This window comes from Oncorhynchus gorbuscha, linkage group LG10, assembly GCF_021184085.1.
Source record: "Oncorhynchus gorbuscha isolate QuinsamMale2020 ecotype Even-year linkage group LG10, OgorEven_v1.0, whole genome shotgun sequence".
Taxonomy (NCBI): Eukaryota; Metazoa; Chordata; class Actinopteri; order Salmoniformes; family Salmonidae; genus Oncorhynchus; species Oncorhynchus gorbuscha.
The window spans coordinates 63,721,853-63,866,031 of record NC_060182.1 but is presented as its reverse complement, the minus strand read 5'-3'; the positions used below and the strand labels follow the sequence as shown (position 1 = coordinate 63,866,031).

The 144,179-nt window shown below is 43.8% G+C and overlaps 3 protein-coding genes across 4 annotated transcripts in view; all 3 read right to left on the bottom strand.

Annotated features, from left to right (window-relative positions):
• Window positions 1-52,337: 52,337 nt before the first annotated feature.
• On the bottom strand, window positions 52,338-126,297 carry LOC124046342 (collagen alpha-1(XII) chain-like). 2 transcript variants are annotated; one of them, XM_046366614.1, is made up of 66 exons: window positions 126,113-126,297; window positions 125,009-125,117; window positions 118,477-118,593; window positions 118,214-118,357; window positions 117,784-117,840; window positions 116,487-116,750; window positions 116,055-116,219; window positions 115,721-115,894; window positions 115,234-115,524; window positions 114,486-115,088; window positions 113,224-113,502; window positions 112,764-113,039; window positions 112,354-112,629; window positions 100,430-100,699; window positions 97,335-97,601; window positions 96,827-97,019; window positions 95,417-95,538; window positions 91,538-91,687; window positions 91,249-91,368; window positions 90,732-90,896; window positions 90,342-90,488; window positions 89,460-89,599; window positions 88,680-88,809; window positions 87,823-87,968; window positions 87,060-87,189; window positions 86,715-86,851; window positions 85,009-85,138; window positions 84,709-84,848; window positions 84,391-84,523; window positions 84,242-84,265; window positions 83,914-84,053; window positions 82,089-82,218; window positions 81,675-81,814; window positions 81,316-81,445; window positions 79,373-79,515; window positions 77,664-77,793; window positions 77,415-77,557; window positions 77,122-77,251; window positions 76,418-76,537; window positions 76,098-76,244; window positions 75,889-76,005; window positions 75,080-75,232; window positions 74,829-74,903; window positions 74,571-74,710; window positions 74,270-74,393; window positions 73,923-74,066; window positions 73,482-73,646; window positions 73,321-73,359; window positions 73,049-73,187; window positions 71,871-72,013; window positions 71,255-71,364; window positions 62,795-62,953; window positions 62,365-62,442; window positions 61,406-61,492; window positions 60,789-60,842; window positions 60,178-60,273; window positions 59,768-59,821; window positions 58,463-58,516; window positions 57,966-58,019; window positions 57,414-57,485; window positions 57,093-57,128; window positions 56,941-57,007; window positions 56,658-56,840; window positions 56,080-56,157; window positions 54,570-54,740; window positions 52,338-54,139 (listed from the first exon to the last, which is right to left on the bottom strand). In XM_046366614.1, exons 2-66 carry the CDS (start codon window positions 125,076-125,078, stop codon window positions 54,129-54,131), a joined length of 9,216 nt encoding a protein of 3,071 aa, XP_046222570.1. In that variant the 5' UTR covers window positions 125,079-125,117; window positions 126,113-126,297; the 3' UTR covers window positions 52,338-54,128. The 2 variants fall into 2 exon arrangements, with proteins under 2 accessions (XP_046222570.1, XP_046222571.1); XM_046366615.1 differs by lacking the exons at window positions 95,417-95,538; window positions 96,827-97,019; window positions 97,335-97,601; ... (10 more) ...; window positions 118,214-118,357; window positions 118,477-118,593 and having other exon boundaries at window positions 126,113-126,295.
• A 4,502-nt stretch (window positions 126,298-130,799) lies between these two features.
• LOC124045226 (cytochrome c oxidase subunit 7A2, mitochondrial-like) lies at window positions 130,800-139,120 on the bottom strand. Its single transcript, XM_046364500.1, has 4 exons — window positions 138,964-139,120; window positions 135,881-135,970; window positions 131,240-131,324; window positions 130,800-131,018 (listed from the first exon to the last, which is right to left on the bottom strand). The coding sequence occupies exons 1-4, from the start codon at window positions 138,979-138,981 to the stop codon at window positions 130,963-130,965; spliced, it is 249 nt and encodes an 82-aa protein (XP_046220456.1). The 5' UTR covers window positions 138,982-139,120; the 3' UTR covers window positions 130,800-130,962.
• A 413-nt stretch (window positions 139,121-139,533) lies between these two features.
• The window catches only part of LOC124046341 (cell cycle control protein 50A-like), a 15,327-nt gene continuing 10,681 nt past the window's right edge, over window positions 139,534-144,179 (bottom strand). Inside the window, exons 3-7 of the mRNA XM_046366613.1 lie at window positions 142,282-142,389; window positions 141,885-141,972; window positions 141,433-141,576; window positions 141,139-141,348; window positions 139,534-140,832 (exon numbers count right to left, since the gene is read on the bottom strand). Of these exons, the coding sequence (XP_046222569.1) occupies window positions 140,639-140,832; window positions 141,139-141,348; window positions 141,433-141,576; window positions 141,885-141,972; window positions 142,282-142,389 (744 nt within the window). The 3' untranslated portion in view covers window positions 139,534-140,638. The remainder of the gene's footprint in view (window positions 140,833-141,138; window positions 141,349-141,432; window positions 141,577-141,884; window positions 141,973-142,281; window positions 142,390-144,179) is intronic.

Genomic DNA, 144,179 nt, shown 5'->3' with positions numbered 1-144,179 from the left:
TCTGTGTTCTTTAGCCCATCTTAATATTTTATTTTTACTGGCCAGTCTGAGATATGGCTTTTTCTTTGCAACTCTGCTTAGCAGGCCAGCATCCCGGAGTGGCCTCCTCACTGTTGACGTTGAGACTGGTGTTTTGCAAGTACTATTTAATGAAGCTGCCACTTGAGGACTTCTGTCTCTCAAACTAAACACTTCTGTTTCTCAAACTAGACACTCTAATGTACTTGTCTTCTTGCTCAGTTGTGCACCGTGGCCTCCCACTCCTCTTTCTATTCTGGTTAGGGCCAGTTTGTGCTGCTCTGTGAAGGGAGTAGTACACAGCATTGTACAAGATCTTCATGACTTCCGGCGCCGACTGAGATGGCCGCCTCGCTTCGCGTTCCTAGGAAACTATGCAGTTTTTTGTTTTTTTACGTGTTATTTCTTACATTAGTACCCCAGGTCATCTTAGGTTTCATTACATACAGTCGAGAAGAACTACTGAATATAAGATCAGCGTCAACTCACCATCAGTACGACCAAGAATATGTTTTCCGCGACGCGGATCCTGTGTTCTGCCTTACAAACAGGACAACGGAATGGATCGCATGCAGCGACCCAAGGAAACGACTCCGAAAAAGAGGGAAACGCGGCGGTGTTCTGGTCAGACTCCGAAAAAGGGCACATCGCGCACCACTTCCCAGCATTCTTCTTGCCAATGTCCAGTCTCTCGACAACAAGGTTGATGAAATCCGAGCAAGGGTGGCATTCCAGAGGGACATCAGAGACTGCAACGTTCTTTGCTTTACGGAGACATGGCTTACTGGGAAAACGCTATCCAGGGCGGTGCAGCCAACGGGTTTCTCCACGCATCGCGCCGACAGAAACAAACATCTCTCTGGTAAGAAGAGTGGCGGGGGCGTATGCCTCATGACTAACGGGACATGGTGTGATGAAGGAAACATACAGGAACTCAAATCCTTCTGTTCACCTGATTTAGAATTCCTCACAATCAAATGTAGACCGCATTATCTTCCAAGAGAATTCTCTTCGATTATAATCACAGCCGTATATATCCCCCCCAAGCAGACACATCGATGGCTCTGAACGAACTTTATTTAACTCTTTGCAAACTGGAAAACATTTATCCGGAGGCTGCATTCATTGTAGCTGGGGATTTTAACAAAGCCAATCTGAAAACAAGACTCCCTAAATTTTATCAGCATATCGATTGCGCAACCAGGGGTGGTAAAACCTTGGATCATTGTTACTCTAACTTCCGCGACGCATATAAGGCCCTGCCCCGCCCCCCTTTCGGGAAAGCTGACCACGACTCCATTTTGCTGATCCCTGCCTACAGGCAGAAATTAAAACAAGAAGCTCCCACACTGAGGTCTGTCCAACGCTGGTCAGACCAAGCTGACTCTACACTCCAAGACTGCTTCCATCACGTGGACTGGGACATGTTTCGTATTGCGTCAGATGGGAATATTGACGAATACGCTGATTCGGTGTGCGAGTTCATTAGAACGTGCGTCGAAGATGTCGTTCCCATAGCAACGATAAAAACATTCCCTAACCAGAAACCGTGGATTGATGGCAGCATTCGCGTGAAACTGAAAGCGCGAACCACTGCTTTTAATCAGGGCAAGGTGTCTGGCAACATGACTGAATACAAACAGTGCAGCTATTCCCTCCGTAAGGCTATTAAACAAGCTAAGCGTCAGTACAGAGACAAAGTGGAATCTCAATTCAATGGCTCAGACACAAGAGGCATGTGGCAGGGTCTACAGTCAATCACGGACTACAAGATGAAATCCAGCCCAGTCACGGACCAGGATGTCTTGCTCCCAGGCAGATTAAATAACTTTTTTGCCCGCTTTGAGGACAATACAGTGCCACTGACACGGCCTGCAACGGAAACATGCGGTCTCTCCTTCACTGCAGCTGAGGTGAGTAAGACATTTAAACGTGTTAACCCTCGCAAGGCTGCAGGCCCAGACGGCATCCCCAGCCGCGCCCTCAGAGCATGCGCAGACCAGCTGGCCGGTGTATTTACGGACATATTCAATCAATCCCTATACCAGTCTGCTGTTCCCACATGCTTCAAGAGGGCCACCATTGTTCCTGTTCCCAAGAAAGCTAAGGTAACTGAGCTAAACGACTACCGCCCCATAGCACTCACTTCCGTCATCATGAAGTGCTTTGAGAGACTAGTCAAGGACCATATCACCTCCACCCTACCTGACACCCTAGACCCACTCCAATTTGCTTACCGCCCAAATAGGTCCACAGACGATGCAATCTCAACCACACTGCACACTGCCCTAACCCACCTGGACAAGAGGAATACCTATGTGAGAATGCTGTTCATCGACTACAGCTCGGCATTCAACACCATAGTACCCTCCAAGCTCGTCATCAAGCTCGAGACCCTGGGTCTCGACCCCGCCCTGTGCAACTGGGTACTGGACTTCCTGACGGGCCGCCCCCAGGTGGTGAGGGTAGGCAACAACATCTCCTCCCCGCTGATCCTCAACACGGGGCCCCACAAGGGTGCGTTCTGAGCCCTCTCCTGTACTCCCTGTTCACCCACGACTGCGTGGCCACGCACGCTCCAACTCAATCATCAAGTTTGCGGACGACACAACAGTGGTAGGCTTGATTACCAACAACGACGAGACGGCCTACAGGGAGGAGGTGAGGGCCCTCGGAGTGTGGTGTCAGGAAAATAACCTCACACTCAACGTCAACAAAACTAAGGAGATGATTGTGGACTTCAGGAAACAGCAGAGGGAACACCCCCTATCCACATCGATGGAACAGTAGTGGAGAGGGTAGCTAGTTTTAAGTTCCTCGGCATACACATCACAGACAAACTGAATTGGTCCACTCACACTGACAGCGTCGTGAAGAAGGCGCAGCAGCGCCTATTCAACCTCAGGAGGCTGAAGAAATTCGGCTTGTCACCAAAAGCACTCACAAACTTCTACAGATGCACAATCGAGAGCATCCTGGCGGGCTGTATCACCGCCTGGTACGGCAACTGCTCCGCCCTCAACCGTAAGGCTCTCCAGAGGGTAGTGAGGACTGCACAACGCATCACCGGGGGCAAACTACCTGCCCTCCAGGACACCTACACCACCCGTTGTTACAGGAAGGCCATAAAGATCATCAAGGACATCAACCACCCGAACCACTGCCTGTTCACCCCGCTATCATCCAGAAGGCGAGGTCAGTACAGGTGCATCAAAGCTGGGACCGAGAGACTGAAAAACAGCTTCTATCTCAAGGCCATCAGACTGTTAAACAGCCACCACTAACACTGAGTGGCTGCTGCCAACACACTGTCATTGACACTGACCCAACTCCAGCCATTTTAATAATGGGAATTGATGGGAAATGATGTAAATATATCACTAGCCACTTTAAACAATGCTACCTTATATAATGTTACTTACCCTACATTATTCATCTCATATGCATATGTATATACTGTACTCTACATCATCGACTGCATCCTTATGTAACACATGTATCACTAGCCACTTTAACTATGCCACTTTGTTTACTTTGTCTACACACTCATCTCATATGTATATACTGTACTCGATACCATCTACTGTATGCTGCTCTGTACCATCACTCATTCATATATCCTTATGTACATGTTCCTTATCCCCTTACACTGTGTATAAGACAGTAGTTTTGGAATTGTTAGTTAGATTACTTGTTGGTTATCACTGCATTGTCGGAACTAGAAGCACAAGCATTTCGCTACACTCGCATTAACATCTGCTAACCATGTGTATGTGACAAATAAAATTTGATTTGATTTGATTTGATTTTGATTTGAATTTCTCACTTAGAATAGACTTCATTTCTCAGAACAAGAATAGACTGACGAGGATTAGCTAACACAATGTGTCATTGGAACATTTGAATGATGTTCGCTGATAATAGGCCTCTGTACGCCTTTACAGATATTGCATTAAAAAATCTGCCGTTTCTAGCTGCAATACTCATTTACAACATTAACAATGTCTACACTGTATTTCTGATCAATTTGATGGTATTTTAATGGGCAAAACAATAGATTTTCTTTCAAAAACAAGGACATTTCAAAGTGACCCCAAGCATTTGAACGGTAGTGTATATTTGCAATGTATGTGCTTGGGCACGCCGAAAACAAGAACAAGCTAACGTTAGTTAGCTAGCTATTACTAATAGTATTAGTAAAGCATAAATCTGAAGCTATTTGAACTAGCTAGCTACCAGTGGCTAGCTAACTAAGCACTCCGGTGTCCTAACATTCTCATTGATTTGAATCAAAACGTTTCTTCACAAGGTGATGACCCATTCACGGATGTTGCTGTGAGCTTCCATCTGTCCATGCTGTCGTGAATTCATTTTATGGTATGTGGGTATATTCAGACCATGTCAGTCTGTCACTGTAGTTCATATTAGGGCTACCAACATTAACAAGGAATCTTGGTATTTTACACAATACATGATTGCTTAGGCAGGTTTTTTTTATATTTTAAATAATAGCATTCCCCCTATTTGACCGTCCACATTTTCTTCCTCCTGTAGGGCTCAGACAGCAAATGAGATGTAGACCTTGTCAATCACTGCCTCTATGAACATTGCTTTTGTTCCTTCAAAACATGGAGTACTCTCAAGTCACATCTGTCCAGACAACCTCTAACTGACCAGTCAGTAAGGTGAGCAGAGGTCTTCTCTTTTAGATATGAAGTGTGCAACTCTCGCAGTTTCTCAACTGAAAATAATTATTTTGAGTATTTTGGAATCCATCTCATAAGGCACGCATCTGTCCTCTGTCCTTTCAGCATGAATGTTTATGGAGCCAATATATTGCGAAAGATATTGTGGAACGTCTGGTTGCCCCACTTCACACAGAGGATACTATTTGATACATTGACACAAAAATATCTGAGCACAGCCATTGATTCTTGGAGGTTTCCCCTCAGGAAAGACTTATCCCGAAGCATAATCTCATTGATCATAACACGCAACGGATAAAGGCATTTGTACCCCTTATAGCTTTGTGGACTATGTGCTTCAACAGTGTGAGTGAAACATGTCCAAGACCTTCTCATAGAAGACAAGATGTTGTGCAGAGCCCTCACGTGAATGGCTTCAAAGGCTGTTCCAGCCTATTCAGGTACAATTACAGTTGAATTATAATGGTAAATCATGAATGTAAAGATTGGTAATGAGTAACAAGTCTCTCTTTTTTTCTCCCTCTCTTGTTCTCTCGCTCACAGATAGAGGAAGAGTTCCAAAGAATCATGACCGTCTGACTTCGGTCCACCTTCATGGGGAATGTTGTCCTTGTATAAGTCAAAAGGAGGTGCTGTAAAGGAAGAGTTGCAGGGCATCCTGGAAGCGCAGTGCAGCGTATGCAGTTAAGAGACATTCACAGTACAGTCAATAATGACATTTGATGACATTTATTTAGTTGCCTGTATGTAGTAAATACAACAATTTTGACAGTGACAACACCATAGAGCAGTACTGTATCATTTTAATCATTTTAGTCAATAAGATTCTTGCTACGTAAGCTTAACTTTCTGAACATTCGAGACGTGTAGTCCACTTGTCATTCTAATCTCCTTTGCATTAGCGTAGCCTCTTCTGTAGCCTGTCAACTATGTGTCTGTCTATCCCTGTTCTCTCCTCTCTGCACAGACCATACAAACGCTCCACACCGCGTGGCCGCGGCCACCCTAATTTGGTGGTCCCAGCGCGCACGACCCACGTGGAGTTCCAGGTATCCGGTAGCCTCTGGAACTGCTGATCTGCGGCCAACAAGGCAGAGTTCATCTCAGCCTATGCCTCCCTCCAGTCCCTCGACTTCTTGGCACTGACGGAAACATGGATCACCACAGATAACACTGCTACTCCGACTGCTCTCTCTTCGTCCGCCCACGTGTTCTCACACACCCCGAGAGCTTCTGGTCAGCGGGGTGGTGGCACCGGGATCCTCATCTCTCCCAAGTGGTCATTCTCTCTTTCTCCCCTTACCCATCTGTCTATCGCCTCCTTTGAATTCCATGCTGTCACAGTTACCAGCCCTTTCAAGCTTAACATCCTTATCATTTATCGCCCTCCAGGTTCCCTCGGAGAGTTCATCAATGAGCTTGATGCCTTGATAAGCTCCTTTCCTGAGGACGGCTCACCTCTCACAGTTCTGGGCGACTTTAACCTCCCCACGTCTACCTTTGACTCATTTCTCTCTGCCTCCTTCTTTCCACTCCTCTCCTCTTTTGACCTCACCCTCTCACCTCCCCCCCCTACTCACAAGGCAGGCAATACGCTCAACCTCATCTTTACTAGATGCTGTTCTTCCACTAACCTCATTGCAACTCCCCTCCAAGTCTCCGACCACTACCTTGTATCCTTTTCCATCTCGCTCTCATCCAACACTTCCCACACTGCCCCTACTCGGATGGTATCGCGCCGTCCCAACCTCCGCTCTCTCTCCCCCGCTACTCTCTCCTCTTCCATCCTATCATCTCTTCCCTCTGCTCAAACCTTCTCCAATCTATCTCCTGATTCTGCCTCCTCAACCCTCCTCTCCTCCCTTTCTGCATCCTTTGACTCTCTATGTCCCCTATCCTCCAGGCCGGCTCGGTCCTCCCCTCCCGCTCCGTGGCTCGACGATTCATTGCGAGCTCACAGAACAGGGCTCCGGGCAGCCGAGCGGAAATGAAGGAAAACTCGCCTCTCTGCGGACCTGGCATCCTTTCACTCCCTCCTCTCTACATTTTCCTCCTCTGTCTCTGCTGCTAAAGCCACTTTCTACCACTCTAAATTCCAAGCATCTGCCTCTAATCCTAGGAAGCTCTTTGTCACCTTCTCCTCCCTCCTGAATCCCCCCCCCTCCTCCCTCTCTGCAGATGACTTCGTCAACCATTTTGAAAAGAAGGTCGACGACATCCGATCCTCGTTTGCTAAGTCAAACGACACCGCTGGTTCTGCTCACACTGCCCTACCCTGTGCTCTGACCTCTTTCTCCCCTCTCTCTCCAGATGAAATCTCGCATCTTGTGACGGTCGGCCGCCCAACAACCTGCCCGCTTGACCCTATCCCCTCCTCTCTTCTCCAGACCATTTCCGGAGACCTTCTCCCTTACCTCACCTCGCTCATCAACTCATCCCTGACCGCTGGCTACGTCCCTTCCGTCTTCAAGAGAGCGAGAGTTGCACCCTTCTGAAAAAACCTACACTCGATCCCTCCGATGTCAACAACTACAGACCAGTATCCCTTCTTTCTTTTCTCTCCAAAACTCTTGAACGTGCCGTCCTTGGCCAGCTCTCCCGCTATCTCTCTCAGAATGACCTTCTTGATCCAAATCAGTCAGGTTTCAAGACTAGTCATTCAACTGAGACTGCTCTTCTCTGTATCACGGAGGCGCTCCGCACTGCTAAAGCTAACTCTCTCTCCTCTGCTCTCATCCTTCTAGACCTATCGGCTGCCTTCGATACTGTGAACCATCAGATCCTCCTCTCCACCCTCTCCGATTTGGGCATCTCCGGCGCGGCCCACGCTTGGATTGCGTCCTACCTGACAGGTCGCTCCTACCAGGTGGCGTGGCGAGAATCTGTCTCCTCACCACGCGCTCTCACCACTAGTGTCCCCCAGGGCTCTGTTCTAGGTCCTCTCCTATTCTCGCTATACACCAAGTCACTTGGCTCTGTCATAACCTCACATGGTCTCTCCTATCATTGCTATGCAGACGACACACAATTAATCTTCTCCTTTCCCCCTTCTGATGACCAGGTGGCGAATCGCATCTCTGCATGTCTGGCAGACATATCAGTGTGGATGACGGATCACCACCTCAAGCTGAACCTTGGCAAGACGGAGCTGCTCTTCCTCCCGGGGAAGGACTGCCCGTTCCATGATCTCGCCATCACGGTTGACAACTCCATTGTGTCCTCCTCCCAGAGCGCTAAGAACCTTGGCGTGATCCTGGACAACACCCTGTCGTTCTCAACTAACATCAAGGCGGTGGCCCGTTCCTGTAGGTTCATGCTCTACAACATCCGCAGAGTACGACCCTGCCTCACACAGGAAGCGGCGCAGGTCCTAATCCAGGCACTTGTCATCTCCCGTCTGGATTACTGCAACTCGCTGTTGGCTGGGCTCCCTGCCTGTGCCATTAAACCCCTACAACTCATCCAGAACGCAGCAGCCCGTCTGGTGTTCAACCTTCACAAGTTCTCTCACGTCACCCCGCTCCTCCGCTCTCTCCACTGGCTTCCAGTTGAAGCTCGCATCCGCTACAAGACCATGGTGCTTGCCTACGGAGCTGTGAGGGGAACGGCACCTCAGTACCTCCAGGCTCTGATCAGGCCCTACACCCAAACAAGGGCACTGCGTTCATCCACCTCTGGCCTGCTCGCCTCCCTACCACTGAGGAAGTACAGTTCCCGCTCAGCCCAGTCAAAACTGTTCGCTGCTCTGGCCCCCCAATGGTGGAACAAACTCCCTCACGACGCCAGGACAGCGGAGACACCTGAAACCCCACCTCTTTAAGGAATACCTAGGATAGGATAAAGTAATCCTTCTCACCCCCCCCCCTTAAATGATTTAGATGCACTATTGTAAAGTGGCTGTTCCACTGGATGTCATAAGGTGAATGCACCAATTTGTAAGTCGCTCTGGATAAGAGCGTCTGCTAAATGACTTAAATGTAAATGTAAATGTAAGAAGAGGCTGAACTGAACTGTGGCCTGATCATATACCTCGGAAAAAGGGTCGAGGACCTTGTCAAGGTTTACAAGGTAAAGGTTCTTTTATTTTCCATTTCATAGCTTTATTTATTTAGGTATGATCTCTCTTCCCTCATGTTGCACAGCTTAGATCTAGTTGACCTTGTCTATGTACTTTATTGTTTTAAACTTCTGAGGATGCTGACGACCACATTCTCCAAGAGGACCTCGCTCAGCATGTGCTGAAGGTATTCGTGGTGAGGGATCTGCATCAAAGGAGCCAAGGTTGGTATTCTCAGTGTTGCACTTTTGTATCTTGCCTATGGGCTTTATCTATTGCTTATACATAAGCTACCTCAACCAATGGAAATACACCTTTGAGATGTTCCAAACATACTTTTTGTAAATAGATACATTGAAGGCCTCCCACAAGATCCAAACTCTTAGGACCAAGTTACTCACCTAGACCTATCTACCCATGTGTTTGGGGATTTTTTATTTTACTTGTCATAACAAGGCCCAGTAGTAAACTCTAGTGGTTGGGAAACGCTGGCCTAAATGGCAAGAATATAACATTGAAGATGCAGCTTTCACCTAGGCAACCGAAGACTCAAATCAGAGACTGCATCCGTATGCTGTTTTGTGTTTACATTTTGCCTGGTATTTCTCTAATCAAGTCACTATGTTCTATTTTTGTTTTGGTAAGCCATCGGTCGAGTGCATACATTAAACAATACTTTTTTGCTACAAAACCTTGCTAAAACAAGGAGCAGCAAAGTTGAATCATGTTGTAAAGAGTCCATGTTACTGGGGAAAGCAGCTGTTCTTTCCACAACACAAACTAAGCTACCCCAAACAACTGAAATATACTCTTGAGGTGGAGAGGATGTTTTTTGAGGGAAACCCTTGCCTAAATGGCGAGTGAACTATTTTGAAAGGGCCTAGGCAACCTAAGTCTTTAGTCAGATGTGATGTTCTGTGTTTGCTGTTTGCTGATATTTCTCAGTCAAGTCAGTGCGCATTGTTTTGAATCATCCCTACTTGAATCTTTCAAATGTTTTGGGCAGCGAAAAAGTGTTCAATGCTTAATACAAAGCTTTATGTTTAATGCAAAGTTTACACTAACTTAAAGACTGGGCAGCCGTTTGAGTTTGCAAAGAGGGCTTTTCCTGCTGAAGGGTAATTGTGTTGCCTCATTTGTCTGCTTTAACAATATCTGCTTTGTCTTTTTAAATCTGTTCAAATCTCACCACTATTCAACCTCTTATTCATGATTTCTTTATCATTTGGTAATTTGGGTGAATTATCCAAAAGAGCAGGACTATCTGCTTTCAATCCACCTTCATGGAGAAACTGGACCAATACACACCAAGACTTGCGTGTGTTTAACTTCTTTAACAAGATGGGCAGGAAATGTTACAAAGGGCCAATCCCAAATCGTCCCCCAAACACTACGCACTTGAGAGGATTTGATTGTTCTACATAATATGGTATAACTATCACCTAGGGAGGCAAGGTATAGTTATTATCAGATTCATAACAACTGTCAAATCTTCTCAGTTCTCCACAAGTGCAGAGCAGGGACAGCACTAGAAGCGCCCACACTCTTGGCCTCGCACTCTAGCAGTGAGCATTTTGCAGAAACATAACGCTATGTTCCAGATCCCACTGCTTTCTTCCATGCGCTGTGCTCTCCTGATGCCTAATAATTACTATTAATACAATGGATTGTGGCCAGTAAACCCATTGAATATGGTGTCAATAATATATATAAATATATATTAATTAAAAAATATATTAGCAAGTACAAATTACAAGGGCATAACTATATCATCATTTTCCGTTAAGAAACATTTTAGAAAAAGTATTTACAATTTTGTTGCAATATTTTCATAAACCATAAAATAAGCCTAATTTTGATGTTGGTCACATTACTGCTAACTAACATGGTGACCAGACCACACCCGTGGGTGCGTCTGCGTGCGCCGCCTCGCACATGTTGATTTTGTTCCCCCACACCAGATGTGATCAGGACACACAGGTTGAAATATCAAAACACACTCTGATCCAACTATATTAATTTGGGGGGAGGTCGAAAAGCATAACAATTGTGTGGCAATTTTCCTAGCAAGCTTGCTGTTGCTAGCTAATTTGTTCTGGGATATAAACATTGGGTTGTTATTTTACCTGAAATCCTGCCATATCCTGTCCTCTACTGTACAATTAATGAGCAGATAAAACAGTCAACTGAGTTAGTAATCTCTCCTCCTTCAGGCATCTTCTTCTTTGGACTTTATATGGCAGTTGGATATAAGCTGCATTACCACAAACGACTGGACTGGAATGTGGACCTCAGTTCATCTTTCAATCACCCACGTGCGTATATACTCCCAAAACAAATGAGGAGATATAATAATAATAATAATAATATATGCCATTTAGCAGACGCTTTTATCCAAAGCGACTTACAGTCATGTGTGCATACATTCTACGTATGGGTGGTCCAAACCCACTAAAAGCGCCATGCTCTACCAACTGAGCTACAGAAGGAGATGGCACATGGTTATATGCTCCTAAAAACCAATGAGGAGATGGGAGAGGCAGAACTTGCAGTGCGTAGAGTGTCACAAATAGAACCAAGTTATACTTTTGCCGCCTGGCTACGCAGATGCTCGGTGACTTGTGCAAGCAGTGTGGGTGCAAATGTATTTGGAAAACCACTTTGACTCCGCCTCCTAAAGTGTACACAGAAATACTGGTTTTAGGCAGCACTAAAGGGTGTGGAGTATTTGTTGCAGTGTGTAATGCAGTGTAGCCGAGCTTGTTTTACACCATCCCAGCAGGGCAAAGAACTCTGGGCCGAGACAAAATCATTAGGGGCTAAAGCCCTGAAAGCCCGGGTCTTGTGACTTCAATGCAGAGTGAAGTAGATCCAACTTACAATAACTGTTCTGTAAATTATAAAATTAAGTTCGATTTTTTGATGTTGTAAATTGTTTGCACGGGCGACTCTGGCAGCTCAGGACAGATGGGCGACTCTGGCAGCTCAGGACAGACGGGCGACTCTGGCAGCTCAGGACAGACGGGCGACTCTGGCAGCTCAGGACAGACGGTATAACTTGGTTCGGGACTAGTATAACTTGGTTCGGGACTCTGGCAGCTCAGGACAGACGGGCGACTCTGGCAGCTCAGGACAGACGAGCGGCTCTGGCAGCTCAGGACAGACGGGCGGCTCTGGCAGCTCAGGACAGACGGGAGACTCTGGCAGCTCAGGACAGACGGGAGACTCTGGCAGCTCAGGACAGACGGGAGACTCTGGCAGCTCAGGACAGACGGGAGACTCTGGCAGCTCAGGACAGACGGGAGCACCTGGAGGAAGGAGACGGAGAGACAGCCTGGTGCGTGGGGCTGCCACCGGAGGCCTGGTGCGTGGAGGAGGTACCGGATTAACCGGACCGTGGAGGCGCAATGGAGGTCTCGAGCACCGAGCCTGCACAACCCTACCTGGCTGGATACTCCCCGTCGCCAGGCCAGTGCGGCTAGGTGGAACTGACCCCACTAGGCTGTGCTAGCGAACCGGGGACACCGTGCGTAGGGTTGGTGCCATGTACTCCGGCCCAAGGAGACGCACTGGAGACCAGATGCGCTGAGCTGGGTTCATGGCACCTGGCTCGATGCCCACTCTAGCCCGGCAGAAACGAGGCGCTGCGATGTAACGCACCGGTGCCCGGTCCACCTCTCTCCACGGTAATTATGGGGAGTTGGCTCAGGTCTCCTACCTGACTTAGCCACACTCCCTGTGTGCCCCCACCAAGAGATTTTTGGGGCTGCCTCTCGTCCCTGTTGCGCTGCCGTGCTAGCTCCTCATAATGCCGCCTCTCAGCTTTCGCTGCCTCCAGCTCTGCCTTGGGGTGGCGATATTCCCCAGCCTGTGCCCAGGGTCCCTTGCCATCTAATATCTCTTCCCAAGTCCAGTTCTCCAGGTATCGCTGCCTCTTGTCACCACACTGATTGGTCCTTTCTTGGTGGGTGATTCTGTAACGGTCGTCAGTGGAAGAAGGTGAGGACCAAAGCGCAGCGTGGTACTTGTTCATGTTATTTAGTTAAACTGAACACTATCAAACAAAGAAACAAAAAGCACAACAGAAACAGCTCTGTCAGGTGCAAAACACACTAAACAGAAAAAGAATCACCCACAACTCAAGGGTGAAAACAGGCTGCCTAAGTATGGTTCTCAATCAGGGACAACGATTGACAGCTGCCTCTGATTGAGAACCACACCAGGCCAAACACAGAAATACCAAATCATAGAAAAAAGAACATAGACTGCCCACCCAACTCACGCCCTGACCATACTAAAACAAAGACATCACAAAGGAACTAAGGTCAGAACGTGACAGGAGGAGACGGGTTAAAGGAGGATTTTTAAGCCTTGAGACATGGCTTGTGTATGTGTGCCATTCAGCGGATTAACGGGCAAGACAAAATATTGAAGTGTCTTTGAATGGGGTATAGAATTAGGTGCCAGGCCACATATTCCAAGTCAGAACCGTCCAGAGTAGTGATGCTAGTTGGGCGGGCGAGTACGGGTGGGATTCTCAATAGTCGGTGATCTGTTTGTTAACTTGGCTTTCAAAGATTTTAGAAAGGCTGGGCAGGATGGATATAGGTCTATAATGTAGTGATCTGCAACATATCATTGGCTAAAACGAACATGCATTTATAGATCCATTGGAGAATTGAATCACAATCATGTTTATTTTGATTGACTTCAACTACAACCTAATCCGAAGCTTTCCGTTGCCACTGCATGCATTCCACCCCTTTTGATCATGAACGCCGTCTAAGGCACTGCATCTCAGTGCAAGAGGCATCACTACAGTCCCTGGTTCGAATCCAGGCTGTATCACATCCGGTCGTGATTGGGAGTCCCATGGGGTGGCGCACAATTGGCCCAGCATTGTCCGGGTTTGGCCAGGGTAGGCCGTCATTGTAAATAAGAATTTGTTCTTAACAAAAAAAGGTTAAATAAAAAATAAAACAATTAATAACTAAAATATTAGCACAAAGCAGGCTCAGTTCATAACCCTACTTCTATAATTTAGTAGGACATATCGACATATAGACCTGGGGATATTTATTTAATTAACCTGGTAAGTTGACTGAGAACACATTCTCATTTACAGCAACAACCTGTAAATAGTTACAGGGGAGATGAATAGTTATAGGGGAGATGAATTAGGCTAATTGTAAACTGGGGATGATTGGGTGACCCGTTTGACCCGTTTAACCTCCAATCCGAAAGACAGCGCCCTACATTGGGATATATTATTTTTGACAAAAGGAAAAGATGCCTCCTACTGGCCCTCCAACACCACTTCCAGCAGCATCTGGTCTCCCATCCAGGGACCAACCCTGCTTAACTTCAGAAGGAAGCCTGCAGTGGCATGCAGGGTGGATTGCTGCTGACTGTACATTAGCAACACTTGGCAGAATGATAACGAGAAAGTAATTTAAATAGAATGCTACCAATTCAAACATGCACACACTTAATGCAACAAGATTTATTCTCTATACCTTTTGAATCTGTCATGTTTTGTCTTAGATTGTCTTGTCATTTTGGCTTTTCCCTCTGTTCATTTTCCCCTGCTGGCCTTTTTAGGTTCGTTCCCCTTTTTCTCTCTCTCTTCTCTCTATCGTTCCGTTCCTGCTCCCAGCTGTTCCTATTTCCCCTAATCAATCATTTAGTCTTCCCACACCTGTTCCCTATTCTTTTCCCTGATTAGAGTCCCTATTTCTCTCCTTGTTTTCCGTTCCTGCCCTGTCGGATCCTTGTCTATTGTTCACCGTGCTGTGTCTATGTATTTCCCTGTCGTGTCGTGTTTCCCTCAGATGCTGCGTGGTGAGCAGGTGTCTGAGTCTGCTACGTTCAAGTGCCTTCCCGAGGCAACCTGCAGTTCTTGATCAAGTCTCCAGTCTGTTCTCGTCATTACGAGTAGTATTATGCCTTTTGTTTGTAAAGTAACTTTACTGGATTAAAAACTCTGTTTTCGCCAAGTCGCTTTTGGGTCCTCATTCACCTGCATAACAGAAGGATCCGACCAAGGAATGGACCCAGCGACTACAGATGCTCGTAACACTGCCGTCGAGATCCAAGGAGCCATGCTCGGCAGACACGAGCAGGAATTGTCTGCTGCTCGCCATGCCGTGGAGAACCTGGCCGCTCAGGTTTCCGACCTCTCTGGACAGTTCCAGAGTCTTCGTCTCGTGCCACCTGTTACTTCCTGGCCTGCCGAGCCTCCGGAACCTAGGGTTAATAACCCACCTTGCTACTCCGGGCAGCCCACGGAGTGCCGCTCCTTTCTCACCCAGTGTGATATTGTGTTCTCTCTCCAACCCAACACATACTCTAGCGAGAGAGCTCGGGTTGCTTACGTCATTTCACTCCTTACTGGCCGGGCTCGAGAGTGGGGCACAGCTATCTGGGAGGCAAGGGCTGATTGTTCTAACAATTACCAGAACTTTAAAGAGGAGATGATTCGGGTTTTTGACCGTTCAGTTTTTGGTAGGGAGGCTTCTAGGGCCCTGGCTTCCCTATGCCAAGGTGATCGATCCATAACGGATTACTCTATAGAGTTTCGCACTCTTGCTGCCTCTAGTGACTGGAACGAGCCGGCGCTGCTCGCTCGTTTTCTGGAGGGACTCCACGCAGTGGTCAAAGATGAGATTCTCTCTCGGGAGGTTCCTTCCAGTGTGGACTCTTTGATTGCTCTCGCCATCCGCATAGAACGACGGGTAGATCTTCGTCACCAAGCTCGTGGAAGAGAGCTCGCGTCAACGGTGTTTCCCTGCTCCGCATCGCAACCATCTCCCTCCTCTGGCTCAGAGACTGAGCCCATGCAGCTGGGAGGTATTCGCATCTCGACCAAGGAGAGGGAACGGAGGATCACCAACCGCCTGTGCCTCTATTGCGGATTTGATGGACATTTTGTCAATTCATGTCCAGTAAAGGCCAGAGCTCATCAGTAAGCGGAGGGCTACTGGTGAGCGCTACTACTCAGGTCTCTTCATCTAGATCCTGTACTACTATGTCGGTCCATCTACGCTGGACCGGTTCGGGTGCTACATGCAGTGCCTTGATTGACTCTGGGGCTGAGGGTTGTTTCATGGACGAAGCATGGGCTCGGAAACATGACATTCCTTTCAGACAGTTAGACAAGCCTACGCCCATGTTTGCCTTAGATGGTAGTCATCTTCCCAGTATCAGATTTGAGACACTACCTTTAACTCTCACAGTATCTGGTAACCACAGTGAGACTATTTCTTTTTTGATTTTTCGTTCACCTTTTACACCTGTTGTTTTGGGTCATCCCTGGCTAGTATGTCATAATCCTTCTATTAATTGGTCTAGTAATTCTATCCTATCCTGGAACGTTTCTTGTCATGTGAAGTGTTTAATGTCTGCCATCCCTCCCATTTCTTCTGTCCCCACTTCTCAGGAGGAACCTGGCGATTTGACAGGAGTGCCGGAGGAATATCATGATCTGCGCACGGTCTTCAGTCGGTCCCGAGCCAACTCCCTTCCTCCTCACCGGTCGTATGATTGTAGTATTGATCTCCTTCCGGGGACCACTCCTCCTCGGGGTAGACTATACTCTCTGTCGGCTCCCGAACGTAAGGCTCTCGAGGATTATTTATCTGTGTCTCTTGACGCCGGTACCATAGTGCCTTCTTCCTCTCCGGCCGGGGCGGGGTTCTTTTTTGTTAAGAAGAAGGACGGTACTCTGCGCCCCTGCGTGATTATCGAGGGCTGAATGACATAACGGTTAAGAATCGTTATCCGCTTCCCTTATGTCATCAGCCTTCGAGATTCTGCAGGGAGCCAGGTGCTTTACTAAGTTGGACCTTCGTAACGCTTACCATCTCGTGCGCATCAGAGAGGGGGACGAGTGGAAAACGGCGTTTAACACTCCGTTAGGGCATTTTGAGTACCGGGTTCTGCCGTTTGGTCTCGCCAATGCGCCAGCTGTTTTTCAGGCATTAGTTAATGATGTTCTGAGAGACATGCTGAACATCTTTGTTTTTGTCTATCTTGACGATATCCTGATTTTTTCACCGTCACTCGAGATTCATGTTCAGCACGTTCGACGTGTTCTACAGCGCCTTTTAGAGAATTGTCTCTACGTAAAGGCTGAGAAGTGCTCTTTTCATGTCTCCTCCGTTACTTTTCTCGGTTCCGTTATTTCCGCTGAAGGCATTCAGATGGATTCCGCTAAGGTCCAAGCTGTCAGTGATTGGCCCGTTCCAAGGTCACGTGTCGAGTTGCAGCGCTTTTTAGGTTTCGCTAATTTCTATCGGCGTTTCATTCGTAATTTCGGTCAAGTTGCTGCCCTCTCACAGCTCTTACTTCTGTCAAGACGTGTTTTAAGTGGTCCGGTTCCGCCCAGGGAGCTTTTGATCTTCTAAAAGAACGTTTTACGTCCGCTCCTATCCTCGTTACTCCTGACGTCACTAGACAATTCATTGTCGAGGTTGACGCTTCAGAGGTAGGCGTGGGAGCCATTCTATCCCAGCGCTTCCAGTCTGACGATAAGGTTCATCCTTGCGCTTATTTTTCTCATCGCCTGTCGCCATCTGAGCGCAACTATGATGTGGGTAACCGTGAACTGCTCGCCATCCGCTTAGCCCTAGGCGAATGGCGACAGTGGTTGGAGGGGGCGACCGTTCCTTTTGTCGTTTGGACAGACCATAAGAACCTTGAGTACATCCGTTCTGCCAAACGACTTAATGCCCGTCAAGCTCGTTGGGCGTTGTTTTTCGCTCGTTTCGAGTTTGTGATTTCTTACCGTCCGGGTAGCAAAAACACCAAGCCTGATGCCTTATCCCGTCTGTTTAGTTCTTCTGTGGCTTCTACTGATCCCGAGGGGATTCTTCCTTATGGGCGTGTTGTCGGGTTGACAGTCTGGGGAATTGAAAGACAGGTTAAGCAAGCACTCACGCACACTGCGTCGCCGCGCGCTGTCCTAGTAACCTCCTTTTCGTTCCTGTTTCCACTCGTCTGGCTGTTCTTCAGTGGGCTCACTCTGCCAAGTTAGCTGGTCATCCCGGTGTTCGAGGCACTCTTGCGTCTATTCGCCAGCGCTTTTGGTGGCCGACTCAGGAGCGTGACACGCGCCGTTTCGTGGCTGCTTGTTCGGACTGCGCGCAGACTAAGTCGGGTAACTCTCCTCCTGCAGGTCGTCTCAGACCGCTCCCCATTCCTTCTCGACCATGGTCTCACATCGCCCTAGACTTCATTACCGGTCTGCCTTTGTCTGCGGGGAAGACTGTGATTCTTACGGTTGTCGATAGGTTCTCTAAGGCGGCACATTTCATTCCCCTCGCTAAACTTCCTTCCGCTAAGGAGACGGCACAAATCATTATCGAGAATGTGTTCAGAATTCATGGCCTCCCGTTAGACGCCGTTTCAGACAGAGGCCCGCAATTCACGTCACAGTTTTGGAGGGAGTTCTGTCGTTTGATTGGTGCGTCCGTCAGTCTCTCTTCCGGGTTTCATCCCCAGTCTAACGGTCAAGCAGAGAGGGCCAATCAGACGATTGGTCGCATACTACGCAGCCTTTCTTTCAGAAACCCTGCGTCTTGGGCAGAACAGCTCCCCTGGGCAGAATACGCTCACAACTCGCTTCCTTCGTCTGCTACCGGGTTATCTCCGTTTCAGAGTAGTCTGGGTTACCAGCCTCCTCTGTTCTCATCCCAGCTTGCCGAGTCCAGCGTTCCCTCCGCTCAAGCGTTTGTCCAACGTTGTGAGCGCACCTGGAGGAGGGTGAGGTCTGCACTTTGCCGTTACAGGGCACAGACTGTGAGAGCCGCCAATAAACGCAGGATTAAGAGTCCAAGGTATTGTTGCGGCCAGAGAGTGTGGCTTTCCACTCGCAACCTTCCTCTTACGACAGCTTCTCGTAAGTTGACTCCGCGGTTCATTGGTCCGTTCCGTGTCTCCCAGGTCGTCAATCCTGTCGCTGTGCGACTGCTTCTTCCGCGACATCTTCGTCGCGTCCATCCTGTCTTCCATGTCTCCTGTGTCAAGCCCTTTCTTCGCACCCCCGTTCGTTTTCCCTCCCCCCCTCCCGTCCTTGTCGAGAGCGCACCTATTTACAAGGTACGTAAGATCATGGACATGCGTTCTCGGGGACGGGGTCACCAATACTTAGTGGATTGGGAGGGTTACGGTCCTGAGGAGAGGAGTTGGGTTCCGTCTCGGGACGTGCTGGACCGTTCACTTATTGATGATTTCCTCCGTTGCCGCCAGGATTCCTCCTCGAGTGCGCCAGGAGGCGCTCGGTGAGTGGGGGGGTACTGTCATGTTTTGTCTTAGATTGTCTTGTCATTTTGGCTTTTCCCTCTGTTCATTTTCCCCTGCTGGCCTTTTTAGGTTCGTTCCCCTTTTTCTCTCTCCCTTCCTCTCTCTCTTCTCTCTATCGTTCCGTTCCTGCTCCCAGCTGTTCCTATTTCCCCTAATCAATCATTTAGTCTTCCCACACCTGTTCCCTATTCTTTTCCCTGATTAGAGTCCCTATTTCTCTCCTTGTTTTCCGTTCCTGCCCTGTCGGATCCTTGTCTATTGTTCACCGTGCTGTGTCTATGTATTGCCCTGTCGTGTCGTGTTTCCCTCAGATGCTGCGTGGTGAGCAGGTGTCTGAGTCTGCTACGTTCAAGTGCCTTCCCGAGGCAACCTGCAGTTCTTGATCAAGTCTCCAGTCTGTTCTCGTCATTACGAGTAGTATTATGCCTTTTGTTTGTAAAGTAACTTTACTGGATTAAAAACTCTGTTTTCGCCAAGTCGCTTTTGGGTCCTCATTCACCTGCATAACAGAATCATATTGGTTGTGTCCAAATTGATACTCCGGATGAAAAAGAAAACCGGTATTTTCAATGACATCAGCATATCATCCTTCACGTGCACGTGCTGCATACCTTTTCCCTTCGAATAATGTTGTTCGGCTGTTTTATTTTGTCTTCTCCATGTTTCCAATGGTTACCTCTTTTTCTCATTTCATTGCTCTGGACTGTCTGGCCTATATAAGCTTGGGAGCGCAGCTGAGACTTTTATTGGTCCTGCTCACTTAGGGGGCTGTCAGTGGTGATGGGTGGGGAGTCTGGTGTTTGATCAGATCACACTCAGATCACATTGTCTCTCACTGTCTCTGTCAGTCTGTCTGTCTGGACGTTTAAAGTAGGCCCAAGGCTGGCAGGCAGCACAGCGCAGCTCCTCTTATAGCTAGTCAGCCAGCCAACCAGGCATAGCATAGCAGAGCAGTGTTGGTCCGATAGTAAACTTGGCATTGTGGCCTAAACAGCATGGCGTATGGCCAGAGGACCCCATGCTCTGATGGAAGGCTGCCTGGCCGGCTGACGCACTGGACGATCTCTAACACAAACTGGGGATCTCTCTTTTCTCTGTGTCCATGATAACGGCCAAAGCAAGCAGACCCATATTAGTAATAGTCAAAGCATCCCTCTCGAAGGTCATGACTTCCTGAATAGTGCTGTACACCCAATCATGTACTCCTGATCACAATGTACCTCTGAAAGATTATAGTGTGAGTCATTACTCACTTCTAATCTAGTTGAATTACTGTTTTGTACAAACACGTTTGCCAAAAACCCTTTCTTTACACAAAACAATCTGTAGTGTACTGACCATTGACTATGAATTATCCAACTTAATTGTATGATTCATATATTTTGATATGTTTTTCTGGTAAATTATGAGAGTCCCATTAAAATTATGAATAATAATCCCATTATGCAATATTCTAGGGCATTGTGTTACTCAGACACCTGAGAACTAATAAAGCTCTCCCAGCTAGCACATAAATGTGTTAAGGAGGTCAATCGAACTCGACCAAAAACAATGGAATTGCCATGGAAATACTTGGTGGAAAGGGCCATGGGGGAAAGAATCCGAGTCGACTCATTACCCCCCAGCAAAATTAGCCTCCATTTAAGCTACTGTCTACATATGTATTTCACTCGATGTTGAGGTAAAAATCAGAGCATAATGCTTGTATATGGATGTCATCGTTACCAATCACCTGCATTACAGTTAAAGAAAGACTTTGACTACCACCACCAATTTTTGTATGCTAGCTGTGCTAACCATCTTATACGAACGGGAGTTAGCATTTGGCAGTCACTTTTTCTTAACCTGAAAAGATAAAACTTCTACCTGTTATGCAGCGAAAACAGACAAATATTTCCAAATTGGACTTAAGTAACGACATTGTGGGACCGTTACAATACATAAATCATAACTGATTTGACAAATATCCACTTTGTTAGATCAGATTTGTTGAATGTGCACCAATCTGCTCAATGGAACAACTGCTTTCCATTGACTCCTTTACCGCATCTATAATGTTCTGAGAACCATACGTTTTTTAGAGCTTGATGTTAGCGTTGTTGTCCTATGGTTATTTTGCATACATCCTTCCCACAACTTTCTGAGAATGGTTCAAGATAATTACTTGGCTTTGGAACGTTCTCAGCACATTTAAGGAACTAAAAAAAATATATATAATATTTGTTGGTATTTCATTACTTTAACAGAACGCAAAAGTTCCAAACATGCTTACACTTTATTTCAATATTGGTAATGTTCTTGGAATGTTCTCCAAATGGTTTGACATCGCAAATGTCCTCAAATAGTTCAGAGAATGTTAAGACACAACGTTCTTCTGTGGGAATTTCAGTACTTCAGCAAAACATTTCCTACAGGTTTCCTCATGGTTCTAATTAAAGTCATGTTCTGAAATTGTTCCAAGAACATTAAGAAACAATTTTCTTTGGGAATTTCAGTACTTCAGCTTAACGTTTCCTACAGGCTTTCATCTTGGTTCCATTTAAAGTCATGGTTTCAAATTGTTCTGAGAATGTTAAAACTTTCCATAAAAACCACAAGAAAACTTTAGTAACATTCAGAGAATGTTATTTAAAAACATATACATTCCGTTCTCAGCATCAACAAAACTCTCTCTTTTCTCAAGTATATTCAGGTGTATTGGCTGTGCCCACTAATTGGCCACACCTGATCTTAATGAGTACTAGTTTCCTTTGAAATGGGGTCAGCTTTGAATAGCTTTGTATGCATAGAAAACATCACATGCTTGCTCCATCCTAGTGGCACAGTGGACTAATTCTGTGGTTAGAGACAGAAGAGTATACTGTGTAAGTTTGAATCTCACTGATGCCGTGTCACAATGAAATATTAATGTGTTTGTGTGCTTGAACTTCAAAAAAGTTAACCCAAAATAAACTAGTAGTGTTTTCAAAAGTCTTAATGAAACATAAAGTGAAACGTTCCCGGAAATTCACTTCTGTTCTCAGGACGTTTAAAACATGTTAAGTTTTACCGGTCAGAAAACATATGGCTTCATTCCCACAACCAATGTGAAACAAAATACATACGTTCCCACTAGCACATTTGACATACAGTATATGGGAAACATGGTGTCATGCAGGTGAAAGAGGACCCAAAAGCGACTTGGCGAAAACAGAGTCTTTAATCCAGTAAAGTAAATACAATCAAAAAACACAACTTTCACTCGAAATGACGAGGACAAACTGGAGACTCGATCTTGAACAGCAGGTGAACAGCAGGTTGCCTCGGGAAGGCACTTGAACCAAACAGACTCAGACACCTGCTCACCACGCAGCATCTGAGGAAAACACGACACGACAGGGCGATACACAAACACAGCACGGTGAATTCTAGACAAGGAACCGACAGGGCAGAAACGAATAACAAGGAGAGAAATAGGGACTCTAATCAGGGAAAAGGATCGGGAACAGGTGTGGGAAGACTAAATGATTGATTAGGGGAATAGGAACAGCTGGGAGCAGGAACGGAACGATAGAGAGAAGAGAGAGCGGGAGAGTGAGAGAGGGAGGGGGAGAGAGAGGGATAGAAAGAGGGAAAGAACCTAATAAGACCAGCAGAGGGAAACGAATAGAAGGAGAAGAACAGGGACAAGGCATGATAATCAATGACAAAACATGACAGTACCCCCACTCACCGAGCGCCTCCTGGCGCACTCGAGGAGGAATCCTGGCGGCAACGGAGGAAATCATCAATGAGTGAACGGTCCAGCACGTCCCGAGACGGAACCCAACTCCTCTCCTCAGGACCGTAACCCTCCCAATCCACTAAGTATTGGTGACCCCGTCCCCGAGAACGCATGTCCATGATCTTATGTACCTTGTAAATAGGTGCGCTCTCGACAAGGACGGGAGGGGGGGAGGGAAGACGAACGGGAGTGCGAAGAATGGGCTTGACACAGGAGACATGGAAGACAGGATGGACGCGACGAAGATGTCGCGGAAGAAGCAGTCGCACAGCGACAGGATTGACGACCTGGGAGACACGGAACGGACCAATGAACCGCGGAGTCAACTTACGAGAAGCTGTCGTAAGAGGAAGGTTGCGAGTGGAAAGCCACACTCTCTGGCCGCAACAATACCTTGGACTCTTAATCCTGCGTTTATTGGCGGCTCTCACAGTCTGTGCCCTGTAACGGCAAAGTGCAGACCTCACCCTCCTCCAGGTGCGCTCACAACGTTGGACAAACGCTTGAGCGGAGGGAACGCTGGACTCGGCAAGCTGGGATGAGAACAGAGGAGGCTGGTAACCCAGACTACTCTGAAACGGAGATAACCCGGTAGCAGACGAAGGAAGCGAATTGTGAGCGTATTCTGCCCAGGGGAGCTGTTCTGCCCAAGACGCAGGGTTTCTGAAAGAAAGGCTGCGTAGTATGCGACCAATCGTCTGATTGGCCCTCTCTGCTTGACCGTTAGACTGGGGATGAAACCCGGAAGAGAGACTGACGGACGCACCAATCAAACGACAGAACTCCCTCCAAAACTGTGACGTGAATTGCGGGCCTCTGTCTGAAACGGCGTCTAACGGGAGGCCATGAATTCTGAATACATTCTCGATAATGATTTGTGCCGTCTCCTTAGCGGAAGGAAGTTTAGCGAGGGGAATGAAATGTGCCGCCTTAGAGAACCTATCGACAACCGTAAGAATCACAGTCTTCCCCGCAGACAAAGGCAGACCGGTAATGAAGTCTAGGGCGATGTGAGACCATGGTCGAGAAGGAATGGGGAGCGGTCTGAGACGACCGGCAGGAGGAGAGTTACCCGACTTAGTCTGCGCGCAGTCCGAACAAGCAGCCACGAAACGGCGCGTGTCACGCTCCTGAGTCGGCCACCAAAAGCGCTGGCGAATAGACGCAAGAGTGCCTCGAACACCGGGATGACCAGCTAACTTGGCAGAGTGAGCCCACTGAAGAACAGCCAGACGAGTGGAAACAGGAACGAAAAGGAGGTTACTAGGACAAGCGCGCGGCGACGCAGTGTGCGTGAGTGCTTGCTTAACCTGTCTTTCAATTCCCCAGACTGTTAACCCGACAACACGCCCATAAGGAAGAATCCCTCGGGATCAGTAGAAGCCACAGAAGAACTAAACAGACGGGATAAGGCATCAGGCTTGGTGTTCTTGCTACCCGGACGGTAAGAAATCACAAACTCGAAACGAGCGAAAAACAACGCCCAACGAGCTTGACGGGCATTAAGTCGTTTGGCAGAACGGATGTACTCAAGGTTCTTATGGTCTGTCCAGACGACAAAAGGAGCGGTCGCCCCCTCCAACCACTGTCGCCATTCGCCTAGGGCTAAGCGGATGGCGAGCAGTTCACGGTTACCCACATCATAGTTGCGCTCAGATGGCGACAGGCGATGAGAAAAATAAGCGCAAGGATGAACCTTATCGTCAGACTGGAAGCGCTGGGATAGAATGGCTCCCACGCCTACCTCTGAAGGTCAACCTCGACAATGAATTGTCTAGTGACGTCAGGAGTAACGAGGATAGGAGCGGACGTAAAACGTTCTTTTAGAAGATCAAAAGCTCCCTGGGCGGAACCGGACCACTTAAAACACGTCTTGACAGAAGTAAGAGCTGTGAGAGGGGCAGCAACTTGACCGAAATTACGAATGAAACGCCGATAGAAATTAGCGAAACCTAAAAAGCGCTGCAACTCGACACGTGACCTTGGAACGGGCCAATCACTGACAGCTTGGACCTTAGCGGAATCCATCTGAATGCCTTCAGCGGAAATAACGGAACCGAGAAAAGTAACGGAGGAGACATGAAAAGAGCACTTCTCAGCCTTTACGTAGAGACAATTCTCTAAAAGGCGCTGTAGAACACGTCGAACGTGCTGAACATGAATCTCGAGTGACGGAGAAAAAATCAGGATATCGTCAAGATAGACAAAAACAAAGATGTTCAGCATGTCTCTCAGAACATCATTAACTAATGCCTGAAAAACAGCTGGCGCATTGGCGAGACCAAACGGCAGAACCCGGTACTCAAAATGCCCTAACGGAGTGTTAAACGCCGTTTTCCACTCGTCCCCCTCTCTGATGCGCACGAGATGGTAAGCGTTACGAAGGTCCAACTTAGTAAAGCACCTGGCTCCCTGCAGAATCTCGAAGGCTGATGACATAAGGGGAAGCGGATAACGATTCTTAACCGTTATGTCATTCAGCCCTCGATAATCCACGCAGGGGCGCAGAGTACCGTCCTTCTTCTTAACAAAAAGAACCCCGCCCCGGCCGGAGAGGAAGAAGGCACTATGGTACCGGCGTCAAGAGACACAGACAAATAATCCTCGAGAGCCTTACGTTCGGGAGCCGACAGAGAGTATAGTCTACCCCGAGGAGGAGTGGTCCCCGGAAGGAGATCAATACTACAATCATACGACCGGTGAGGAGGAAGGGAGTTGGCTCGGGACCGACTGAAGACCGTGCGCAGATCATGATATTCCTCCGGCACTCCTGTCAAATCGCCAGGTTCCTCCTGAGAAGTAGGGACAGAAGAAACGGGAGGGATGGCAGACATTAAACACTTCACATGACAAGAAACGTTCCAGGATAGGATAGAATTACTAGACCAATTAATAGAAGGATTATGACATACTAGCCAGGGATGACCCAAAACAACAGGTGTAAACGGTGAACGAAAAATCAAAAAAGAAATAGTCTCACTGTGGTTACCAGATACTGTGAGGGTTAAAGGTAGTGTCTCAAATCTGATACTGGGAAGATGACTACCATCTAAGGCGAACATGGGCGTAGGCTTCTCTAACTCTCTGAAAGGAATGTCATGTTTCCGAACCCATGCTTCGTCCATGAAACAACCCTCAGCCCCAGAGTCTATCAAGGCACTACATGTAGCACCCGAACCGGTCCAGCGTAGATGGACCGACAAAGTAGTACAGGATTTTGATGGAGAGACTTGAGTAGTAGCGCTCACCTGTAGCCCTCCGCTTACAGATGAGCTCTGGCTTTTACTGGACATGAATTAACAAAATGTCCAGCAACTCCGCAATAGAGGCACAGGCGGTTGGTGATCCTCCGTTCCCTCTCCTTAGTCGAGATGCGAATCCCTCCCAGCTGCATGGGCTCAGTCTCTGAGCCAGAGGAGGGAGATGGTTGCGATGCGGAGCAGGGAAACACCGTTAATGCGAGCTCTCTTCCACGAGCCCGGTGACGAAGATCTACCCGTCGTTCTATGCGGATGGCGAGAGCAATCAAAGAGTCCACATCTGAAGGAACCTCCCGGGAGAGAATCTCATCCTTAACCACTGCGTGGAGTCCCTCCAGAAAACGAGCGAGCAGCGCCGGCTCGTTCCACTCACTAGAGGCAGCAAGAGTGCGAAACTCAATAGAATAATCCGTTATGGACCGTTCACCTTGGTATAGGGAAGCCAGGGCCCTAGAAGCCTCCCTACCAAAAACTGAACGGTCAAAAACCCGAATCATCTCCTCTTTAAAGTTCTGGTACTTGTTAGAGCAATCAGCCCTTGCCTCCCAGACAGCTGTGCCCCATTCTCGAGCCCGGCCAGTAAGGAGTGAAATGACGTAAGCAACCCGAGCTCTCTCTCTAGAGTATGTGTTGGGTTGGAGAGAGAACACAATCTCACACTGCGTGAGAAAGGAGCGGCACTCAGTGGGCTGCCCGGAGTAGCAAGGTGGGTTATTAACCCTAGGTTCTGGAGGCTCGGCAGGCCAGGAAGTAACAGGTGGCACGAGACGAAGACTCTGGAACTGTCCAGAGAGGTCGGAAACCTGAGCGGCCAGGTTCTCCACGGCATGGCGAGCAGCAGACAATTCCTGCTCGTGTCTGCCGAGCATGGCTCCTTGGAACTCGACGGCAGTGTAACGAGCGTCTGAAGTCGCTGGGTCCATTCCTTGGTCGGTTCCTTCTGTCATGCAGGTGAAAGAGGACCCAAAAGCGACTTGGCGAAAACAGAGTCTTTAATCCAGTAAAGTAAATACAATCAAAAAACACAACTTTCACTCGAAATGACGAGGACAAACTGGAGACTCGATCTTGAACAGCAGGTGAACAGCAGGTTGCCTCGGGAAGGCACTTGAACCAAACAGACTCAGACACCTGCTCACCACGCAGCATCTGAGGAAAACACGACACGACAGGGCGATACACAAACACAGCACGGTGAATTCTAGACAAGGAACCGACAGGGCAGAAACGAATAACAAGGAGAGAAATAGGGACTCTAATCAGGGAAAAGGATCGGGAACAGGTGTGGGAAGACTAAATGATTGATTAGGGGAATAGGAACAGCTGGGAGCAGGAACGGAACGATAGAGAGAAGAGAGAGCGGGAGAGTGAGAGAGGGAGGGGGAGAGAGAGGGATAGAAAGAGGGAAAGAACCTAATAAGACCAGCAGAGGGAAACGAATAGAAGGAGAAGAACAGGGACAAGGCATGATAATCAATGACAAAACATGACACATGGTATACCGATAGTGTTAAAATGTGCATGTGTGTAAGCCTAGGGAAGGTGGGTCAGACAGAAAAGGAAAACACAACAGCAGTTGTGCTCTGAACTTGACAGCCAAGTAAAATAATCACTATTGTACCAACAATTCACCTCTGCCTGTTGTAACAGTTCTGTTCAAAACATACAGCACAGTATATCATGGCTTTTTTGGCACTATTGGTGTATTGGAATGATTCAATGGCCCTAGAACAATGAATCTAGCTGGGCCCTGCTGGGTATCTGCCAAAGTACAGTCATCATAGTAAAAAAAAACACCACATTGAAATAATCCCCATTTTGCTTTATTAAGGCACAAAGAAATAGGACATTTTGTGAAAGGGAAAGGCTACTGTTAAATGTCTGAACACTTTCTACAAAAGACAGCGACTTGAGTCTCCACCAAAAAGTAGTTAACTCTTGTGAATAGAGAAGGAAATTAGGGAGAGTGGGGGGGGGGGGCGGTTCTGCCTTTATGGGTTTCTAGTCTGGAAACAGGAAAAGACATCACCTTGTCATAGTGCACAGGGCTGTGAGTGGGGCTGTTAGAACTGAGTAGGTCTGGAGCTGAAACCACCACACCAGGAGAGAGAGAGAGGGCTACCTTCAGGGGAAGTCACAAGGACTAGTTCTGACCCAACGTTGAATCACGCTAGAAGCCTTCAATTATTCTGTATTTCCCCCATTGTTAATCCGATCTGGGGGAGAGAGCGATAATTATCTGGCTTTGCGGGGCCTAAGTGAAAACAGAAGGGGAAATACTGTACGGATCCATAGCTATTCCTCCTATCCTAATCCAAGCTATTGTGGAAAGGAAAGCCAGTGGGGGAGAAGGGAAGGGAACAGGGAGGTGGATGAAACTGAAGACATCTGTTGAAACCTGGCCGGACCCTCAGTCAGTCATACCGGTGAAATACTTCAATGATGGTGCACTAATCTGGACCACATGGGTGCGAGGGGGAGATTTTATAGATGGGTAGGCAAACATGACAGGCTCAAGGGATACTATGAGCAGTAAGTGCTTGATGTCTACCTTTTTAGTACCACGTTCCAAGACTTAAATGGAAGTGGAATCAGCTAGTGTGGGGTTGGGAGTTGGACTGTAACACCATGGCTGTCACCATCACTCCGTGGCCCAGCTCCGGCTCATCTTGGCCTGCATACAGCAACACAAGTGGCACCCGAAGGAGCACTCTTGTTCATTGTACTGTATTTGCTGTGTTGCACAGAAATGTTGGCAGCATCTGAGCTCCTAAAACCCCATCAAACTTAACCATGAAACCAGAAACATCTTACATATTCATCCTGTCATGGACCTCTTCCAGTGCTCTAAGTTCACATTACAGAGCCCATTCCCTTGCATTACCTATACAGCGTACAGCAACTTTGAAGGGATGTGTTTGCAGAGGAAAAGCTGGAAGGGTGCAACAAAGTCAACGGGACGTCTCTTAGTCCCTGATTGTTTTTCACGCTTTGAGATCTGTGAGAACAGTACAGTAGGAGGCGGTCCTTAAAGCTCTTATCATGGGCTCTAGAAAGAGGAATGGGTCAATGAAACAACAGAATAAACTGTGCTGAGGAAGCAGCTCAGACCCATAAAACGTCTCAGACCCTGTGACCTGAGTAGGGAGGACGTGTCCGCTGGTTAACAGTTTGCTCCTGATGACAACGACATCTCCAAACAAACCGTCAGTATTGTAGTAATCCCAGTCCCACAACAATCGGTCTCTCGGCTGAAACACACCACTTTCTCCTTGTAATCGGTATAACAAACTTCTAGAATGGATGCGGCAGACATGTAACTGAGCCGTCCCAGGGGATGATAGAAATTTCCTCCCAGCTAAGGAATGGCCAGGGAAAGACCCAGTCTACTGAAGAGAAAATGACCTTCTCCACTGGGAGTCTCTGGTGTCTCATGAAGTCCTCACCTATCGGTTAACACTAATATAACGTTACCTACTTCTGAAGGCCAGTGGAAGATTTACACAAATAGTATTACTGCAGAAGGATGCACTCCGGTGTCCCTTTTTTGATGAGGGGAAAAAGAGTTGCCTCCATTAAGGATTTGCCTCCATTGATTCTGATTGGTCAAGGGACGTTAAACATAAACATTTTATCGACAACTGGTATTAGAAGTACAGTTACACACATTGAAATTCCACTACACTTAAATGCATAGGAATGTTTGGGAAAATGAGAGTGAAAAGTGATGGATTTTGAGGGAGGGAGGAAGGTAGAGTAAAAACTGATGCTCCACTGTGGAATTATTTCTGCTTCTCTCCTCAGCTTATAGCTGGTGCTGGCTGAGGGTCTGCAGTATTGATAAATGACTAACTACCACACCAGATCATGTCTGCCCCATCAGGCAGTGGAGATATGGCAAAATATATCTTTATAGTATGCAGGCCATGAATGTATTGTAGCGACCCTGGTTTATAAGTGCTGATATCGACTCTACCACTTGAGCATGCAACCTCTTAAGGATCCAATCCTTTTTTTCAATTTTCGCCAAAATAACATACCCAAATCTAACTACCTGTAGCTCAGGACCTGAAGCAAGGATATGCATATTCTTGATACCATTTCAATGGAAACACTTTGAAGTTTGTGGAAATGTGAAATGAGTGTAGGAGAATAAAACACATTAGATCTGGTAAAATATAATACAAAGGAAAAAATCATTTTTTCCTTCTTTTTCTGAACCATCATCTTTGAAATGTAAGAGAAAGGCCATAATGTATTATTCCAGCCCAGGTACAATTTAGATTTTGGCCACTAGATGGCAGCAGTGTATGTTAAAAGTTTTAGACTGATCTTATCTGTTCAAAATGTTGTATTAAGACTGCCCAAATATACCTAATTTGTTTATTAATACATTATCAAGTTCATAATTGTGACGTGTGCTCCATCTCCAACCTCCAGGTCACCAGGCTGCTCATTATGGCGCACACCTGTCACCATCGTTACGCTCACCAGCACTCTACTCAAACAATAGCATGGCATTCTTTCACTGTAATAACTAATGTAAATTGGACAGTGTAGTTAGATTAACAAGAATGTAAGCTTTCTGCCCATATCAGATATGTCTATGTCCTGGGATATATATTATATAATATATATATATTTTTTTTTTACATACAACCTCAAGCTAATCACATTAGCCTATGTTAACTGATCCCGTAGAGGTTAAATATTTTATCTCACTTTGACAGTCGATATCTGTGCTTATAAACCAGGGTAGCTACAGTATATTACTGCTATTCGTCAACTCATATGCACAACTGGCTTTCAATTGCTTATAATACCCTAAGTATTGAATTTCATGTCACTTTAGGAAACAATACCTGTGGTCACTTATGCCCAGAGATGTGGACTCAAATCATGTGAGACTTGAGACTAGACTTGGCAAAAAGAAAAACATTTGCCACTCGACTTAAGCTTCTATGACTTGTGACTTAACTTGGATTAGTTTTTTAGGTGCATGCCAGCAAAGCCACTACACTACACAACACTAAACAATACATTAATTGCCCTATAACGGTGACAAATGGTGCCCAAAAACTGTTAGAGCCTACATAAAGCTATCCCAACAGCAGAGTCCTAACAGCAGTCCCAACACCTAACACCTGCTACACCTGGCTATCAGCGCAGTCTGGCAGCGAAACAGTTCATTCAGCCTCATTTACTGCCTTTAAAAAAAGTTGATATGGCTGACTTGTGTAAACAAATGTAGTTTCTACTGACAATTGAGATGTACAAACTATGGCATAAGGTAACGATTGTCGTTGGTGGAAGAAGGTGAGGACCAAGGTGCGGTGTGGTATGTGTTCGGCATTTTATTAAATATAACTGAACACTAGATAACAAAGTAACAAAAGGCACAACCGAAACAGCTCTGTCAGGTGCAACACACTAAACAGAAAACAACTACCCACAATCCATAGTGGGAAAACAGGCTGCCTAAGTATGGTTCTCAATCAGATACAACAATTGCCAGTTGCCTCTGATTGGGAACCATACCAGGCCAAACACATAGAAATAGAAAACATAGAACACAAATCGTAGAATGCCCACCGCAACTCACGCCCTGATCAAACTAAAATAGAGACATAAAAAGGAACTAAGGTCAGGACGTGACAGCATAAGTGTACTTATGCAGCAGCATACAATACATTTTGGACACCTTGTTGTGCAGTGCTCACATGAAAAGGAAGGTGGCACGGCGGTCCTTCATGGGCAAATTTTGTCATCAAACTTTGTCATCCAAGTCTGGCATTCTCTGATTTTATAGTGCTTTCAAGACAACTGGTAACTCTGAAAAAACAAGGTTGAATCATGATGATGTCAGTGATCTAGAAAGAGCCCAGAGTTCCTGACTTGCAATTCCTTCCAAACCACTCATTGTTGAATTTGCGATTTCCAACTTGTTGTGTAATGTTTATGTCCAATGGCCAATGAGCACCGATACATCTTATCTATAATTTATATTCACTATTTCTCTTCATATGACAAGGATTGAACAGGATATGCCAGTAGATGGTCAACTTGATTCATAATGATGACTTCTAGTTTGATAGCTAAGATTTTGAAAGTATGATGTTGACAATCCAATCAAAGCTACTGTTGATATAATGGGATTTGATGTCATTTTATCTGTGGCTAATGACCTGGAGCCTTCTTGGATGGGCACATCTAATGTAACTCTTTGGTAGCACCCAAGGGGTGTCCCCATGAGTGACAGAACACTGAACCAATCACAGCACAACTAGAGAACATTACCAAACCCTGTGATCCGTATTTTCTGCTGGCTGTCCCACCACCACAGAAAGCACTGAGCTGGGCTGAAACACCTGCATTTTGGAGCTGCTTTACTCAAGAAAGCAAAAACGAGACCAGGTTTGTATGCGGCGTTATTAACAAATTTTTATTTGTATTTTTTTACATTGTTTGCAAACTGATATGTGACACGTATTAATGCCAAAATAACATGCAAAACAGGCACACAAAAAAGACATGTGGGGCCCCAAACAGGTGGGGCTCTGCCCTGAATTACGGGTTGCCACTGTTGTTTTTTTTATAACGGAGTGCTGCAGGTTCTGTGTGTTCTGTTTCTTGACTAATCAGATTCACGAAAATCACAGGTTGTGCAGGCTGGGCACAATGCATGTCATCTAGCGATCTGCTCTACTGTCCTCCGGTATATATTTAGCGAATGTGATAACACATCACACCGTAAAGACACAAGCAAGAACTCTTCACAGAATTGTTGCAGCAGCCGACACTTAAACTGTATAGGAAGAAAAAGGGCCAGCCTGCTCATTAGGCAGGATTAGGTGGACGCCTGTGGTGGCAGATTGACGAGGGCAGCATTTTCTGAGCTAAACTGACCAAGACGCCCCTCCAACAACAACACCTAAAACCTCACATAATTCTGCCCCAAAACAATGACAATTTCTCTCAACCAGTGGCATAAGGGTTTTTTAGGTGAGAGTTGATGCTGCCCTGTGATAAGCAGTGCCTACTTTGTCAAAGTCAGGGGCGCAAAATATTTTGCTTGTCCATTCCCAGCACGCCTCTCCAGGGTGCTTTTGGAGAGACGTATCGCTGCCGTGCTCCACCAACATTCCATCAAAGAAAATAATCTAACATAAATCATGTAGCAGATATCGTATATTGTCGAAAGAGTACGTGGCCTTTTCTGTAGCTACCGGCTAGTGATAAAATGTATGACAATGTAATGAGACAGACACTTTTTATGTAATTTAAGTTTCTCTGATCAAATAGCCTAACCTCAATGGCAATCATTCAAATAAAAAATGGGCTGTCATGTTAACAAACAACATATCCTAAAAACAGGACAGGTCAAAGTAAAATGGACAATATGGAATGGACCATCATCACAACTGTTGTCCAGGAGTTTCACCCCATTGTCATAATCAGTGGTTTCAAGTTTGTATCCGTCAATTTTTGAAAAGCCGATCATAGTGAAAAATACTTCTGCATTTCCTGCTGTGTAAACAGACTAGACTCACTATAACTCCTGATAAAGTTGGGTAGCTGATATTCAGAGCTTAAATCGCCAAATTGATTAGTCTATGGGAATCAGGACTAATGCCAATGCAACGGCCTGTTTAACAAATGGTGGGCCAACCACATGGATGGGCATTCAGGAAACAAATCCATTGGGGGCCGACATGGTAGGCTACAACCCAGTAAGCACGAGTCAACTGCTTTTGGAAGACTTTCTTTGGACTGGAAGTCTTTGTTTTGTGTTTTACAAATGGTAAGCTTACCACATAGATGGGCCTTCATGAAATCAAATTTCAGGCAACAGTGTAGGCTACATCTCAGTAAGCATGGACCGACACGACACCTTTTGGACGTCTTTTTTTGGTCCAGTCCAGACCAAACTTTACTTCAACGTCCACCGACATTGATTTTTGGTCCGGTCTGGACTAAATCAGAACCAATCATAGAAGTTTATGTTTGATTCAAATGTTGTCCGAGCTTTGTTCTTAACATAGACGTCTATAAATTACGTCTTTTCAACTTTCAGTCAGAACAAAAAATGATACTGATTTCAACATCTGGAAAATACATATTTTTCTGCCTATTTAGAGCCCATGAATTTCTGTTAGGATGTGAGTGTGATCAAATTTGGTTTAGGCTATATTCAAACTTGGGCAGGCTGGCAAAGCTACCTTTACCTCTTCAACCCAAAATGATTAACTGAAATTAATCAAACAACACAACACAGATGACATAAATAGACTGTGTGAGTTACTTTTGAATTGCAGTTGCATAGGTCTACACGGTGCAAAACTGCATAAAGCAAGCTCAGCCCTGTGCTCTTTATTGTCCAATTGCAGTGGGCAAGTCTGTGTAAAGGAACGTTTAAAAATATAATTCAGTACAAGGTTGCTGCAGTTTGACAGGGTTTTCATCCTCCCTAGGGCCAGGAGTTTTCCCCCCGAATTTCTTAATACATTGAATGAATTGCTGTCAGACCCTATAGAGTTAGGAAAACCTCCGGGCCCTAGGGATTTTTTTGTTTGTCCCACAAGTCTGGTTGTTGATCACTGCTAGACACCCCAAAAATATTTGAGTTTGGTTTCAAGGACTACAGTATGTGGTAGTGGGGGGAGAAAGGGATGCAGTTTGTAAAACATGTGGGTCCAAAATCACTGAATCATGGCAATTGCTATGAACTTGGCATAAAACACTTAAACATTGATTTGAGGACTCGAAACCTCGAATTTTGGGACGTGTGGCTTGACTCGACCTAAGCTGGGGAACTTGACACTAGCTCATTATTACTTGGGACTTGACTCGAGCTTGCTTAGGACTTGCAAAATTGCAACTTGGTCCCATCTCTGCTTATGTCAAATGCTAAATTTAATAACAAGGCAATTGCACAGTTACTAAAGCCTTGCTGTAGACACTGATGCATTGTCTGCTTTTATGTGACTTGTCAAGGGATCTAAACCATTTCTGCCACCCAACCCCACATGGTCTGACACTGTTTTGTCAATGTAATTACTGACAGCATGCCTGATCCCCATAGTTTACATGGGCAGTGTTGTCATGTTTGCCAGTTTGGGCAAAGCCCAGTAACGGCCACAAAATGTCAGTGACTCAGTGTGAAAGGAGGTTTGAGTGCTGCCACTTCAACACACTCTGAGCGGTTGTTTTGGGCCATGTACAGGGCCCGGCAAGTACAGAATGTGACATATCATTTGAAATCTACAACCATTATGTTTTTGGAAATTGAACTCAAATCTTACTGCTGGCACTGTCATAAGAATCTTCCCCCCAACTCCATAAATCATGCGCTATGGTCATATAGAGTATGCAATGTAGGTCAAGTTACCAAAAGTGATAAGTATTCAACCCCCTTAGTCAATACAGCAGCGATTACAGCTGTGAGTCTTTCTGGGTAAGTCTGTAAGAGCTTCCATACCTGGATTGTGCAACATTTGCCCATTATTCTTTTCAAATTGGTTGTTTATCTCTGCTAGACATTCATTTTCAGGTCTTGCCATAGATTTTCAAGCCGATTTAAGTCAAAACTGTAACTCGGCCACTCAGGAAAATTCACTGCTGGGTGGATTCGTCTCCCAGTGTCTGGTGGAAAGCAGACTGAACCAGGTTTTCCTCTAGGATTTTGCCTGTGCTAAGTTCCACTAGGTTTCTTTTTCATCCTGAGAAACTCTGCAGTCTTTGAAGATGACAAGCATACCCATAATAATGAAGAGTGGTACTCAGTGCTGAGTTGTGTTGGACATAATGCTTTGTTTTCAGGAAATAAAGTAATTTGTTTGCAGTTTTACTTAAGTGTCTTATTGCAAACAGGATGCTTTAAAAAAATATGTTTTATTCTGTACAGGTTTCCTTGTTTTCACTCTGTCAATTAGGTGCTAAAGCCACTTTCTACCACGCTAAATTCCAAGCATCTGCCTCTAACCCTAGGAAGCTCTTTGCCACCTTCTCCTCCCTCCTGAATCCTCCTCCCCCTCCCCCCCTCCTCCCTCTCTGCAGATGACTTCGTCAACCATTTTGAAAAGAAGGTCGACGACATCCGATCCTCGTTTGCTAAGTCAAACGACACCGCTGGTTCTGCTCACACTGCCCTACCCTGTGCTCTGACCTCTTTCTCCCCTCTCTCTCCAGATGAAATCTTGTGTCTTGTGACGGCCGGCCGCCCAACAACCTGCCCGCTTGACCCTATCCCCTCCTCTTTCTCCAGACCATTTCCGGAGACCTTCTCCCTTACCTCACCTCGCTCATCAACTCATCCCTGACCGCTGGCTACGTCCCTTCCGTCTTCAAGAGAGCGAGAGTTGCACCCCTTCTGAAAAAACATACACTCGATCCCTCCGATGTCAACAATTACAGACCAGTATCCCTTCTTTCTTTTCTCTCCAAAACTCTCGAACGTGCCGTCCTTGGCCAGCTCTCCCGCTATCTCTCTCTGAATGACCTTCTTGATCCAAATCAGTCAGGTTTCAAGACTAGTCATTCAACTGAGACTGCTCTCCTCTGTATCACGGAGGCGCTCCGCACTGCTAAAGCTAACTCTCTCTCCTCTGCTCTCATCCTTCTAGATCTATCGGCTGCCTTCGATACTGTGAACCATCAGATCCTCCTCTCCACCCTCTCCGAGTTGGGCATCTCCGGCGCGGCCCACGCTTGGATTGCGTCCTACCTGACAGGTCGCTCCTACCAGGTGGCGTGGCGAGAATCTGTCTCCTCACCACGCGCTCTCACCACTGGTGTCCCCAGGGCTCTGTTCTTGGCCCTCTCCTATTCTCGCTATACACCAAGTCACTTGGCTCTGTCATAACCTCACATGGTCTCTCTTATCATTGCTATGCAGACGACACACAATTAATCTTCTCCTTTCCCCCTTCTGATGACCAGCTGGCGAATCGCATCTCTGCATGTCTGGCAGACATATCAGTGTGGATGACGGATCACCACCTCAAGCTGAACCTCGGCAAGACGGAGCTGCTCTTCCTCCCGGGGAAGGACTGCCCGTTCCATGATCTCGCCATCACGGTTGACAACTCCATTGTGTCCTCCTCCCAGAGCGCCAAGAACCTTGGCGTGATCCTGGACAACACCCTGTCGTTCTCAACCAACATCAAGGCGGTGGCCCGTTCCTGTAGGTTCATGCTCTACAACATCCGCAGAGTACGACCCTGCCTCACACAGGAAGCGGCGCAGGTCCTAATCCAGGCACTTGTCATCTCCCGTCTGGATTACTGCAACTCGCTGTTGGATGGGCTCCCTGCCTGTGCCATTAAACCCCTTCAACTCATCCAGAACGCCGCAGCCCGTCTGGTGTTCAACCTTCCCAAGTTCTCTCACGTCACCCCGCTCCTCCGTTCTCTCCACTGGCTTCCAGTAGAAACTGGCATCCGCTACAAGACCATGGTGCTTGCCTACGGAGCTGTGAGGGGAACGGCACCTCAGTACCTCCAGGCTCTGATCAGGCCCTACACCCAAACAAGGGCACTGCGTTCATCCACCTCTGGTCTGCTCGCCTCCCTACCACTGAGGAAGTACAGCTCCCGCTCAGCCCAGTCAAAACTGTTCGCTGCCCTGGCCCCCCAATGGTGGAACAAACTCCCTCACGACGCCAGGACAGCGGAGTCAATCACCACCTTCCGGAGACACCTGAAACCCCACCTCTTTAAGGAATACCTAGGATAGGATAAGTAATCCCTCTCACCCCCCCTTAAGTTTTAGATGCACTATTGTAAAGTGACTGTTCCACTGGATGTCATAAGATGAATGCACCAATTTGTAAGTCGCTCTGGATAAGAGCGTCTGCTAAATGACTTAAATGTAAATGTAATGTAGGTTAATATTGTTTGTTCATCCTCAGTTTTCTCCTATCACAGCCAAACTCTGTAACCGAGTGTTTTCCTTCTTCTCCGGCAAATTCATTTACCCATCTACCAATAGGTGCCCTTCTTTGCGAGGCATTGGAAAACATCCCTGCTCTTTATGGTTGAATCTGTATTTGTAATTCACTGCTCAACGGAGGGACCTCCCAGATAACTGTATGTGTGGGATACAGAGAAGAGGTAGTCATTCAAAAATCACGTTAATCACTATTATTGCACATAGTGAGACCCTGCAACTTATTATGTGACTTGTTAATTTGAAGATTTTGTTGTTTTGTAAAACATACAGTAATTCCACTTGGACATTATGTGTAGGCCCGTAGGCCCGTAGGCCCGTAGGCCCGTAGGCCAGTGACACAAAATTTCTATTTAATCCCTTTTAAATGCAGGCTGTAACACAACAACATGTGTAAAAGTCAAGGGGTGTGAATACACAGTATATCATTCCTGTAAAATGAAAAATTAAGGCATGACACATTGCACAAGCCCCCAGCTTTTAAAATGGCTGAGTTCCTATGGGAATTTGCATATGTTTAGAGTGCCACCATAAGGTCTTAATAAAAATAAAATAAAAACATTTTGGAACAGTATTTGGTGACTTATTTTATTTCGAACCTAGACTTTCAAATATCTTGTTCCCTAACATGGTGGACAATTGGGGGAACCCAATGACTGTCTATCAGCTGTCTTCTCTGGGTAAACGTTGCAAAACGTAACAACTTCTATCGAGTGCGACAAACTTTCCTTCATCACTCCTGTTGAAACCAATATGTGGAGAGACGATTAGACCTTTTTGTTTAGCTCCACTGTTAAACTTATGAAGAAATGTTTTATCAACTTTGCCATGGCTAGACAGTAGACACTCAATCTGCTTTTCCCCTAATATGATATGAGACCCTTTTCAATCAAACCCAGGAAATGTCAGAAATAACACTTATGATGCAATGTTTTTGTTTCATAAACACTTTTTTTGCAGAGTACATGAATCCAAACAGACATGAGGAAGAAGACAAATGTTTGCCATTTATTTTGGAAACCTGGTCAAATACCCTAGAGCTGAAATATATCCTGGCCTTCATTAGTTACAGTTAGTAACAGGCTTTAGGTCTGAATCCAATCTATCAACATTCATTTCAGGAGAAAATGCATTACAACACATGACTCACGCTCACACGTGTAGAGCCAAATACAACACTACAGGATATACGGTACTGCACCATATATAATATACTGCCAGTATGATTGTTTAGTTAAAAAAATATATTAACAATTTCTTCACCAACAGCAATTTTTCAATCAAACCGAAATGTTAATTTGCTGTAAACATAACAATGGACGACTTTAGATGTCATGAAGATATTGTTTATGTGCAATAAATAGCATGACTAGTTTATATTTGATCCTCTTTGATCTCAGCGTGAAGACTGGTGCTGTATTCGGAGGCTGCACGGCATACAGTGTCTCACGTGTACAGTTCTCTGACTTACGGTAAAGCAAACGTGCTGAAATGTTCTCAATCACCCTCGAATGGAAAACAGGACCATCACTTCTGTGGCGCTCCATGTGTTGCCCATACACATTACTACAGTAGGATACAACAGTTCTTTGAGAAATGTTTGTTTTTCTCAAGGGGTTATCACCTTAGGCTGGAGCATGGGACCTGCACGGTGTACACTAACCAAAACAGACATCTGTGAAGATCGTCAATGACAAGAACTGGGATTATTAAAGGCCGTTATCATCCCTTTGTAATATCCCACCCACACATGATATTTTATACATGGTCATATTGTGAGGAGCATATTATTTATTTATTATGAGGAGAACTTTATTCACACATACATCTTATATAAAACAGCCATATAAATATAATCTATGGAACCACACATACCAGCCATCGCACCATATAATCTATTATGAAATGCATGCTGGGAACTGCATGAGACATACTACCTTGTATTTTAGGAAATTCACTAAGGTGGGACACACTGGTAGACGGTATAACATTCCATCTCTGCCACATAATAGGATTCCACATAACTGACTACTTTATGGCAGTGAGTGAAAGACCAAGTGGTGGAACCTAACCTTGATGTATGTTCCGTAACCTAAAACCTACATATGTTCCATGGGGACGTTTGGTGACGATGTCAGTGTAAAAACTATAAGGGTTACGAGGGTGTTCGTGCCTTCAAGCCGTGCTCTCACCATAAAATAGTGACTGGCTCGCATTACCTCGAGGACAAGAGGAATTTCAGCATGAAAAGGCCCTAGAATGACTAGCAAGGGATACATGTAACTGTTTTCTACACATGTTCACATTGGCAGTAGAGTACATGTTCTTAGAAAAACAATGTGAGGTCTCATTTGACAATCATGTCTATTATCTAATTAATTCACAGTTTGCTAAATAAAATGTATGCATATCACATTCTACCAGAACTCCATACAAGTGGAGATACAAAATACAGATAATTTCATACCAAAAACAAACACAATTCCACTCCTCTCATTCACTCCATGTGAGCATGTTTCTTGCATCCTAAATCTTCAAATCTTATTTACATCCACCCACATGTCTTCATCTGGGAAAGCTCACTATTTCTTTGGCAAAGAATGAATGAAAACACCACACAACATTCTTCATCATGACCAGTCCTCGCTTTCCATTGAACAACAGCAGGTGTTTCTCATCAGCCCCACACTGCCTCCCCCTCACCCAGACAGACACTCATGGGAGCTTTGTAATCATGGTTCTCTTCCTCTGTTGGGGGTTTCCCCCTGCTTACCACATCCCAAATGGTCCCAGGACATGATGACCAACAGTCTACCAGCTGCTCGGAACTAGATGCCTATCATGGAGAAATGAGAAAGGAATTTGACACGACAATAGTATTCTGTAAAAAAGATTTGTCACGTACTTCGTAAACAACAGGTGTAGACTAACAGTGAAATGCTTACTTACGTGCCCTTCCCAACAATGCAGAGAGAAAGAAAATAGAGAAATAATAGAAAAATAATAACACAAGGATGGAATCCCCAGTAAGTAACCATAACTTGGCTATATACACGGGGTTGCAGTCGATGTACAGGGGTACGAGGTAATTGAGGTAGATATGTACATACACTGAATACCTTCCTAATATTGAGTTGCATCCCATTTTTCCCTTTGAACAGCCTCAATTCGTCTGGGCATGGACTCTACAAGGTGTCGAAACCGTTTCACATTCATATGTTGACTCCAATGCGTCCCACAGTTGTGTCAAGTTGGCTGGATGTCCTTTGGGTGGTGGACCATTCTTGATACACACAGGAAACTGTTGAGCGTGAAAAACCCAGCACTCAAACTGGTACACATAGCACCTACCCTGTTCAAAGGCACTTAAATCTTTTGTCTTGCCGATTCCCCTTGTGAATGGCACACATACACGATCCATGCCTCAGTTGTCTCAAGGCTTGAAAATCCTTCTTTAACCTGTCTCCAAGATCATAGCGTTCAGCTGAATTCACCTGGTCAGTCTATGTCATGTAAAGACCAGGTGTTCCTAATGTTTTGTACACTGTAGGTATGGTTTAAGTGACTAGGCAACAGGATAGATAATAAACAGCAGCAGCAGCGTATGTGATGTGTCAAAAGAGTGCAGAAAGGGTCAATGCAGATAGTCCAGTGTAAGGGCCGACGCCGGACAGGAGAAGCAGATAAGGGGAGTCAGACCTTTACTCGGGAACAGCCAAGGAAACAAGACAGGAACAGCGTCAGAACACGGGTAACACGGACAAGAGACAATTAATCCCGAAGCAGGGAACAGAGCTTGGGAACAGATCGATATAGGGAAGGTAATGACACAAGTAATTGAGTCCACGTGAGTCCGATAATCGCTGATGTGCGTGACGGGGGGAAGGCAGGTGTGCGTACTGATGGTGGCTTGAGTGCATAATGCCGGGGATCCTGGCGCCCCCGAGCACAAGGGGGAGGAAGAGCGGGAGCAGCCGTGAGAGTCCGGGTAGCTATTGGTTAACGATTTAACTAATTATTTAGCAATCATATAGCTTGGGATTAAGCTGTTCAGGGTGTGTTGGTTCCAGACTGTAGTGAGTGTTTCTCCTCATTGCCCTCTAGGGAGAGGCATTTTAACTTATTTGGCCGGACATGAACTTTCTAGGCCCCCTCACCACCATCCATACTAAGCTCAGCTACATCTAAATGAGCCCAGTTTGAAATGACCAACTGAAATGTTCTCCCTTAGTCCCAGAATGGTGCCAGTGCAAATACTACAGTGCCTTGCAAAAGTATTCATCCTCCTTGGCGTTTTTCCTATTTTGTTGCATTGCAACATTTCATTTAAATTGATTTTTATTTGGATTTCATGCAATGGACATACACAAAATAGTCCAAATTGGTGATGTGACATGAAAATAATTACTTGTTTCAAAAAATTCAAAACGTAAAAGTGGTGCGTGCATATGTATTCACCCCCTGCTACCCCCTGCTATGAAGCCCCTAAATAAGATCTGGCGCAACCAAAAGGTTGCCCACCAAAAGGTCCGCCTTCACGGACCAGGCAAGGAGGGCATTAACCAGAGAGGCAACAAAGAGACCAAAGATAACCCTGAAAGAGATGCAAAGCTCCACAGCGGAGATTGGAGTATGTGTCCATAGGACCACTTTAAGCCATACACTCCACAGAAGAGTGACCAGAAAAAGCCATTGCTTAAAGAAGAAAATAAGCAAATATGTTTGGCATGTGGGAGACTTCCCAAACATATGGAAGAAGGTACTCTGGTCAGATGAGACTAAAATGTAGCTTTTTGGTCATCCCCACACAATGTTTTTCATTGGAAGGGACTGGGAAACTGGTCAGAATAGAAGGAATGATGGATGATGCTAAATACAGGGAAAATCTTGATGGAAACCTGTTCCAGAGATTTGAGACTGGGACGGAGGTTCACCTTCCAGCAGGACAATGACCCTAAGCATACTGCTAAAGCAACACTCAAGTGGTTTAAGGGGAAACATTTAAATGTCTTGGAAAGGCCTAGTCAAAGCCCAGACCTCAATCCAATTGAGAATCTGTGGTATGACTTAAACACTCAAGTTTTCAGTTTTGTTGTCTTATTTCTTGTTTGTTTCACAATAAAACATTATGGCCATGGCATATGGTTGACATAATTTTCATGCTAACCAAACCATTCAGTGACCACTCGTGCCCTGTTGCTGGGGGCATTGTCTTCTGATGGGGGCACAGCCATGGTAGCCAAAATAATGTCCTGCCTAGCATTTTTATACATTATCCAAAGCATGATGGGATTTTAATTGCTTAATTAACTCAGGAACCACAACTGTGTGGAAGCACCTGCTATCAATATCATTTGTATCCCTCATTTACTCAAGTGTTTCCATTAGTTTGGCAGTTACCTGTATATCAAGAAGTCACCTCAGTGGTCCGGCCTTGTTATCGTTTCACACACATTCAGATCAGTGGCGGGCTTAAGATGAGGGAGTACGATTATTTTTTGGGAGTTACAACATATTGGTTGACTGTCATTCATATTCATTCACCCAGTTCAATGCAGCATCGATCGGTTTAGGCTACTAAACTAAAAGAACGATGAGCGGATAAGAGGCATTCCGTAATTTCGATTAAGACATATCTAAAGGCTAATGGATACTGGTAAAATCATCTGTAAGATCATCTTGATCAAGTATATCCATAACCCAACTCAACTTCAATCTACTGAAGTAAGAATTAATCTGCTATGATAAAATGCATATAATAAATTAGATCCACTGTTTTTTCCAAATGTGACCGCTAAGATATTTTCTTATAACACAAGCATTATGGATTCAATCTATTGAAAATGAAGGCACATATATAAAATAGACCCTTTAAACATTATATTTAAAAAAAAAAAATAATAATGCAAATAATGTATTGTTTAAAAAAAATCTGTTGAATAGACTTCTGCACTTTTATTTAGACCAACTTTAATGTAACATTTCCTTGAGTGTCCTGAAAGGCATCTGCCAAGCAAAATGTATATAATGTATTATTAACACGTCAAATGGGCTAAGTAAGAAGTTGGGATCAAATTAGAATGTTTTAATGGAAGCTGATGGGCCATGCCAAAGACATCAGGGGCAGACTGGCCATCTGGCATTTTGCACATTTGCCAGATGGGCTGGTCCATTTCTTGCCCAGTGGGCCTGTATAATTTCATTTTTTTTGCGCAGAATTTTCATTATCTGGCTAATAATGGGGGCCTCAAGGAAAATAATGAGCCAGTGTGGGGGCTTGAAGGAAAAGAATGGGCCGGTGTGGGGGCCTCAAGGAAAATAATGGGCCTGTGTGTTAGCAATGCCAGGGACGATTTTTTATCCCAGTCCGCCACTGCAAACATTGGAGATAACTTGAAGTAATAATATATTACACAGCTGCCTGGTGGAATTTGGAGGCTCCAACAAAAGAATAATAAACATATAAACGTGTTAACATTTTGGATAACAAGGAGGACTATTGAAATGGATGGGGTTTGACTATTTCATATTTTGGACAAAAACTAAGATGCTGACCATTTACACCAAGGATTTGATGGTTTATGAGTTCTTCAAATGTATAGAGTTCTTAAAATGTATGTTGTTCATGTAGTGCAAAATCTGAATTATGAACAATCATTTGAAATCTGACCCCTCCTAAAAATAGCCGCTGATACCTGCAACAGACAACCATCCAAGACAATTCACCTCAAAAACCCTCCAGACACAACACTGGACAAATAGCGAAAAAACAAGGAAGACTTTCACTTCAGGGAAAACACACTTAGACAAGATCAGACGTTTGTATCACAAATATAAACAGTTCCTCTATGGGAAAGAAGAATCTAAACAGCGGCTGGCTCAGTATCAGCTATCTGCACAGCTGTGTCTCTCAGACTCCATGTGGTGCATCCTGCTGGAGAGGAATCTGTTTGAGCCTAGATGGAGGACACAGGGAGACTCCTCTCCTCCTTTACCTGCAGGAGCAAGACGGGTGTACGCAAGAGAGTAAAACACTCTAATGATTTAAGACTGAGAGGATGAACAGACTGCTAGACTAATGAGGTACACTTTTATGACAAAGGTCAATTAGGTGAATTAAGTGTAGATTAAGTGTAATCTGTGTTACTAAACCTCCCACAGCATGGCAAAACAACACTTGACATTACAGACGATCTATACTCAGATACTATTACTGGATTATAGTGACTATTCACATGGGAAACTAAAAGTAGGAAATGATCATTCAATGACTTGGAACTACTGTTATCTGCATACTGTATTACCATATACTGTACACTGTACAGTATTCTCCTGTTTTTATTTCCCAGTGTCTGGTACATGGGAGGGACAGGTAATGACAGGAGCAGATGAGGACAGGCTTTACTTCATGACTGCGGACCCGACTGCTTCACTTTAATGAGTCAGTTGGAGAGCTCTTGGCCGTCCTCCTAGTACTCATTCAATTGGTGTTGCTGCTCTCCTGTTGGTTTTGGAACCTCAGTGGAAAACTAGTGTCTGAATGCTGAATGCTTGACCTTTGAGGACAACCCCCTTCTAGTTCTGAAAGACCACTTCATTCCTTCCTGAAGTGTTGCTTGGCAGATTATGAATTAAAGACTTTCTGCGCCATTTTCAATGAATTCAAGCCATTTGTGTGTTTTTGGGTTTTTGGTGGTTCTGACCATTTATTTGATTTTTTACATTGAAAACTTTCCAGAAACAGTATTTGTGTCGAGATGAACAGTACACATGGAAAAGGTTACGACATCAGGAACGCATCGGATGTAAGGCTCCATAAAGAATGCGATTGTAAGGAGATTTTACACAAAGCAGTAACCTCAGTATAAGTGGATGAGGAATTCCGGTTCAGTAACTTCATTCTGGTTCCTCCATTCCAAAGGTATCAAGTGAATTTAATAAGTGCTTCCATTGTCCTACTCTGGGAAAATGGTGTTCTGTAAAGATTGAATCCTTTCAATGTCCAATATTTGATGCATTACTGGGTATTTCTTCACATTTCCACAGTCTTGAAACAGTCTTGAGTCTTGTTTTTAAAATAAATGCCAAACCAAATTCTTGAATTAAAACTAACGTATTTAGTATCTAAATTGTAGAGGAAAACTAACATGAGTTAGATATGCTGTAGTTTACAGAGTGTTTTCGGACTATGAAATTATAAATGGCACGGTTCAATACAAAAGACAAAAGATTTGATATAAAACCTTCAGAAATATGGATCCTGTCAGTCTATCCCAGAGCAAAACACAAACACAGTCCGATACTCGGAGCTGCTGTCTGGGTGGTAACGTAATAAGGATACAGAAAACGACGTATTGATATCCACATAGTGATCAAGACCAAAAGCAGAGTTGACTAAGGCATATAGGGTAATATGGGTGCTACAAATGGACAGACGTAACTACGGACTTCTCAATACAGTCATTCAGAGAGCAATGGTGATATTAAGGTGGTTAGCTCCAACCACACATCTTTGACAAGAGCAGTGTTCATCATTTTCCAACTTACAACAAGACAATCAAGAGTTCTCCACTTCTTATCTGTTGTGGTTCTTTTACCCTACAACAACCTACAACGTTACAGTATATCATCAAAAGGCACCGACCATTAACACGGTTTCAATCAAATATAAAGATTTTCCACATGTATGCTCTCATGTTCGTTTTTATGAGTAATTTCCTTTTCTGAGCCTTAATTCCAATACCTCCTCACACTAGCATTTTCAGTGACCTCTTAAAGATAGAGTTTGCTTCTCAATCACTTTTAATGAATTGTTCAATACTTGGTATATTTCGCTCATTGACTGTCCAATGTCCATGCATGTTCCAATTATTTTAGCCTGTTTTGGCTTAAAACTATGTCTGGTGATTTATGCAACGAATCACTATAAATCGGACCATTTGATTAATAGCTTACAATTAATTGTAAATTGTTAAACAAAGATACAAGGACAAGTTCTCAAGCGTTCTTTAAACTTATACTCAGCTCTGTGGTTCGATTGTAAATCAGAAACTTGTGGGAACCACTGTGGTTATGGTTCCCTCTCTTTGAACCTCCATACACACAGACAGGCAGGGTGTTTTGACTTGCCAATGTGTCTGACATTATGTCTCCACTAGGATCTGTCCTCAGGGGGTCGATGTGAATTTAGTACTGTCACATCACACCAGGGAGAAAAGCCTTTGATACATGCAAAGGAAGGCATCTTAGCGATGGTATTATTATTGTGAGAGGGCACATCAAAGCAGTGTGGTAGACTGTTTGGAATCAAATGTAATATCAAGTTACTTATTCAATAGAAAGTTCATCTAACCACATACTGTACTTATCAGTCCTCATATGGTTGTCCTCTGTGGAAAAAAAAGAAGAAGGAAAGGTCACCCAGTCAGATCTTCGGGGGTCAAGTGTCAATTTGTGTTGAGTGTTGTGAGTCAAATCAAAAGAGAATTTTCCCAACATATGTACATGTTGTTGGACAATACACTTTTTTGAATGGAATTTAAAAGTGCAACGAGGACAATATATATTTTTTAAAGGAATTCTATTTTCTGAACATAAAACAGTGCATGTCATTAGGAAGCACGGCAGACATGCCAACCCATCCGGCAGAACAAATAAAGTCTGTATTTAATAAAATCTGTGTTGTAGTCTACAGAGAAAATTTGACATAATTGCAGGTCTGAGCCATATGAAGCTTGTACATTGTCTGACAACGAGGGAGACAACTGGAAGTGAATTAAGGAGCCAGTAAAGATCTCTCACAACCAGAGTCTCTGAGACATAACTCACTTTAAACACTTGCCACAAATTGATCACAGAGGCACGTTGGGTTATGGCAAATTCTGACAAACAAAAAGACAGTAACCAGACATGGTGACTAGTACCAGGATGTTGCCACAACTGAGTTGGACTTATTTGTGTATAGACAATCGAATTTCATGATTTAGGGCTATGGTTGGTTATGATGGTTTTATAAAGAATAATGAAATAGTCATTGTTTAGTCTACTATTAGTAGTCATGATTCAGAAATGCTGAGGGGTCAGGCTTTGAAGTGAATGGAATGTGGTGTTTTTTTACAGATTGTTTCACTTATCTCCATAGTATACTCCCTTCCTAATCAGAACAGTAGTACATATCGGCTTCAAAGAAGAGTTGGTTTTGACACAAATCTGTATGTTTATACTGCGGTTTTAACATCTTAAAAGCAGAGAGGAATCGTTTTTCCTGCACCTCACAATATCTTATAAACAAAGGTATTTTAGTTTCACTATTCTGATTCTCATATTTCCTTTGATAGCTAAAGATCAAAACCCCTAAAGGGTTTAGGCTACGTACGTTAGTGGATATGGTTTTCTCAAATTGTTCATGGTTAACACATATCATCTGGTCACAAAACCATACCTGCAGGCAGTTTAGCACTCACTGTTATATGCAGGGCTCTATCAAATAAAAAGCTTGTATCAAATTTATTTGAAGATCCAAGAAGCAAATAAAATGTTTTTAATAAGCCGTTTTACAGTCGTTAATGTTTGCATCCAGGCGGAGAATGTGAAAACACTTGGATCCTTTGATCGAGTGTTTTTAACAGTTTCCCATGTCTACTGGGGTAGCAGTATTGACCTCCAAATGCCTCTTCTCCCACTCTTTCTCCAGGCCTTTCTTCTACAGAACCCCCTGTAAGGGATTTTCTCTTCATCATGATAAATATAAATCATTTCAGTTGTTCCTTTACGTCACAGTTCTGACCTTATTCAGGCACTCACATGGAGTTGGTTTCTTTGGATAGGGATCTGCAGGAATTTGCCAGGTGCTCTTTGAGCCAAAAATTAATAGGAGTAACAGCCAGATCACTATCAAATAGTTATTATTAAGCTACACGTAAATCAATTTTTGATAATTAAACTCATCAACCATTGCTGTACTCTGAATGAGCCTCCGTTTTAAGTTAAGAGAAAATGAGGTCATCTTGCATTCTGAACATTCTAATCTTTAGACAGCCCCCTTTGGTGGCCTCCCATGTTGCATTTCAGAGTGTTTTTCTTAGTGTACCATGTTTGAAGTTTTTAACCTGACCTTATGTTCATGCCAATATAATAAAGGCTTTTAAACGTTCCACAATTTAAAGAGTGCCGGGGAAATGTTTTGAAAACTGAAGTAATCTCTAATAACTCCAAAGAGCACCTTGTTTAAACACACACCCAAGCACTGCTCATAACTTTGCTTTCAATTCTAAGTGTCTTTGACGGGTACATCCCTGTTCCAAGTCTGCATGTTTTGTTTTAGTTTTTCTTTAGGGGGTAGATCAGCTTTAATATTGCAGATAGATTGTAGCTTAAATCAATGTAAATGTCTTCATCATTTCTAATCAATTTAATCAATATATTTATATACACTACCGGTCAAAGGTTTTAGAACACCTACTCATTTAAGGGTTTTTCTTTATTTTTGACTATTTTATACATTGTAGAATAATAGTGAATACATCAAAACTATGAAATAACACATATGGAATCATGTAGTAACCAAAAAAGTGTTAAACAAATCAAAACATATTTTGTATTTGAGATTCTTCAAATAGCCACCCTTTGCCTTGATGACAGCTTTGCACACTTTTGGCATTCTCTCAACCAGCTTCATGAGGTAGTCACCTGGAATGGATTTAAATTAACAGGTGTGCCTTCTTAAAATGTTATTTGTGGAATTTCTTTCCTTCTAAATGAGTTTGAGACAATCAGTTGTGTTGTAACAAAGTAGGGGTGGTATATAGAAGACAGCCCTATTTGGTAAAAGACCATGTTATGGCATGAACAGCTCAAATAAGCAAGGATAAATGATAGTCCATCATTACTTTAAGACATGAAGGTCAGTCAATCTGGAAAATGTCAAGTTTCTTCAAGTGCAGTTGCAAAAACCATCAAACGCTATGATGAAACTGTCTCTCATGAAGACCGCCACAAGAAAGGAAGACACAGAGTTACCTCTGCTGCCCAGGATAAGTTACCAACCTCAGAAATTGTAGCCCAAATAAATGCTTCACAGAATTAATTTAAAGCACTCCAAAGCTTTTTTCCATCATACCTTATAGCATTTATTTTAGTTTCATAATCCAGTTTCTTATTTATTTTTTCCTCAGTTTAGTCACACCATTTCTCAATGTACAGTAAGTTTGCCAATCAGCTGTACAGCCAGACTTTTTAGCCACTCCATTTGCATCATCACTCTCAACCACAAATGTTTTAAATTCCTCATCAATCCATGGTGCTGAAACTGTTCTAACAGTCATTTTCTTAATAGGTGCATGTTGATCAATAACTGGGAAGAAGCAATTTCATAAAGGCATCAAGTGCAGCCACTGCACAATCCTCATTACACACATCTGACCAATAAATATTTTTTACATCTTGAACATAGGAGTCATTACAAAACGTTTTGTATGATTTCTTATAAACTATTTTCGTCCTGGCCTTGGGAACTTTTCTGGATATAGCTATTATAATATGGTCACTACATTTTCTACTCAAGTGGTACGTTATGGTATGCCTGTTCTTGTACAGTATGTGTGCCAATCTTAATAGTGCAGTTAATATTGTACAGTTGTGGACCTTCTCCTTCAATTGCATGTTCCATGTGATCTTTTCATACTAAGTGTTCCTGTACCTATAGGCCTATGTGTAGCTATAACCTGGATTTGGGTCTGCTCTTATACCTGCATATTAATACTCACTCTACTAAATACATTTTGGGAGGGACTGGCATCTGCCATGTGAACATACTGTATCTACTGTTTGCAGCTACAGTGCACACCACAGACATGAGACTGAAACAAAATATACATTTTCAGTAGTTTTATTGAAAAATGCCTCTTCTGTTTCAGAAATAAATAAGAAAATAAGGCTGTGGAGTTCACAATGTGCAGTTAAAACATGAGAAAAGCAATTCTATGTCCATAGTCTTGCAAACAAATTCCAACTGCATTTGGTACTGATACAAAACAACTATATCTTTTTTTTCTTTTTTTTCTCTTTACTAAATATACAACACAGACATGCAATTCCACCTTCGGTAAAAAAATCAGCTGTGAGTTGGTATTATAAAAACAGACACACATTCGGTCTAAAGTAACTAATTGAAAGCCGGATTTACCATTCGTTGAGAACCTTAATGGAGCTGGAACCAGTAAACCTCTTTCTGATGAGGAGGGTGGCAAACTACATGATTTCAATAGAACAGACTGCTTGACATTGTGAAATTTACAATGAATTGTGAGGAACAGGGGTAATGTGGATGAGTACAGACACATACATACAGTGGCAAGAAAAGGTATGTGAACCCTTTGGAATTATCCGGATTTCTGCATAAATTGGTCAAAAAATTTGATCTGATCTTCATCTAAGTCCCAGCAACAGACAAACAGTCAATCTTGCATAAAGCTGGAAAGGGTTACACAAGTATCTCTAAAAGCATTGATGTCCATCAGTCCACGGTAAGACAAAGTGTCTGTAAATGGAGAAAGTTCAGCACTGTTACCACTCTCCCTAGGAGTGGCTGTCCTGCAAAGATGACTGCTAGATCACAGCGCATAATGCTCAATGAGGTTAAGAAGAATCTTAGAGAGTCAGCTAGACTTAAAGAAATCCCTGGAACATGCTAACATCTCTGTTGACGAGTATACCATACGTTAACACTAAACAAGAATGGTGTTCATGGGAGGACACCACAGAAGAAGCCACTGCTGTCCAAAAAAACCCATTGCTGCACGTCTGAAGTTCTCAAAAGAGCATCTGGATGTTCCACAGAGCTACTGGCAAAATATTCTGTGGACAGATTAAACTAAAGTTGAGTTGTTTGGAAGGAACACAAAACACTATGTGTGGAGAAAAAAGGCACAGCAGCATCAAAACCTCATCCCAACTGTAAAGTATGGTGGAGGGAGTGTCATAGTTTGGGACAGCTTGCTATCATCAACAGAAAAATGAATTCCCAGGTTTATCAAGACATTTTCTCAGGAGAATGTTCACCAATTGAACCTCAACAGAAGTTTGGTGATGCAACAGGACAACGACCCAAAACAGGTCAGATTCCTGACCTCAACCCAATTGAGATGCTGTGGCATGACCTCAAAAGAACAGTTCACACCAGACATCCCAAGAATATTGCTGATCTGAAAGAGTTTTGTAAAGAGGAATGGTCCAAAATTCCTCCTGACCGTTGTGCAGGTTTGATCCGCAACTACAGAAAACTTTGGTTGAGGTTATTGCTGCCAAAGGAGGTCCAACCAGTTATTAAATCCAAGGGTTCACATCCTTTTCCACCCTGCACCGTGAATGTTTATATGGTGTGTTCAATAAAGACATGAAAACGTATAGTTGTTTGTGTGTTACTAGTTTAAGTCGACTGTGTTTGTCTATTGTTGTGACTTAGATGAAGATCAGATCACATTTGATGACCAATTTATGCAGAAATCCAGGTAATTCCAAAGGGTTCACATACTTTTTCTTGCCACTGTATACTTCCAACCAATGTATTTGCCGATTTTGACATTATTATTGCATTAAACATTGGACTCTAATAAACACTTAATGCAGTTATATTACAAGCAGAGACACTTAAGGGAACAGTTAGCAAGCACACAGATTTGTAATGAAGTAATGTCTAGATTCTTTATATTTTTCACTTAATCTTCCTAAACTTAGCTTGTTTATGCGTAAAGATATGCACAATAAAGCTAGGGGTATCAAACCCATAGATTTTATTATCTGAGTTTCACTGATACTCGCTCATGTAAAAACGTAGATCAATTCAAGATAAGAATTCTTTGTTTTGTTTTTGTTTATTGTGATATCCTCTCTGCATCATCTCTTGATAGTGACCTCTTTCCTCTCTGGGTTCGTGAGTAACCAGGCGACTGCATAGCCTCAGATCCGTCTTCTGATTCTTCCTCGAGTATAGGGACAATGTAGGTTTCAGGATCGAGCTCGTAGCCGTTGGCTAGAAATATTTGTTTGGCCAATCAAACAGGACTTTAGTTGGCAGTCTGAGACTTGATATGCACAATGTACAACCGAAACATCTCCTAAATATGGACCGAAGAATTGGACCTAAGAACTGTTATTTATCTGTTAAATTCTCTGTTTCTAAGAATGTTAGTGATTCCATGCACTCTAGCACTTAATGTTATTGACAACTATCAGCCATATTTAACACATACCCCAAATAAAGATTAATAAAGCTGGGATGGATTTTGCATCAAAACACTAAGACGACACTGCCACTAGTGTCTAGCTCTTGCCTATATCCCTTTGCCAGTCCTAAAACCCACTGAGGTATTAGAAAACACATGTTCTATAGCAAAGGAACTAATATGATGTATATATATATATATATATGTTTTTTGTTTTAATTGAGGAAAATGGCAAGAAAATCACATTTAGCATAGATTAGGCAAACATACAAAGAACATCATTATTAAATGTACAAATGGCACATGCTTCAGTTTGGATGGGAGTACAAGCTGTGTAAATCACTCAGGCATCATAATAAAACAGAGGGTTATGCTGGAAGTAAGTCAGTAGGAAGCGGGGTTATAAGGCACGAGCTCAATACAGATGTCAACTGATTTTAGTGGATTGTGTGGTTCAAACATAATTTACAAGGCACAATTAGTTTATTTACAGATATCACGTCTCCATGTTAACACTGTTGTTCTTTTGTTATGAGATCCAATTTATGAGTCGTTTTTTTTTGTGTGTTTTTTTACATGCTCCTTCCTGCGCAGAGAAGCTCTCTCTCTCTTTCTCGGTTTGCTGGGGCTTTTGCTCAAGATGCAAACAGGCCAGTAGGGTTGCCATCTCTGCAGCTTGTCTGATAGAAGCTGTGAAGTGGTATTAGTGCCAGTCCACTCCTTTCTTTCTCGTTTTGGGGTTTTTAATGTTGTTCATTCGTTATGTCCACGATGGTTATCCTTACGGGGTCATTAGCCAGTGAGCTAACATCTCAGAAACAGGACTTCAAAGTGTAAGGCGCCTTAGAAAGTTTACTAGGACCGACCTGGAAACAGTTCAAACAGGGGGTTAGATCTCTCTGTTGGAGAAAGTTATTTGCCATTTCTATTTGTTTTACATGCTATTCTGAAAATTAACTCTATGACAAACATATTGAGAACTTGGAAGTAAAGGGTTTATAATGTTGTGAAAAGCCTGTTGTGGGCACTAAGATAAATCCACTGTTCCATTTGCATAAAATTTGTTGGATAAAAAGGAACTGGGTACTTATACTGAATATCAACATTGCACTTTTGTTAAAAACCCTTGAAACCCATGGTCTCCATACATTGAACCAGAGCAGAAAGTTAGCTGTTGAGTACAGTATCTCTCTGTAAGTTGTGTATACATTTGTGTGCATATGTTACATTCGTACATTCACTATGTATTCAGCTATCCTGCCATGCAGATAGAGATTCAGTCAGTCGTGGACATACCTGGGTAGCCTTGTCCATTGTAAGGAATGCCAACACACTGGGAGGAGTCACAGTAGCCAGGGGGCCCGGGTGGTCCCCTCACTCCTGGGGTTCCCTGACGACCAGGAGGGCCACGGGGCCCAGCAGAGCCCGTAGTACCTGTGGGGCCAGTCCGAGCCTCACCTGGTGGCCCTGGGATTAGATAAAGGAAGGTAGGTTATGGGAATTAAATAACAAATACTCAGACTCAGAGCGAAACCCCACTGACATTACCCTTAAATCGCAACTGGAAGTGGGGGGGGATTGGTTTCTTACCACTGTAATTTAGATATTTAGACAGCTCAATTAAAAGTCTGAAAAAAAGCAAGCCAGTCAGACTGTGGAGTTACCCCCTGCCCCAGTCTGTCTAGACAGTACAAACCAAGGATGGAATTTCCCCCCACTCTTAAGTGAGCACACATGTGTTGTCAATGAAGGAGCCACCAAAGCAATGCTCATTGTACAAAAATCTGATTCTCCATACTCAACCATGAGTAATCATTGCTAGCTATACCTTCCTCCCTCTGCTGCTAGGTTGTCTCACTTCATTCACAGAAACAGACTTGGCAGTGTTCGACTGAAGGGGAAAAGTAGACATCAATGACTGGCCTGATATCTCCACTAGCCCGTGATAGGAAAGCTCCTGGGGACTCAGGGCCTTCACATGCTGAATTTCAATTAAAGGGGAATGCTATGTTAAAGGGGCCTCTATGAAGACAGAATAATATCAACATTGAATAAGACGGCTATTAGAGACTAATCCTCAGCCATTTCTAGAATGGGTTTGGGATCACTGGTGAATGATTAGAGGTAGGAGTAAGATTGTTTTGATTATAGAAAATAGCAGTTATAAAGCATCAGCACATGTTAAATCCTTCATTCAGAAATAGACCCAGGCCCTCAGTCATTTGATGTATATTACTGTGTGTCGATCTTGCACCGTCAGACTTGTGGTATGTTGATCAAGAGGAACTTTAATTCCCTTGGAAACCGTGTGAACACATCTGTGCGGACCGATCCCACGAAGAAGAAACATACATTTTCTCTAGAAAGGAGAAGTGTTTTGCTGGAAATACATTTGATCGTTCACTAAGAATTTATGAAGCACAAGCAGCCCCAACGAAGGTTCTTGAGACACACAGCTTGGCAAATCTTGGCCTGCCCCTCAGGTCTGTCATTTAGATCGCACTGGGAGGAGTTCTAAAGGTCACAAAGAGAGGTCCAAGTAAAGGATGTAGAACAAATGGCTGCCATGGTGAAACTAGGTTCAAACTGTAGATCAGGAACTAATGAATGGGAACATGTCTCCAGCTGTTGAAAATGACCGTTTAGAGTAAATATGTGTGAATATTCTTATGTTCCATGCCTCGTTGTTAAGGTACATGAGCTGAATTACAGAGTCAGGGCCTTGCATTAATGGTCCATGCCTTCTAGTGAGATGGGGGGGGGGCTTGGAAGAGGCATAGTTGAGAAGTGATGTCCGCGGTCTTACCAGGCGGACCACTGAGTCCTCTCTGTCCTCTCTGTCCTGTTCCAGGGGATCCTCTCTCGCCCTTCTCTCCTGGCGTCCCTGCAACAACACAATCAGACACAGAGAGCGGGTTATTAGCAATGACAAAAGGTCCCATTGTACGGTACAATGTATCTGTAACAGAAAATAACTGCTCTTGAAACCACAAATGAGCACGTTTGAGGATGGAGGAAATTGTAGCATAGATCAGATTTACTGTAGGAAGTGAAGCATGATGTCAGATGACCATCAGGTCTTAGCATGATGTCAGGTTCCAACTTCAACCCTATATGTTCAGCCTACTGTAGATGGGGGTTTTGCACAATCGCTTGCAATCAAAACTGCCATTTGATCTTTGAGCTCGTCATTATTTAATTATACCATCATTGTAAAAGTTTCAATGCTACACCAGATGATTTGCTATGAGGTTACATGGGATGAACAAGAGCACAGACTGTGTCCTACATGTAAGTCACAACTTGAAGTTCTGCATCTCTGCATCATTTACAGACAGGAAGTAATACAACAGGCAAACAAAAAACAACACATATCACACTCACCTCTCTCTCCTTGGTTTCCAGGTAAGCCGGAGTTTCCAGGGAAACCGTTTCGGCCAGTCTGTCCCGGTTCTCCAGGGGGACCCGTGTTGCCAGCAGGACCAGCGGGGCCGGGAGGGCCCGGGTTGTTGCTACGGTAACCAGTGGGGATCTGGTTGATCATATTATCAATTCTGCTCATCTGACCTGAGAGGAATGAATAAAGATATGACGTCAGACAATGAATCCAGTGTGTGTTTGTGTACCCAACCAACGCTGGCTTATGAAGTTCGAAACGGCCACTCACTGTTCACAAGCTGTTCGCAAACTTGTCTGGCAATGGAGCGCATCAGATTTTGAGATGCAAAGTCTCCCTGGGAAACAGACACATTTTGGTGAGACAAGGTAATGCTACTCTGAAACGTTATGAAGTGTCCAAAGATACTGTACTGTACATACCCTCTCTCCCTTTTCTCCCTTTATTCCAGCCAATCCCTGTGAAAGAGAGGAAACATGGATTTTTCTCAATAACAGGAATGGCATTCATTTGATTGAGATTTGCAACGTTTTCCAACTGAATCGAATGCAATCAGGGGTAAATGTTCCGAATAAGGTCATCCAGTCAGAACCAGAGTAAAATCCCTTCATGCTTCCACAAATGAAGTTTAGAACTTCATTTCAGGAGTGGGAGGAAATTCTGCCCTATTTTGGCACATCTTGGCCATTGCCTCCTTGAGGACCCATGCAAATCACCATATGACCACTTGTATTTGTACATACTGGGTTTCCTGTGTCTCCTGGTTTTCCTTGGTTGCCTGTGTTTCCTGTGTTTCCTGGAGATCCTGGGCTTCCCTGGATGATGGAAAGATAACAGTGTTATTATTACATCCACTTACCAACGTTACCAAGGAGTAAATACAAGAACAACAACCACTCCCGGTCTCTGTTATATAACATGCTGTATAATACGGTCCAGCCTTATATTGTGTTGTATATCCACAGTCAAGGCACCATACAGTATACTGTGCCAAGAACACTAAAGTGGGTGGAAACACTGCCAACAGGGATAGGATGCTTAACGGTCCTCAGATCAGTCCTTATGGTAAAGTAGGCCCTCTTCCTATTGGAATGGTGTGGCCATTCATTAACTGGAGGCAGGCCTCCACCAGAGTATAGGGAATGAGATGCATGCTTGATCGTCAATACTTACTGAAGGACTGAGTTTGTCTGTGGTTTGACCACGTGCTGCAGGCTAACTAACAGGCTAACTAACAGGTATTAAAAGACACCCCCAGGAGGTTTTACTTCTCTTGACTGAAATCCAGTACTCACCATCGGTCCCGTTGGGCCTCTAGGTCCCGAGGGTCCTTCCTTCCCTGGTGGTCCCTGGGGAAAAAAGAGGGGCAATCACAAACAGGCAACAATAAAAGTTACACTTCATTATAAAGAAGTTGGCAATAAGTTTTAGTTGCAGTCCTTAAGTTGTTGGTATAAAGTTGTTGTTGTTTCCAAGTTATGTTGTCGTTCCAAGAGATGAGTATATAAAGATTAAGTGAAATAAACCAGGACCTCTCTGATCTCCCTAGCGACCAATCTCTGTTGTGTATTTTACTGCACTCATCCTACGGAGCCAAACTACGTCATCTGACAAGGGTAGTAACATCATTAACATGCTACAGAATACTATGAGCACACAACATTTTAACTGCACACTTTGAGTTAAGTAGGTGATCACATGCTTAAGTAGGTGCTGGCTCGATTCATGGCCTTTCAACGGGGCGGGTACACTAAGCATGCTCTGTGTAGAGGTCCAGAGAGGCAGATCTTACCCTCACTCCACCTGGTCCAACAGAACCCATAGGACCAGCAGCACCAGCAGGACCCTGCAGGAACACAACCCACTCAATCAAACTGTGATAACCAGTAATAACACACCCACATCGGACTTCTCCCAAATGGCCCATAATTGCATTTTCATATTGCCAGAAAGGTACTCGTTTTCTCTCTGTTTCTCTCTAGGTTCCGTGTGATTTAGTGAGAACATGATGCACTTAGCTGATGCATCTTAGTGCCAGTACCTTAGGATACGTGTATTGGCTGTTGAAATGCATGTTGTTAACAAGACCATTTGACAGACAAGGCTGCTATAGCCATAATCATAACGCAATGAGAAACTCTCAACAAAATGTTTCTTTAGTATTAATAACTTCGCAGGGTAATTGTTAGGGTTCAGGGGAGTCTCATATTCCCAACGTAAAGCCGTCCTTGATGGGACGCGAATGACTACGTAAAAATGATGCTCATTACTGACGTTACAGAATAATCCCTCCGATCATTCCGCACTGGAGTTTTCAGTTTGTAAATTCCCTGGCCATGGTGGATGTTGTGTGGAGGACCAGTACCAACAAATTATCACAGTATGTTGTGGTCCCCTTCTAAGATGGGCAAGGAGTCCATCTATGAGAAGAATAAGGATATCTTCCAAGAAAACTCATGATCTTTAGTCCCATTGTCTCCAGAAATGGCTCTTTGGGCTTTTGATGCAATGTAGGCTCCACATACACTTTGAGAACATAATCATGTGGTCATTGGCAACCTTGAAGGATTTACTCATCCAATGCTGAGGTTGTTCGTCTTCTCAACACATTCTTTCCCAGCTATTTAAATCCAATTAGTGGTACCCAAGTAGAGCCACGAATAGTCTGCAAATACCTATTTTTGGCCTTGACTACAGGGTTTAGAGTAAGTGCAGTTGCAGGACAGTAGTGTCATTTGTTTTTAAACATGTTGTATTTCTTTATTTAACTGGGAAAGTCAGTTAAGTACAAATTCTTATTTACAATGGCGGCCTACACCAACATGTACAGTTCATATCAATCCTCCACTCCCATTGGCAAGACCATTCTGTTTCCCATAATATCTTAACTGGTGGCCGTCCACTGAGTGTCAAACAGCAGGTTGATTAGAGAGTATACCCCACTCTGGGGACTGTATGGTCTACCTCCTACTTTGAAAGTGGTTGCAGCGTTGCCATGTGGACAGATTCCAGGCTCCAGTAGCAATGTTTCTCTCAGTGAATCGCCTCCGGTTTCCTGTTCCAAACCACAGCTAATGAAAAAGAGAGCTGTACTCACTTTCAGCCCAGTCAGGCCTGAGTCTCCGGGATCTCCCTTTGGTCCGGGGCGTCCCTGAGAAGACGAAGAGGGGAGGATTAGAACTATGAGTACAAAGGGAAGTCCAACCCTGAACAACTACAGGGATCTGGTGATTCTCTTTGTCATGTAGTCTGTAACTGAGAGTTAATTTACAGCCCAGCTTTAGGAGACTTTCTAAAGGAAGAACGTTCTAGAATAAATAGGATCTTAACACTCGGTGACTGTGTGTGTAAATCATAAGTCAGGGAGGACGTCGTACAGTCCCCACACACTGTGAATCCAACAGAACATTCCAGATGAAGGATAGCTGCAGTGACGGTTGCAATTGTATTTTTATGTTCACTAAACATAGTTTCGTTTTCCTCGTAATCTAAGGGGGTGTTACTTACAGGTTCTCCTGGCAGAGACAAGCCGTTAGGGCCTTGTGGACCTGGAGGTCCGGATTGTCCTGGAAGTCCTTGTTCTCCACGGGGGCCCATTGAACCCTATGGTAGAAGCGGAATGACAAAACCAAACATAGTCCCATTACTTTTAAACTATTCACACCATATCTCCCTGTAGACCTCTCCACAGCAGGGCTGAGAGAATGAGAATGAACTGTTCTATTTCTCATCAGACCTCTCGACACTGGCCTCCGTAAATCAAACTGGGGAGAAATACACAGTACAAATCAAGCTGAAGAGTATACAGTACATTCAATAAGTGAGTTCAGATGTGAGCAATCTGTTTTGTCTGATGGGGCCATGCAAATGGTGGACTGTACTGTTCAGTGGTAACTGCTTTGAGATCCCTACTGCATTATGCTAAACTCTGCTTTACTGTAAATGAGTTGGGCCTTGGACTGTAGCCGAGTTAGCTCCGTTGGATATGGCTTGATTCAACGTTTGATTGTGGCTCGGACCACACAACACCATCATATCCAATGACTCAGACTCATTAATCGCTCTGGATCCAAGTGTGTGTTAAATGGCTTGATAATGATCCAAAAATCTTGACTTACAGTTGGGCCTGAGTCTCCTCTTTCTCCTCTGGGTCCTTTAGTACCTGGTCCACCCTGGGAAAGTCAAGACAGAATGAAAGACAGAGTCAGGGACGGAGAATCAGAGCCATCCCCACAACAGGAGCTGCTTCCAGACCTAAACCCCAAGCCTTCAGGAATCCCCTGAAGTAGTGAGGTTGCAAAGTGAAGCATACATATTCCAGACTCCTCTTCAAGGTTTTTCCTGTGTTTTTATTTTGTCAGATGGGCATTTATCTTTTGACACATCTCTAAGCCTGATAGCCCACACCTCATCTCACGCCATTCATCTCATCCCCCCTCTCTTTCGTTTTCCATGGGAAAAACACAGACACTCACATGAGGGATGTCCCCACTCTAATATCCACATGCTTAAACGTTAGAGCACGGCAACAATTATGAAGAAAAAAGAATACCCCCGTAACACTATTCCTATATGTCCACATCATCGTAGTGGAGACAGAGTGGTATCATCATCATCATTATATAAGAGAGTAGACAGAGAGCTTTGCTGCCAGGCGAGGACAGACCGAAGTTGAGAGAACCCTGCCCCAAGACAAGGCGAAATGGAGGTATGGAGGGATGGTTAATGTCTTTACCGAGGGGCCGGGTGGCCCCGGAGGGCCGACACTGTCCTGTGCACACGTGCACGCGTGGGGAAGAGCTGGGCACTTGAGCTCATCTCTCTGCAATACAGAAAGGAAGGAGAGGGGGAGGGAGAGGAAGATAATGAGAATGTAAAAAATACTTTACTAAAATACAATATTAATTGTATGACCCATTAGGCATCTCGTGACATCTGTGGGCCTTTCTGATAACCCACAAAATACAGATAAGTGCAGATAGGAGTATCTGTATTGAAAATGAGTGCCACTGCTCTGACAACCCAAAACATAAAATGGTGCCTTGAAGTTTTCCTTAAGGAAACCCATTAGAAAAGCTGATCAAGATTTTATAAAACTGCTGTGCATACTGAAATATGACTAGTGGAATGCATGGCCTACACACAAATACTCTGACAACTGAAACCCAACTGTTTTGTGGAAGGAAATATGTGACATCTTACACAACGCAGCCTTCTTTGCCACGATATATGAATATATCATGCAAATTACACATAGAGGGAGAGATGGGTAATTGGCTACAGTCAAGTAAGTAAGTGCACATGCATCTGGTAATAAACACATCACAGATGAGTACTATGATTCATCTGTTCACCACATGATCAAACGGACCAGTTGTTTTGGTGGGACTGGAATTGTAAAACTGTACACAGATTAATCCAGTTAAAGAGGAATACAATGGTCTATTCAGGCCTGCCAACGCAATCATTTAATTTGAAACTTTTCCCCAGCTAGGCTTCAGACAAAGTCTATACAGCACGTGCACACTTTAGAAATAACACATAACCTCTGACACATGCATGCACGGAAGAATGTAATGGCTCTCTTAACTTATAGTACGTGCTAGAGGGCGAGTCAAAGTGCCAAAGGTTTGATGGTTCTGTACAGGTATGAGGCCTTTACTAGAAGGCCGTCCACGGCGAAACTGCTCTTACCGTGGCCGGGAGGTCACAACATTTGTCTCTGCTGGTCCAGCTCAAGCTGCACACAATGTCAAACATCTGGAGCTGGAACTGCACAACAGAACAGAGAGAGGAGAAGAAGAGAGATTAGAACACAGATGGGCGTTACACATGGCTTCCATTGAGCTCCAGCGCTGAGGACTCAACACGGCACGGCTCCAGACACAGACCAGCACCCACAGAGAGCTGGAGCACAGGTGAGAAGAGAGAGAGCAGCATCTTTCATTCCTCCAGCAATGGCCGAGTTGTAGCTCTTACTTGAGCATCAGCAGATGAGGAGATAGGAAGTAAAACCTGGGCACTTTGCACTTCACACTTAACACCAATAGCTTGTGTGTGAGTGACGGATGCATTTCCTTAGGGGTTTTCCAGTTTGAATAAGTGTTGTACATTTTCCACTCACCGTTGCCGACTCCCTTTTTGATCCTCCTGACTTGGCCATCTTTCCCAGCACCTCATAGCCGTCTGTGGAGATGTTGTTGGCCTCCTTGATGGGTTTCTCTGCCACCTCCTGGCAGTCCACGTTCAGTTTGACCCTCTCTGGAGAAACACTGATGTGAAGCTGTAGCAGGAGGAGGAAGAGGAGAGGACTATTAGTCAAGACCACTCTAATCTCAATATGAACCACGACAGCAACGGGTGGCAGGTAGTCTAGCGGTTAGAGCGTTGGGCCAGTAACCAAAAAAACGCTAGTTTGAATCCCCGAGCCGACAAGGTGAAAAATCAGTCGATGTGCCCTTGAGCAAGGCACTTAACCCTAATTGCTCCAGGGTCACCTTGATAATGGCAGACCCTGGCCTTGACCCTATACTCTCAGAGGGCGTCTCAGGGGGAGTTGGGATATGTAAAAAAAAAAAAAACACACATTTCCAAAGTGAAGCAGGCCAAATATAAGCACCCACCATGTTATTATTATTATCTCATTACAATGTTTGGACATCCAGGCTTGCGTAAGATACTGAGAATGTCCAGAGTTTTTCACATGCCATTTCCCTATTAAAAAAGAGCCTCTCTCTACAATGTAAAGATCTAATAAGGAACACGATTCGATAGTCTCGTAACATAAACTACTTTTTTTGTTGTTGTTTTGATTTGATTTGAAACTAAGAACCCAGTTGAACCCATGTGGAGTCTAAACATGTTTATTAAGATGCTGATACTGTATTTCACTAAATCACCACTATTAAACATGATTTGTTATTCAGTCCTCCTTATAATTAAGTTATTATATATATATATATATTTTATTTCACCTTTATTTAACCAGGTAGGCCAGTTGAGAACAAGTTCTCATTTACAACTGAGACCTGGCCAAGGTAAAGAAAAGCAGTGTGACAAAAAACAACAACACAGAGTTACACGTGGGATCAACAAAAGTACAGTCTATAACCAAATAAAAACATCTATATACAGTGTGTGCAAATGGAGTAAGGAGGTGAGGAAATGGCTTAAAATCACGTAAGAACATTCTGGTTGTAGGTCCCTTGGAAGACAGTTGATGTCAGAACATAAAAAAATCTAAAAGATTAAACAAGCTATGGCTATATATGAAACAACACACACTGTCAGAATATGGGCCTTTGAAACGATGTTGTTTGCGGTAACCCATCAAAAGCGCTACACTTTTACACACTTTCCTGTGCAGTTACATTGTCTTTTAACAGTCTGACAAGCTTTCACCCTGACAGAGAGAGCAGGCTAACAGTACTGTCCTATAGAGCAATAACAACTGCACTTGGCAACCACTCACAAAATTACAGTGGACTTTCTTGGCAAGAGAACAGACTATCTGGCCAACCACAGGAGAGGGGTCTGATACCTCAGGATACTGGCATGGACATAGATACTATGATGCACTTGTGGGCTTACCAAAAATAACGCTCAATGATGTACTGCAAGTGCAAAGAATGCGCACTTATACATTACTGGAAAATATTACTGGAAAATTAGGATTCGCCATAAAACGGTCGGTGTTTTCTCTCACCATTTGAAAGCAAAATAGAATTCCATCAACTGAAATAGGCTGATGTTGATGAACAGGAAGCTTATTCAATTGGAAACCAATCATGAAATCGCACAATGGTCCATTCTCTAACAAAAGTCTGAGAAAACTATCACACTGACACAGATGATTAACATCTTCTGAATGGATCAAAAACCACAGGAGTCAAGTCAGACCAGACCTCGACTTCCACCGTGACCAGCCAAGTCACAATTACACTCAATTAATCCTCCCTTCCTCTGCACGTAGCTCTTCTGGACATTGACACATCTTGGACACATCTCTTTCACAGCACTCCATTCTCCCATTGGTCTACTGTAGACACCATACTGTAGGCTGTATCAGAGCTAGGTGTTCAGTCCACAGACATAGTACAGAAACAGTTCATATAGTCATATATTGGCTTCTGTTTCTCCCTGATTCCCCTGACATACGTTCATGATTTCTATCGGACTCCATTTTCTTAGTATTGGCTGTGTCTTCACGACTCCTCCTTTTTCTCCGCCCTGAGCCCTGATCGCCATGAAATCACAGTTCACATCCAGCCTCACTACCTAAGATAGGATTCCTTAATTAGATTGACATACCTGAAATGTTTTGATGCAAAGCTAAATTGCATTCACAGGTCTCAACTTTTTTCAGGAAGAGACAAAATCCTAGTTTAGCTATACTACTGCCACCATATCATTCCAGACATCTATGCTTCCATGTCCAGTCCTGGAGGACAATGGCATATACCCATCCAGGCTTCCGAAGGAGCTTGCTTAGGATTGGTTGAAAAGTCACCATTTCATTTCCGAGTGGCTTCCTCTGGGGCTGGAATGGTAGTATGCTTCATTAAATCTGCTTGACTACCTCACGGAATGGAAGGCTTTTAAAATAAGTCATCAGAGAAAACACTGTAGTAACGAGAGTACAAAGAGGGCAGTCAGGGCTATGGCAAAGTATCAGTTAGAGATTGACCAAAGACCAATGTTTTAAACAACTTGGGTTCTTTGGAGCATTCTCTTCTCCCACTCATTCCCAATGAGTACATGCAAATACTGGCAAAACCTAACCACCCAATCCCTGAATGGAAAGTTTGAGAGCGTTTGGGTCCTCTCAGAGAATAATAGCTGCATTTGTGAAGCTTTAAGTATGGGCAAACTGCAGAGTGGGTGGACTGAATACATCTAGCTATGACAAAAACCACTAAAAACTTTAATATTTCCACTTGATCGCAACAAAATGCAAAACCCCCCAATGGCACCAATGATACATACAATATATGAGTTGATGAAAAAACTTTTACCCTGCTATTAAACTATATGAAGTAGCTACACCCTACACATTTTACTACACTTGGCAAACATCAGGACTATAGTTCAAATGAGAGCATGGGTCAGACTAGAAATAAAGATGAGGCTTGGTTTGGATTATTGTCTCATATTTTCCCATGGACATGTCTAATCTTAGAATTAACAATTCATTTTGTGAGTGAAATAGTCGAGAGGAGGGGAAAACCTCAACTGCATTATGAGTCTCATAACAATCTATTCTAGGTTCATATCAAAAGATATGAAGTGCTCTGAGGTAGGGAACACTATCCATGCTACGGGCTACATTTGAGCATTTGTGGAACAGCTGTATGTAAGTCCAGCTGTCCTTTCTGACTTCACTAGTCAGATAGGTTCCAGCGCCACACGCTGAGGTCACTCCAAACCACCCATGGATGAACCATTGGGAAACCACAATACACACAAAAACTCCAGTCAGTAACTACAGTATACACATGTACCAGTCCAGCAATTAATCTGGTAGGTAGACCGCTATAGATTCCTATTCCCTCAGCGCAGTAACCGCAGCACCACATACTAGCCACTCAGAACACTCAGACTGCAGGCACCACCACAGCAATAGACAAGAAACACAGACATGTAGGCTGGTACCCGACTAGAGCTCTGATGATGTCATTGTGCTGATGTCACTGACGTCATCGGATATAGCCCTGACCCAACATTTTCCAGGGTCCCATTCATAACACTGTCCTGTAATTAGCTTTGCTGCTTAGTGGTCTGACTGAAACTACATCCATTTGAGGTTCTATGGGCAAACCATTCTCCCTCATAACTTTTAAGTGTTCAGAGTGGACTCATTGACCTTAGGAAGTACATTTGATGTCAGATCAGAGTAGACTACACTAGAGGGTCCTCATGATTTTGGAGGACCCTCAGAAACATGGATACACTTGAAACATTCTTCAAGTCCATTGGAAACAATAACATCTACATCTTACATGTATCTTACATCTTGAACCGTTCATAAAATAATGTGAAAATATACTGACGTTCATTGTTTAAATCCTTCTCATCTGTTGATTAGCTGAACTTAACAGAGGATGTTTTACATTCTGCCCTGCTTTGAGTTGGGCCTAGCGTTTGATGTCCCATGTGAGCTCCTCTACTCCTGCTGTGACTTTGCGGTACCCAAAATGTGGCAGAAACACTGTATATGACGAATTTAAAACTTGGCATGTGACAAAATCATTCTATAGAAACAAGGGCTTTTAAAAAAATCAATTACGGCATTGTCTGTAGTGTTATTTCAACAGGGTTGAAAAGCCTTGTGTGGCTAATGACTGTAGGTATGTACTCAATGACCCCCACTCAGACTTCTGTAGCCTCTTCTGTAGCCTGTCAACTATGTGTCTGTTTATCCCTGTTCTCTCCTCTCTGCACAGACCATACAAACGCTCCACACCGCGTGGCCGCGGCCACCCTACTCTGGTGGTCCCAGCGCGCACGACCCACGTGGAGTTCCCAGGTCTCCGGTAGCCTCTGGAACTGCCAATCTGCGGTCAACAAGGCAGAGTTCATCTCAGCCTATGCCTCCCTCCAGTCCCTCGACTTCTTGGCACTGACGGAAACATGGATCACCACAGACAACACTGCTACTCCTACTGCTCTCTCTTCGTCCGCCCACGTGTTCTCGCACACCCCGAGAGCGTCTGGTCAGCGGGGTGGTGGCACCGGGATCCTCATCTCTCCCAAGTGGTCATTCTCTCTTTCTCCCCTTACCCATCTGTCTATCGCCTCCTTTGAATTCCATGCTGTCACAGTTACTAGCCCTTTCAAGCTTAACATCCTTATCATTTATCGCCCTCCAGGTTCCCTCGGAGAGTTCATCAATGAGCTTGATGCCTTGATAAGCTCCTTTCCTGAGGACGGCTCACCTCTCACAGTTCTGGGCGACTTTAACCTCCCCACGTCTACCTTTGACTCTTTCCTCTCTGCCTCCTTCTTTCCACTCCTCTCCTCTTTTGACCTCACCCTCTCACCTTCCCCCTACTCACAAGGCAGGCAATACGCTCATCTTTACTAGATGCTGTTCTTCCACTAACCTCACTGCAACTCCCCTCCAAGTCTCCGACCACTGCCTTGTATCCTTTTCCCTCTCGCTCTCATCCAACACCTCCCACACTGCCCCTACTGGATGGTATCGCGCCGTCCCAACCTTCGCTCTCTCTCCCCGCTACTCTCTCCTCTTCCATCCTATCATCTCTTCCCTCCGCTCAAACCTTCTCCCACCTATCTCCTGATTCTGCCTCCTCAACCCTCCTCTCCTCCCTCTCTGCATCCCTTGACTCTCTATGTCCCCTATCCTCCAGGCCGGCTCGGTCCTCCCTCCCGCTCCGTGGCTCGATGACTCATTGCGAGCTCACAGAACAGGGCTCCGGGCAGCCGAGCGGAAATGGAGGAAAACTCGCCTCCCTGCGGACCTGGCATCCTTTCACTCCCTCCTCTCTACATTTTCCTCCTCTGTCTCTGCTGCTAAAGCCACTTTCTACCACGCTAAATTTCAAGCATCTGCCTCTAACCCTAGGAAGCTCTTTGCCACCTTCTCCTCCCTCCTGAATCCTCCGCCCCCTCCCCCCCCTCCTCCCTCTCTGCAGATGACTTCGTCAACCATTTTGAAAAGAAGGTCAACGACATCCGATCCTCGTTTGCTAAGTCAAACGACACCGCTGGTTCTGCTCACACTGCCCTACCCTGTGCTCTGACCTCTTTCTCCCTCTCTCTCCAGATGAAATCTCATGCCTTGTGACGGCCGGCCGCCCAACAACCTGCCCGCTTGACCCTATCCCCTCCTCTCTTCTCCAGACCATTTCCGGAGACCTTCTCCCTTACCTCACCTCGCTCATCAACTCATCCCTGACCGTTGGCTACGTCCCTTCCGTCTTCAAGAGAGCGAGAGTTGCACCCCTTCTGAAAAACCTACACTTCCCTCCGATGTCAACAATTACAGACCAGTATCCCTTCTTTCTTTTCTCTCCAAAACTCTTGAACGTGCCGTCCTTGGCCAGCTCTCCCGCTATCTCTCTCTGAATGACCTTCTTGATCCAAATCAGTCAGGTTTCAAGACTAGTCATTCAACTGAGACTGCTCTCCTCTGTATCACGGAGGCGCTCCGCACTGCTAAAGCTAACTCTCTCTCCTCTGCTCTCATCCTTCTAGATCTATCGGCTGCCTTCGATACTGTGAACCATCAGATCCTCCTCTCCACCCTCTCCGAGTTGGGCATCTCCGGCGCGGCCCACGGTTGGATTGCGTCCTACCTGACAGGTCGCTCCTACCAGGTGGCGTGGCGAGAATCTGTCTCCTCACCACGCGCTCTACCACTGGTGTCCCCCAGGGCTCTGTTCTTGGCCCTCTCCTATTCTCGCTATACACCAAGTCACTTGGCTCTGTCATAACCTCACATGGTCTCTCTTATCATTGCTATGCAGACGACACACAATTAATCTTCTCCTTTCCCCTTCTGATGACCAGGTGGCGAATCGCATCTCTGCATGTCTGGCAGACATATCAGTGTGGATGACGGATCACCACCTCAAGCTGAACCTCGGCAAGACGGAGCTGCTCTTCCTCCCGGGGAAGGACTGCCCGTTCCATGATCTCGCCAGGTCGACAACTCCATTGTGTCCTCCTCCCAGAGCGCCAAGAACCTTGGCGTGATCCTGGACAACACCCTGTCGTTCTCAACTAACATCAAGGCGGTGGCCCGTTCCTGTAGGTTCATGCTCTACAACATCCGCAGAGTACGACCCTGCCTCACACAGGAAGCGGCGCAGGTCCTAATCCAGGCACTTGTCATCTCCCGTCTGGATTACTGCAACTCGCTGTTGGCTGGGCTCCTGCCTGTGCCATTAAACCCCTTCAACTCATCCAGAACGCTGCAGCCCGTCTGGTGTTCAACCTTCCCAAGTTCTCTCACGTCACCCCGCTCCTCCGTTCTCTCCACTGGCTTCCAGTTGAAGCTCGCATCCGCTACAAGACCATGGTGCTTGCCTACGGAGCTGTGAGGGGAACGGCACCTCAGTACCTCCAGGCTCTGATCAGGCCCTACACCCAAACAAGGGCACTGCGTTCATCCACCTCTGGCCTGCTCGCCTCCCTACCACTGAGGAAGTACAGCTCCCGCTCAGCCCAGTCAAAACTGTTCGCTGCCCTGGCCCCCCCAATGGTGGAACAAACTCCCTCACGACGCCAGGACAGCGGAGTCAATCACCACCTTCCGGAGACACCTGAAACCCCACCTCTTTAAGGAATACCTAGGATAGGTTAAGTAATCCCTCTCACCCCACCCCCCTAAGTTTTAGATGCACTATTGTTAAGTGACTGTCCCACTGGATGTCATAAGGTGAATGCACCAATTTGTAAGTCGCTCTGGATAAGAGCGTCTGCTAAATGACTTAAATGTAATGTAAATGTAAATGTAGTCCCACCATAGGAAAGTAACAGGGCGGCAATGGGAATCCAGACTCAGAGGCAGGAAGATGTGAATTATAGGAGATGCAATATATGTCCAAATATCTCCATTCATGTTTACAGATGTTTGTAAGTCTCTTTGGGCTTGTTGAATTTTTTGGTCGATTACATCAGTTTATTCCACAGGCTGCAAACATGGCTTGTGATAATACTTTGTGAGGATTTTCTCTGACTTTTAGAAACCATTTGTCGAAGCAGGAAATTAATGTTATTGACATATAATTTGATTCAAGCAGCAAGTAGTCTTGAAAATACTTCATAGGGCACACTCAGCTAGCTTTCTGTTTTGCGTGGTAAAAGTACGACCTGGTGATTTTCCCAATGTATCATGTTTTATTCATTGTAAACGAGGTAAACCACAACAAACACTGATCCAATAACAGCCCACTTCCTCAGAATGTTCAGGAATTCCCACCTGACCGCCGCCAGGACAATGGCCAATCAGCACACTGTAAGCCTCCATCGCTAGGCTAACTGGTTGCACATTGTGCAAGGTGACCATGGGTCACCAAAGTCTCCTCCAACCTTTGGAAAGATATTTATAGTCCTTCCAAACCATTCATCAAAATAACTGCCTAAAGTCTCCGAAAACAAAGCTAAACGCCAGATTGTAAAAAGATCTGAAACTCCACTTTGGCACCGAATCCATATCGCATTCAATGTCGTGAGAGGTAGGTAACCAGATCCTAGCTAGACCTTAGTCTTGGCATTGATTATCACCTCAGTAGGTGAACTCAATGAGGCAAAACACTAATCCACAGAAACATCAACTATGAACAAACATAACCGCTCATAAAGACTGGAAACAGACAAATACATCTATTATAGGTGGTGACCATATCAACTGTACACATCCCAGACAGGGATAATCTCCCCTGAACATTAATCTAAAAATAATTACCACAGAAATCCATTATTCATGTGAAAAGGCTTCTTTGGAAGTAATTATCCCAAATTATTGTAGATTATTGGTGATCTGTATGTCCTCAGGAAATTCAACCAGAAAAATAAGACAAGATATGTGATTCCTTTGCCAAGCCAGAATGGTGTTTACCTTGTGGAAGCTTCCGTGGAAAACTCTCTTCACTTGATCCTCATTAAACGTGGCTCTCTGGATCTCCCCTCTGGTGTCCTTGTTGTAGAACGTGATTGTTTTGCTGGAAGCTGAAAAGAGGGAACGATGGTTTCAGATGGCCCCCATACATTACAGGGAGACGTCACGCAACACACATGGAAACAGACACAGAGACTGAGCTACAGGGGAGATAGCCCTCACAAGTAAACACTTATGGACAACTAAACACTTACGTAACTAGCGAATACTTAGGTACAATACTTGATCACAAACTTAGGCACACAAGGGAACACTTATGGACTTGGAAATACGCACAGAGCGTAAAAGTCAGTGTCAAATCAAAACACTTTCCTATGAGAGAGAACTTGATACAGCCAAGTCTGGGGGTTGATGCTTTTGCATTCAGAGGTCTACATCTCCTTTATCCTTCATTTACCAACAGAGGATCAATGGACCGTAGTGGCCTACAGGTCATTACACTGGTCTACGTTTCTAAACACTGTTATCTGCTGCAGTAAGGAGGGGAATCAGACCACAGCTGTTGGGCAGCCACAGCTTTACCCCATAAGAGAAACAAAGCACGGTGGGGGCTTACGGTTGACGGTGATCCCAACCTCAGGGTTGTTGTTGCTGTCAGCAATCTGCCAGATATCAAATGCCTGGTTGGGGGTGTCGGGGAGGAGACGGAAGAGCAGGATTATGGTGTAGGATGGAGGAAGACCCTCTGGGTGGATCTCCCTGGCAGGAACAAAAATACAGGATACAGGTGTCATGGCAGACCTCTTTCATGGAGCTAAAGGATTCTACTTTTGTAAGATGGTCAACTTCATAGACACCAGCCTTGAGAATATCTGATCACTAGTTCACCCAGTGGGCACAGATGTCAATTCAAAAGTCTATTCCACTGTGATTCAACGTAATTTCATTGAAATGACATGGAAACGTTGACTCAACCAGTGTGTGCCCAGTGGGTATAGATCATCAGATAATCATAAATATTTGAGCAACATGAGAGAGTTCACAAAAACCTGTTTGGATTAATCGGCAAACCTGTTTGGCAAATCGAAACCTATAGAGCCTTTGGCCAGGATGAAAAACTAGATTCTTTGTAACTCCTTGAAGACCAAAGACACAGAGCAACAATGTTGGCACCTTAAAAACCACACCATAAACTAAAAAGACACACAATATCCACCCTGTCACGTTGGCCACACAACCTGAAAATGGTTGCCAGTTTGAGACCAGCCTTGAAAGATTACTGACATATTGAAATATTTTTCTGTCCCTACTTTACGGCTGGAAGTGTTTTCACATGTGCACATTGAGTCAATGGCTAACCCACGCACAAATACAAACCATTATGGACAAATTAACAAAGCATGCTCGTGCCTTAGAGATTAGAACAGAATTCTTGAGCAGCTCAGCAATTGCTTGAAGACATTTTAATGGGCTCAATAAAGACCTGGGCTTTTGACCTGTGGCTGCTTTGGTTGCTCCCTCTATGACATATGTGGAAGAGGGCCCTACCCCGGGAGCTTTACACTCCGAACAAAATGATTTTCTCTTACTAACACTTCATATTCTACAAGCTGCAACAACAAACAGAACTGGCATAGGGGCTCTGTAGATGCTGGATGGGCGCTGGGGGGACCGCAGGCTGCTGAGCCTTTGAAGGTCATTAAAAATAATTACACAGGCCAGCATTTACAGTACGCAGGAGAGGAGCAGGCCGCGCACGAAGGAAACAGGCTGCAAGCACGGACACACACTTACTTTGTGGGCGCAGTGAGGAATGCGTCCTTGTGAAGCCTGTAGGTTATAAAACTGTTGAAGGAGCCAGATTCCATGGACACGCCATTCATGGCAGCAAAGGTCCTGTCTGTGATGTTGAAGCCCTCAAGCATTCTGAAGCCTGGAGAATACACATCAGGTCAAATACACAATCATCAGAAAATACAAGTCAATACAAAGGAAGATTCTGTACAGTACTGACTGGCCCGTAGGTGCTATCAGTATCTGTCAGTTTATTCGGAATATATACTTACCAGGGGACGTAAACCCGTTGATGTAGATCAAAGGACAAGCTGAAGAGGGAGAAATGAAACAACATGACAGGCTGTTAAAGGCTAGAGGACAACAGACAGCGAACGTCAATCTGGTTTAACTTGTGTCTTAAGGCACTGCGTCATGCCGATGCTACTCTTACTGGATGTGGCCGTTTCACAGATGAATGTGATGAGGTTGTCCTGGATCTTGGCGAACGCGTCAAAGTCATCCACAACAAAGACGTGTCTTTCACTTGGCTTGCTGCCGATGTTCCTCAACTCTGTCATGTCCACATCGGCCACACCGACCACAAACACGCTGTAACCTGGAGTGAGATGAGTGCAAAGAAAACCTTTAGAATCCATACGCCATGGCCTAATCAAGCCTTAGTGGATGTTCACATCTATTTCACAGTAGCTGATTAGATCTGCCAGTACAGCACTCCAATTTGGAAAAAAAACTAGCCCCCCCCAAAAAAGAGGTAAACAATGCTATACCTCAAAACAAGTTACGTAGCTAGCTACGCTAAAATGACGTTTAAAGTCTGAAAAAATCCAGTTCTTGACATCTATAAGGACAAATCCCAACTTTGAACACTTACCAGAGTGTATCAGGTTGGAGGCACTCTTCTGGACCTCGTCTTGGGAGCGACCATCGGTGACGACCACCAGAACCTTAGGCACGTGCTTCCTCATGCCGTTGTCTGAGGTGAACACCTTCTCGCCAACGTGCTTCAGAGCAGCACCTGTACACAGAGGGGTCGGACATCAGTCTCAACCTTTAACTCTGGACTCATTCAACTCCACCAGCACGATGAAGACACTATGATGACATTGTCGCTGAGTGAATGTCTCTCGACTTTTCTATTAACTCAACATTATGCATTGAGGGTTAAGGATGTCAGTCACATTGAGACTGGCAGCCAGTCAGAGTGGTCAGTGGGCATACCTGTTTTGGTGTTTCCTCCCATGTAGCGGACGAGCTGCAGCGCAGCCAAGGTCCTTCCCTTGTCTTGGTAAGTGTTCAGTTTGAACTCTGTCTTGGCACTGTCACTGTATTGCACAAAAGACACCTGTTTCCAGAAGAAGAGAGGGGGGGAGAGGGAGAGTGAGAGTAAGAGAACATAAAGCATTTACATGAATCCACTCTAAAAAAAGGAAAGGAGAACAGAATATGCTGTAAACAACCAGAGACTCATCACTCGTTTTGAGGCGTTATATCTCAGAGGATAGTCTGCAAGGCGATGTACCTGCATGCCGCCAGGGTGGATGATGTCGAAGGCGCCGATCATGCTGAAGACAAACTGGATCACTTTACTGAAGCTCTCGTCTCCGATACTCCAGGAGCCATCAATCAGGAACACCAGGTCAGCCTTGGCTCCTCTGCACACTGTGGAGCACATAGAGCAAAGTCAACGGACATGTCAGGTAGGAGACGTTTAAAGAGTTTCTCCTCTGTGTTAGCCTCACGTCACTCCACAGCCTGCTGACTTGAAGCCTCTCCTTACCGTCCAAAGCAGGGGGGATGGTGGCAGGTGGAGGAGGGGTGGGGGGCTCAGTTGGGGCCTCTGTGGGCTTGATCACTGTAACAAAGACCAGAACATAAGCTTTACTAGCATGCCATGTTATCCCCCTGCAAAGACACTGATGTGTTTTCTTACACCCTGAGTGTGGTGGTGGTGGGGTGGGGGGGTATACATGCGTGTGAACACAATGGAAGTGACATGTTACAGGACTGATGGTTAGTGGGGTTTCTTACGCGTCCTCTCCTTGACGCTGACTCCGGGCCCCTCCAGGTTGGGGGTCTGTGTGTACACTGTGGCGTTGTAGAGGGCGTCAGGAGTCAGGCCGTCCCAGCAGTAGTGGCTCTCAGACCCAGTAATGGTGGTCTCCTGAGCTCCCTTGTTAGAGGCTGCAGGTAAAGAGGAAAGAGTTACCCACATCGGTAGTGGATCAGGTGATTTATCCCCATACACTATAAACGTATTCCCTCAGAGGGGTTACAGCCAGTGGTACTGTAGCGCTTGGACTGAGGCAGCAGTGGGCTTACACAGTGATTTCTGTTATTCAACAGATACCCTTTCAAATAAATAAGAATTTACTTAACGTGGCAAAGTGCACTGCTTCCATCAGTAATGGCTGCCATACTGTAAACAGACTTAAATACTCCAACATTTCTTCACATCTTTTTTCCTCTTACATAACTCTAGCGTCGGAGAGTTAATAAGAAACAGATGGATCAGTGGGAATGAGTAATTTTATCAACTACACCTTTGTGATAGGTTGGTAACTTTGGTTACATATCTGACCGACACTAGACATTCTGAAATAAATATAAAACGAGAGCCAATGTATAGAAACAATCCGTCTGGTGGGAGGAGCTACAGGAGGACGGGCTTGTTGTAATGGCTGGAGCGGAATAATGGAACGGTATCAAACACATAAACATATGGAAACCACATGTTTGACTCTGTTCCATTTATTCCATACCAGCCATTACAATAAACCTGTCCTCCTATAGCTCCTCCCACCAGCCTCGTCTGGCTCCCAGCCAGGAAGAGTACTTACAGTCGAAGGGATTCAGTTTGAGTCTATAGGAAGTGGCAGCCCTATGCGGGGTCCATCGCATGCAGAAGGTGTCGTAACCAACATTGTAGGTGGTCAGGTCAGTGATGTTCAGGTACACTGTGAAAGACAGGAACAGTCAATCAATCAACTAACCAATCAATCAACCATTTGATCAACCAAAACAATCAAACAACCAATCAATCACTTACGTGTGGTTCCTTGTCCAATGAGAGGTCCGCTAAGGCCAGCGTCATACTGGGCCAACACCTTGAGGTCATAGGTGGTTCCTGGCTGCAGGTTGTGCAGCTGGTAGGTGGTCACATCTCCAACGAAAGTCTCCATGGTCTGATCAGTACCTTCAAGCGCAGACAGGAACACTCCAGGTCAATAACAGCAGGCAAGCAATCACATCTTCAAAATATCTGTGACTTTCTTCTTTAGCAGGATAGGTATATTAAGCAAGTCAAGTGATTTGTCGTCAGACAATGCTCTTTCACGGCTGAATAGAATAGAACAGTAGCTATCTGACCTGCAGGTGAGTAGACCAGTTTGTAGCCCACCACTCTGGTGGGGGCGGGGTCCCAGGAAACTCTGAAGCGAGTGTACCACTCATCTGACACTCTCAGGTTCTGAGGCCCCAGCATGCCAACTGTGGGGCAGGAAACACAGACATTCAAAACATATTAACAACATATTTAAATACTTTGAACATGAATATCATAGCCATGCGATCCTACGCTATGTATTTGCTTTGATGTGGTGTAATTTGTTAGGGGAAATGAGACTGAGTATTGGGCAGCTCCCGTATGAGTTCTCCCATTGGAGGACAGCCAGTTCACGTCTCTGGCATAAACAGGCAGACTGAGCTGAAGCCAAGTCATGCAGTTTCTATTGTTTCTTAGATCTAGGATAATAATCAGTGGCTGAGTTTATAAAACCCCTCTACTGGTAATTCTTTGTGTCCATTAACTTTGTGTGTGTGTGTGTGTGTGTGTGTGTGTGTGTGTGTGTGTGTGTGTGTGTGTGTGTGTGTGTGTGTGTGTGTGTGTGTGTGTGTGTGTGTGTGTGTGTGTGTGTGTGTGTGTGTGTGTGTGTGTGTGTGTGTGTGTGTGTGTGTGTGTGTGTGTGACTACGACTTCCAGTATGGAATAGCTGTGCATTTGTGGAGCACCGTGTGGGTCTGTTATTCTATCATGTTGTATAGAGGACAAAGCATACAATGTGCTAGCATACCTGTGTGTCCGTCTCCATCCAAATCTCCTCCTGGTCCGTCAAGGTAGATGGCCTGCACGTTGATCTTATAGGGAGTGTCTGGATCCAGGTTGGGCAGGATGACAGTATTTCTGTTCCCAGGAACCATAGTCTACAGGACATACAGGCAGGACACTGCATGACTATTTGAAACTACAGGTACTTCAAACAGAGGATAAATAAGGACTTTGGGCCACACGTGCCTTGGGCCACATAAAACTTTGGTGGTGTTTGATGAGAATTTCCTGAGACATATCAGCAATATGGGTGCTTACGTGCTCCTCAATGGGGTCTCCAGTGGTGGGGGCGTAGGTGATCTTGTACTGCTGCACTGGACCTTCAGCATGTTCCCATGCCACGGTCAGAGAGCTGGTGGTGGCATCATACACACGCATGTTCCTTGGGCCACTGCGGGGAACTGGGACCGGGATAGTAAGGAAGTTAGCACGATATCAAGCGAACAGGTGGACGTGGATAAACCTGTAAAGGCCACAGGATCTTATGTATGATTTAGTGGATCTTACGTGTTTTGCCCTTGTCTTCGGCCGGCGGTCCTTCTCCGTCAGTATAGATGGCGACCACTCCCACGTTGTAGGACGTGTCTGGGACCAGCTGCTCTAGCAAGGTGGTGGTGGATGTCCCAGGGACCAGGATCTGAATAGGGACAGAGAGGAGAGAGACACAGGGGTCAATGATGAAAGACTGGGCCCAATGGGAGGATGAAGCAAACAGCAGGCCTTACAGGAGGATGGATTCAATCAAACTACTACCCTCATACCCACAGAATGAACAGTAATATCAAGGAGATCTGTAGAAGAACAGTTAGGCTAGCCTTCACTGCAATATCCAGATCGGGAAGGAGTACTTCCTATTTTAAAAATGTGTCATCTGTATGGGGAAAACAACAAGCATGCCATTATGCTGTTATGACCCGCATGGTCCTAGCAGCTATGACCCTCCCAGCCTGACAGCTGTTTCATGTGACAACCTGACAAGCTCGTCCTCACCTCACTCAACAACCTCTTGTGTTTGTCACTGCTCAGTGCTCACTGAAAGGGGGAACAAAATGATGCTTTGATGTCAATGATGTAGGACCCATCCAGACAGTCAGGGAAATAACACACTGAGTAAATAACGCAATGTGCTGACAGTTCCTTACAGACGCCTGGCTCTTATGACCTATCTGACTGACTATCCGTCATCTGTATGTGTCTGTGTTAGCTCACCCATACTGGATACCAGACACCACTTGCCTGTGTCTTGCCAACATGATCTCAAAGGGAAACTAGTCTCTTCTCATCTACCTGCCATGTCCTAGTCACCTAGAGTCACATACTATACAAAATATACAGGAGTCCTGTCCACAGCCATCTGGTTTCACTCTCACTTCTGACCCAAAGCACCATTGCATCATGCTCAATGTGTGCTTTTTTTTATCTCTCTGTTTCACATGACTGTTTCTGACAAGCATCATCAAACCCTTTCTTCAGTCTCTGCTCTGGGTTTAATAGCAACATATTCCTCTCAAGAGGTAAACCCAATATTACAAAGCTGCTTTCCTAATCTGGTTAAAGCATACACCAAATCTCCCAGTGTTTAATTTGATGGTAGGCCGTGACACTGGCCACATGCTGACATGGAAAGCTGGCTCTGGCACTGGAAAAGCCCAACCCTGAGTCCATCATAATATTCCCCAAGAAACAAAATGTGATGAATTTATTTTAAAAACGAGAGCACCTCTAGCTATCAATCAAATGGAACGGCATCACTCTTCAAAGAACTAATGTTCTTTGACTTTAAATAAAAACAGGGTCTCAGTGTCTCAATGCTTCTCACAGATGTGGCTGTTTGCAGAGAGCCACATCCAGAGAGGTGGGCACAGCCATGCCAGATAAAGAGGGAAAAAGCCCAGATGGGGTTTCCTGTTTTAATGAACAAACATGAACATCTCGCCTTAAACCAGTACTAGACTGTTAAATAAAACTGCCACCAGAGAGAGAGTCCATGTGGAGCACAGACAGACAGAGCATTCTTTAACTAACATTAAGTCAGGGGCGAGGTTGATGTTGCTCCGTTCTGTCCCTTCACAAAGAGCTGTAGTGCCGCAAATTAACTGAAGCGTTGGACTCGGCCACCCTTGCACACACCCCAAGTCCCTGGACTCTGACATTTGACCTCTGACCTGGGGCGGGGTCAATCAGAGGCCCTGTGGGTCTCCTTGGTGGTGACTCACCGACTCGGAGGGCTTGGTGCCGCTCAGGGGGGCGTAGACAACCCTGTACTGCACGACCTCGCCAGAGGCGGGCTCCCAGCGTACGTTCAGGGTGTTAGTGGTGGGGCCGAAGACTTGGATGTTCCTCACTGGAATACGCTCCACTATAGAGAGAGACACAGAGATGGAGGGACGGATAGAGGGACAGGGGAGAGGGGGAAGATATGAGAGTTGGGTTGAGAACAGCAGCTGAAAATATAAATTAGAGAGTCTGACTAAAGATTTATTGGTGCCTGAATGAGACACTAGGGAATGTTCGCCTTGAAGCCATCAAAACTTTCACTGGGCCTGTGTACAATACATACTAGTTGACTCAACCATTAAAACTTTCACTGGGCCTGTGTACAATACATACTAGTTGACTCAACCATTAAAACTGCAGCAAAACACAACATAGTTGGCCAGTCTTCAAATACCACACAGACTCTAAACATACATCAGCTTTACACTGTACACCTTCAGTAAACAACACTAAAATACCTACAGTAGCTAACGGTTGCTCAGAAGAAGAGGAGAGTAGGTCTGAAGCCCCCTGAGAATTGCCTTTAAAACTAAAGCAGATGTTTCCAGTCTTTGTACCACTCAGCAATGTACCCTCATAAAGACAGAGTGGGAAGTACATGGTGAGCCTCTTTACTTAGAGACCGGACAGTATTGGCCAGGGACAAAGAAGGAAAGGACTTCACCATGAAAGCACATCATCAACAGGTAGCCCATATCGATGGCCTCCGTCAGAGTAATACGTCAATCTCTGAAATTGAACGAGATGACCCAAGGCCACCGTAAAATGTATCTGTTAAGTTTGATTAACAATGTTTGTCAGACTGCCTGAAGAGACATAGATTCCAGTGAGAATGGAGAATGCAGATGCAGAGTCCCACACTTCTGATAGAGATCAAAAACTTCAACGCTGTCATTGCTCGGTGTCCCCTGGGGTACGTTCTGATGGGGGGGGTAAGGTTTCCAGTAACAGTAATGACATAAATATAACCAGTCTAGAGAAGACTGCTGAGTTGAATGTTGAAAAAAGACGTCATGCCAGCCCTCTCCCCCCGTGGTGCTACCACCACCACAACCAGGCATTACACCCCATAAATGGACCCCGTTACGGTAAGGCTGGAGACACCACTAGTGTTGCCAACACAGAGGAATTCCTTTGCTGTGCAATCAGACCCCTAAGGACTGAGTCATACTGAGGGGAGGCCCAGCCTTATAACTGTGGGAAAGTGAAAACAGCTAATAAACTAAATATAGTGTCTACAGTGAATCCCTCTATCAAGCATTGAAGTGGATATTTCAGCTGTAAACACATGAGAAGCAAACCATGTTAGATATTTTTGGCATTGCCTTCAGATATGAAAGGGGTTTGGCTTATTTTACGAGGAAAATTCAGGTACAATAAGACTGGGACATATTTTGGGCATATCTAAGACTTTACTGGCAAAAGGAATAAGCAAGTCAATACAAGGCCTGGGAGTGTATGCTCTACAGATAAGCCAATACAAGGCCCGGGAGTGTATGCTCTACAGATAAGTCAATACAAGGCCCTGGAGTGTATGCTCTACAGATAAGCCAATACAAGGCCCGGGAGTGTATGCTCTATAGATATGCCAATACAAGGCCCGGGAGTGTATGCTCCACAGATAAGCCAGCTCTCAAAGAACGACGAAACGACTCCCAACTCGTAATCTGATATTGTAGCCTTAGCATACTGTACAATCTTCTCCTCAGGAAATTCTGAACTAATAATGGTAGAAATACAATCATGTCGTATTGAACACCGGTTCTTCGTTACATTCCAGAGTGACCATGGTATAGCGTGACAATTACCATGGGAAAAGGGTTGTTGAAGCTGTACTACAGAACATTAACCATCCTCACAGTAAACCTGTACGTGGACTCACGTGTCTTGCCGTTCTCAGACATGCGTTTGCCCTCTCCAGGGGGGTAGACAGGGACCACAGTGACGGTGTAGAGGGTGTCGGACATCAGGTTCTTCAGCACAGTGCTGGTGGTAGTACCAGAGACCTGGGCCTGTGAATACACATACCCACACAACAGTCATATTAGCTATACAGAGCTGATCTGATATAAAACGTCTGGTTAAGGAACAGTATTTCTGCATGTGTGTTTGACTGTCTGAGTGAATATGCCAAGTATCAGTGTGGTATTCTTTTAGCAGCAGATCATGGATTTGATAACAGATGTGTGTGCATTCCATAGTGAAATTCAGTAGTGATTGGTTAGAGGTGGCTCAGCCTACCACATCCTCAGCTCCTCCAGCAGCAGGTACATAGTAGATCTTGTACTGGCGGACGTTGCCCTCGGCAGCCTCCCATTGGACGTTCAGGGTGCTGGTGGTGGGGTCAGTGACCTGGAGGTTCCTCACTCCTCCCAGAGGCTCTGGAGAGAGAGAAGGGAGGCCATAGGATTCATACTATGTGGAATGAGAACCCTGAGGTTCTGATGTTCAAATGCACGTGGAGGTACAGACGTGGCATATGGTAGGTGTGAATCTATGTTTTACTAAGACAGTATTTAGGGACCCTTTAACGTCTTCCTCTAGGCATCAAATGTAACCCTGGTTCCCTGAGGGAGGGAAGGTGCAGCTGAGAGGCCAAAAGGGAACATGATGTGATCGCGAAGGCCTTCGACGGGCCACAGCAAGGTCACTCACTTGTCTTTCCGATGCCAGAGATGTCCTTGCTCTCCCCGCTGCCGTAGATGGCTGCCACGGTGATGGAGTAGGGAGTGTCAGGGGTCAGCTTGGGGAGAAGCACCGTGTTCTTCTTCCCTCCGATCTGCGTCTGTTGGGGGATGAAGACAGATTAAAATGACTGTTCTCACCTGGTCAATGATTGCACTAAGGACTTAAGGGCTGACTCATTTTTAAATTATTGGATCAAACACGAATGGTTCTTATATTCCCTTCAGATTACAAGTGCATCAAATCATTTCTTCAGCGTGGCCTCAGAAGACATGAACAGGAAAACATATATTTCTTTTCTCATTAGATGTGGATGCCTTTGATTCTATCCTCTCTCCCTTGACAGTTTTCTGTCAGTGTCGGCAACTTGATCGAAAGAATTCGGGTTGAGCAATAGCAGACTGTCAACATCTTGGTCCGAGGATGCAGCGAGCATTTTTGCACTTTGTTATTGTAAGAGCCAAGGTAAATCTATTCTCCAGTGGGATGTGTTGTCTTAGAGGTATGAGTGGGAATTTAGTGCATTGTTTTTTAAAGTTTTTTATTTAATTTATTTTTTACCAGGGAGACACTGTATTGAAAGGAACACTTCTGGGTTGCTTCGCCTCACAGAGACGGCTGATTCAGTAAACTCTGTGTGTGTGTGTGTGTGCGTGAGTGTGGGTTTTCAAGTTATGCTTTGTGTTGCCTGGGGAAAACGCTTATCAGCAGGCAATGGGAAACCGTATGATGGAAGTCATGTTATTTGGCACCAAGACAATTTTCCTTGTACACAAGCATGGAGCGTGTGTCTCCCATTTCCTACACAGACCGGTTGTCACAAATGAAACAAAACGAGGCCTCCTGAGCTCTCCATACTTGTTGAAAAGCTGTCAGTGAACCAGAAACACTTGGCTAAGCTTGGCTCATTAGCTTCAAGCTTTTCAACAATGCCTCAACGTTTAGCGCGTGACATCATCGCAGAAACCGGTGGACGGATGGCCGCTGGACAGAACTAGGTTTCCCCTCCTCGAATTAAAAAATGGAAAACATTCCGTCTCGCATTGCAATGGAAACTCTGAATGGACAAAAAAACTCACATTACGCTAGCTACCCTTGAACTCCAACATGTCAGACCTATCATACATTATAGACAAGTCTGATAAGAGAGAGAGAGAAAACATCTCAAACGGCCTCCATCCATTTGCTGTATCTCTCTCTCTCTCTTTGTGTGCCTTTGCATCACACAAACTCTAAGCGCCTAAACATCTGGCCTGATGAAAAAAGCCTGTCTGACTAAACTACTATCCAGTTCTAGAGTGGAGCAGCAGCAAGGCCAGACAGCATTGTGTAACCCTGTAACAGTCTGAGGTCAATGACCCCTGGTACCACACTCCCATCCTGTTACATAAACACACACACACACACACAGAGAAACACACACACACAACCCGGGTGATCCCAGGCATTCCATCTCCACCTCTCCCTCTTTCCTCACTGATAACACTCACTCCCCTGAGGCTCTGGTCAATGTCCCTGACCCACATGTGCTCCTACAATGTACCCTGTCATCTTGATGTTTTACTGGGGGGGATTTTAGTGGGAGACTCTCATAGGTTTATATGATTTGTCTATCACACGAACAAGGTGATTGTGTGTCGTGCTACAAGGCCTCCATGGACATGATCCTCAAAGAGTTCCTTTTCCTTTCATCATCCGGAGGATGGTTAGAATTAAACAATTAGCACCATGAAAGGCTTGGGACTTGGGACTGTGATGCTTAAGCTGAGCCATGTGGCTACTGGCTGGTTCTTACCGACTGGGTCTTGCCTCCGGCGGTTGGGACGTATGTGATCTTGTAGTTCTGGACACGACCAGGGGCGTGGTCCCACTTGACGTTCAGAGTGGTGGTGGTGGCATTGAACACCTGCAGGTTCTGGGGAGGGCCTGTGGGGGCTGGGAACAAACACAACAACATCAACAACCACTTAAACACACATCCAACCAAAACAGATCATCTTCACACCTTCTGGTTTGTGATAAAATTGTAAAATTTTCTGAACAAAATGGAATGTATTTGATTCAAATGCATGCTCTCTCAGAGTGCTGTATGGGTTTTGCTTGATTGCAAAAAACAAACTTACCAGGCGTGATGATGACCTTGGACACTGGAGAGAGAAACAGAAATATAATGAGCTCTTATTAGTAAATCTCATCAGGCATTGATGGGAATCTACACCTATGTATCTTGATTGATGTGTTGCGGTGGCATTAGACTAGATGATGGACTTACATGTTCTCTGGCTGCCAAGCAGGTCTTCACTCTCAGACTCGTCAGGGTAGATGGCGGTGACGGACACGTCGTACAAAGTGTCTGGCTCTAGGTTCTCCAACACATTACTGGTCTCATCACTGTTCAGGATGGCCTGGGAGACACAACACAATGGACCTTAAGGAGCTAGAACACCCCCGTAAGACTTTAAACTACCCAAAGCCATCAATTGCTTTGCTTGTAAGGGTTTGTTGACGTTTTTTGGCCAAATGTTTTGCCTCATTCGACAGGTTTTGTTGTATATTAAAAGATGAGAACCAGTAATACTAGTGCTCTTACATATTGGAAGTTGGTTTCTCCCTTCTTGGTCCAGCCGATACGGTAGAGGGCCACATCAGGGGCACCATAGTCCCAGTGAGCTCTGAAGCTGGTCTGGGTCACCTCAGAGAAACGCAGGTTCTTGGGAGCAGGAACAACATCTAGACAGAAGAAAGGGAAAATGATATTGGTGAGATTGCCATGCCATCAATGATGTTTTTCCTGGTCAGGCCTTACCTACTATATAGTAGTGAGTGTGACTTCCATGGAGTGTAAACCCAGTGTGTTAACCCTGCACTAAGCTGTGTAACTGTACTGTACCTGTGATCGCTGTGTTGAGCATGGGGTTGCCAGCTCCCTCGTCGTAGATGGGTGTAACAGCAAGGTCATACTCAGTCTGAGAGATGAGGTTGTCCAGGGCTTTGGCGGTCACGCCTCCGCCCACTTCAAGCTGCAGACCAAGAAATCATCCTTGTTAAAATCAAGCTTCTTTATGTGACAGATATTAGGTTTTAAAGCGTGCTTGTATCAACAGCTTGAATGACTACTTTTTTTTTGTAAATGAAGGGTTAGGGTTAGTAATAATGAGTAATAATGTCATCATCAAGGCCACGTTGAATGGCTTCCAAAGTCTCATTCTGGTCTCGATGATGAGTTCCAAAGAATCTGTGAGAAAACTCTGGGCGACCTTGTAAACATCCGGCGAGACAGTCTGTAAACTTCACTTCCTTCACAGGAAATGTTTAAATCCTCAGCACATCCAGAGGTGGAGAGGGATAAACAATGAACGAAACAAATATTCTGTCAAAGTAGAAGCAGTAGTATGTTTTTGTTTCTTCAAAATGCACCATTAGCTTCTCCATTGCTTTTCATGCCTCTGGAATCCAGTGGTGTAAAGTACTTAAATAAAAATACATTAAAGTACAACTTTTTGGGGGCATCTGTACTTTACTTTAGTATTTATATTTTGACATCTTTTACTTCACTGCATTGGTAAAGAAAAGTATGTACTTTTTACTCTATACATATCTGTAAATAAAAAAAATTAAAAAAATTATTGTGCAGTCTGGTTTGCTTAATATAAGGAATTTTAAATTATTCATAGTTTTACTTTTGATACTTAAGTATATTTAAAATCAAATCATTTTAGACTTTAACTCAAGTAGTATTTTACTGGGTGACTTTCACTTTTACTTGAGTCATTTTCTATTAAGATGACAATTGAGAATTGAGTACTTTTTCCACCACTGCTGGAATCTCATGACCACACCATTCCTAATGTTCCTTCGTCCGGAATCTCTGTCTTTCTTTTGGCTTATTGTTTTTGCATTCAGAGTTGTTTGGGGAGAAACTTCTTTGCGAGGGGCTCTGGATCATAAAGCCACAGCAAATGTTCTTTCTTGGATGCAGAAGAAGAGCCCTTCCTGTTTTCTCAGTGTCAGGAACAGTGCTGGAGCTGCTAATCCAGGCCTGCGTCATCATCCATCAGCTAGCCCAGACCGCTGCCACTTTCTGGGCATGAGGATAGCCACCGCTCCCCTCCCCTCCACCACCGCATCCCAATCAGACGCGTAGATGTGCTTTTCATCTCTTAAGTCCAATGGAGGGACATGTGATTTGCGTACCGCCATGTGATTTATACCCCAGGATGTGGGGCAGGGACCTGCTCTCCCCATCTCCTGCCGACAGTGGTGTGATCATTCCACCAGGTACCTGGTCCAAAAGCAAAGCCCCAGAGGTCCCCTGCATACCCCTCTCACCAGCTGCCTTTCACATTATGCTGTCTAATGTCATACCTCAAATTATCTGTAAAAAAGTATCTAGCTCTCTATCCAGGATCACTATCATGGCTTATTATGGCATAAACAGAGAACGGGCTAAGCACAGGAGCTGGATTCTGCTGTCACCAGTAGGTGGGCTAGCTAGGCCTATACCTCAGTCCCAGGGGGAGTATCTATCTAGGGTGCTGAGTATTGCTTTCACTACCGTCTGTATCCAACAGATGTATTGTGACCATTGAGTCTCACCTCTTTGGCTTCTCCCTCGTCAGGCTTGTAGGTGATGATGTATTTGAGGACGGCTCCAGGTGCTGCGTCCCAGTTCATCTTCAGGGTGCTGTGGGTAACGTCTCTGACCCTCAGCTCTCCAGCAGGGGGCATGGGCACTATGGAGGGGACAGAGGGACAGAAAGATGAGGATTACTAAATTCCATATTTTATTCCTTTAATCACTTCAGTTCCATAAACTTGGGAGTGAGGAGCCCTGGTTTACTCTGTAGGAGTAAGGACCTGTCGTCCTTTACCGTCCATGAAGCACAGATAGTAAAACATGAACATGAATGTGCATGTAGAGGAATTCTTCACTGCACGTACGTGTGACTCCTTGCTTGGTGAGGGGGTCGCTGGCTGACTCTCCATGCAGGGCGAAGATGGACAGAGTATAAGCTGTGTTGGGGATCAGCTGCATCAGCTGGACATCAGTCGTGTCCTCTCCAACTCTTATCTGCAGGGGAGGACCATAACGGAACAAACCTTAGGAACAAACCTTTACAAGGCTTACTGTCATTCAGACAGGCAGTTTAGATGAACAGATTACAAACCTTTGGTGGTGTCCAGTGTGCTGAAACGATCTAAGTGTTGCCAATACTACAGACGATCTTACCCTCTGGATTTGACACCTCCGGGACTAATATCCTGTCACAGTAAGCAAATAAATCCTTGCATCCCTCTGAGTCTCAATAATTGTGTGTTTTGTTGACTCGGTGTCCGTAAAACGAAAGTTAAAACACGGCTCACTTTGTAACTGACATCTGCATGCTGTCAGGAGACATTGGCAGGGGACCGGTGTATTTGGTCATTGGCAGCATGTGTGTGTGTGTGTGTGTGTGTGTGTGTGTGTGTGTGTGTGTGTGTGTGTGTGTGTGTGTGTGTGTGTGTGTGTGTGTGTGTGTGTGTGTGTGTGTGTGTGTGTGTGTGTGTGTGTGTGTGTGTGTGTGTGTGTGTGTGTGTGTGTGTGTGTGTGTGTGTGTGTGTGTGTGTGTGTGTGTAGTAGAGACTTTGACTGTGTCAGTTCCACAGCTGGTCTGGCCTGGAGTTCCAGCCAGACCTCTCTCTCTCTCTGGCCCGGCCTTCTCACCTCTTTGTCCACAGAGGGCTCGGTGGCATTGATGGCACTGTAGAGCAGCATGTAGCCCGTGGCGCCCACTGCCTCCTCCCACTTCACCCTCATGGTGGTGGGACGCTCCTCGTAGATGGTCATCTTCCTCACCGCGCTGAGGGGCACTGGACAGGGAAACAGGGAGAGGTGAACACTGTGAGATTCTAAACACACATCCACACAAACACACACGCGCCCACAATACCATCCAAAACGGCATGTTCGCAGTGAGACGCAGTCATGCAGATTTCATATGGTGAGAACTAAACAATGAGTTATTTTATGGCCGCTTTTATGGAGAAATGACTTGCTTCATAAAATCACGCTATTCTAGAGTACAAATAAAGTAAAGCTGAAGAACAATGTTAAAGAAACACTTCATTCTCACTGCAGAGAGTGAGTGGGCGCATATATATTTGTGATTACAATGATGCTGTCTTTAAGCCTCACATGGTATCATAAACAAAACAGTTTTGTTTTTTCTTTAATGTTGAACACAGGGACCACACAAGCATCACAGGAACAGGGTGTGCTTAATATACAGGAAGAATGTTTGTTTTACAGTCCCAAAGATGTCCATTAGTTGATCCCACAGGGATTACGTTTGGGACACAGGTATGTTGAAGCACAGTAATGGACAGGTACAGTATAGTGCAGGGTTTCTCAAACTCAGTCCTGGGGCAACCCATTACTGTTTTTTTCCCGAGCACTATACAGCTGATTCAAATAATAAAAACTTAATGATGAGTTAGTTATTTGAATCAGCTGTGTAGTGCTGGGGGGGGGGGGGGTATAGAGGATCAAAGAAGAACACAGAAAAACATATTAGGACTCACAGGTGGTTTCAGTCCCCTTCAGTGGATCACTGCTCTCCTCTCCAATGACAGAGTAGACGTTGACCAGATACTCAGTCAGAGGGTTCAGGTTGGGCAGCGTGGCTGTGGTCACTGAGCCATCAACAAACATCTACAACCAGGCAACAAGAGTGCACATGAACCAGGCGAACACAGCATGAATATGGAGAATGACTTGGAATGTCTATTTTACGTAACCCATTCACTTGCATTGGAAAGGTTTGTTTCTATTGGCGGACAAACAAGACAAACATGACAACAAACTACAGCTATAAGTGTTTCCTGGGTTGATGCATCTGATTTCAATTGAACCACAAATTAAGTTGTAGAACTCTGACCAAACTCTACCGTTTTCAACCCAGTGTGCGTTTCTATAAGAGCCAAACACAAAAACAACTTAGATCACATACTAGACCACTGCCTCACCAAACCATGAGAGCTGGACTAAAACAATTTTTAAATGAAATTGGAGTCCCAGGAGTTGGAAGTGGATCTAGCAGCTAGCCTACCCCATGCTAGTACACTGGAGCCAATACCCTGCAGTCAAAGTTAGGTGTGGGGTAACGATGAATTCTAATGTAATCTCTTTCATCTTTATTCAGCCAAATAAGTCACAGAACATAGGCTTTACTACAACTTACTTCCATCCTCAGGCCCAGGGTTGGAGTGACAGAGGGGTCTGGGAGGCTGATAGAGGGGGATTGGCAGAGGAGTTTGGGGTTGGTCGTGGTTACCGCTTGGGTGGACGTTAGGGGTACTAACCTTCTGAGGGCGTCCAGACAAGGTCATGTACTCCACACGGTACTTCTCCACCGGACCTTCAGGGCCTGTCCAGCTGGCACGGAATGAGTAGTGGGTCACCTCCGAGGTCACCAGGTCAGTGGGCGCATCGGGGCCACCACCTATCAGGGAAAAGAGGGGGGTCAAAACAACCCTAAGCATAGGATTTCATGGCATCTTTCGCAGATCTGGAAACAGCTCCCTAGCAGAAAATCCAGGAGACAGACATATAGACAGTCTAAGCCTTTCCTAAAAAATGTACCCTACATAGTATTCAGTTACATCTTTTGGATTTGATTAAGGAGCAGACTATTTCTCATTTTAGAGAGGAAAAATAAACTATCGGTGGGGAAAAGAGGGCTTTAGATTCTAAATGATTTCCAGTGGTTGGCTGACCTTCAGCTCCTTGTGTTGTCTCCCCTGGTGCACCAGACATGCTACTCTACGGAGGGTCTCCTCTAGCCATGACCTAAACCCTGTTTACATAACTACAGCCTCACACAACACAACACAGCTGGCTGCAGAGATCATCCCCCGTATTCACAAAGAGTCTCAAAGTAAAAGTGCTGATCTAGGCTCAGTTTAGCCTTTTAGATCATAATGATTAAGATTATATGGACAGATCCTAGATCAGCACTCCTACTCTAAAATGGTTTGAGAATATGGGCCCAGCCCCCCCCCCCTTATTCAATATGATTTTAAATGCAAAACTGATCCTAGGTCAGCACTTTTACTCTGAGACACTGTGAATATGAGCCTTGAAAGCATTGGTAATAAGACTGAGGGATAACCTACATAGCCTATTTAGACTGCCACCTTAACTGTCACGGCAGGGAATGTACAGTAATGCCGGCCTGAATGTACCTGGTCCCTTGACGCTGTTACAGAGGTTGTTGGTCAGGTCGTCCACGATGTCCAACAGGAAGGAGAAGTCAGCCACATTGTACATGTGGATCTCATCCGGGTCAGTGGCGATGGACCTCAGCTCATTCTCATCAGCGTTCTTCACACCTAGGAGGAGTCAAACAGGGACATCAAGTCAGCTATCCCCTCAGAGCAGGTTGAGGATACATTACAGATATTTAATGAGGAAGATAAGTGGAGAATGGCAAAGGTGTGTAAGGAATTATTCTGGGGCAACTTGAGTATTCACACTGTACTTCAAGATGACAAAGATAACTGCCATTATTTGAGTTAAGACAGATACAAGGAGCTTCAGACTCAAACTGCCTAGTGACGATGGCTGAGACTCACCAATGGCATACAGCTCAATGCCCTGGTCACGCAGGTTCTGGGAGTTGGCAATGATGTCATCCTGAGACTTGCCATCAGTGACCAGCACTCCGATCTTACGAGCGTTGGGTCTCATCCCAACATTTTCCTTGAAATTGTTCTGGAGGATGTAGTTTAAAGCGAGACCTGCAACGAGGGACGAAACAATTATTCACACTGATTATATGGTTTAATCATTTCTCAGAGGCCTTTCCAACAAGGCAGCTAAAGAGCAAGGAGATTAGGAACAACTCAGTTTTATTCGCATAATGGTGCATACAATTCAGTTTCCTTCACCTTCTGGCTATCACACAAACAGCCCAACCGCCAACAACCAAAGCAGAGGCACAGTTTTCATTTGGAAGTTTATGAACTGGAACTTCATTCAGTAGCCGTCTAAATTGCCAATAGAAGCTTGAACATGATAGACCTTTAAATGGGACTGACGGTATACAACAGTCTCTGAATGGAGGTTGTGGTTGTAGATTGAGTACAGTACCAGTGAGGGTGTTGCCTCCTTTGTAGGGCAGGTTGGCTACAGCTTCCAGCAGGGAAGCCCTGGTCCTGTGGGCGTTCAGGTGCCACTCAGTCTTGGGGTCACCACTGTACTGGGCCAGACCTAAGAGAAACACATGGAGCCTCTGTCAGATCAGATTCCTTGTATAACCCTCCAACATGATCATGCCTAGAAAATGACTAAAGAGTGGAGACACAATAGTGTTATCTGCAGCAGGTTGCAGGAATGCGCATGTCCTGTGAGACTTCAGGCACACTGAGGTTTAACCTACCAATCTGGACCCTGTCAGGGCTGATGTCGAAGACTCCCACCATGCGAGAGATGAAGGAGCGGATGGTCTTAAAGTTCAGACGGCCGATACTCCAGGAGCCATCGACCAGCAGGACAATATCAGCCCGTGCTTTGGTCTTACACACCACATCTGAGAGGTCAGAGGTTACAGGTCAGAGAGACAGTACAGAACAGTGATGGGGCACTAGTTATTATCATGCAGTTTAAGATATAACACAGCTGGAGTTATGAGGGCAAATGTGTTCAAAATGCATGAGTGAGAGGGGAAGTGAAGGAGTAGGAAAGAAAAGAGGTCACTGACATGACATTGTTGACATGGATTCACAGAACATCACACAGAATTCCCAAACACATCTATATCTGTCTCTTTACAATACAAGCAAGCAGTAAAAACACATTTCCATTCCATTTTCAGGGTTACGAGCCATTTTCATCATCACACATTTCATTTCCAGGTGTCAATATAATGGTTGTCTTCTTTTCTTCTGAGATGATCTCTCGCTCCCTATGTCTGAGGAGTGTTCTTCTCTGGCCACTCCTCAGTCTCTCCCAGGGGAACAACAAAAAAGAAGCCCTCCTGATGTGATATATACGAGGGCCTCCTTGGTGAGAGCTACTGTGCATTCCTCACTGGCACATCTCTTCGCTGTGTTCCTGGACACCTGCATGATGAGAAGAAGGACTAGTCCGCAGTCTGTTAAGACCGCAGGTGTGGCAGCAACGCACAGATTGCGCAATCTGTCACTGTTACATGTTTGATTTACAGACTTCTCTTTCCCTCCCCATGCGACCCACAGATAAACAGATGCCCAGCAGAGTGTGAGGGTCCGAGAGTGTCTGAACCGCCGGCCGCTCAGACTACAGTCTGTTTTCGTTAGTCGTAATAAAGAAAATGATCTAAGGCTATCGGACAGAGACAAGAGGGGAAGATTTATTGGCCTCGCCAGATGTTTGCCCTTTGACTGCAATGTGCATTTCGCCAAGTCAATAAATTCACGTCCAGTCCCTGTTAATGGCACTATAAATTCAAAGTTAGCTTTACAACTTGTGCATTGCAGCACATACGTATCTGTCACTCAAGAGAAGGTTATCTTTTATTTACAGGGAGAAGAAAGAAACTTTAAAAGTGGAAACCGGGAGACAGAAATGTTCATTACTGTCTCTTGTAAAAATGTGTTCAAAGGAGAGGGAGGCTGATGTACATATTACTTTAGGCACTTTTAGTGCACCTAATCCCCTCTTCTCTCTTACTCTCAGTCCTCCCTCAGGATCAGGATGGGGGATTAAATTGAGGAGTACTGGGTGAGGAGAAGGGGGTTATGGGGTGGAGAAGGGGTTTTCTGCCACCTCCATTAAATGATATTATTGTGGGCGACTGACTGACAGAGTCTTGTCACTGAATCTGCTCTCTATTAGAGGAGGCCTTCCAGGCAGCTGAGGGTCAGGACTGGCCTCTGGAGCCTTCCTTAAAACACATAACATTTTCCTCTCTCTCGTTCCTCTCCTAACACTCACTGCCCTGTGCCGTGCCGCGCGCTCACACCCGTGAGGTTGTAAAACATTTATAATTGCAAACAGATTATATATTTTTGGGTCAATTCTGCTGCTTTTAGCTGCTGCTGGATCCAGAAAAATAAAAAGGAACCCAAAGTGACGAAACGATGAAAAAGCGAGCAGCCAACAGATGGAATAGTAGTTACATCTGTTATTTGGTGAGACAATTAGCTTTGAGGAAAGGCATTTAGGGCAACTCGTCTGTTTTTATGGGGAGAGGGATTAGAACGTATTTTCCTAACGAAAAATGGACAGTGTGATATATGTCCCACACTTCGGTTATGGCCGCAGAAGTCACAGCATATAATATATGTGCTGTATAAGTTCCTAAGTATGATGAGGGAGATTAGAAAAGGAATTTCAAATCATATTGGGCACATGGTTGAATCAACATTGTCTCAATGTAATTTGTCAACATATTGTGACGTGGAATTAACGTGGAAAATACATTGGGTTCGAAACGATGGGGTCCTTGACAAATCAGATGTCAATGGAACCAACATAACCCCCAACTCACTCCAAATGTACAAAACAAAGCTCTTTCCATGACAAAGACTGACCAGGTGAATTCAGGTGAAAGCTATGATCCCCTACTGATATAGCCTGTTAAATCCACTTCAATCAGTATAGATGAAGGGGAGGAGACAAGTAAAAAGCCGTGAGACAATTGAGACACGGATTGTGTACAGTATGCGTGCCATTCAGAGGGTGAATAAGCAAGGCAAAAAATGTAAGTGCCTTTGAATGGAGAATGGTTGTAGGTGCCAGTTTGAGTGTGTCAAGAACTGCAATGGTGCTGGGTTGTTCATGCTCAACAGCTTCCCGTATGTATCAAGAATGGTCCACCACCCAAAGGACATCTAGCCAACTTGACACAACTGTGGGAAGCATTGAAGTCAACATGGGCCAGCAAAACTTTCGACACCTTGTAGAGTCCCTGCACCGACAAATTAAGGCTGCTCTGAGTGCAAAAGTGGGTGCAACTCAATTTTAGGAAGGTGTTCCTGATGTTTTGTACACTCACATGCTGACCAGACTGGACACGTCGCGTGCACAAGCGTCGTACATTTAGAAATCCATGTTATTCAATTATTGCACCCACACTGCTCGCACGCTCCAACGAGCGTCTGGGCTGCCAAGGGCTCCCATCTTAAATTAGCTAGGAACAGCAAGTCAGCTAAATAGGACAAATTAGCTAGCAAGTGCAAGCTAACTAGCTAAATTGTCATGCATGTTGAATGCTTTTCGACCTGTCCCCAAATTAATGTAATTGGTTCAGAGTTTGTTTTGATATTTTAACCTGCGTGTCGTGATCGCGTTTGGTGTGGGGGGACAAAATAAATGTATGCACGATAGCGCACGATGGCGCACGTGCACAGCCGGTTTGGATTCCGTGTCAGTGTACTTTCACATACAGCTTGTGTAAGAAAAGTTAGAGGAGTTACTTTAAACTATTCAATGTTATTTAGGTTGTCTACGCTAATGAGTACGGAGCTGATCGGTGTCTGACATGATAAGTGTTGACATGATAGTTCAGCTGAATTGAACATGGCTTGTTTCCAAAGCATAGCAGGGTACATAGAGGATAGGCATCTGGATGGTAGACTTGTTCGCAGTGAAGTGCATTACCCTTCATATACCAGTAGGAGTCACTGTATCGTTGAATCAAACCTACCATTTTACTATCAACATTGAAACAAGGCCAAATAAAATGTCTAACCAACTATAAAATTTGACATAATTTCAACCACCCAATATACAGTATATTGAATATAGGATATAGGAACATTTTTTAAACATTTCTTTGAGGAATTTTCAACTCAATTTCAACATATACATTAGATTGATGTTCAAACCTGTTAGTCAGGTTGAGTCAATGTATTTAAATTGAAGGTAATCCTTAATTTCAATGTTTACAATGCTGGCTGATGACTTTTTTTCAAATCCAATGTATTTTCCACATTTACTCCACATCACAAAACATTGACACATTTCGGTGAAACAACGTTGATTCAACCAGTGTGTGCCCGGTGGGTAGGGCTGTTGAGATCTTTGAGGAAAATGTGTTGTTTCACTTTTGCCTCTATAAAATGGATCACAGCTTGTTTATACGATTCCTACAGACTAATATTCACCTTATGCATGACCTTTTACTTTTCAACATGGCCGCCGTGCCTATTAATTGGCTGGGCATAAAGTGAATACAGTACTTTACAGTGTAGTCTCTTGTGTAAAAAGTGCTGTGTGGCTGGTGTTGCTGGCTATATGATTCATCATGTAGGAGGTGTTTGAGAGGAGGCATTACCTCCATCATACAGTGGTGGTTCAGGGGCATCAGAGAGAGTGGTCTTCTCCTCGCCAGCCAATGGTTGGCTCTCTCCCCCCTCGAACATTCCAAACACACTCACTGTGTACTTGGTACCAGCCCTGTGAGAAAACAACTAAATCAGTTACACTTCATTCATCTCAACAAGTTTGTCAGTTTGTCTGAGAGAAATTACTGATAGACGGACCCAACAAACTGGTTAAATAATGAAAAAGCAGCACAGTTCCTTCTATCTTTGCAAGGCAATACAGTAACTGTGACAAACCATCTGAAATACAGTGCATTTGGAAAGTATTCAGACCCCTTCAATATTTTCACAGTTTGTTACATTTACAGCCTTATTCTAAAATGGATTAGATAAAAACAATTCCTCAGCAATCTACACAGAATACCCCATAATGACAAAGCAAAAACACATTTTAGAAAAACAGAAATATCTTATTTACATAAGTATTCAGACCCTTTGCTATAAGACTCGAAATTGATCTCAGGTTCATCCTGTTTCCATTGATCATCCTTGAAATGTTTCTACAACTTCATTGGAGTCCACCTGTGGTAAATTCAATTGATTGGACATGATTTGGAAAGGCACACACCTGCCTATACAAGCTCCCACAGTTGATAGTGCATGTCGGAGCAAAAACCAAGCAACGAGGTCGAAGGAATTGTTCGTAGAGCTCCGAGACAGGATTGTGTCAAGGCACAGATCTGGGGAAGGGTGCCAAAATTGAAGGTCCCCAAGAACACAGTGGCCTCCGTGCTTCTTCAATGGAAGAAGTTTGGAACCACCAAGATTCTTCCTAGAGCTAGCCGCCCAGTCAAACTGAGCAATCAGGCGAGAAGGGCCTTGGTCGGGGAGGTGACCAATAACCAATGTTCACTCTGACAGAGCTCTAGAGTTCCTTTGTGGAGATGGGAGAACCTTCCAGAAGGACAACCACCTCTGCAGCACACCACCAAACAGGCCTTTACTGTAGAATGACCAGAAGGAAGCCACTCCTCAGTAAAAGGCACATGACAGTCTGCTTGGAGTTTGCCAAAAGGCACCTAAAGGACTCTCAGACCATGAGAAACAAGATTTTGAGAGGATCTGCAGGGAAGAATAGGAGAAACTCCCCAAATACAGGTGTGCCAAGCTTGTAGCGTCATACCCAAGAAGACTGTAATCGCTGGCAATGGTGCTTCAAAAAGGTAGTGAGGAAAGGGTCTGAATACTTATGCAAATATGCTATTTCAGTTTTCTATTTATATAACTAGCTCAAATTTGCGAAACCTGTTTAATTGAATCCATTTTAGAATGAGGCTGTAACCTAACACAATTTGGAAAATGTTGAGGGGTCTGAATACTTTCCGAATGCACTGTACTTTACATTCCAAGGATAGACCTACCTGAGCTCCTCCAGAACCACAGTGTTGTCATAGGGTCCTACCAGCAGCTCTCCCAGGTCTATATCATTTCCAATGGGGTGGAAAGTGACTTTGTAGCCCTTGACTTCCCCTGGAGCGGGGTCCCAGGTCACTCTGAAACTGGTCCTAGCAGGCTCGGAGGTCTGCAGGTTTCTAGGGGCTTTGTACGGTGACACTGGAACAGAGAACATGAAGATTTGATATAAGCAGATGACTATATAAGCAGATGACTATAAAGTGGAAGTAAAATTAGGCTAAACATTAGGCTAAATATTAGATTATTACAGGTAAAATGCTAGTTCTTAGCGGCCTCTGGAGACCCATTTTCTCCTGGCCTATCGTAGATTTAGTAGTTGATGATGATTGATGATGAGTACATGATACAAGTCTACATAACCCTCCAGCAACTAGCTACTGCACAGGACTTCCCTAAGCTAACGCAAGCAGCACAGAGCACAGTTCAGTTGTGGTTAATGATGGACCAACGTACGTGTGGTTCCTACTCCTTGCCTTGCTTTTCCTTCTCCCTGCTTGTACACAGGCAGCACCGTGATGTCGTAGGTGGTCATGGGCGTTAAGCGTCTCAAGATGGTGTTGGTGGTACCACCAGGCACCTTGGCAGCCAGCTGTCGCCCTCCCGACGATGGCTTGTACGTCACCCGGTAGTTGACAACGTTTCCGGGTGCAGGCTGCCAAGTCACCTTCATGCTTTTCTCCGTCTCCTCGGAAACCACCACAACTTTTCCGGCTGCAGACACTGGGAGCGCAAAAGAAGGAAAATGAAACACCAATGCTTGATGGATTGATAACGGTATTATGGTGTGTTTGAGTTTGAGCAGAGAGCAGAATTGAAATGCATGTCAAATTGCTGCCTACATTTCCAAATGGTACAAAGCCATAATGGCTTGTTGGCAATCTGAACATTGGCATGCTTGGTTAGCTCTGAGATTTTTACTGAGGTATCGGTTCAGTTTTCATACGCTTGTGAACACAGATCCCCCCCCCAAACATTGTTTTATATCCCAGTCAGAACATACACTGACCAGACCCACTGTGCAGATTTCCATACTATGACCCCAGTATGTCTTTGGTGCAGGAAGGACAAGTGTGAATTGTCAAAACCCTTAACGAGATCAGGAAAATATTCAGACAGCTAGACTTCAGAGGGAGGAGTTTTATGGGTGGAAAAAAAGCAGCCTGTCCAAGTTTTCAGTGTGTGGCTCAACCCAAATGGACCTCTCCTGTTAGCACAGACAGAGAGAGAGCCTGTGGTTCTGGTGGAGGGACCAGCAGGACGAAGTGACCACGGATAAAAACCATACAAGCCTCTGGAGGTGCCTGAAGGTTGTTTTTGGTGTAAATTGCACATGTCCTGCTTGCCAGAATCAATAAGCAAAACGATGGAGCGACACAGTTTTCCATTAGCACATTTTGTCTCGCAAAGCAGCGGATAAATTCCCCAATCGGGGTAAGTTTCCGTCAATGTGCTTTTCTCACTTCAGTGGGTTGCTGTATTACAAGGAGAGGGGAAGCACTGTCTACTCCTGTGTCTATCTGAATCCACAACCTCCCCTGATAACTGGTAGCAGGTGTGGCGTATTGTGTCATGGCCATATACTATATAATACACACGTCGTCACCCTGATTACAAAAGCATTTCAGTGGCCTTTTAGGTGGATCAGGTGACTGCCCGAAGCGGTGACGTTATCTGCAAGCTCAAAGAATGAGCCGTAACTGTCACCCTATCTCACTTTTTCCACATCACGCCCAAGAATGGGGCTCAAGTTTGGGCCTTCAAAACCCTTGTTTCCGGCATAACTCTAAAGCCTGCGTCACTCCTTTTGAATGCTGATAGGAGTGAAGTCATTTAATGCCTTTTTCTTACCATGTCTCGGTTCTATTTGTGGATTATATGGGCTATGAAAGCTACACGTTCATGGTTTATTTAAGGAAATAAGGTCTGTACCCAAATCCAATTTCGTGAACCCCAAAGCTATCTTGCTATCGCTCTTTATTGTCATGAGACAAATATGACCCACTCTGGTCCTCGTCTTCATTCCTGGTGCTCTACATAGGCACATTCCAGTTATATAATGACCTACAGTGCCTTCAGAGAGTATTCACACACCTTTTCCACATGTTGTTGTGTTACAGGCGGAACTTCAAATTAATTCATACGATTCCTATTTTTCTGTCACTGGCCTACACACAATACACCATAATGTCAAATGTCATTTTACAAATCAATTACAAATGAAAAACGGAAATGTCTTGAGTCAATAAGTATTCAACGCCTTTGTTAGGGCAAACCTGAATAAGTTCAGGAGTAAAAATGTGCTTAACAATTCACATAATAAGTTGAATGGACTCACTCTGTGTGCAATAAGTGTTTAACATAATCTTTGAATGACTACCTCATCTCTGTTCCCCACACATACAATCATCTGTAAGGTCTCTCAGTCGAGCAGTACATTTCAAACAGGTTCAACCACAAAGACCAGGTGGTTGGTTTTCCAATGACCGGCGAAGTTATTAACTACACTTTGGATGGTGTATCAATACACCCAGTCAGTACAAAGATACAGGTGTCCTTCCTAACTCAGTTGCCCTAAGAGGAGGGAAACCACTCAGGGATTTCACCATGAGGCCAATGGTGACTTTAAAACAGTTACAGAGTTGAATGGCTGTGATAGGAGAAAACGGAGGATGGATCAACAACATTATAGTTACTCCACAATAGTAACCTAATTGACAGAGTGAAAAGAAGGAAGCTTGTACAGAATACAAATACTCCAAAACACGCATCATGTAATAAGGCATTAATGTAATACTGCAAAGAATGTGGCAAAGAAATTAACTTTTTGTCCTGAAAACAAAGAAGTGTTGTTATGTTTGGGGCAAATCCAATACAACACATTACTGAGTACCACTCTCCATATTTTCAAGCATAATGGTGGCTGCATCATGTTATGGTTGTCTATAGCAATGATGAACAACCAATTTCACAGAGCTTGAAGATTTAAAAAATAATGCGCAAACGTTGCACAATCCAGGTGTGGAAAGCACTTAGAGATTTACCCAGAAAGACTCATAGCTGTAATCGCTACCAATGGTGCTTCTACATAGTATTGACTCGGGGGTGTGAATTGTAATACATTTGCATACATTTCTAAAAACATGTCCTCACTGTCGTTATTGGGTATTGTGTGTGAGAGAATTTTTTTTTTTTAATCAATTTTGAATTCAGGCTGTAACAACAAAATGTGGAATAAGTCAAGGGGCATGAATACTTTCTGAATGCACTGTAGATACAACTCTCTGCGGTCTTGGAGTATTTTTACAATCCTTTTCCAGCTCTGAGTTCACCTGGGGACGAGAAATCCGGAAATGCATCTTATCAGGCAGAAAGAGAGAGGGAGAGCTACAGAGGCAGGGAGAGAGAGAGTAGAGAGAGAGAGAGAGAGAGATAGAGCGAGATACCCGAGAGACAGCGAGAGAGAGAAGGGGATAGACAGAGAGAGAGAGACATAGAGAGAGGTCCCACAGTAAGTGTGTGTATGGTGGAAACAGTAGGGAGTGACTTACTATCTGTGGTCTCAGCACCCACGAGCGGCTCTCCCTCTCCCCTGCCGTAGGCTGCGTACACAGAGACCTGGTAGCGCGTCTCCGGAGTAAGCCCCTCAAGCACAGTGGTCGTTACGTCCCCGGGGACGGACTTCTCCCCTGTCTCCTCCGTGTACAGCGACTTCCACTTCAACCGGTATGAGCGCACGTTACCGGGCGCCGCCGTCCAAGAGACAGCGAAACTGTTGTCTGTGACGTCTTTGGTGACCAGGTCTTTAGGGGAGCCAAGGACTGTGAAGGGAAAGGGACAGAGTTAAAACCTTAGGAAGCTGGGAAACTTCATCTCACCTATCAGTGTTAGTGCATATAGTCTTTGAAAATGAACCACAGCAGAGTTTGTGTCAGGGGTGCTAGATGATGTGGTTGCTTGTCTGCATGTGGGTGCTGATGATTTCAAGGCAGACAGATGCAGTCTGGGGGACTGTGTTCTATTGAGCAGGATACATGAGCTGGTATAGCGATAAACCACCAACAATCACTGATCTGTTTCTGTTTAACCCCTTGGGGTGTTTTTAAAACCAGTGATTTACATTGTTCATAATCTGAGGGTTTGGAAAAAGCTCTGCGAAACCAATCACCCGATTCCAGCCCTCAGCTCAGTTGAGGGCGTCTAGCAGCACTTTCATTTTCCATCGAAACAGAAGAAATTTGATCCATTAAAGTGTGTTTGCTACAATCGCAGATGTTGCTCTCTCTCGCTCTCTGTCTCTCTACATCTCTCTCTTTCCTGAGAGACTATTGGGGTGGGTGGGAAGTAGCAGACGCTGAGTTACGGGAGAAGGATTTGCGGTGGCGTTAGCTGTGTCAGCTGTCTGCCAACAGATCTTTGGCTGTTTTGGGCGCCCCTACTGAGATGGGCTCCTTCAACACAGCCTGGCTGCGCAGACAAGTTTCACTCACCACAGGGAGAAAGACCACCTCACATCTCTCTCCCGCACAACCTCAGGACAGGACGGGAGAGGACCAAGCTGTTGCTGTAACCTGCACAGAGCCTGGACCTAACACTGCTAATGAAGGAACAGCTAAAGATATCAAATCAGATATCAGGTAGTTAATGTGTGCCAGTAAAGAGACACCTCGGTGACTGGTTTGGCTATGAAGCTAGCATGATTCTCTGTGTTATCAAACGTCATCAATCTAAATGAATAATCCAGGGTTCACTATTCAACCACTATTCACCAACGAGGCAGTTTGGGTTGCACAGAGAGAGAAAGAACTGCTCCAGATATGAGGAGTAATGAATTCAACAAGGAATGAACGGAGAATTACAGATTTTGTCCAGGATAATGTGCTGTGGCCCCTGTAGATGCCAAGTCCCCTCTATCCAGGGTGCAGCGAGCTGCTGTCAAGCGCTGAGGAGCGAGGCCACTGACTTTCCCGGCTGTGCTGCTGCACAAGAGGGACCGCATCACACAATAATCACTTCTGCAGACAATGGCCCACTTTCCCTCAGTACTTTGAGAACAGCACAGTCACAGGGCCCTGTCTGACCAAGCACTAAAGCACACAAATGAAACACATGGAACACAGACTTAGACAGCTAGCTGGCGCCATTTTGAGTTCATCATCATAGTTTAATCAGTCGGAATTAGCTAAACTTGCATTTGAAACTAACAATTGCTAGCAGGACTTAGATTTGTAACTACATAATGGGGCCTAGCCTCTGTGTAGCGAACCAAAGAAAAGCATTAAGGGAGTACTGAGGAAGGAGCCATCAACCAGGGATGACTTAGAGCACATATTCATCAGCAATTTGGCTAAACATTTGTCATGGTAATCTCCCAAATCTCCAATAGCCCGATAAGGAAACAGATCTGACAAACACAATGGGTCTTCACTATATCACTCAGACACAGAGCCTAATCTGTATACTTCACTAACTGACGTATAGGAGTAGACAAACCAGGGGCTTCCTGTAACCAAGGCATGTTTGTTGATGTACCTAACCTTCAAATTGACTGCCAAAAGGCTTGTGAGTTTGGGCTTGAATTGGAATGTGTCAAGAGGATGAGTCAGGTGCTAGGAAAAGTACACCATGTGTGCTACCTGCTATGAGGCTGAGCATTCATAAAAAGCTCACCCACTCCGCTCACACGTGGACACAAATAGCGGTCTTGTCAATGTAACATAATAGCATGCATTGACTGCATTCATACAGTACATGATTTATTGCCCGACAAACGGCCTATAGACTGTTCTATTTCTTGAGCACACAGGTGAAGAAGAAACGCCACTGGAAATGGAGATATTCACTTAAATGAACAGATCAGCAGTTTAGTTCCGTCTGGTTTGAGATCAGCTCTTTCCAGATGGCTGGTCTAAAGAGGATCCATCAAACCCACTCTTCCTCCAAAGTGCCATTATAGGCCTGGCACTCCCATTTACAGTTCCTTTATGTAACTGCCCTGGAGCCTGGTCCACCTTGAATTTGTCTAGGCCAGACCATGGTAAAGACACAGGGTTCGCCTGCGTGTGAGGGATGCCCTGCTCTGCCCTTTCGCCTCGAAGGACCTTCCATCTGGAGGAAAACAGTCGCTACTGGCTCCACTGCGACACTGAGCCTGGCAAACCACCGCTCCGCCAAGAGCCCAGTTTCCAAAGGGATCGTCATGAAAGGAAATCAAGTCAAATGGCTTGGAATTCACCGAGTTTTCACACCACACTCTGTGGCCCATGAAATGCGTACTACTTGCAAATGCTTACTACTTCTCCAGCTACGTGCACACCAGCTAGCTATGTCCTTTCATGGCTGTACTTTGAAGCTTGTATAACCTATAGTGAAAAATGCCAACCTCCCCTGTTATTGTAATGGTGAGAGGTTAGCATGTCTTATATTTGTGCATCTGCAACTTTCTCACTCCTCATTATTCACGATTTATTCAGGACTATCTGTAATCATGGTAGCATCCACATTAATGTAGAAGTGTTTAGAAACGAAAAAAAGTGACTCCAAAATGACACAATATATTATTTACCATTAATTTCTGTTTGGGCACCAAATAATCTGAAACACAACCAAAACAAACAGCAAATGCATCCAACAAGTTTATAGAGTAAAAAGCTTGATGAAATCACTGTGTGCTACGAATATGTGACCAAATATTAAACTTTTGACTTAACACACATACAGTGGATTCTCCAGAGATGTTCGATTGGGTTCAAGTCCGAGCTCTGGCTGGGTCACTCAAGGACATTCAGAGACTTGACCCGAAGCCCCTCCTGCATTGTTTTGGTTGTGTGCTTAGGGTTGTTGTCCTGTTGGAAGGTGAACCTTCCAACAGGACAACGAGGTTTTCATCAAGGATCTCACTGTACTTTACTCCATTCATCTTTCCCTTGATCCTGACTAGTCTCCCAGTCCCTTCCCCTGTAAAACATCCCCACAGCATGATGCTGCCACCACCATTCTTCACTGTAGGGATGGTGCCAGGGTTCCTCTCAACGTGATCCTTGACATTCAGGCCAAATAGTTCAATCTTCGTTTCATCAGACCAGAGAATCTTATTTCTCATATTCGGAGAGTCCTTAAGGTGCCTTTTGGCAAACTCCAAGCGGGCTGTCATGTGACTTTACTGGAAGCTTCTCCCATCTCCACAGAGAATCTCTGGAGCTCTGTCAGAGTGACCATCGAGTTCTTGGTCACCTCCCTGACCAAGGCCCTTCTCCCACGATTGCTCAGTTTGGCCAGCCACCTCTAGGAATAGTCTTGGTGGTTCCAAACTTCTTCCATTTAAGAATGATGGAGGCCACTGTGTTCTTGGGGACCTTCAATGCTGCTGAAATGTTTTGGTAGCCTTCCCCAGATTTCTACGGACAATTCCTTCGACCTCATGTACATGCACTGTCAGCTGTGGGACCTTATATAGACAGGTGTGTGCCTTTCCCAAATCATGTCCAATCAATTGAATTTACTACAGGTGGACTCCAATCAAGTCGTAGAAACATCTCGGGGATGATCAATGGAAAACAGGAAGCACCTGAGCTCAATTTCGAGCAAAGGGTCTGAATACTTGTGTAAATATGTTATTGTTATTTATTATTTTTTAAATAAATGTTGAAAAGTTTCTAAAAAACTGTTTTCACTTTGTCATTATGGGGTATTGTGTGTAGATGGATGAGGAAAATTGTTTATTTTAATCCATTTTAGAATAAGGCTGTAATGTAACAAAATGTTGAAAATGTCAAAGGGGTTTGAATACTTTCCGAATGCACTGTATGTGAATTTGTCCCAATAATTTTGGTCCCATAAGATGGGGGCACTATGTACAAAAGGTGCTGTATTTTCTAAACGGTTCACCCGATATGGATGAAAATACCCTAAAATTAAAGCTGACATTCTGCGCTTTAACCTCATTGTCTCACTTCACATCCAACATTCTGGAGTACAGAGCCAAAATAAAGTTATTGTCACTCTCCCAATACTTTTGGAGCTCACTGTATATATTACAATTTCTCAAGCAATAATTTAGCGAGGACTGTCTGGGAGTTGTCTGAGTGGGGACAGGAAAATGTTAAACTTACTGTTATTGGTAGAGAGGTTAGGAACTCTCTTTTTTCTTGGACTATGAACTAATTTAGCACCTGGGGATGTCCCCAGGCAGGCCAAAACATCCCGCCTCAACAGGCTGAAACTTCAGGCAGTCTTTTCAAACAGCTCTTACACTAAAAGGGCATGTTTTCAATAATTATATCGAAAAAATATTTTCGCCATCCTACCCAAAACATAAGTAAAAGTTTACAGTTGAAGTCGGAAGTTTACATACACCTTAGCCAAATACATTTAAACTCAGTTTTTCACAATTCCTGACACTGAATCCTAGTAAAAATTCTGTGTCTTAGGTCAGTTAGGATCACCACTTTATTTTACAAATGTGAAATGTCAGAATAATAGTAGAGAGAATGATTTATTTCAGCTTTTATTTCTTTCATCACATTCCCAGAAGTTTACATACACTCAATTAGTTTTTGGTAGCATTGCCTTTAAATTGTTTAACTTGGGTCAAACTTTTCGGGTAGCCTTCCACAAGCTTCCCACAACAAGTTGGGTGAATTTTGGCCCATTCCTCCTGACAGAGCTGGTGTAACTAAGTCAGGTTTGTAGGCCTCTTTGCTCTCACACGCTTTTTCAGTTCTGCCCACAAATGTTCTATAGGATTGAGGTCAGGGCTTTGTGATGGCCACTCCAATATATTGACTCTGTTGTCCTTAAGCCATTTTGCCACAACTTTGTAAGTATGCTTGGGGTCATTGTCCATTTGGAAGATCCATTTGCAACCGAGCTTTAACTTCCTGATTGATGTCTTGAGATGTTGCTTCAATATATCCACATAATTGTATTTCCTCATGATGCCATCTATTTTGTGAAGTGAACCAGTCCCTCCTGCAGCAAAGCGCCCCCACAACATGATGCTGCCACCCCCATGCTTCCCGGTTGGGATGGTGTTCTTCGTCTTGCAAGCATCCCCCTTTTTCCTCCAAACATAACGATGGGCATTATGGCCAAACAGTTCTATTTTTGTTTCATCAGACCAAAGGACATTTGTCCAAGTAGTACGATCTTTGTCCCCATGTGCAGTTGCAAACTGTAGTCTGGCTTATTTATGGCGGTTTTGGAGCAGTGGCTTCGACCTTGCTGAGCAGACTTTTAGGTTGTCGATATAGGACTCATTTTACTGTGGATATAGATACTTTTGTACCTGTTTCCTCCAACATCTTCACAAGGTCCTTTGCTGTTGTTCTGGGATTGATTTGCACTTTTCGCCCCAATGTACGTTCATCTCTAGGAGACAGAACACGTCTCCTTCCTGAGCGTTATAATGGCTGCGTGGTCCCTTGGTGTTTATAATTGCGTACTATTGTTTGTACAGATGAACGTTGTACCTTTAGGTGTTTGGAAATTGCTCGCAAGGATGAACCAGACTTGTGGAGTTCTACAATTTTTTGCCTGTGTGTGGAGGTCTTGGCTGATTTATTTTGATTTTCCCATGATGTCAAGCAAAGAGGCACTGAGTTTGAAGGTAGGCCTTGAAATACATCCACAGGTACACCTCCAACTGGTTCACATTATGTCAATTAGCCTGTCAGAAGCTTCTAAAGCAATCACATCATTTTCTGGAATTTTCCAAGCTGTTTAAAGGCACAGTCAACTTAGTGTATGTAAACTTCTGACCCACTGGAATTGTGATACAGTGAATTCTTAATGAAATAATATGTCGGTAAACAATTTTTTGAAAAATTACTAAATGTAAATGTCCTAACCGACTTGCCAAAACTATAGTTTGTAAACAAGAAATGTGGGGAGTGGTTGAAAAACAAGTTTTAAGGACTCCAACCTAAGTTTATGTAAACTTCCGACTTGTTCTTCAAACTGGGCTTCGCTTAGTGTGGCGTGGGTTCTATCTGCTCTTTCTCTCCCCATGCTCTTTGGGCCCCTCACTGGCCTGGGAGGAAGTGAACCGTCAGTTATCTGCTGGAGGAACCAGCCAGTACTCGACCGCTCACAGTTTTGAAGTACAGTACCTCCTAGGTAAAACCTAACACATGTTGAGAAAGACTCCGCGCTTCGATACATATTCTCACCATATTGTTTTCTAAAGGCTCACATTTGGAATATGAATCTCAGCAATTACTCAGCTCCACTTTACATGATTTGGGGCCAGAGTTGACACCATTAATCAAGCCAATCTTTATTGGTCAGGAATCAGGATATGGTAGGCTCAACATACAGTAAGCTTGCCACAGGGGGCGCTATATTGTCTCCATCATCCTGTTAGCGTTCTCTACCATACAGCCTGACTGTGCCTCCGGGTTCTCCAGGTCCGCCTACATAGGCTAACAAACACAGTGGATGACTGGAGGTCTGTGGCCCCCTAAACAACGAGATCAGTGTTGGCCTGTTTTTCTGACATCAAGCTGTGCTGCTGTAACCAGACCAAATGCTTTGTCATGGAGCCCAGACACTGGTTCTATTCTGGTGGGAGGCTAAGGCTTATGAGTCAGCATAACTGACCATGTCATGGAATCTCAGCATCTGACTTCTGACCTTCTGACCATTCCCAGGCTGGAGGTCCAGAGGTGGACACATGAGGTCAGTTTTGTTGTCAAAGAATGGGGAGAAGGTTGCCTCAGGCAGGAGAGTCCCATGGGGAAAGAATGAATGTGCACCATTCAGCATGTGAACTGAAAATAGCTACATGATACTTCATAGCAGGACACCTCTCCATTGTCCTCTAGTGCACGAGAAGGCTTCTGATATTCCCTTGTGTAGAAGCCATTTCATCTGCTAGACATGTTGTCATTTAGGTAGGAGGTGACATTGAGAGACAAGAACTCCACAGTTTGGTCATGATGAATGATATAAGCTTTGATGTGTAGAGGGCTCAAACTGCTTTTAAGAGGAGAGACCATTTGTGACAGGCTCAAATCGGTCTTATGTAACAAAATTTGAAATAGTGTTTTTTTACATTGGATAAAATTAGAGACTCAGATCTACAAAATAGTATATCATACACTACAGCTGAGGAACAATTGGAAAGTAGTTTTGCTTTGAAAGTTGATAAACTCACTTTTGAGAAAATGGCCTTTAAATGTTTTGGTACTACTACTGGAGAGCCCTTCTTCATCTACACCTATTCAGCATTGTTCACACCATCTTAAGCTTTATCCCCACCCATCTCTTTAAGGGTTGATCCGAGCATTCTGTACTAACAACAGCAGTCAAGCAGCCCTGTTAAGCCCTTTATTATACACAGATTCAAAATAGCTATTGACAAATGTGTATTTTGTGGTTGTGACCCAGAGACTCTCAACTATTTATTTTGGGACTGTTCTTATGCAAGAAGATGTAAGTGAGTTATAAGATTTTATTTTAAAATGAACTACTATTAATGTTAATATGAAAGACTCCGATATTATGTTTTATTTTGATCCAAATTAAATGGACCCTGATTTAACTTTCATTGTTAATTTGTTTATTTTTCATGGCAGATTCTTTATCCATAAAATGAAGTGGGTGGAGAACAAACTCCTCTTCACATTGTTTAAGATAAAATTGAAATATTATTTTTGAAATAATCAGTAAGTGTAAAACAATTAAAAAGTGCAAAAACAATTAAAAAGCCATACGTACCATAAAACATTTCAACAAATTGAAAACAGATCTCGATCTGATCTACCCCTGTCTGTTAGGTTTATGTACTCTTGTTTGTATATTTCTGTTTTGTATTTGTTTTGTTCATAATAATAATAACAAAAAAATAAAAAAGCAGTCAGGCACTCAAGCTAACTTGCTAGCTACTTCCAGACACAAATGAAAGAAGAGCTCATTGAACATTACACACACACTGGATGCTCTGGCCGAGGAGTAAGGTTGATCCAAGTGTTCTGACCTCACAACGGCAGTGAAGCACACAAGCTAGACTGGTATTTTCTCCATCTCCTTAGCTATCATCCATGAATTCCACTGATTTCAAAACTCAGTCCTTCAGAAAGTGGAGAACATAAACATAACATTAGCTAGCTAACGGTACACCTTAACTTGACATTAGACTTGAGCAGTTTTCCTACGCGATACATTTAAAAAAGCTGCGTTAGAGAGAATGTCCTAGACATACTGACCAGCTCAAATAGACAGAAGCATCCTATATGGCAGACCAATCCAAACTCATCTTTCGGTATGTCCAGCCCACTCATTATCTCACACAATCATGGCAAGCAGAAAGGCTGCTGATTTTTCTTTGGCTAAACCAACTAGGCTCGTAATTTAACAATGTTATTTATATTTACAAACGGCATACAAGTTTGTTATTAAAACTTCTTATGGCTGGGGGCAGTATTGATTAGCTTGGATGAATAAGGTGCCCAGAGTAAACTGCCTGCTACTCAGTCCCAGTTGCTAATATACGCATATTATTAGTATATTTGGATAGAAAACACTCTGAAGTTTTTGAAAACGTTTGAATGATGTTTGTGAGTATAACAGAATTAATATGGCAGGCAAAAACCTGAGAAACAATCCAAACAGGAAGTGGGAAATCTGTGGTTGGTCGTTTTTCAACTCATTCCCTATTGAAGATACAGTGGGATATTGGTAATGTTGCACTTCCTAAGGCTTCCACTAGATGTCAACAGTCTTTAGAAACTTGTTTGAGGCTTCTACTGTAAAGGGGGGGCTCATTAGGGTCACAGTGGTCTGGCAGAGTGCCACAAGCTTGTGATGCTCGTTCACGTGAGAGGTAGCTCGCATTCCATTGCTTTTCTACAGACAAAGGAATTCTCTGGTTGGAACATTATTGAAGATTTATGTTAAAAACATCCTAAAGATTGGTTCTATACATCGGTTGACATGTTTCTATGGACTGTAATGAAACTTTTTGATATTTCATCTGCTCTTAGTGAACGCGCTTCGTGACTTTGGATATGTTTACAAAACCAGCTAACAAAAGTAGCTATTTGGACATAAATGATGGACATTATCGAACAAAACAAACATTTTTAAGGAACTGGGATTCCTGGGAGTGCATTCTGATGAAGATCATCAAAGGTAAGTGAATATTTATAACGTTATTTTTTACTTCTGTTGACTGCAGAATATGGCGGATATCTTTTTGGCTTGATCGGTCTCTGAGCGCCATACAGATTATTGCATGTTTGCTGTTTCCGTAAAGCTATTTTGAAATCTGACATAGCGGTTGCATTAAGGAGAAGTGTATTTAAAGTTCCGTGCATAACACTTGTATTTTCATCAACATTTATTATGAGAATTTCTGTAAATTGATGTGGCTCTCTGCAAAACCACCGGATGTATTTGGAACTACTGAACATAACGCGCCAATGTATACTGAGATTTTTTTTATATAAATATGAACTTTATCGAACAAAATATACATGTATTGTGTAACATGACACTCATAGGACTTCATCTGATGAAGATTATCAAAGGTTCGTGATTAATTCTATGTCTATTTTGGATTTTTGTGACTCCTCTCTTTGGCTGGAAAAATGGCTGTGTTTTTCTGTGACTTGGCTCTGACATAACATAATCGTTTGTGGTGCTTTCGCCGTAAAGCCTATTTGAAATCGGACACTGTGGTGGGATTAACAAGTAGTGTATCTTTAAAATGGTGTGAAATACTTCTATGTTTGAGGAATTGTGATTATGGGATTTCTGTTGTTTTGAATTTGGTGCCCTGCACTTTCACTGGCTGTTGTCATATCGATCCCATTAGCGGGATCTCAGCCCTAAGAAGTTTTTTAAGGCACATGAGAGTTCACATGTTCAAGAAGGCATTTCTGCCAAAGAAAAATGCACCTTTATTTAAAAAAATCAAGTTTATGTTCAAGCGGCTCTCCTGTAAAGTAGTGACCTACGACATACACCTAGTTTCCTGAAATGGTTCACATTTGGTATCCACTACCTGCTTTCAACTTGGCCTCTGAATGAGATAGGGGACACAAAAGGGAGAAGGCTGGATTCTGTTCAGAGCCAGTTAGGGTTGAAGTTCTATCACTGCTAAATCTTTTTTTCCTCTCTGCCCTCAATTCATTTCCATTCGAGTGATCTTTAATTCGTCCAGTGACAAGGACTATATATCTCTAGTCCAAACATTACATACTACTGACCCCCAAACCAAACTAAAGCACAGCACATACAGCCTTGTGAGTGCCTGACCCCAGTCCTATTTGAGCCCCCCTCCCCAGAGCTTTCTCTCCTAGACTACCCTCTGGATGGAACTCCTCTAATGTCATGAAGCTATCCAGAGACCTGTGATTGGGCTGCAGTGAGCAGAATGGATTGTGGAGGCGTGTAAGTTCTGGCTTGTAGGATACAGGGGTCTTTGTGGTTGTTGGGTGCCCTGGGAACCAAGCTAGCGTGACCCGGACCATAACCTCCTGCTGCTATGGCTTGAAGGTTTTCCTCTATGCAGAGCTGCCTACTGAAAAGCCTATATAGCACTAACAGATGTCCCCCCGTACTAATTCACTACATGTCAGTCCTGAATAATGGTCTGTTTTCTAACACTATCCCCTAGGGTTAGAGAGAGGGGTATAGTCTTCAAAGGGTTTGGTAAATGTTGGCTAATGTTGTTGCTCATTTAGATTCTTGAAGATGTAGGCCTACGCATGCATCAAACTCTATGGTTGAGGATCTTAGTTAGCAGAATAGCTGAGGTAGCCGTCTCTGCTCAGCAGCATTGCTAATCCAAATGGTTCACAAATCGTTAAAGTGATATTGAAGAATTGTTAAACAACTCTCCATGTGCCAAATAAAAACATCTTGAATAAACCTTATGTCCCCGGAGTGTATAAAACTGCATGAGCTAGCCTAGCATGGCATGTGTTGGCTGTTCCAGATTTGATAGGTTTACGAGAGTACCCCCACTCATTTCCATCTCTTCCAACTTCATGGGCGGTAAAAGCAGAACTAACCTACAGTCTGTCTGTGCCACAGGAATGACATAAAGCTTCACATTCCAGATTTTGCACAGTTTCCTTTATACACTGAGTCCGAGAAGAGGGATCCTGAGATATCTAGGAAGGATTTCTAGGGCAGTATGTTTTTCTAAAGACTTTCACATCGCACTCCGAAAACAAATAACTTTTTTTTAAAAAAGAAGACAATTTTCCCTTTACAAAAAATGGAAGGTTAAGAAACAGAGGCATACACAATTAATGGCACTATACTTCTTTCAGTCTTTAAAAGTGGAGCAGGACTCTATGCAGTACACAGAGATGGCCAGTATAGACACTCACTTTGAAGATGGCCTCAAGCTATTTTACACGCTCTCGCTCACATCAGCTGTCAAAGAAACACAACCCCATTCTTCAAAGCAGCTAAAGAGCAGACAGTCATAATAAAGACGGACACAAGAAGGTTGTTCCTGTACCTTCCAGGGTGGTGCCTGTACCCAGGAGGGGGTCTCCCAGCCCAGAAGTGTAGCGGGCACTGACAAACAGCTCATATTCAGTAGCAGGCTGGAGATCCTTCAGCAGGGCCACGGTGGTGTCTCCCTTCACAGCAATTTCCTTCCTCTCCCCGGTGCCGTCGGCTGGTTTGAAGGCCACGCGGTACTGGAGGACGTTCCCGGGAGCAGCCCGCCATGACACCATCATGCTGGACACGGTCTCGTTGAAGACGCGGAGATCACGGGGAGAACCACGGACTGAGGGGGAAAAGACATAGGGGTCAACCAATTACTGCATCTTCACTTATTTACTGTATAGTAAATCAAAAAACTGCATTAGCTACAGGTAAGGAATTGAAATGTTAGCAGCCATGCTGGCTAACTTTACTGACCTTCCTTGGTGGTTCCGTCCACCTGCATCTCGTCTCCCAGGCCGGAGGTGTACTCTGCAGACACAGACACGCGGTAGGTGGTGATAGGGAACAGCTCCTGGAGCACGATGGTGGTGTCAGGTCCGTTGGTCTGGGCCTCCAGCCTCTCTCCTCCCCCCGTCAAGGGGACATAGGACAACCGGTACCTCACCACGGGCCCTGGCGCCGCCAGCCATGACACCCGGAAACTGTCCGTGGTCTCTTCAGACACACTCAGTCCCCGCACAGTCCCTTGCTCTGGAATGGAGAATGTTTAGGTTTTGTTTAGCAGTAGCTTGTCAATATAACTTTTAAGAATAAATATTCTGGATAACCTATTGAATGATTTTGCATCTAAAGACGCCATGTAGGTTTCTTGGGGAATAAACAAAAGCACTAAAACATAAATCTCTTCACTTGCTTATGCTGTGAAACCCCTTACCTTCCAGAGTGGTCTCCTCCCCCGACAGAGGGAAACTGTCTCCTTTGTCGTACTGGGCGAACACGTTGACCTCGTAGGTGGTGAGGGGAGTGAGATGTGGCAAGATTGTGCTGGTGGTGTCGGCTGGCACAGCCAGGGAGATGTAATCCTCAGTGATGTCCTCGGCCTTACGGAAACGCACCAGGTAGGACATGACGTTGGTGGCATCGGTGGCCCAGGTGGCACGGAAGCTTCTGGACGTCACCTCAGAGAACTCCAGGTCCCTGGGTGCAATCAGACCTGACGAGCGGGATAAAACACAATTAAATGGCTGGTTTGTGTTTTGTCCTCATAGACAATGTCATCATAATGGCTTTTGGTAACATTAAGCCAAGCTGTATATCTCATTCCTTCAGAAAAGCTGGAATGGAACCAACTAGTTGAACTCATTCAACTTTGTTCACAGTTCCATCTCTGAACATTTATTTTTCATGAGTGTCTTAGCCATAGGAAACACTCCTCGTATGCTAGCAGTATGCATTCAGTCGACAGGGTTGCAACACATTTATATTACAAACCCCTGGACATTGCCAATGCCTAAATGTTCTGTGTTCTTGTGACAGGGGGATCATTACCAATATGTGCAGCGGAGAAACTCATGTCATGCTACCATGGTGTTGAAAACCATCCACAGTCCTGCTGACTTTCAGAGACAGGTGGCCTTTGAATTAGCAGGACAATTAGGTCAGAATGAAAGTATCCAGTCAGTTACTCTAGTGTTTAAAAACAGTAAACAATAACAAATGGTGCAACGGGCTCCCCTGAGATGCAGGCATATGGTTCTGTGGTATTTGAGTCAGCGTGATCAGTCAGGGAAAGTTCAAACAATGAATATGTCTCGCTTGTGCCTGCCTGAAACAGACCCAAGGCATTGGGAAATAAGAGATGAAGACAATTACACAGCCTTTTTGTGTTGTGCAGATGTAGTTACATCGTGACATCACTATTTCAGTAGCACCGCTCAGTTTGACCTGCTGTACCACATCGCAAATAACTGATTACAATAGACTGTCTGGAGTTTGAGGTCATTTAGCGGCTGCCACTAAAGTTAACCAGAATGTATGGTTATATAGCTATTAGTTACAGGCACATGTATGGCCCATGGTCAGCATGCTCAACTTCAAACAGGGGTATGTATTATGAGTAGGCCTAGGACTTACCACATGCCCAGACCAAGAAAACCCTGGCCTTTTGTTCTAAGGGTATGTTAAATGGCTACTCACTCCTCTTCTTGATGTTGAGGAGCTCCTGTTCGATCCTCAGGCAGATGGACTGAGTGAGCTCCTTGGAGATCCTCTGGAAAGCATCAAAGTCCTCCACAGTGTACACATGGGTGGCTGCCGGGGTGTTAGCAATGGCTTCCAACTCGGACCTCACAGCGTCCTTCACACCCACAGCAAAGATCTCCACATCTATATTCCTCAGGTTGGTTGCAGCGTCCTTGAAGGAGTCAGAGGACTTCCCGTCAGTGATGAGGACCATGACACGCGGGACACTGTTGCGAGATCCTCGGGTGGAGATAAAGATCTTCTCCCTGACGTAGTTCATGGCCTTGCCCGTGTTGGTGGAGCCTCCTCGGTAGGGGAACGTCCGGACAGCCTTGACCACTGAAGCAATGTCATTATAAGTGTTCAGGGCGAACTCTGTGTGGGGGTCTCTGCTGTACTGGACTAAGCTGAGCCGGATCTTGTCGAGCCCGACGTCGAAGGAGTTGACCAGGACCTCCAGGAAAGCTCTGACCTTGGCAAAGTTTTGTAATCCGATACTGTAGGAGCCATCAACCAGCAGGACCACGTCAGCCTGTACGTCCACTCCAAGAGAGCATTCTGGGGAGGGAAGGACATTAGATACCATCTTTATATGGTCTACATCGTGATTTGTTTTTGTTTTTATAGCAACAATGTAATGTTTCACTGAGCGAGTGAGTGAGGGACTGGATCACTGATATGCTGTTACAGAGCTTTATCTCACCCAATGACACCTTGACGGGCTGAGTCTTCTCCATGGCCAGGACAGCGTCGCTGGGGGTCAGGCCATTCAGGGCGAACAGGCTGATCTCGTACTCGGTCTCTGGGGACAGGTCCCGGATGTTGACAGTGGTCTGGGTGGGCCCCACGTATACAACCTGGCGCTTCATCCCAGTCATCATGGGCATCAGGGTCAGCTTGTAGCCCGTGATCTCCCCTAGAGAGGCATCCCAAGTCACCCTCATGGACTTTGAGGAGATCTCAAGCACCTGGAGGTTAGAGGCCGGTTCCACCACTAGAGACACAACAAATAAACAATGTTGAGGATGGAATGTACTGTAGTATGGTTGGAAAACACTTTAACAATACATTTATAGTTACATAGTTGTTGTCGATTCGTTACACTGACCGCCCATAGACAACTTGAAATATGTGAGGATTTAAATCAATCAACGGAAATGTGATGTAATGAATCATCTATAATGTCTTACCATCATCTCCGCTCACTAGAGAGTTGAGCTGGTCTTCCACACCGGAGCACACCTGCATGATGAGCTTCTGCTGCACTGCCTTGATCATATCAAAGTTAGGTACGTTGTAGACATGTGTGCTGTGGGGAGTTGAGGCCATTTCTTTCAGTTCATCCTCATCTGCTCCTTTGATGCCTAAATGGTGAAAAACATCTCAGAAGTTAGCCTGAGAAATGGAGTACTATGGAAATCAGCCACTACGGAATCTCCAGGATTTCCAGGCATTCAAAAACTAAAAGCATTATAGAGATGTTCTCAAGAGAGAGTAGCATTCAGAGGTAAAAACACACAGTACCTAAAGCAAATACTTCCACTCCAATGTTCCTGAGTCGTTTAGCGTACTCCTCCACTGGGTCCTGGGATTTTCCATCTGTGATGATCATGGCTATCTTCGGAAAGCCTTTCCTGGTGCCGGCTGCCTCCGTAAAGATGTTTTTCAGCAGGTAGTCCAAGGCGTCCCCTAGACACAGAGTGTAACATATTAAACCTTTAAGAAAATAGCGTTTCTTAAAACATTTTAGCTTATTATAACATTTAATGTCTGTGGGCAAAAGCCTACCTTGAGAACAAGTGCGTAACCAAAACATGTACCTCAATCAACGGAAGACTTGCACCAATGTTCTAGTTACACACACAGATCTCAAGTTAGGATTCAGTCCAGTGAGAATTGACAAAATATCGGCAGTACTGTATATCCATGCTGTCTAGTCCCACCTATCATGTATACCTGTCATGGTGTTTCCTCCCTTGTAGGGCAGGGTGTTGATGGCTCTGAGCAGCTCTCCTCGTTTGGAGTGGCGGTTGAGGAGGAACTCAGTGCGGGTGTCTGTGCTGTACTGGACCACAGCCACCCTGGTCTTATCCTCTCCGATGTCGAAGGCCCCAGCCATAGCACTGATGAAGCTGCGAATGTACTTGAAGTTTTCCCTGCCAACGCTCCAGGAGCCATCCACCAGGAAGACCAGGTCTGCTATGGCATTGACTGAACACCCTGGATGGGTGGAGAGGGGGATGGGGTAGAGCAGGAACACAATCAACTGGGGGATGGGGTAGAGCAGGAACACAATCAACTGTCTGGACACAATCTGGCAGATTGGCACAACTTTACGGTACTCTAATGAACACTGTATATCTGACAGACGGTCTCTGACAGATGGTATTTCAAAAGACATGATGACAAAAATGTGTTTTTATAGACCAAATAATCAATAAAACTTTCAGCGGCATTGTTTGGTTTTGTGTTTTCAAACCCCCGTGGTTTTTTGTTTGTTTATCGTGGATAGTTCAGATTCTCTGGAACATCCAAGTTGATTGGCCGGACTTCTGTGAATGTCTCAAATCTCGTAGGTCCACTTGACTGAATATCCTTCCACGCTACATCTTGTTATTACGCCTTTTGAGCATTTCTTGACAAAACATCAAATATCAAGTTCTATGGATTTATCTGGCCAATTGGGTCAATTGTGAAAGAGTGTTATGAGCGTTCCACCAGAAATAGCTTCTAGGAGCAAAGGTTTTTGGACCATCAGGAACTTTGGGTTGAATTTCCACCCAAAGTGGACATGGTGAGGGAAAAAGTGAGCATGTCTCCCTGTCAATCCACAGACTGAACTCACAGAGAGAGGCACAGAACTCCAGTAAAAGGACTTCTGGTCAGAGCAGTAATCCTTTCCACTTCTTTCAACATTTAAAAAGACGGAAATGCACAGAGCTGGCACGACAGTGACATCATCACTCTCCTTGGATTATACGCATAACAGAAGACGCTCACTCTTAGATTTTGATGTGAAGACAGTTTGTGATTGAAAACAAATTCTCAGCCACTGTCAGAACCCCCTGTCTGCTCAAATATGAACAACTCAGCAGTACAGATGGGGTATTTGAGTCTGAGGAAATGATTCCAGTCAACAATATTATGATTGGATTGGAAAAACACAAAAAAATGGACTGGTAAGATCATAAAGCTATGTGGACAGGCAATGGGCATAGCGCAGACTGGTTGACATTGACGTGAACATACTTACTGATTGCATCTGAAGTCTGCGGCCTCCTTTCTGTTTCACTTGTGTTACTGGACTGAACTGAAACACAAAATCATTTGGACTGTTACCATGACATCCTGTGTGCCATGTATGGGGAATAAATCCAAGACATTCAACAAATCATCAAGCCTCTTCAATCACATACATATAAACATATTTGTCCTGGTTAATCGGCGATAACCAGAGTGTGATTTGAGTTTTAAAAACAGATTTATTTGATTCTAATGTCGCTAGAAGCTAACAGACAAGCTGGAGGTTTGAAACCATGTAATGGGTCCTTTGTTCCTTATGACAGAAGAATCTGATCTGAGATTAAACCCTTTTCATATCAGTCCATATCAGCCTTTTGAGAAAGCCATCGGATTTTCCCAAAGTTATGTTTAACCTTGTAATCAGAATCTTGAACACTTACTAGTGAGCTGGCCAAAGATGGGTATACTCTCCTCTGTGTCATCATAGGAGTTGATGGACACTGAGTAGTCCAGATCAGGAGTTAGGTCTGTAATAGACGTCTTTGTAGCAGTGGCTGGGAGGTTAAACTCTTTGGCTGGTTCATCTGGGATATAGAGAATGGGTTGCTATTAGAATTGGTGCAAATGATCATTCGGGTTGGCATGAAAAGCTATAACTAGTCAGGCAAACATCAATGAACTAATGAGATCAATAAATACAAACCTGTATCCGATACAACTTGTATTTTGTAGCCCTGTATCCTATGCGATGGCTTTCTCCATGACATTTGCACTGTGTTCTCATTTAGAATTGTAAATTTCAAGTCTGAGGGGGGCTCCACTGCAAACAAAAGAGGAACTGATGTTAACTTACATACATGAATGAAAAAGAAAACGTGTGTATGAGTTTAAAAATGTTGATCAAGTATTTCAGCAAGACATTTTATATCAAGCATTCACATTTAGCCCAACGATAAACACTTCATGACTGAAGTTGAGACGTTCATTGTTGAGGGAGACAAGAAGAACCAACATCCATGGTAAAAGTGACAAAAAAAAGAAGCACACGACAACATTTAAAAAGTGTGAGTAGCCATTTTGGAAAACAAAATGGCATTTGTTTGAGTTGCACAACCAGGTAACCCTAGTCAGCAACTCAAGCACCGGAAGTCTGGAGTACACAACATTAATACAGACCAACTCCACACAAAACTCCCCTGAGTGCAAACATTGAGTGAACCATCCAATACATGCTGAGTGCAGTCCTTACCACGCATGCCCAACCAACCAGCACCAACACGTTGACATGAACAACACATAATTACAGCAACATTTTCCTTCCAACGTTATTGATTATACAATGGAGTCAAGATTGCCAGGTACTGTTGAGGGTGGCATTTGCTGAATTTAACACCCAATGTTATATATATACTCTAAAGTTGGATGTTTTGCTAGAGCAGTTCAGACAGCTGGTTGATTACTTTTTTTTTACTGAGGAATGTGTTTGTTTTTCATGATGGTGTTTTGTAAGTTACTTATCTTAAATTACTTGTAAATATTGTATGCTTTTATTGTGTTGGAATTGTAAATATTGTGAATTTGTATGATTGTGTGTGGGGCACCCTTGTAAAAGAGGCCTCAATGGGATTTCCCTGTTTAAATAAATAAAAATACAGAGTATGTATACATATTTTGACAAAATGAAGTGTTTATGTATATTTATATATATATATATATATATATATATATAGAGAGAGAGAGAGAGAGAGAGAGAGAGAGAGAGGGAGAGAGAGAGAGAGCGAGACTCAAGCACAAGTCTTTGGCATAGATCCATTGCAAACCTTGCAAAAAGAATACACAATGTGTCACAGGAGACTGTTGTGTATGTTCTTTTCATTGACAGAGTGCACAAGATGGCATGAGGTGAAGGCACACTGCGTACACAGTCAAAATGAAGAGAGAGTTAAGATACAGAGGAAAAATAGTGTACACATTCAAAATAAACAAACAAAAACTGCGACAGATGCAGTCCGACAACACGCGTGTCCACATTGAGCAGGTTCCACGGCACCATGCATGTGTACATGAGAAAGTTGTTCAGAACAACTTGACAAATTGGGTGAAAGTGTTTCCATGTACACGAGGGACCACACAGAGAGACAATAAATGTATTTTACAATGATATTCTTCCTCACTGGGGTTTCACATGCAACCTATTTAGATCAGTGTTGGATGACCTTTCACCTTTATGTGAGTGCAGTTAAAGGAGAGTGGAAACAAAGTGTTTAAAAAGTACTATTTTTGGTTTTGGACAGACAAGCTTGTACTTAAGGGTAAACAGCATAACAAGCTTTAACTGCGTAGAATATAAGAAAGTCTTAATATCTATTAGGTGATGTATGAGTTTCTATTCTTCCTGTAGCCTATGGCTGTATATGTACTTCTCATAGGCTACATACTATAGTCCAGGATGATGATGAGGATGTGATAAAGACATACATACAAAGGCTGGCCTTTCAGACTATGTCAGCGAGTGGACGGACGGCATGCAAGCTGCTGAGGAGGGGCATTGGGATGGGATGCAAGAATATCACTGTAAAATACCTGCTGAGAAAAGCCACAGCTCAGGACACACTGAATGTACAGGCAGACAACATCTAGGACCTGAGCCAAGCTGGTATTGGTACACGGTAAAGGAGGATCACCAACCTGCTACATCAATTTAGGGGGCCCGGGTAAGCTGCCCTCCTCTCCAACAAAGTCTCTCGAACAAGAATCAATATACCCACTTGGGGGTTGGGAGGGGCAGTGGGGAGGAAAGTTGGGTAGGGAGACTGTCTTCACTCACAAGAGCAAAGAGCTGTGTCACCTCACTCAAGGTGTTTGATCATCGTTGTACAAAAAGTCGCAAATAGTTGGAATCATTCATGACAAAGTTGTTACTTCACACATTTTCTTTTCAGTCTTCTCATGTTGCGTTTAAATGTAATTTTCTAAAACAAGATATTGAAAAAAATACATTGAAGATATAAAATAATAAAATAAACATTAGCAGATATCTTTTCAGACTCGTTCCCTCTGCCAGGTGTGGAAGCATATCACAGCACCCTGCCCGACCAGAGGACACCTCTGCCTTACCCATGGCCAGACTTTGGCTACTGTCAGTAACCTCAGTCTGCGGCCAGTCAGCCATTCATCCTGGCCTGCTCTACTGCCAGGCCAGCAAGTCAAAGAAAGAGCTCTGACTCTCCCAAAAAGGCAGAACAGATGCCAAAGTACTTATGCAACATGTGCTGACATTAAACATTTCTGCATATTAACTTTCTATATGGATTGCAACTCAGCGTTTTTGAGAATGTCCGTAAAAAGCCTAAAAAGGCTCTTTGTCTTTGCCCTGTCTGAGCATTAATTAGCGATTCTCATATTACATCTTTCCATTCCGTTAGTGAAGATATATGGGAGTAGACATTGGACTCCCCCAAAAAGCTTTCAGGGCAAAAAAGGGAACAATTGAATGCTCCAGTTTTTGAACATCAAGGATATTGAAACTATGATGTCACATTTCTACAAATGATCAAGACCACTAATTTTGTTTGGATATGAAATATGAGAAACAATCAAATCTAGAACAGCTACCGTAACGTCAATGTAACAACATAATTACAGAGGGGAATAGCTAAACCATGAAATAATTGTAGTTTTACTTTACTTAATTTTTGTTTGAGAAAACAAAATTGGAAAGATAAAAAAAAAAACCTATCCAATTTTTAAAGGACCGACTATTGGGTCCTGGATTCTTCTACTAAACAATAACGTCAATAAGACTAAGGGAACACATTGTTACCTGGCCTTGTGAAGACACTGACATCAATGTAAGAGTCAGATCCAACTGTTACAGTTGACAACATGAGTCACTTGAGTTTTCTCAAGTTAGGATTCAGTCCAGCGAGAACATGAGTTTTCTCATTGGTAAAGTTGGAAACATTTCCAAAATTTGGGATATTACATTTTAAAAAATGAATTGAGAATATATATATATACAAATACACACAGTATATGTGTATTAAATATATATATACCAAGATGGACTAAATGTCAAATAAATTAATCAAATTGTAATTATCCTGAAATAACTTCTAGAATGGGACTCCTAGAATGGGGCTCCTAGAATGGGACTCCTAGAATGGGGCATCATATTACATCACAGAGAAAGGGAAGAGGTGTAGACAGAAGCGTCACGCCCAGGGGCACGTTCCCTCTCAGATTTGTCCTGCTAAAAAAACATAAATTAATAAATTCATTACTAAACTTAATAAAGATTTACCATCTAGTGGCCAAAAGGCAGTTTTAGCATGGGCAGCGACATTGAGGGCTTCCACCATTTTAATGTAGTCAACTGGGTGGGACTTCCAACTTTATTGGCTGATCCCTCCTGATGACCCTGTTGGAGTCATGCCCAACCAGGTCATTAGGAGGGATCACGTAATCATTAAAAAAAAATGGACGACTTCAAAATGAAGATTGCCTCAATGGCTCTGCCCATGTGCTCACATACACCACAATGGGAACTATATAGAGATGTTTTCTCTATCATTCTCTATAGATGGGTTAGAAGTCTGCAAGTTGTTGTGATTCTGGATGGCCAGATAGCTACCAACAATGACAAGAAACTACCATGTGGGGAATCGTGACTTGTTTCAGATAGTTTCGTCTTGTTCTTGATGTCATGTCTTGTTTTGAGGTGTTTTGACTGATTTCATGTCAATGCTAATATGGCAAAAATAAATGCTAGCTAGCTAACCAACAACCTAACGATGTATTTCAGAGACAAGTGCTCATTGTGCAAATTTATTTGTGTTTTCAAGAAACATTGGAGACTAAATATAGTTTACATGTCAACAATCTAAGCCAACCCAGTCTGTTTTGTCCCACGGTTGCGCGAGCATCGGTTTTGCTGATAAACAACCAACCTGTTCATTGTTTCAATGGAAGTCTAAGTAGATCAGACCCAGATGCTATTGCATTAGTGTCTATGGGACAGCTCCCCCCCTTAAGTAGATCGGAACTTACATTTTTTTTTTCATTGGTAAACGGCCTGAGTATGAGTATACTCTCCACCATCTTTGCTGTAAACTAGAGTGACACGCTGCTATCACATACACTACATGACCAAAAGTATGCTCATCGAACATCTCATTCCAAAATCATGGGCATTAATATGGAGTTGGTCACCCCCCGTTGCTGCTAGAAAAGACTCCACTCTTCTGGGAAGACTTTACACTAGATGTTGGAACATTGCTGCGGGGACTTGCTTCCATTCAGCCACAAGATCATTAGTGAGGTAGGGCATTGATGTTGGGCGATTAGGCCTGGCTCGCAGTTGTTGTTCCAATTCATCCCAAAGGTCTTTGACGGGGTTGAGGTTAAGGCTTTGTGCAGGCCAGTCAATTTCTTGGAAACACAGAAACATTCTGGAATGTCACTGTATGCTGTAATGCTAAGGGAACTAAGGGGTCTAGCCCGAACCACGAAAAACAGTCCCAGATACTTATTCCTCCTCCACCAAACTTTACATTTGGCACTATGCATTGGGGCAGGTAGTGTTTTCCTGGCATCCGCTAAACCCAGATTTGTCCGTCAGACTGCCAGATGGTGAAGCGTGATTCATCACTCCAGAGAACGCATTTCCCCTACTCCAGAGTCCAATGGGGGCGAGCTTTACACCATACCAGCCGACGCTTGGCATTGCACATGGTGATCTTAGGCTTGTGGGGGGGCTGCTCGGCCATGGAAACCCATTTCATGAAGCTCCCGATGAACAGTTATTGTACTGACGTTGCTTCCAGAGGCCGTTTGGAACTCTTAGTGAGTGTTGCAACCAAGGTCACGCTGCACGCTTCAGCACTCGGTGGTCCAGTTCTGTGAGATTGTGTGGCCTACCACTTTGCGGCTGTGCCGTTCTTGCTCCTAGATGTTTCCACTTCACAATAACAGCACTTACAGTTGACCAGGGCAGAAATTTGACGAACTGACTTGTTGGAAAGGTGGCATCCTATGACCGTGCCACGTTGAAAGTTACTTTAGCTCTTCCGTAATGCCATTCTACTGTCATTGTGTGTCTATGGAGATAGCATGGCTGTATGCTCAATTTTATACATCTGTCAGCAACGGGTGTGGCAGAAATAGCCAAATCCACTCATTTGAAGGGGTGTCCACATTCCGTTGTATATATAGTGTAGTTTGATTTTATTGGTGGGCAGAACTCACAGGAGGTATGTTTGTAAATGAATTTGATTAAGATATTGATAGCCGATTCCTTCTTGATTCAAAATAAAACATTTTTTTTGCTGTAATTCTAGCCAGGTAGCTATCAATTTTATCAAGTTGGATTTAGCCACATCTATAAATGGGCTACCAATCTCCCAACCTCATAACGAGCTACCAAGAAGCCATTTCAGCCTATCAATCAAGTTTGAGCAAGCTTGGCTAGCTTACCTAGCTATCTTAGCTGGCAATTGCATGCCTGCTGGCAAGGTTGCTGGACTTTAAAAAAGCAAGCAATTACTAAATGTACTGAATAAGACTCATATTCTATTATTTTACCCATATTTTAGCAAAGATGCAGGCAGGGGCTGGGGAAATGTAACCACTGCATTTAATAGACAGAGCTCTGCATGCAAAGATTGACAGATATTTAGATTGTATTTTCAAAACTCTAATGACTAATAGATACACAATTGAATAAAATTGCTTTAATTATTGGGTAATGATACTATATACCATGTGGCAGTTGTACTAAAGGCATACACGTTTATTAAAATGACAATTGAACAGGTGAAGGCAGTATGCTTAGATAACTTATGCAGAAAATATAGCTTTATTCCTTTCTCTTTTTTTACATCAAATTAGGCATAATGATTATGTCTCTTGATTCCAGGAAGAAGCTGTTTCAGCTAAATTCTCCCGACCACCCCCTCCCTACAACATGTACTTTGTGCCCTCAGATTTTGGGGGTGCATGGTGCCCCTGGGTGCAGGGCAAGTCATATCAAGTAAAATACACACATCTGGGTATCATTTTATTAATCATACTGTACAATGCATTATGGTTGTTCCATGTGATGGTTCTCACACAATATATACCCTAAATCCTGTAGGTTTATATCAAACAACTAGAGAGAGAGAGAGAGAAAGCGAGCCAGAGTTGGGGGTGGGGGATGGGGGTATGTGAAAAGGGCAGGAGGGAGGCACATTTACCTTGCGCTTCAACGGAGGCGAATAACACTGCAACGAAAGCCGACACGGCCAATGACAGCCTTATCTTCATTTTTAGAAGTTATGGGTCAGCAGCAGCACATTAATGAATCTGAGGAGAGAGTTGAGTTCAAACCCATTAGGTTTAGCTTTGAGAAGAGAATGGGCAAAAAGTCACGAGCCTTTGAAAGGGAATATGTTAAATTAACGTGACTGAAGAGGCAACATTTGGTTCAAAGGAGTGAAAAGTAACGAGCTAATTTTTGTCACCTCATGCATGCGTTGTCTTTTACATTTTTTTTATTTATCCTCTAAGCAAGTCAGTTAATAACACTTTCTTATTTACAATGTTGGTCTCAAGAATGATCATAACTATATTCGTTAATAACCATTCGTTTTTTTTAAAATCACGTACTCTTAGTAAATAATTTCATCATAATTCGACCTGTCGTATAGGCTCGACATTGAAAACGGTTGAGAATTTCGTCAAAAGCAAACCTGCCTGGAATATCAGAAATAGGCTACTGGTCCTACAGGTTGTGCACCCCGCCTAGTGGCACAGAAGCTCATATAGGGCTACTGAAACTGGAAGGACATTTCATTCAGTTATCCCATTTATAGCTCCCAAGACCCTCAGAATTGGCCCTTATATATCCTATCATGAATGTCAACTTAATATACATCAGGCCTATAGATAAAAAATAAAATAAATTGCATATGTAGTATAAATTACTTTTGCCAAAACCTATTAGCAAATTACTAATGATCAACTAATTTATTTGTTACTTTGGCTAGGCTATTCTAATTCAATGTTCATACTCTAATACAGTATACTTATTGATTCCACACAGGGGTACCGTCATAATCCAACATATATGTTCCTTTATGGGAAAAAACAGTCTGAAGAACTAACCAAGCACAAAAATAGTATTTCACCTGTCTGGCAGTTATTCACAGAAAAATAATCAATCAGTTCTTTCATTAGAAAAAGCTCATAAATATAGCACATACAGCTAAGCACAATGTTTGATTAATTGAAAACCATTTATTTTGTATAAATCTTATATTATTTCTAACCCACAGCAAGATATAAAATATGTTGCTCACCTGGTCAATCTTAACAGAATAAAATCAGAAAATGTAGGTGCACCCGCCTTGAAGACTCCCCCTTCTAGAAACTGATAGAGAACTTTCAGGAGCTCTGGGTGGACACTTCTCTCTAGCTGGCTACTGGAAGATCCAACAGCATGTGTTCCAGAAAGAAAGTCTCTTTCCAAGTGGGAAGAATCTTTCCACAATCTGCTACTTAATAGGGGGCTGTTCCCAACTCTCATTTTACAATAAGCTCTTACGAAACTCCACTGGTAAACCTCGCAATGGTTTGATATATGAAACATCCCCCCAAAGTGGGAATACACTTCTGGAAACTGCATTCTTTTCTGAATTCATTTGGCACATTGATCTTATGAGTTACTAGTGCCTAATGGGCAACCCTAAGGAACTTAACATGTAGGCTATATATACATGTATATTTACGTACATACATACTATATATACAGCATCAGTATAAAGCTTGGACACCTACTCATTTAAGGGTTTTTATTTTGACTATTTTCTAAATTGTAGAATAATAGTGAAGACATCAAACCTATGAAATAACACATATGGAATCATGTAGTAACGAAAAAAGGGTCAAACAAATCAAAATATATTTTATATTTGAGATTCTTTAAAGTTGTCACTTTGCCTTGATGACAGCTTTGCACACTCTTGGCATTCTCTCAAACAGCTTCATGAGGTAGTCACCTGGAATGCATTTCAATTAACGGGTGTGCCTTTTAAAAAGTTAATTTGTGGAATTTCTTTCCTTCTTAATGCATTTGATTGTGTTGTGACAAGGTAGGGTTGGTATACAGAAGATAGCCTTATTTTGTAAAAGACCAAGTCAATATTATGGCAAGCCCAGCTCAAATAAGCAAAGAGAAATGACAGTCTGTCATTACTTTAAGACATGAAAGTCAGTCAATGCAGAAACCATCAAGCGCTATGATGAAACTGGCTCTCATGAGGACCGCCACAGGAAAGGAAGACCCAGAGTTACATCTACTGCAGAGGATAAGTTCATTAGAGTTATCAGCCTCAGAAAATTGCAGACCAAACTAATGCTTCACAGAGTTCAAGTAACGGACACCAACTGTTCAGTGGAGACTGCGTGAATCAGGCCATGGTCGAATTGCTGCAAAGAAACTGCTACTAAAGGACACCAATAAGAAGAAAAGACTTGCTTGGGCCAAGAAACACGAGCAATGGAAATTAGACCGGTGGACATCTGTCCTTTGATTTGACAAGTCTAAATTTGAGATTTTTGGTTCCAACCGCAGTGTCTTTGTGAGAAGCAGAGTAGGTGAACGGATGATCGCCGCATGTGTGGTTCCCACCGTGATGAATGGAGGAGGTGTGATGGTGCTTTGCTGGTGACACCGCCAGTGATTTATTTAGAATTCAAGGCACACTTCACCAGGATGTCTACCACAGCATTCTGCAGCGATATGCCATCCAATCTGGTTTGCACTTAGTGGGACTATCAACAGTGAAGAGGCAACTCCGGGATGCTGGCCTTCTAGGACGAGTTCCTCTGTCCATCGTCTGTTATTGTGCTCATCTTAATCTTTTCTTTTTATTGGCCAGTTTGAGATATGGACTTTTTTTTTTCAACTCTGCCTAGAAGGCCAGCATCACGGAGTCACCTCTTCACTGTTGACATTGAAACTGGTAATTTGCAGGTATTGTTTAATGAAGCTGCCAGTTGAGGACTTGTGAGGCATCTGTTTCTCAAACTAGACACTAATGTACTTGTCTTCTTGCTCAGTTGCGCACTGGGGACTCCCACTCCTCTTTCTATTCTGGTTAGAGCCAGTTTGCGCTGTTCTGTGAAGGGAGTTGTACACAGCATTGTACGAGATCCTCAGTTTCTTGGCAATTTCTTGCATGGAGTAGCCATCATTTCTTAGAACAAGAAAGACTGACGAGTTTCAGAAGAAAGTAATTCGTTTCTGGCCATTTTGAGCCTGTAATCGAACCCACAAATGCTGATGCTCCAAATACTCAACTAGTCTAAAGAAGACCAGTTTCATTGCTTCTTTAACCAGAACAACAGTTTTCATAATAACATAATTGCAAAAGGGTTTTCTAATGATCAGTTAGCCTTTTAAAATTATAAACTTGGATTAGCTAACAACGTGTCATTGGAACACAGGAATGACGGTTGCTGATAATGGGCCTCTGTACGGCTATGTAGATATTCCATTAAAGAAATCTGCTGCAATAGCAGATTGCAGTTACAATAGTCATTTACAACATTAACAATGTCTACATTGTATTTCTGATCAATTTGATGTTATTTTAAATGGACAAAAATGTGTTTTTCTTTCAAAAACAAGGACATTTCTAAGTGACCCCAAACTTTTGAACATTAGTGTATATATAAATAAATAATGGTCAAAAAGGTGTCAACTATATTTTTTATATTTAATTTGAAGTATTTGTTTAATCAATGAAAATCTGTTGAATTTGAATTTACCTTCCAAAGATCCATCTGTGGATTTTCTTGTGGATCTCAAGGTGTGCTCACTCAGGCAACTTTTACGCATTGAAAATTGTAGTAAACAAAGTTGAGCCACCGATGTTGAAACACACTAACAGTCCTACATTTAATGAAAATTACAAACAATAAAATATGTTACTTGTTTAGCACCATTTTGCTCGATTAAGTAACTACAGGTCAGGTAGGCCATGTGAACAGCCTTGAACAGTTTGGGTATTATTGAGGCAGTGTTGCCTTTCATTGTAAACGTTTTGAATGGATCTTCGCAGAGTAGAAATGGTCAGTCCAGTTTCCTTAAACCAAATCGAGATTATGTCACTCATTTCATGGTCAATGAGGCCCTCTAGTGTTTAAAAGCAGAACATACATATAGGACAGCACATTGAAAGTCATCACGTGCAGAAATGACCACTAGGCTACAGGCCCAGGGGTTTTCCCCATAGAACAGTTAATTTATTGGTTCATGTGCACAATCAAAGCTAAAAACATTATTGCCATATACAAAGGTATACACACACACTGCTCAAAAAAATAAAGGGAACACTTAAACAACACAATGTAACTCCAAGTCAATCACACTTCTGTGAAATCAAACTGTCCACTATAGGAAGCAACACTGATTGACAAAAAATGTCACATGCTGTTGTGCAAATGGAATAGACAACAGGTGGAAATTAGAGGCAATTAGCAAGACACCCCCAATAAAGGAGTGGTTCTGCAGGTGATAACCACAGACTACTTCTCAGTTCCTATGCTTCCTGGCTGATGTTTTGGTGACTTTTGAATGCTGGCGGTGTTTTCACTCTAGTGGTAGCATGAGACGGAGTCTACAACCCACACAAGTGGCTCAGGTAGTGCAGCTCATCCAGGATGGCACATCAATGAGAGCTGTGGCAAGGAGGTTTGCTGTGTCTGTCAGCGTAGTGTCCAGAGCATGGAGGCGCCACCCGGAGACAGGCCAGTACATCAGGAGACGTGGAGGAGGCCGTAGGAGGGCAACAACCCAGCAGCAGGACCGCTACCTCCGCCTTTGTGCAAGGAAGAGCACTGCCAGAGCCCTGCAAAATGACCTCCAGCAGGCCAAAAATGTGCATGTGTCTGCTCAAACTGTCAGAAACCGACTCCATGAGGGTGGTATGAGGGCCCGACGTCCACAGGTGGGGGTTGTGTTTACAGCCCAACACCGTGCAGGATGTTTAGCATTTGCCAGAGAACACCAAGATTGGCAAATTCGCCACGGGCACCCTGTGCTCTTCACAGATGAAAGCAGGTTCACACTGAGCACATGTGACAGACGTGACAGAGTCTGGAGACGCCGTGGAGAACGTTCTGCTGCCTGCAACATCCTCCAGCATGAACGGTTTGGTGGTGGGTCAGTCATGGTGTGGGGTGGCATTTCTTTGGGGGGCTGCACAGCCCTCCATGTGCTCGCCAGAGCTAGTCTGACTGCCATTAGGTAGCGAGATGAGATCCTCAGACCCCTTGTGAGACCATATGCTGGTGCGGTTGGCCCTGGGTTCCTACTAATGCAAGATAATGCTAGACCTCATGTGGCTGGAGTGTGTCAGCAGTTCCTGCAAGAGGACGGCATTGATGCTATGGACTGGCCCGCCCGACCCCCAGACCTGAATCCAATTGAGCACATCTGGGACATCATGTCTCGCTCCATCCACCAACGCCACGTTGCACCACAGACTGTCCAGGAGTTGGCAGATGCTTTAGTCCAGGTCTGGGAGGAGATCCCTCAGGAGACCTTCCGCCACCTCATCAGGAGCATGCCCAGGCGTTGTAGGGAGGTCATACAGGCACGTGGAGGCCACACACACCACTGAGCCTCATTTTGACTTGTTTTAAGGACATTACATCCAAGTTGGATCAGCCTGTAGTGTGGATTTCCACTTTAATTTTGAGTGTGACTCCAAATCCAGACCTCCATGGGTTGATAAATTTGATTTCCATTGATAATTTGTGTGATTTTGCTGTCAGCACATTCAACTATGTAAAGAAAAAAGTATTTAATAAGAATATTTCATTCATTCAGATCTAGGATGAGTTATTTTAATGTTCCCTTCATCTTTTTGAGCAGTGCATGTGTGTGTGTATATATATATATATATTTTTTTTAAAGCTGTCTGTTTATGACAACATCAGATGTACTGAGATTTTAAAAAGAAGACATACACATGGATATGACTTCGTATTGTAGTTTTATTATCTATGGTACATTAATTGTACAATCAATAAATATTGATCCCAGGCATGAAACATATTGGCATTATTGACAGGACAAATAATCTCCCAGATCATACATCTGCACAACAGAGAACATTAATGTAGGGATGGACAAGGGCACTCATGCCTTCTTGGGCATGGCTGCATTGAGGAGTTCATACACGACAAATCCACTTCCTGTGAAGAGATAGGAAAGATTTTTTTAAATAACAGGCAAAGCAAGAAATGTGTGTGAAACTGGCATTGGACTCCACTGTTTGTGGTTAGACATGACTCCATGACTCTAGTCAAGATTACTTGATCAACTGCTGTAAAGATGCCATTAACACTTACAGTCAAGGTGGGTTAAATCAGGGCTGTACAATTTCACATACCCAATTTCAGGTTAATGCACTTACCAAAGACTGTAAGGGCCATTGTTAGCCTGTACAGAATAGCATCCTTGGCTCCTCCCTTCAGATGGACTGGAATCCCGTTATCTGCCTGCACAAAGAGGAAATTATCATCCGGCATTCAGAAAACTGACAAGCCCTTTAGAGCAACATAAATTAACCAAAAGATAAATGATTCTGCCTGGGTACAGGTCTGTTGGTGGTGGCAGTGGTATTTTAAAAAATGGCACCACCTGAATATGTTTGTTGATGCATTTCATTCATCAGCACAGCACTATAATTAGACCTGGCAAAGCCCCAAATATTCAGTGGGACATACAATGCCTTGCAAAAGTATTCATCCCCCTTGGCATTTTTCCTATTTTGTTGCATTACAACTTGTAATTTAAATGGATTTTTATTTGGATTTCATATAATGGACATACACAAAATAGTCCAAATTGGCAAAGTGAAATGAAAAAAATTCTAGAAAATTAAAAACAGGAAAGTGGTGAGTGCATATGTATACACCTTTGCTATGAAGCCCTTAAATAAGATCTGGTGCAACCAATTACCTTCAGAAGTCACACAATTAGTCAAATAGATTGCACACAGATGGACTTTAAGTTTCCCATGATCTGTCACATGATCTCAGTATATTACAGAACAACTGCTCTGAAAGGCCCCAGAGACTGCAACACTACTAAGCAAGCAGCACCATGAAGACCAAGGAGCTCTCCAAACAGGTCAGGAACAAAGTTGTAGAGAAGTACAGATCAAGGTTGGGTTATAAAAAAATATCAGGAACTTTGAACATCCCACGGAGCACCATTAAATCCATTATTTAAAAAAATGGAAAGAATATGGCACCTGGGTACAGGTCTGTTAGTGGTGGCAGTAAAATGGTGCCGGAAGAAAAGGCAGCAGTTTTATGGGCACCCAACTAATTGTGCTATTATGTGGGTTGTTTTCGCGTTATTTGTAACTTATTTTGTAGATAATGTTTCTGCAACCGTATCTTACGGCAGAAAAGAGCTTCTGGATATCAGGACAGAGACCACTCACCTCGGATTAGATTAAGATTTTTTCTACAACAAGGAGGACGCACAAGACATTCTCCAAACACCCCACAGGGCCGACATCCCCGTTATTTGCAAGAAGAAGCGACGCAGATACAGAGAACAAAGAGCCGGATGCCTGGTCAGGACCGGGAGAAGGCGAGAGGGAAAGCTGCCATTACCATCAATACTACTCGCAAATGTGCAATCATTGGACAATAAATTAGACGAGGTATGATCACGAATATCCTACCAACAGGATATTACAGTTTTTGATGTCCCATGTTTCATGGAATCGCTGCTGAATGACGACATGGATATTCAACTAGCGGGATATACGCTGCACCGACAAGATTTAACAGCACACTCCGGTAAGACGAGGGGGGTTGGTCTGTGCATATTTGTAAACAACAGCTGGTGCAAGAAATCGAAGGAAGTCTCTAGATTTTGCTCGCCTGAAGTAGAGCATATTGTGATAAATTGCAGGCCACTACTTGCCTAGAGAGTTTTCAGCTACACTTTTCGTGGCTGTTTAATTACCACCACAGACAGATGCTGGCACTAAGACCGCACTCAGTCAGCTGTATAAGGAAATAAGCAAACAGGAAATCACTCACCCAGAGGCAGCACTCCTAGTGGCTGGAGACATTAATGCCAGGAAACTTAAATCAGTTCTACCTCATTTCTATCAACATGTTAAATGTGCAACCAGAGGGAAAAACATTCTAGATCACCTGTACTCTACACACAGAGACGCGTACAAAGCTATCCCTCGCCATCCATTTGGTAAATCTGACCACAACTCTATCCTCCTGATTCCTGCTAACAAGCAAAAATTGAAGCAGGAAGCACCAGTGGCTCGGTCTATAAAAAAGTGGTCAGATGAAACAAATGCTAAACTACAGGACTGTTCTGCTATCACAGACTGGAACATGTTCTGGGATTCTTCCGATGGCATTGAGGAGTACACCACATCAGTCACTGGCTTTATCAATAAGTACATCGAGGACGTCGTCCTCAGTGACTGTACGTACATATCCCAACCCGAAGCCATGGATGATAGGCAACATTCGCACTGGGCTAAAGGGTAGAGCTGCCGCTTTCAAGGTACGGGGCTCTAACCCTGAGGCTTACAAGAAATCCTGCTATGCCCTGCGACGAACCATCAAACAGGCAAAGCATCAATACAGGGCTAAGGTTGAATCATACTACACTGGCTCCGATGCTCAATGGATGTGGCAGGGCTTGCAAACTATTACAGACTACAAAGGGGAGCACAGCCGCGAGCTGCCCAGTGACACAAGCCTTCCTAGATGAGCTAAATCGCTTCTATGCTCGCTCAGAGGCAAGCATGAGAGCTTCAGCTGTTCCGGGTGACTGTGTGATCACGTAGCTGACGTGAGTAAGACCTTTAAACAGGTCAACATACATAAGACTGCGGGGCCAGATGGATTACCAGGACGTGTACTGTGAGCATGTGCTGACCAACTGGCAGGTGTCTTCACTGACATTTTCAACATGTCCCTGATTGAGTCTGTAATACCAACATGTTTCAAGCAGACCACCATAGTCCCTGTGGCCAAGAACACAAAGGCAACCTGCCTAAATGACAGCACCTCAATTGGGCCGGCCAACCAGTGCTCCCGCACATTAGCTAACCAGGCTATCTGGATTGTGTCCCGCCACCCCCTCTTTTACGCTATTGCTACTCTCTGTTCATCATATGCATAGCCACTTTAACCATATCTACTACCTCAATCAGCCTGACTAACCAGTGCCTGTATGTAGCCTCGCTACTTTTTATAGCATGTCTTTTTACTGTTGTTTTGTTTCTTTGCTTACCTTTTTGTTCACCGAATACCTTTTTTGCACTATTGGTTAGAGCCTGTAAGTAAGCACTTTACTAAGGACCTGTTGTATTTGGCGCACGTGACGAATAAACTTTGATTTGATTTGAGACAACAACAAACCTGCCAAGAGAGGGCCTCCCACCAAAACTCAGACCAGGCAAGGAGGGCATTAATCAAAGAGACCAAAGATAACCCTGAAGGAGCTGAAGCCCCAAAGCGGAGATTGGAGTATCTGTCCATAGGACCACTTTAAGCCAAGCACTCCACAGAGCTGGGCTTTATGGAAGAATGGCCAGAAAAGTCCTTGCTTAAAGAAAAAAATAAGCAAACATGTTTGGTGTTTGCCAAAAGGAATGTGGGAGCCTCCCTAAACATATGGAAGAAGGTCAGATGAGACTAAAATTGAGCTTTTTGGCCAGCAAGGAAAATGTTAAGTCTGGCACAAACCCAACACCTCTCATCACCTTGAGAATACCATCACCACAGTGAAGCATGATGGTGGCAACATCATGCTGTGGGGATGTTTTTCCATCAGCAGGGACTGGGATACTGGTCAGAATTGAAGAACTGATGGATGGTGCTAAATACAGGGAGATTCCTGAGAGAAACCTGTTTCAGTCTTCCAGAGATTTGAGACTGGGACGGAGGTTCACCTTCCAGCAGGATAATGACCCTAAGCATAGTGCTGAAGCAACACTCGAGTGGTTTAAGGGGAAACATTTTAAATGTCTTGGAATGGCCCAGACCTCAATCCAATTGAGAATCTGTGGTACGACTTAAAGATTACTGTACACCAAAAGGAACCCATCCACCTTGAAGGAGCTGGAGTAGTTTTGCCTTGAAGAATGGGCAAAAAACCCAGTGGCTAGATGTGCCAAGCTTATAGAAGCATACCCCAAGAGATTTGCAGCTGTAGTTGCTGCAAAAGGTGGCTCTACAAAGTATTAACAGTATTGTCTTATTTCTTGTTTGTTTCATAAAAATATTTTGCATCTGTAAAATAAACGATTCAACCCCACCCCAAAATGTATTTTAATTCCAGGTTGTAAAGCAACAAAATAGGAAATATGCTAAGGGGGTGAAAGCCACTGTATATAACCCCAATTAAAACAACTAAAATGGGTTTCAGCTACCTCTTGGATAGCAAGGTGCTGCTTGGGAAATGTTATAACTGAACCTAATACAAACGGAAACACATACCATAAACATGTGCCCTTAAAAGGGTCAGGAATTTCTTAGGCTAAAATGCACTTCAACAACAAATTGCAGAGAAGCAGTCATTGCTTTAGTTCTATGATTTTTAAGGCAGAGTGAGTGCCAGCTGTGGACACCATAGAGGTTAGACAAGAATCAGAAAAGCATTCAATACCATAAGTCTGATTTTGCGTTGGCTGATGCCTGTTTACGTATCATACTGCATGCAAAAATGTGTTAGTCCAGCCCAAACTATGAGTGAACGTTATGAGCAACCACATACTTATCTTTCAGGCTACAAAGGGGGGAAACAAGATTCTGTTTCCAGAACCTGGGAATAAAGTGCCAACTTCAACCTTAGCATTACCGTACCAATACTGGTCAAACAAGATTCAACACATATTGACTGTCAAATTAGGGAAATAAAACTAAACCAGGATAGAATTGTTCACTTCTGAAAACAGTATTTGAGCTTCGGGAGACAGGTGTTCAGTTCCACATTTCTACTGCTCTTCAGGGGAACTTTTGGCTGCATCGTCACCCGTTTGCCTCGACCCAGGCCTTACCTGGAAGAGCTTCTGCTTCTCTTTGACCATGTTGTCCACCTGTCTGCGGGCACTACTGGAGATAGTCCGCCTGGACAGCTGCTGAAGACCCTGGAAAAAAAACAGGTGATCAGGAAAAGATACAAATATTTGTTAATGATTACTGAAGTAATATGTGGACCAACTAGTGGCCTATAGCTACTTCTGCTAGATACAGTAGATGAGCCCTGCTTAAAGGATGTATAGTCCTAGACTTATGTTGTTATGGGTTCATTTGTATATATATTCCACTTTTATTTTGTTTCAAAACATTTTGAAACATTGACCCCAATGTCACACAATGTCCCCATTACTTCTAGAAAGACCCATTAACATTACGAATCAGGTAGAAAAAGCCAGTGAAATACTAGCTCAACAACTACATCGATAAGCCGCATCGCATACAATTGCACAAATAAATGACAGTAATGGTATGGCCACCTGTGACAATGAAATAAACCAAGTGTTTAAAAACATATTAGTTTATATCAGAATCTATTGGAAACACTCCCTTAATTGAATCATTCTTTAAAAAAAGAACTCATTACACACTTGATTCTCGAGATAGCTCTTTGAGTGTCTCTCTAAGTGCCAATGAAACAAAAGAAAAGGTATTAAATCAAGGCAAAATAATAAGTCACCTGGACCTGACGGGTTCCCATCGGACTTACACAACAACAAAAAATGCTATTACCGCTTTGCAACGTCATGAAAATGGGGATTTGGCTGCAATTTAATTTGCTTTGGTAAAAGTATTGTATGCTTTACCATGTGCTTCAGTAAGAATGAATGGCCACCAATCACAATATTTCCTCACTAAAACGTGGAACTATGGCTAAAAAAATGTGGAACTAGTGCGCCCACTTTTGGGGCTTCTATTTGCCATTGCGATAGAACCTCTGGCCATCTCAATCCGGGCCAATGAAAATATTAGTGGAGTGAAAAGAGAGGACAAAACAGGCAGTGTGTGTGCAGAAGACTTGCTTTTATAAATTTCAGAACCGGATGCTTCCATTCCACTGGTCCTTAACATTTTTACTTAATCTCAGGATACAAACTAAATTAAAGCAAAAGTTAACTGAACCCAATTACAAAGACTACTGTCTAATACTACTCTTAAATGTCCCGTTTAAAATCGTTACAGATAATTTTAGATGCTTAGGAAATTAGGAAATTACTGTTAAGCCAACCTCATCATACCTCAAGGAAAATCTCATGTGGCAATTGGAAATGACTAAGAAAAACCTGACATAATGGTCAACCCTACCAATATCAGTTATGGGTCGAATACATTTTATAAAAATCCAACTCGAATTCCTACATTTCCACGGTATATCCCAATTGCTATACCCAAAACTATTTTTTAAAGGTGCTGGCCACAATGAGCTCGGAGCTTATATGGAATAATAAAAAGCCACAAATCCCTAAAGCCATATTGCAAAACCCAAAAGAACTAGGGGGTTTGGGGCTCCTTAATTTTCAGAAATATTATGGGGCTGCAAATATTTGTAATATGTTTTGGATTCATGACTAACTCCAGAGTGGGCAATCGTAGAATCCAAATCCTGTATGGCCACGTCGTTAAGAGCTATTGTATGCTCTCCCCTTGCAACTGCCTTAGGAAAGAATTACCTGGTCAGACAAGCTCTGAAGATATTGAATAACCTAACACGCTGACCTCACCGGCTGCGTTGCGTGGTATGGGCAGGCATAAGCTATGGACAACAAACACAACTGCATTTTAAACTATAGCAATTTGAATGCACAGAAATACCATGACGAGATCCTGAGGCCCATCTTTTTAAAGGTATATGTGACCAACAGATGCATATCTGTATTCCCAGTCATGAAATCCGTAGATTAGGGGCAAATTAATATTTCAATTGACTGATTTCCTCATATGATCTTTGAAATTGTTGCATGTTGCATTTAGATTTTTGTTCAGTATAGTTGGTTCAGAGTTCATTTTGATATTTCAGCCTGCGTGTCCTGATTGCATCTAGTGTGGATGGACAAAAATCCCCATCCACGTGCCCGGTGTAGTCAGCATGTAAGGCTGAACTTAGAGATTCTTCCCTACTCTACTGTAACCATCCATTTCCACCATCCTCTACAGACAAAATTATATATGGAGACAAAATGGTGTGAAATTACTATGACCTCTACAAAGGTGTTACTTTTGCTCAGTGGTGGAAAAGGTACTCAATTAAATGTAATTGCTCAAATTTACTTCGACTTTTGATACTTAAGTAGAAGTATAAATAATTTCACCTTATATTAAGCAAACCACACAGCACCATTCATTTATATATATTTTTTTACAGATAGCCAAGGGCACACTCCAACACTCAGACATAATTTACAAACAAAACATTTGTATTTAGTGAGTCCGCAGATCAGAGGCAGTAGGGAGGACCAGGACTGTTGTCTTGATAAATGTGTGAGATAACTTTTATCAGTTTTTCACTTTCAAAAAAATAGTGGCCCAGTTCTGGTCTTTTGACCAATAAGAAAAGTTCTGAAAAAGATCTGGTGTGGATGGGGACCGATTGGTGGAAGGTATATCAGAATTGGGGTACCGATGTATCTAACTATTTATGTGGATATTGCATACATAGTGATTGTACCTTTATGACCTTGTGATAAAAAAAAACGTATTGTTAAAAAAAACATGAAAATGTGACTATTCTCATGTTGTGACTTTTAGTAGCCCCCTATGCGACCTCTACACTTGCCCTCACTGTTTTTCACTTCTGTAAATACTTGTTCACTGTAGTTGAGATTAAGGGGCACGCTTTTACTATGTCGACCTGATTGATTTGCTACTAACGTTAGTAGCAAATCAAACTAACAATAAGATACGGTGTGTTTAGATCAGAAGTCTACCTTGATTATCAATACATTTTAAATTAACCGGTGAGAGCTAGCATTAGCAGCCTAAGAATGCTAGCTAGTTAGCCAACTACCCTGATGTAACTAGCTAGGCTAGCTAATTAATTGAGATGTCAGGTAATTGCAGCAACGTTAGCCATGAAAATTTCGAACAAATAATATTGAACACTTACCATAAGTTGCTTGTACATTTTGGCAAACGTGTTTATTTCGAGGTGAGTGCGCAAGGACACTTCGAAAACCTAGCCACTGCTTCCGGTGATATCCCAAAATTCTTTGCGGCGAGAAAATTGCTACATTTCCGGTCTTGTTCATTGGTTGGTGTGCGAAGGCTGGACTCTGATCTTTATTCGATAGCACAAGGCTCGCAAACATTTTACATTGAGTGACAATGGGCGAGATCGTTTTGCATGGTCCGGTGCCCCGGGTGGCGGAGTTTGTATATTTAAGCCATCCATTGGTCCTGAAGTGAAATCTCCACCAATCGGTTCCCATCTATCAGATATCAATATTGGGTCCATCATGTATCTGTGTGCATTTGTGTGTTCTACGTGCAGATGTAGAAAAGCCTGGCCCGACATTCAGTAGGTTGCTGGCTGGCAGTAACATCTAAAATGTGTAAATTGTGAGAGCAGCCCTGTGTGTGGGAAATTACACCTTGTTATATAGGGCAAGACCAAGGACTGGTCCTTACATTTAATTGCCTTTGAACACCATTGGTGAGGGAAACAAAAACAAAACAATAACATTTATTTTATTTTATTAACATCTGTAATATCAGTAAATTATCCAACACCATATTAAAGAATAAAAAGGCAGAATTAGCTTTGAAAGAAATAATGACCAAATGAAAAATGTAGGATCTGCATAACAAAATGTGACACTTGTAAAATGCATAGCATTTGGTCAACATTGAAAAGATACATTTGTTTTGAAATAGATGTTGATAGTCAAGCATCATCGTAGAGACAAAGTCAGTAGCATTGGTCCATAAAAACCTTCAAATAAAATTTGTAAAAAATGTTTTTGATTATACATTGAACTATTAGACATTGACAAACAAAGTGGTGAGAGTCGATACAATCTGTATGTGAACATTTGGTAAAATCTATGACTGCTTTTATCCCTTAAAATGGTTGGCCCTCAATTACGAACAAAGCAGAGCAACATGGCTATGAGTTTTTGTTCCCCATTTAAGCCTCAGATGTGTGTAAATGAAATACAGTAGTACGTTCACCAGCAGGACATATTACATAATATGAGTGTGGAACGTAGTTAAAAATATAAACATCCTTCAGTAGAGACATTTATGACAAGCATCATGACAAGCATTGCTCAAATAATATACATGTTCTCCTTTGAGACAACATATGGATAAATATAAATACACAATGTACTTAAGGTACACAGGCAACCATTTCAGCAGTCATGTCATACAAAGACACAGTATCCTAAGCTCCCAGAGCCTTCTTGTGTCTCATCCCATTAGTTTACAGGGTGTCACTCACTCTACAACACACACCTTGAGCTTATTCAGGAGGGCACAACGTTAGAAATATATTTTGTAGAACAGACTAGTCTCAGAATCAGCAATTGTGTCAGTTCTACACAAAATATATCTATCTGGAATGTGCCGAATGTATCAACCTTCTGAACAAACACCAGACTGCAGCCTTCCCCTGGAGGTTGGGATGAGTGAGCTAACATTACAACACAAAACACAAACAAAGACCAGTGCATCCAGGCTAAAATCAGCAAGCAGTCCAGAGCAGAGCAGGGCCAAACCAGTGGTGGCTATACCCAGACATGCAGAGGGAGGAGGAGGTACGGTCTCCATACTAGGAAGACTTAGCTGGGAATGTCTGCACTGTGGTTACGGTTGCCATATTTGTGGTGGATGATGAGGAGGACGATGCCCAGGAAGAAGCAAACTGAGCCCACGGTGATGTAAGCGATGCCCAGGAAGGGGTTCTTGCCACCCATCCAGGAGATGGTGCTCAGGATCATACGCTTCCTGCCTTCGAAGCTCCGCACGGGATAATCTGAGCACATATGGTTAAAGGAAAGGAAATCTAGAATGATACAGATGGGTCAGTGAATGTTTTGCATCATGTGTAGAACTTGTGATCTATAAAAAAAAACTATACAGATCAACTATAGTGAACATTGTCAAAGATGGAGTTGGACATAGATATAATTACAATTGAGTAAACCTAAATGGAATAAGTGTATAACTGAACACAAACTCATGTCTCTATTCCTTCCATGTGCAATGTTCTCTCAATTACAAACCTATATGCCTGCCATGAACCTCTTGTGATTTATTGCGATCGTTCTCAAAAGGATACTGTAGGTGACCTCCAGGATGTATTGTCCTAGGGGCAGAGTCGGTGTCATGTTGGGCTTCTTATGGATGATGCGGTACAGCTTGCGGAAGGTGGGCAGGGCAGCTGTCCTCATCCACACAATGAAATCCTCATTGATGAAGCCATTGTTGTCAGGGTCTGAAGGGTCCAGATCATAGACAGATTTCCTCCAGTTGACAGGTTTGCTGGTACCTGAAGGAGGAAAAAGGCCTAGTTAGTCATGATAATTTGATTGCTACTAGGCAGTTGTATCATTTTGCATGGTATGCAAATCACCTTGGAAAACTACAGTGAGGTTGTCATTTCCACCAGGGTTCCTAAACTTCACATGCTTGTCTGTCCACCATGCAATACCCTTCTTCACCAGAGGAATCGCAGTTCTGGAGCCATTGGGGTCAATGTAATACAGCTCCAGAGTGTCTGATGAGGAAAACAGTACCACACAGCAATCAACAGCAAGACAGGTCTCTTAAGTAGTAGACTAACAGTGATGTGCTACATGGTAAACTAAAGCAAAACCACTTCAACCTGAAAAAAAAAAAAGCAGACAAGACTCCATATACAAGGGTTGGCCCAAATTGGCAGACACGTATCTAAATAGCATTGTAAGTAAGTACAGGAAAATATAAGATTGTGGTTGAGCATTAGTGTGAATTATTTTTACTTGACTCCTGTACTGGAAATGGGACAACTATTTGCTAAGAGAAAATGTATCCCTCTGGTCTTACCATTGAAGAGGCTGTTGGCGATTGCACCACATGGAGCGATAGGCTTTTCGTCACTGGTGCGGTACGGCTCACATTCCTTGCTGGGGCTCTGTAAAGAGTGTCAAGAAGTTTCAGTGCAACTGCACGTTGTTGAGATCAAAACAATTAACCATTACATTGAATAATATATATAATAATAATATATGCCATTTAGCAGACGCTTTTATCCAAAGCGACTTACAGTCATGTGTGCATACATTCTACGTATGGGTGGTCCCAGGAATCGAACCCACTACCCTGGCGTTACTAGCGCCATGCTCTACCAACTGAGCTACAGAAGGACCACTGAGCTACAGAAGGACCACATTGAATGGATGTAGGCCTATGTTCTCTCTACTAAGTGCACCTGTAAACATACCTTCAGAGAAGCTTTGTCTCCATTCAACTGGCTGTCATCTCTGGACTTCACATAGCGTCTGTGATTCTGATAGAAGTTTGACAATCCGTAGTACATGAACACGTTGCTCTAGAGGGGAAGAATTGCAGATTAAGGACCAATGAATTAGTTTAGTTATTCATCGGATGAGAGAGTAGGACTTCATAAGACAATGCAACAACATTGCAACCCTAAGATGAAAGAGCAGGGGGTTGGGTGAGTCTAAAGGAATTCCTGCAATCAATAACATCCTCCTATAAAAGCTGTGTTTGTGAAATAACTTTCAACACAATGTTTTAAATAGTAATGATCAATTCTGAGAAAAGAGCCTGACTAATAAAAGAAAAGAAAAAAAACACCCATTTTAATTTATTGTGTTAAAAAAACACTGCAAACAATTTTTTCTTCATTTTAGCATTGGGGGAAAAAAATAAAAAATAAATCTGTTGCAGCTCAAGTCGACTACAACATCCACAATACAATGCTCTCTCTATGGGCTGGCTGGCTAGCAAGCAAACATAGCTACACACAATAATACCAAAGACAATATAAGCATGTAACGAAGCTAGTTAATATTTAGGTTATTAGTTTGTTTAGGTTATTTTTACAACGCTATCACCCTGTTCAACCTGCAGACCGATGTGCCTAACAGAAGAGTGCATTCTGAGCGATTCTGGGACAAAGAGCACTCCCCTTTTAAAGAGTGAATAGGAGTCTATTGGGCACTAGTTCAAAAACTCAATCTACACACAACACCCCATAACGATAGCTAGATATCTATATATATATCTATATATATCGATCAATCTATCTATAGCTATATATCTATATATATCTATATTTTTCTTTTTAACAAAACATTTACATAACATTTCCTACCCTTTAATCAGTACTTTGTTGAACCACCTTGGGTATGACCCTACAAGCTTGGCACACCTGTACTTGGGGAGTTTCTCCTTCTCTCAAGCTCCACCAGGTTGGATGGGGAGCATAGCTGCACAGCTATTTTCCAGGTCGGGTGGTTCAAAACTTCTTCCATTTAAGAATGATGGAGGCTATTGTGTTCTTGGGGACTTTCAATGCTGCGTACATTTCTTGGTACCCTTCCCCAGATCTGTTCCTCGACACAATCCTGTCTGAGCTCTACGGACAAATCCTTCGACCTCATGGCTTGGTTTTTGCTCTGACATGCACTGTCAACTGTGAGACCTTATATAGACCGGTGTGTGCCTTTCCAAATCATGTCCAATCAATTGAATTTATCACAGGTGAACACCAATGAAGTTCTAGAAATGTTTCAAGGATGATCAATGGAACACAGAATGCACCGGAGCTCAATTTCAAGTCTCATAGCAAAGGGTCTGAATACTTTTGTAAATAAGGCATCGGTTCTCTTTTTAATAGATTTGCAAACATTTCTAAAAACCTTTTTTCGTTTCGTCATTATGGGATACTGTGTGTACCACTGTAGATCGCTGATATTTTTTTTGTTATTTAATTTAGGTTAAGGCCGTAACATAACAAAATGTGGATAAAGTCAAGGGGTCTGAATACTTCCCTAAGGCACTTTGTGAAGGGATTGCGTGACGATTATCTTAGCAACCATGTGATGAATAATGACAACATGAACACGATTGGTTAACAGTGCTGGGTGGGGCATTATATGTTAATTCATTGGATTCCATCATTATCTCCTTTCAATAATATCTTTGGCAATGGCACCATGCAATTCACGCTGGACTAAAGAGGCAGATGATAGGAAAAATGTGCTAGACCCTCTGTTAAATGACCCATTTCTCAAGGTAGGAATATTGCAAAAAATATGATCAATAGGCTCATTCAAGAGAAGATATCCTCCCGAGTTATGACATCAGGCAGTA

Coding starts and splice junctions, on each gene's coding strand:
- LOC124046342 (XM_046366614.1), bottom strand. CDS start 125,078: ATGAAGATAAGGCTGTCATTGGCCGTGTCGGCTTTCGTTGCAGTGTTA. Junction 77,558..77,663: donor CGAAGACAAGGGCAAAACAC/GTAAGATCCACT, acceptor TCCCGGTCCCAG/TTCCCCGCAGTGGCCCAAGG. Junction 62,954..71,254: donor TCCACGGAAGCTTCCACAAG/GTAAACACCATT, acceptor CTCCTGCTACAG/CTTCACATCAGTGTTTCTCC.
- LOC124045226 (XM_046364500.1), bottom strand. Junction 131,325..135,880: donor AGAAGCAGAAGCTCTTCCAG/GTAAGGCCTGGG, acceptor CTCTTTGTGCAG/GCAGATAACGGGATTCCAGT. Junction 131,019..131,239: donor AATGGCCCTTACAGTCTTTG/GTAAGTGCATTA, acceptor ATCTCTTCACAG/GAAGTGGATTTGTCGTGTAT.